This window comes from Vidua macroura, chromosome Z (genome assembly GCF_024509145.1).
Source record: "Vidua macroura isolate BioBank_ID:100142 chromosome Z, ASM2450914v1, whole genome shotgun sequence".
NCBI lineage: Eukaryota > Metazoa > Chordata > Aves > Passeriformes > Viduidae > Vidua > Vidua macroura.
This window is the reverse complement of record NC_071611.1, coordinates 44541437-44685615: the sequence shown is the minus strand read 5'-3', so window position 1 is coordinate 44685615 and position 144179 is coordinate 44541437. Positions and strand designations below refer to the sequence as shown.

Sequence of the window (144179 nt, the reverse complement as noted above, 5' to 3'; positions counted from 1 at the left end):
TTTATTGACTTCTCGGAGGTCATGAAGGACCCGCCATTTGTCTTTGCCTGGTTTTTTAATGACAAAGATGGGGGAATTCCAAGGAGATGTTGTTTCCTGGATGTTCCCTTTAGCGAGCTGCTCCGCTACAAGCTCCTCAAGCGCCTTCAATTTTTGTTTGTTGAGTGGCCACCGCTCTACCCAAACTGGAGTATCAGTCTTCTAATTCAGTTTTTGGGTAGGGCACTCTTCAGTGACTGCTGCCCAAAAAACCTGGGGAATCTCAGGAATGTCAATTGTGACTCCCCATTGGGCCATTAGGTCTCTCCCCTACAAGGGTTCTGTGTAATCCAAAATGAATGGGCACACAGAGGGCAATTGCCCATTCGGCCCCTCAATTTTTATGACAGTTTTTGATTGCTTCACTAATTGTATTCCCCCTACACCTTGAATGTGACCAGCCATGCTTTGCAATTCCCAATGTGACGGCCGCTTCTGAGAGGGAATGATCGTTACATCCGCCCCTGTGTCTAAGAGTCCACTCATGAATTTATACTCCTCTCCCCGGTGTAACCCACATGAAGTCCTGGGCTTCTCCCTTCCCAGTACCTGAGCCCAACAAACTGTGGGGAGAACCTTCTCTTGGAGCTGATGTGATTGCTCGCTGTCCCACAGTGGCTCAGGCACTGGGAGTGCCTGGACGATGATCTGGCCCTTCAGTGGGTACACCAGAGGGTGAGCACAATGCAGCCATATGATGTCACTAGACCTCGGGCAATAGTGATGTCAAAAGGTGTGTGTTTTGTGTCCCCAAGGATGATATACTTACTACAGATCTCTCTCCAGGTCCCTGGTGCTTGGGTGTCAACTGTTACAAACCACCAATCACTGTCCCGAAGGTGTAAAGCCTCAGTCAGAGCCAGCCTAAAAGGTTCAAAAAAGGAATAGGTTGTTAAAATTGGTTTGGGATAGTCTGGGTGACACCCCAGCTGGGGTGTGAACCCAGCTGATCTTCTGGTGATTGGTTTCTCATCAGGTATGGTCAAGTCTGGTAATAAAGTGTCCTTATTCTCAGATAGGTCGACCAGTCTCTCCTTTCCCCCGTAGATGGAACTGGACCCACCCCATTTATGTCCTTGCGCAGGAAGGGACTGCGCTGCCCTTCTAGTTTTTTGAAGTCTTCCCTTTAGGAGAGTCCTTCAATTTCTGGTGCTTTTTGTGGAAATGGAAAAACTCGTCCCTCAATGGACAATTGGGCATCCAATGTCTTCTCTCTTTGCACAAGTGGCAAGGTTGGTCTTTAGAAGCTGGTCCTTTATTGGTCCCCTTGGATGGCCCTGGGAAGCGTCATGGCAGCACCGTGGATGGAGAAGTTGGAGGTCTGGCGGCTGTGGCTTCTGCAGCAGCAAGTCTTTGCAACAGCCTGAATCGCTCTTGCTGATCCTTTGAAGTGATGGTCACCATTCTTTCACATACTTCCAACATCATTTGAAGGGTTGGAGCAGGTCAAGGGGCAGGCTAAGGATCGTGGCTTTGCACTGTTCGTTAGCATTTTGGTGCGCTATTTCTGTCAGAATTCCTCACCTGACCTCTTTGTCCTGCGCTTGTAGTTCTATTGCTTGGCGCAGTCGCTCTACAAAAAGGACTCAGAAGAGGCTTGTTTAATAGAAAGGTAGTTATCAATTGGGCCATCTGGCTTTAACTTAAGAAATGCTCTTTCTGCCACCCTAATGCTTGCTTTTGCCCAGATGTCCAATTTCTTTCCCCACACATATGGTTGATGGACATAATTCAATCCTCATCATCCACAACCATATTCTGATCAGTCCATAGTTCTGGTAAAACAGCCCGAACCTCCTTCTCCCAGGCTGCCTCCCACAACAGAAATTCTGTTAGGGAAAGCAGGCAGGAGAAAATGGTTCTAAGGTCTGCAGGGGTTAACTCATTAGCTGATAAAGTTGCCTTAAGAAGGCCCCGAAAATACTCGCTTTCCTGTTTAAACTCTTTTTGGGCTTTACATAGTTCTTTGATGCAGTAATGGCCTACTTTCCAGCTGCGGGACATATGTCACTGGAGCAGCAGAAAAGGCAGGGATGGCATTTGGGTAGGATTCGTGATTTTGGTTCCCCCACTTCCCTCCCCGGAAGCCACGGCATGGGAACCGGAAGAAAGGTTGTGGGAACTGTGGGAATTGGGGGCGGAGCTGGATGGGGCGTGTCTGGGACCTCGAGGAGGGACATCAGATAGGAACCTTTCTGAAGGGGTGGAGCCAGGAGGTGGGGTTAAAAGTGTAACAGGAGGGACTGTGGGAGGAGAAAAGGAGCCAGAGGGGAAATCAGGGGACCAGAAGGGGTTGGTTGAAGGGAGAAGAGGATTTTGGGAAGGAGAGGGAAAAGGATCATGGAGTGGAGGAGTACAAGTGGCGGGAATTGCCATGTGGTGCCCGCCATCTTGGGCCCTCCGGGGGCCATTTTGAGGGGATTTGGGATTGGGGAGATTAAAATGAACAGTGGGTTTTTGGGACGGGACTGTACATTTAGGAGAAAATGGGGGACAGGGACAATCCCAAACAGTCTGGCCAGGACTGCTTGGGCGGGGGTCTCGGGAATTCTGTGGGGAGCCAGGGAGATGATGGCAGCCCTGCACCACATGACGGGTTGATCCCTTAAGACTCCCTGGTCTAGGATAAGAGGGGGAGGGAAGAGGACTAGGACAGGGAGAACTATTTTGCCCACTGGTTTGCAGTTTGCCCACAGATAGTTGTTCCTGCGTTTCCAAATAATTTTTTACAATATCTCTAATTTGCATAGCCAGGAATGTAAATTTGGAGAGGGACGGATCTCCTAATCTCAAAATCTCATTACCCACTCGGTCCCAAAAGGACACCTCTAAAAATTTTCGGGCCAAAACATCTGGGAACTGTAAAGACAACCACCAAACAAACCGCTTAATGTTTCTTTTTTAAACTATTTCTCACCCCCCGATAGGATCCCCACAACTTGGTTATAAAGCCTTCACTGTGAGACAGACAGCTTCGCACCCATTCTGTCACAGGTAGTAAAATAGTCTCACAGCAACATCCACCAACTGAGAAAAGTAACAAAGAAAACAAACCCCTGCCACTGGCAGCCTGTCAGAGAAAAATCTCCCTGCCAGAAAGAAACTTCCCCCCATCCCAACAGGAGAAGGGAAAGCGGGAAAAACCACAAAATGAGTAAGGCTTTTAAAAGCTTCCCCCACACCCCAGCTGGAGAAGGGAGAGGGAGAAAAGCAACTTACGAATCCCAGAGCCAGGACAGGAACAGAAGAGCTCGGTCAGTGGCTTTGGTGGGGGACTGACCTCTTGGGTGCTGAGGAGGCTGCCAGTCCCTTCCCCGGGAGCGCCACCCACTAGAACAGGGTCTGATCCCACCGGGCTAGCTTGCCGACCAGGGAGACAAAAACTCCGAAGCGATAGGAACAATATCCAAAGGACAAATATCCTGAGCTGTCCGGCTCTCTCCTCTGTGGGGTCCAGTGATGTTCTCGGACCCCAAGTTGGGCACCAAGCTGCTGTCGTGTCCACTCAGAGTCCACCTGAGTGACCCGGCTAGGCAGGCACGATGGCGGCAGAGGGCATTCCCATGTGTTCCCTCAGGTTTCTGGGAGAGCCTCCGAAGGACAGGTGGACAGCAATCACCGAAGGAAGGAGGCTGACTCTCCTCTGGGGTTTGTAATCTGAAAGTTTATTGGGAGCTCATAAGAGCACCAACTGCCTTCAGGGTAAACCAACAGATGAGAGCCCCGAGAAGGATTTGACAACATCTTATAAACAGGGGAGGGGAAAGGGGAGGGAATTGCCCAATGACCAATGAGGAAAACTTTGGGAGTGGCTCTCGGGAAAAGGGACAGGGATAACAATGTATCAGAGAGGGTTAGAGGAGGGACCCCTGGTTCTAGCCCAATCATTTGATGCCCTTGGTGGAAGCTTCCAGAGTGCTGGGATGGGACAGACAAGGGGTCAGGTGACGGATGGGACCGTCGGGTGATGGACAAGGCACCAGGGACGGGGACAAGGCACCAGGCACGGGGACAAGGGAATGATTCAGCACTTATGCTGAAAAAGGGGGCAGACCTAAGGAGGACTGACAAGAGCAGTACCGTCGGAGTGGAAAGGGGGTACAGGGGTAAACCATTAGTTGAACTTAGGAACACAGAGTTTGAAAATATGATAATCAAAACACAATACAACACAGGGCTATACCCAAATATCCTTGTTTTTAAAAGTGTGCTAGGAGGAAAATGCATTATTCTCCAGTTTAGTGCTTTTGAGATCATCCAGTCTTTCCTTGACTGATAAAATCTTTATGAATGCCATGTAAAAGATAGCAGGCCAGTACACCTCTTACCAACAAATTATTTGTCTTTAGCTGCACTTAACTATTATGCACTTAACGGGTATGATTTAATGCAGGCAGAATTTCCTTTGGTGTGCTCTGGCTAAGTCCTTTTTGGAGAGAAGGCAATTGAAATAGAACCTTTCAAGTATGCTGAGGATCCAGGAAAGGCTTTCATTCTGAAAAAATATGATTGGAAGAATATCTGCTTTTAAGTTTTAAGGTGCACAGAGTTTGTGTATGTAGGTTTTTTTAGTGTTTGTAACCAAAACAAGCCCCAGCACCCAGCCAGTGTAACAGAGAGCCTGTCCTCACACATAGAAACCAAGTAACCACACATAGAAACCAAGTAACCGGTCTAAACCAATGATTAAATGAATGCAAGAGTAGCATTTTCTTCTCCAAGAATGCCTGCAAGGCACAGGAGCGCAAAAGATATACCTGTTCATAGCTCATGTCATTGCTTGCCAGGCAGGTGGATCACTCCCCAGCTCCCATGCACAGACCACTTACCCAAGAGACTGGTCTGGAACAACTCAGTGGGAAAGAGGGATTTATCATGACATTTCTTGGACATGTCAGGGTAGTCCAATGCAGCTTTGGCAGTGCACTGCAGCTGTGAAAGGGATGAATCCAACCACTAGGTAACTAAAAAAGAGAGAAATGAGAGGGCACATATACTGCATTGCACAAAGGATAATAGGTATCCCGACAGAGTGCAAGTTGCAGGCAATTACAATGCTTGCATATAAATAGCATGTGTACAAGTATCTGCTGAGGATATTGGAGAGGACTACATGGAAACTTGCTTGGCAGATGATGCAAAGGTAGTAAATTGCTCCCTATGTCTAGGCTTTTTAGGGACTGCTGGAAAGGAGGTGATAGTGATTGTCAGTTGTGGTTGAAAAAGGGATGGGAAAGAAAGAAGATTCTTTATGTAAAGTTTATGACTTTAGACAGTATCATCTTTGGAAGTCCTTCCAGGAGCATATTCAAGGCCAGTCAGAGATGTGGAAAAGCAAAACCTTAATGAATGACGGAGTAGATGACATATGAAAGGTGTGAGGGGGAAATGTTCAGTTTCATCATAAACACTCAAAGGATTGATTTTGGAGTGGAATGTCTTCAGCTAATCCAGCATGGAAGTGGGCTGAGCGGTCAAACAGCAAATCAGAAAATTAAAAAGTAGAAAAAGCAATGAAGTACAACAAAGATACTCTTTGGAATGTTGTGTCTGTAAGGGTGAAGTGAGAGAAACAGGACCCTCAGAAAAAGGATAGAGTAGAAGCTCATAGAAAAGAAAAGGAAAGGAGAAGTCTTAAAAGATATCAATTCTCTAAGCAGATAATGGGCAATAGGAAATTAAATCATAGTATATAGGTACGTACATACATACACATATATAAATATATATACATCTTGTTAAATACAGGTCATCTTAGAAATGCACAGGAACTGAAAATATAGTTTTAAATGAAACTACTAATAAACAGACTGTAGCAGAAGCTTGGCAGAAGAGTGATAATTAATCGAGTGCTGAAATGTCACAGCAGGTGACTACTTGGCCACAAGCAATATGCAAGACTCAGTTTAAAAGAGAAAGGCTGGTAGGATTAAACAGCAGGGTAAAAGATGCTATCAGGAAGAGGAAATAAGTTCCAATTGGGACCAAATGAGGACAACAGGAATCCTTCTGGTTAGTCAGTTATGAGCAGGCAGGACAAAAACCTTAGAGAAGCAACATGCCAAGGGCATATCTTTTTACTCCACTCATCAGGAGAAGGATGCTCTTCACAGGCTATGTAAAACTTGCAGATGGTTGTGGAGGTCAAGGTGAGAAGGTAAGGCCACAGCAGAAAACTAAATACATTCATGTTTGTATTCATTCAGAATGAGCTCTCTGAGGTTCATTGTTCATTTACTCTTGAGATATGCTTGAGGATCTGTGTCTGAATAAACCTATAGAACAACCTCTTAAAATAATGAAATTATGCCATTCATCCAAAACTTCAAATGGAGCACAAGTATGAAATTCCCACATAGTGACTGTGGTGTGAGAGCTACCATTTACAACAGCCCCAGTGGAGGAATGGTGGGTGGCAAGTAAGGTATGTTTTAAAAGACCTGTGGAGACAGATGTTGTGGGCAGTGCAGGTTACAAATTCTGATGTCCATGCTGGGCAATACAAGACAGAATTTACTGATATAACAAATAAGAGGAGAGTGCTCGGTTTTTGTGGGAGGAAGTAATGTTTCACTGATCTGTGAGGGTTATTTTGGAGAGCCATGGAATTAGTTAGTGAGAAAGATCCATATTTTCTTAGGACCTAAGGACTCTTCTTGACTATATTTGCTGCATCCATAAATTCTGTGATTCCCTACAGGATTTTGAAGATCTTTAGCTCTGATAGGCTACAAGCAAAAATATATTGCCTAGCTAAAGAACAGAATAAAATAAAGGAAAAAGTAAGTGAATAAAAAGTCAGAATTTACAGCTTATTTACAGATGATAATTAGAAGGGGTAGTTTCCTAATGAGGCAATCAACTTTGGCAAGCACACAAATTTGGGGTAGTAAAACAAGTGGTGCTGAGAAGAACTGTCAAAAAATCTTAAGAAGCAAAATAACATAAGAAAAAGTTGTCGATTAAACTGTGGTATTTAATACAAAGCAGTTACCATGTGGCAACAGTGGTGTCAACACTGCATACAAAGTGGTGAATTATGAATTCTACATTTTCCCTAAAAAACAGATTATTATATTACTGTGGGTTGGTCTGCAGAAACATTAGTTCAGTAAACAGTAAAAATACAAAAAGGAACTAATCTAAAAGTTAGCCTATGGGAAGACAACAGAACAGGCTATATTACTATGTTAATCCATACGATCTAAGATATCCATATCTTGAATACCAACTCCAATTCATCATTCATCACAGAAGAATTTTGTGCAGCCAAAGGAGAACTGCGGGAACGACTGGGATGTGGAGAGGCTGCAGCATGTAGAATGATTAAATATAAGCAGGGTGCTTCTTCCTGAGAAGAGCTGGCTGAGGGTGAATATGCTAGAGCTCATGCTTGCCATGACGTGTGATGTGGAAACCCCAAGGAAGCAGAGCTTTTAGTGTTGCAGTACTGGGAATGGATCCCATGAGAGGGAAATGTGTTTGGGATTTCTGACCTGCCAGAACTCGCATTGAATCTGAACTTTGTTGTTGCAGAAATTTGAGTTATTTGGGTCTATATGGAGAACAGAGATGAGGGCAATGAAAGATGAGTGAAAGAAGTTTCTAAGGAATCTGTCTCCAGCTGCTGAGGACAAACTGTTGCCTGAAAGCCAACAAGCACTGTTGTAGGGACACACTCATTTCTCAGGAAACACACTTCTGAGACTGACATATTCTTCAACAGAGTTTTCTTAAAAATTTTTCCTCGCTTCTCAACAAGCACCAGGACTGATATATAAAGACCTTGAACAAATTGTGCTGAACTGCCAGATCTCACACTCATTATCATCTGAGTGCAGCATTTGGAAATGGCTTCTTACTGTGCCAGATGCTGCAAAGACATAGAAAAGAAGAGCAGTCTTGCATTGCTGTACAGCAGTTTCTCCTTGTTGTAGGTATTAAGGAGACCAAGATGCTAAGCGTCAGTGACATTAAGGATGGGTACTGTGGACAGTGAAGGAAACCATTTACAATAATAAAATCACAGGCCCTCATTTTTTTAAAATTTAGGAAATGTTTGATAATAAAAGATGCTTATGCAGCCCACAAATACTTCTTTGTATATCCCTTTCTCCATATGTCCCCCCTGGTTTCTTCCATCCTCCTAACCCCCCAGTTATCTTCTTTTTGAATGGTCCAGTACAACTGAATGATCTTTTCTCTTTGCAGCAGAGTGGTCCTCATCCACACCACCCTAACTCCTCCACACAACCTATCTTCCACATCATCTATCTCAGTTTTGACTATTGCAATGTAGTCCCTTGTATTGCCAGGTATCCTAACTGAGAGACACTTTATTCAGGAGTGCCTGAAATTCATGGCTTCATCTTATTACTTCTGGACCTTCTGCTTTAGCACTCTCCAGTTTCACGTTTCTTTAACCAGATTTCTTTACCTCTGCACTCTTTTCCCATCATTAAAGCACCACACCTATTATATGAATAAATTCAGCTTTTGAAAGCAGAAGCAGCATTTCGATCTGTGTGTGTGAAAAATCCATAATGTGAAATAGAAAGGCCCTTCTTTCTGATGGTGTGGTAATAAGAAAAATTGCAAAGTTCAGAACAGAAAGACATTGGAGAAGAGTAAGGAATTCTTAAAAAAATTGAAATTCTAGGGTAAACCCCCATAATATGACACCCACCAATGTGTTCAAAGCAGTTTTGTGGCGACACAAGTTGAATCTAGTGATGTTTGTGGGGCTGGTGTCACTGCTGGACATGGTAAAGACTGTTGGGAGGGTGTTCCAGATCCTCATATAAACTCACAAGATTGTCAGTGTTAGGCTGGAGCTGGCCTGAATTTATAATTGATGGTAGTTTTCATCCGGTGGACCATGGAATTATTGTTTCAGTGTACTATCATTTGTACACATACACACACATTTACATATATTCAGTATAATATAATTTTAGAATTACAGCACCACTACTGTCCTTAATAAACAAAGCGGTCCTGGACACACTTCAAGAAGGAAATGTTGAAGGCATAGAAACAGGCTATCCCTATGTGGCAGAAGATGAGCCATCGGGGAGGAAGACTGGCTTGGTTGAACAGGGAGCTTTTGCAGGAACTCATGGAAAAAGAGAGTTTATGACCTTTGTAAGAAGGGGCAGCAACACAGAGTAAAAAGATGTTGTTAGGTCACATTAAGAGAAAATTAGAAAGGCAAAAGCTCAACTAGAATTCAACTAGAAATCTGCCCGCTGCTGTGAAAGATAATAAGAAGTGTTCTATGACTGTGATACTTAATGCCTTCTTTGCTTTAGTCTTTAACAGCAAGACAAGACAAGACATCCCTAGGGCAACAAGTCCCCTCAGCTGTGGAGTAGTAGCTGAGAGTAGAGAGGGATAGGGAGCAGGACAGACCCTCTGGAATCCAGGAGGAAGTTGTTAGTGACCTGCTGGTAAGGCTGGACATCAGGAGGAATTTCTTCATGGAAAGGGTTATTAAGCATTGGAATGGACTAGCCAGGGAGGTGGTGGCGTCACCATCCCTGGAGTGTTCAGGAAGTGACTGCATGTGGCAGACAAGGTCATGATTAGTTAAAGGTTGGACTCAATGATTTTGGTGGTCTTTTCCAACCTAAATGACTGTCCAGGCTTGTAAGATAAGCATATATTCTATTTGCCATCTGTTGGAGGTGGGGCAGGTATCTTCTGTTGGGCAGTTTTCTTATCTCTTCCAAGAACAATGTCTCCCCCCGGGGAGATATCTTCTGTTAATGGGACATTGAATGGCTCACTGCATGACTGAGAGAGTTACATCATCCCATTGTGAGATGCTCTACCCAGAGGGAGGAGCCAAGCATCCCTACCTGCATAAAATCAGCATTTCTTGGGACATCAACTCAACCTCTTCACAGGATTCCCAGAGGAAGACCAGGCCTATCTACTCCATCACCAGACCTTCAGAGAAAACTACACCCTTCTATGGGATCATCGCTTCAGCAGCATTTCATCTGCCACTCCAGGGGGAGCAGCCACCATTTAACTGGACTATCGCCAACACCCTGACTCCTCAGGGTGTCAGGTTTCTGACTCTATCAGTAGTTTTGTTTGTACTAATTAATTTTTTTTTTAAATTTAGTTTTTTTCCTAGTAAAGAACTGTTACTCCCATTCCCATATCTTTGCCTGAGAGCCTTTTTATTTTGAAATTGTGGTAATTTGGAGGGAGGGGGTTTACTTTTTCCATTTCATGGGAGGCCCTTGCCTTTCTTCACAGACTCCTGTCTTTTCAAACCAAGACAATGACTCTGTGATTATAGCATCTTGAGGTTGGAAAAGGTTTTTAATATCATCAAGTGCAACCATTGACTCAACACCACCAAGTCTACCACCAATCCATGTCCCTATGCGCCGCATCTCCATATCTTTTAATGGCCTCCAGGGATGGAGACACGTCCACAGCCTGTTCCAATGCTTGAGAATCTTTTTGCTGAAGAAATTTCTCCTACTATCCAATCTAAACCTTCACTAGTACAGCTTGAGGCAATTTCCTCTTGTCCTATTGCTTTTGAATTAGAAGAAGGGATTGACCCCAATGTTGCTGTAACCTCCCTTCTGGTTCCTGTAGAGAGTGATAAGGTTTCCCCCTGAACCTCCTTTTCTCCAGGCTAAACAACCCCAGTTCTTTCAGATGTCCCTCAGTCTCATGACTTGTGCTCTAGACCCTTCACCTTTCTTTGCTCTTCTCTGGACATGTCTTCATGTCTTCAGTAGCACCTTGTTCTGCGTTTAAATAGCCATGTCTTATATTTCATTCAGTCTGCAAAATGGAAAATTAAACTGCAGCAGGGGAAGTTTAACAATCAAAACTGGAGAAGCTGTTCACTGAATACTAAGAAGCCATACTTGAGTTGCACAGAGGGGATGGGCAAGTCCTGCCTCAAAGCCAGGTCTCGAGAAGGGATCTATACCTAAATGCAGGTTGTGTTGAAATGACTGATACTCTAAAAGACATTAATTCAGTTTAAAAAGGAGTGCCCAGGATGGGAGGCCTTAAAAAGCTTCTTAGATTGGCACCTGACAGGCTACACAGGGCTACAGCTGTTCTTGCTCTGAGGTATGTGGTGACCCAGCTGTGTTGACCTGCTGCATGACCAGTCTCTGAGGGGCCAAACTTACTGATAGCACAAATTCTTATAGCATGATCATAACTGCTAAGACACAGGATGAAAATGGCCGGAAAAATCCTCATTTGGAGTCTTGGCCTTGTGTTTTCTGAGTATTTACATAAAGAATGTGGAAAAGAGACTAAGGACTAAGTTGGAATCAATAGTATTTCCCCTATGCCTTCTCTCTATCCATAAACATACTGAAGAAAAGAAGGTATCAGAGGAAACCTGTAGAGATAAGAGCTATTTTCCCTTTACTCTACTTGTTTTCACCAGACGATGTAAAACTAGTCATGCAGCATGTGTGTTTTTCTTTTAGTTTTTGTGCTCTTCTGGGCTGTGACCTGTGCAAATGCAGGACATCACCTTCCCTCCCTTGGAAGCCAGAATTGCAGCTCTTCTTTTGGGACTACAATTCCCAACATCTTCAGTCTTCCTGCAGACCTATTTTTATGGACAGCACTCCATCAAGTCTGTGACCTCCCTTGCCATAGTGTGGGGAAAAGTCCAGCAGACAAAGGTCTTCAAAGAAGAAGAAGAGGTAAAGCAGAAGTGTGTTAAATTTTGAAGAGGAGAAAAAAAGGGAAGGCATGGGAAGCAGTTTTCTTGCTGTGCCTTTCTCAGTCAGTAGACGTGTGGGATAGGCCAAATCCCTTGTAAACAAGACACACAAAGTCAGAGTTCAATCTGCTGTGAAACCTCTGCTCTCATAAATTACTTTCAGGTATTTTGTTTAGTAGGTAAATAAAATTCAGGAAGTCTGACTGTCTGTCTTCCCAAAAAGACTCATGACATGGGAAAGTTGAAGGAAAGAGCTACTAAATTACTGAGAAAAACATAGCAAAACAAATCCATGCAGCAAGAAAAGGAAGTCTGACACAAATAACAGTTTGGGTGTATCACCAGAATGAAGAGGTTTAATTCCTTGTCAGTTACAATTCCTCCACAAGGAAGTAAAAGTATAGCATAAAATGCCATGGGTTGAAAAGGCTGTCATTTCTTTATGGAAAACTCTTCATTTAGGGTATGACCACACACAGTAAATTGTGTGTGAATGAGAGACAGTTCACACACCAGCCTCAGAATGGAGTCTGCAAAGGAAAAATAAGAATGAGAAACCCACTGTATTTGAATTAAGTGGAGTAAATGCACATATAAAAACAGACACACTAGATAAATATGAAAGTTATCACCTTCTTTGGTAGCCTGGATTTTCACATACATGTGTTGTTTCAGGAGGGATATGCATGGTAGACAATCATCTCATTAAAAATATAACAACAACAAAAAAACACCAGCTTGCTGGCCATTGTCTACCAGTTCTTCCTTGAGCATAACAAATGTAACTGAGAGGTCCAGGCAGGAAATGGAAGAAAATCCAATATCTAGTCATTACAGTGGTTGTTTTGGAGGGCATCCAATGTGCAAGCTGAAATTCTCCGTCGTAGCTGTAGGAGACAAATAGTGCTGCAGTAGCCCTTTCTTGAGTCTGATCTCAAGTGATCTATGTCACTGAACACCTAGGAAAGAAATAGGGCAGCCTTTGACTCTTCATGTCAGATAGAAGAGACTTTACCAAAATTTTCCCAGACGTTTCCTTCCAGTAGGTCCTTAAGATGTTGGCACAACCAGTCTTATAGCCAAGAACTAGCCCAGATATGTCTTGCTCACTTCTGGCCCATGAAACTCTGCCTGCAGTAATAGGATGGCCAGACTCCAGGCCAGGAGTGGGAATTGATGATCCTTGTGGGTCCCTTCCAACTCAGCATATGCTGTGATTCTGTGATACTTGCTGGTGTTATGTACAGGCCAAGGTCATGCAATTTTTTGCAGACCTGATAGAGGCTGTCTGATAAAACAAATGGCCAGCACTTTTGCATCAAATCTGGAAAGTGATTTAGCATTTCAGGACTTTACTGTCTTCAGCAAGCCCTTTGACATGCTTAGAAGAAAACCTGAAAACAAATTTGGGCTACCTGTCCAAATGGCACAGAGCCTACTGACAGTTTCAGGCTGATTCATGTCACTACACTGCTAAGTAAGCCATATCAAGCCAATGTGAATTCACATAAGGCCAAAACTGTGGGCCAGTGGAGGTTCTTCCAGCTCTGTGGCATGTTTGCTGAACTGACAAACCAATCTTTGAAGGCCCAGTTGTGCCAAGCTGTAAAGGCAATTCAGGCAGCAAACCTGAAAGCAGTATTTTGGAGAGTGTCTGTGCAAGGTCCTGCACAGCAGAGCAGCTCCCAGCCTATGAGCAGCAGGAGCTACTGAGGGAAGGGGTTTTCTGCAGCTTGGCTTCTGCTGCTTACAACCGATCTCCCCTGACTTCTAAGGGAACCAGGGTGATTACTTCTGTTGTAGCAGTAGCAAAGAACCAGGATCAAGGAATGTCATAAAAATCCTTAACTTCCTGTAGCTGACTCACTGTAATTCACCTGTCAGAGCCCTAAAAATATTTTAAAAGCTCCTCCAGAGAAAATGGCTTATCCTGGGTTAACTTCAATTGATTTGTTTAGAGGTGCAAACCACAGAATTTAGTAAAACCACTGAAAGAGTTTTTACAGACAAAATTGCACAAAGGGTCCATTTTAGATGAATTAGCACAATGGCTGCATATAGAAAAGGTCAAAGAACCAAACGAGAAAAATGTCAGAACTTATTCAGAACCTAAGTATTTATTTCATTCTGATAATTGCACTTGCCAGGTACTATGTTTGTGGAGTCAAGAAAGAATTTAATTTCATCCATGAAAGGACAGATGGATTTAATGAAAGCTGGAATCAACAGTTAAAACAGCCTCCTTATATTTTTAATTTGAGCTCCCAGTTTCAATGAAAGATCTTTTAAAATGAATCTGCAAACATTTTGCTGGAATTTGCACCACAGCATGATACATCTTTGCTTTCCTAACAACACACAGTTGTGCTAATGCAGATCACAGGCTGGCTTGAAGAAACTCCTGAAAGCAGGTTGAGCTTTAGATCACCACTGGCTCCATGAGAGTGTGATGAGCTGATAGTCAAGGCTGCAAATTGTCATTCACAACTGAATCAATGGGAATACAATTTCAGCTTTAACATAGAGCAAGGCTCAAATCTCACCTGATTTGATCCTTTTATAGAGATCTAGATTAATTAACTGCTCTTCCATCAAACTCTGTTAGCAGTCAGAGGAAAAAAACAGGTTGTGCGCCTGCAAGATTTGTTTTCTTAGCATGTTATCACTCAAGTTCTCACAGGATATCGAAGCACAGTTTGTGATATTGCAAGGACCGTATAATTCCTTTCTGGGCTGAAATACATATTTTTGTCTTTTGTCCTAAATGCCTAATTCAAGGTGACACCTCCACTGCCCACCAAGAGACTTCCAGATGTATCCTTCATTTTGGGACCACAGAGGCAATGGAAACTGCTGGATTTCTGCATTCTGTTTGTTCAGAGCAGTAATGAATTAGAGGAAACAGGCAATTTGTCTGCTTGCTTTTCTTATCCTGGAGGAGAATAAAGAGAATTTGGGTATTTAATTCCTCTCAGAAAGTCTATCAAGCTAGCAGAAGCACTAATGAAGGCAATTTTTTCACAACTCCAGTTCACTTTCCAAAGAAGATTCTACAGGATTTCACTCTACTAGATAGCTACTCTTCCCCATTTTGTCCCCATACACTGTTTTGTGCCTTCAACTGGCCCTTAACTGCCAGCTAGGCAGGTGATACAAGCTAGTAAGGCAGCCCAGGGGCCACCTGGAGAAGTTAAATCACAGTCCCTTTTACAATGGATTGCCTACCCAAGTTTTTGCCTCCACAAAACATGTGGAAATATAATTCTGAGATATTAGTGAATACCTTCAATGACTATTATAGGACAGAGTGACTGATGGCAAGCAAACTGCATATTTTTATATCCTGTTTCTTGATGAATATTAGATCAGTGTGTTTTTTGAGAAGGCAGTTCTTTCTTGAAAGATCCATTTTCTGATACTTAAGGATTTTTACAAGTGAAAATAATTAAGAAAAAGGAGGATATAAGCAAAAGAAAATTTCAGTGCTCTCAAAGGGCTCACGTCCACATTGCAACAAATGCTATAAGTATGGACAGTGAATGCAGAAATTTCTGACAAGGGGTTTCTATTTTTAATCTCAGCCATACCACTTTATGGTTGGAACAAATGACTTTTCCAACTCACTCTACAAATAACCTCTTCTGCTTGCTGTCATCTTCATTTGCCCTCCAAACTACAGAACTAGCTGGAAGTCTGCAGAGTTCCCAGCAGCAAAAATGCATTACTTCTTAGTACTTGATTATTGTGAAAGTGAGCTGAATAGAAAGAGCTCTGCTCTGGGTGACATTTGTCACCGTCAGCCTATTATGAATGTGAAGCTTTGGAGAGGACAGTCACCTAGCTCCTAATGGGAAAAGGCTCCTGGGTACTGTTAGATGCCAGTCATGATGTCATCCTTCATGGCTGATAACTCCCTTGCCACATCTTCCTTTGTACTTCAGGAAATCTGATACTGGATAGGCAGATTCGTATTCTAGAAACATGTGGAAAATTATCGAAAATGGAGTTCCTTTCCAGAGGAAATGTTTTTCTCCACCACCAGCTGTCTTCCTTAGATGACTTCATGGCTTTAACAACCAAGGAACCCCATAGCACACTGTGTTTTACTTTACAAATGTATCTACACCACATACCCTTGCAATACCCATCCTCTTAGAGTATGGGTAGGGAAGGGAAGTCTGCCTGCCTAAGGGACTGAGTTATTCTCTATTCTTTTCTCCCTGGGAAAGGCTGTGCCTACCCAGGTATACTGTTATTAAAAATGCCTCACCTAGTAACACCTGGTAAACCTACTCCTGAAAAGAACATGTTCTGTGCCATTTCTTATAGCAAATGTCAAATCACTCAGTGTTTCTTTGTAATACCCTCTAGGGCTGGACTGTTATTTTCTTTTTTACCAAAGATGGCAAATGCATCACACTCCGTAGTTTCAGGACTGTCATTGAGGGAGGCAAGCAAGACACAGGAACTGAGAAGAATGCTCCTTTTTCATACTCCCAGTGCACACATTTTTCTGTGCAGTGTGCTTCTCTGCCTGCAAAGGGAGCAGTGCCAGATTGTTTATGCTTTGCCTGGCACTGTGAAACAGCCCAGGTCTTTGCTTTGGCATAAAGAAATAAATCATCCCATAGTATAACAGTGGCAAACCTTCACAAATTCAGATAGGAGGGCCGTGAGAGGAAAGTGGGACATGAAGAAGGCAAAAGCAGGGATTGTATCCTTTAAGACAGGACAGTATAACTCTCTGAATACATGGTCTCCATTTGATGCTTTAGTTTTTCTGGAACCTTGACTGCCCAGGAAGTAACTAATAAAGGCAATTGCAAATCACACCAATTTTTAATGTGCCAGGGTTTTAAAACACATTACAACCCTTCTCAGTTCCCTTCCATACCCATTGCAGCCAGCCAAATCCACAAAGGAGGGGACAGTGGTCCCTGACATAGAACACATGATAGCAAAATTTACAGAGACAACTGCCTGTGTAAGAGATATTGTGCTCTGGAAAGGTGAAAGCCTTTTCCAGTTTTCCTTGAGTTTTTACCAGCATGTTCAATCTCCAGACTGGTGGAGCACGGTGGCATACCAGAGAAAGGTTCCCCATGACTGCCCTGGCAGACATCAGACACAGGAGGCCATCAGGATCAACATGTCTTGTGGGTGCTGGTTTTCTTCTTAAGACATCTGTAGTACGTGTAACACTCATTTCCACTGTTCTGGCCAGGGTCAGATATCTGTCACACTTGCCTGTCCAGAGGGCTCTTCGGGCACCAGCTATGAAGCATGGTTTCTTCTGACTGCTGAAATGGCAACACAATTCCTCTGCAGTTTCTAGTGCCCGTCTTCTAGAACATGTCTGGCAACAAGTGAGCTAATATGACTTGAAAATCAGGATGAAATACCTCATCAATTTGAAACCCATTCTTCTGGGGTGCTTGTCTGAAGGTAAAAAAACATCCCTCAGAACTCCCCCTTTGTTTTTTTTTAAATCATTGACCTCAGAAAAACCAGTGGATAAATTATATTTTTTCCTATGTCAACTGTTTGTTATCACAGGAAATGTCCTCAGAGTCAGGACTAGCTGTTTTTTGTGTTTTATCTGTGCAGCAAATTCCATTAAGTGAAATCTAATGCCAAAGTCCTAAGATCTGCATTCCTGGGTAATGACTGTTTGGGGGGCATTGTCTTTGAATCAGGAGCAAACACAAGCTGATAAAACACTTGTTGGATTATTTAGTCATGCCATCTTTTGCTGGATAGCTAACACACACATACAAATAATTAGAGGCAAAAATATTTCCTAAGTGGAACATTGATGATTCCTGAAAGATAAAGCAATGGTCTCAGGCAAGAAAGCAACCCTACTGGTGATTAAGCTGCTCCTGACATACATAACAGCCTGAACAAGATCTCCTTCTGCCCCCTCAGAGTGAAAAATTTTGTTTGTCCAAGGCAGTGTTGTGCAGCAACACACATGGTGAAAGAAAACATCACCCTATTACCTCTTCTCAAAAATGTTACTGTGGTTGATTCTTCATTGCTATGCACCATGTAATTTTGTAGCAGCTATTTTGTTTGCCAAGTTCGCAAGAGTCTTCTCCCAGTCTGTAGAAGGAGATGGCAGGGCAAGTTGGGGCAGTAATCTTCTTGCTCTTCTCGGGGGGCAAAGGTCTGACATGATTATCAAGCCTAAGAGACTTCTTGTTAGGAAGGTGCTGCACTGCTTGCCTCCCTCAGACACCACATCTTGCTATCCTTCTCAAACTGGAAACTCCTCTATGGCACATTAGTGACCATAGGTGAAGGGCATGTCTCTCTCTTCCCACTTCTCTCTCTTGTATCCTGTTATTTTGAGGATACAAGAGAATACATACACTTAAGTATCTAATCTACTACTAGCCTCATAGATCAACTCTGTAAAGACCTTCTTACTGAATTGCTATTTGTAACAGAAATAAAGCTTTTGTTGTTTTTAGCTTAAGGTTGATGAGCTTTCAAAAATCAGCATCTTACCTGCTAGGTTGCAAAATACGGCTTGTTCACATTACTTGATTGCCCAAGGAACAAGAGCTGTTGGATTTATTCAGACCTAAGTGCTTGGCCACTATTATTTTTTGCTCACAAATGGATGCAAGGACCAGAGCTGTCTAATAATTGTTGAAACTGCCATGATGATCCCAGACCTGATGGATGGTGTTCAGGTTACATGACTGATACCTACATGGTCTAGATCCAATTCTAAGGCCACAAGCAGGCTGTTAAGTTTTGCTAGCCACTAAAGAGTTAACTGAAGCTCACACACAGAAACAACAGAAAGACTTCTTTCAGAATGGGAAAATTTTATGCTTCTCAATCCAAGATTAGGCCAGGTGTAGCCTTCTTCATCAGTCTGCCTTACTGAGATACATGAGGTCACAGTCAAAACTAGAGAACTTCCCTGATTTCTTTTACAAACAAACTGTGTTTTCACAGACTATCTGCTCTGAGTTGCCAGTGCTAAAACTGTTTCATATAAGGAGAGACAGAAAACCATGGATTGCAGCAAAGTTTTAGTCTGTAATATTCGTTAATTGGCTACTCTTTCCTGAAGGCCCCAATTTTCTCTTGAACAATGGCTCAAGTGTCCTCATTTGGCTGAGGACATCTCTGCTCTGGTGGAGTAGTTGAGGACACTCCACATGGTGGAGTGATTTCTCGGGTCTGCAGAAAGAGCTAAGTAATACACCTCTGACTCTTCTCTACTTTCAGATCAGATGCAGAGACTTTAGCACCAGAAGAAAGAGGACAAGCTTACAGCTGTTTAAGCCTGGCACAAGCAAGCTGCAGAGGACTAGAGCAGAGCCGGAAAAAGTAACCTCTCTCCGGATCCCCAGCATAAACACTTGTCCAGCTCTCCAGATCTGAAACAGAGTGCTCCTGTCTTTGTACAAGAGAGCACAGTCCTGTTCTGAGCAGACATAGACACATGGCAGCAATAAGGCATGAGAGAGAAAGCAGCTCAGATCCTTGCATTGATGGGTCTATACCAGGTATGGGGCAGAAACTTTGGACTTCCTTTGTCTAAGTGAAAAATAGCACTTCATGCACTACCTTACTGATTACTCCAATGCAAAGCTTCTGCAAATTTCCCTGCTGAAGCTGCTGATTGCAGGGTACTGTATGTATCTTAGCTCTTTTAAGGTCAAAGGCTTTTGCAGATAGACTTGTTGCAAGTTGAAACTTGGAACTGTGCAGCCTGCTTTCTAATTGCAACTCAGTACTCTTTCCCCCAAGGTGCTGTGGTTTTGCAGATCATCTGCTGGAGTGTTCTCTTTTTGTTGTTTTGCTGCTGTTCTCATGGTCTTGCAGCCTTGACTCTCTGCTGTGCAGAGCTCCCGCAGAAAGTGACTGCCACAAATCTGAGAGTTCTGCCTGCTTTCCCCATTTTCTTGTATTTTTCCCTGACTGTGGTTGCTTTGGTTTATACTTGGGAACCTGTTTTATGTAAGCACAAAGATCAAAAACCAGGTGCTGTGCAACAGTTGCACCTAAGCAAGGGGTGCTTTAGTATGCACAGCATCCCATAAGCAGAGAGTACCAGGAGGGAGTCTGTGTGACTAATGAAAAACTCTGTGATTGTTGTGGTGAAGGAGGATCATCTGCTGCCATGGAGATAAAAAAAGGAAGAGGACACTTGACTCTCCATTGCCTCTCTCCCAGTTGGCTGCCTGAGAGGTTTTTCTTGCTTTTCCTTTCTTTTTGTCTCATTCAAATATTATTTTCCCCCAAAAGTAATATCTGCCATAACAGTCAATGTCTGTCAACAGCTACAGATCCTGCTAATAGGGACTGTGTCTCTGTCTCAACATGCTTTGTGCAGCATGTTCTATGCTGTATGAATTTCAAAGCCAGGGAAATGCCAGCCCTTGGGTAAGGCCTTATCCAGGAGACACTGCACTCATCGTTAAACATGGACATGAATTCAGCTTCTGCTATTGGACTCCTCTGTACTGCCTGCAGAATAGCAGGTGTAGTCTGTGAGACAGTAGGGAATCCCTGAGGGCCCCTGGGGCTCCCACTATATGAACAGCTGTGCTGGAAACCTCAGTGCATAGATCAGTGAGGCTGAGACGCCTGAATGTCGTTAGGAAATTGTATGTGCCTGGCCGAAGGAGTACCAGGCAAGAAGTCTGATGGCCAGAAGTTCTAAGCAACATTCTCATGCCCATGATAGAGTGGTAGCTGATGTGGGTTGCTATAGTAGATGCAGTAACACAAACCAGTTGTGATTGATTTTTTTAACCATGGCCCAGTAAACCTGCTAGAAAATCATTGATCAGCAAGACAAAATCATTAACTATGAGGGGTCCAAAAACCACTGCTACTACCTCTGCTGTGTAGGGGCGTCATTTGCTCTCCTATAAGGAAGGCTTGTGTTTGGGAGTATGAGTGTCCAGCTGGAAAGAGTGAGAGCTGCTGGGCAACAGCTACTTTGTCTGACTGAATGAATACCACTGTTCTGATGAGCTCGGTTCCCAGTGTTACTGTGATTATGGTTTAATTGTTCATATTTTGTCATAGGCATTTTTCACAGATTAGGCATTTGATTTCCACACTGTCATTAAACCCATGCTCTGGATCCAGTGCTCTGTCCTTCTGCTGACCTGTTGGCTTGCTGAGCCTATGGGGTTAAGGTGTTAGAAGAGACATGATTTTGGAAAAAATAGGCAGCTTGCTCCACAGTGGGTAGGAACCATCCAAGGCTTCATAAGTGTCAGACAAACACAGCAAACAGATGACATCAGCTCCAGATAATGAGACAAAAAGGACTCACATCTGTTAAGAAATGCTCAGGGCCAGCTTCTGACACCCTGTGAGTCTCCTGACTGCCTTACTTATGCATGTGTGGATTTGGAAAAGATACTGGCAGTATTTTCATCAGGAGGTACTCCTGTGAGGGGGGAGTGGAGTGGTCTGGGCTCAAGTGCTACTGAAGTGCTAATGCTCCAGAAGTGCCAGGAGCCAGCATTGTTTAAAGGATTAGTACAGTAATTAACAGGCTCTCTAAACACCTCTGAGCTTCCAGAAGTTCGGCTTTAATGATCTCACTCCAGAGGTCAAGGTTTCCTGGCTAGACTACAGCCAGTAGAGGTAATTTGAACTTTATGCAGTTCAGCTAGGTAGTACAATGATTTCAAAAACAGAGGTTTCCCTCACCACAGCATTACAGCACAGGATATGCCTATATGTTCTAATGTGTATCTGCACTTTGTTACTGAGGCCAGCCTAGATTTCCAAGGATCCAGAAAAGCATTGGGCTAGCTTTGGGAGTTGTTATGCTGGCACTGCCACTGGAACATGAAGATGGACTTCAGGAAGTCTCAGGATTCAATGCAACATTCAACTGGAGCTCTTGTTGACTGCACAGATCTTGCCTGTTTCTTCCACACCACACCTCTCCCTGGCATCGTGGCATGTCTGTGACCCATTCTGGGGGTGCCTTTTATTCCTCTCCTAGCAAATTGCTCAAGCAGCAGCATGGTAGTGAGGCCACCTCATGGTTACTGCTGTCTGACCACAGCCCTCTTTGATCAGGTGGTGGGTGCCACCTGAAGCATGGCTCACAACCAGGGCATCCTGAAATCCTGAAATTGCCACTGAGCACCCACTGCCAGCTCCCCAGAGCAGGCAGGGAGTTGTTGCCCTGTGCTCCCCCTCTCAGAGCCTCTTTGAGCAGACCTCCTCTCAGAAATGAACCATGTAATCATAGGTCTGGTTTTGGATCTTAAGAAAAGTTGTCCCTGTTCTGACCAAGAGAGACAGCATTGCTAATGCTCCTGGCAGGGCTCAGGACAGGCCTCTGCTTATTGCCTGAGCAAATTCTCCAGCTGTCCCCAGGAATGGTTCCCTTCCCCCTCCTACTCTCTTAAACTTTGATTGGTGGCTCTTTGTCCCATACTATAATGGCCAGCAGTGTCCTTCTCCATTTCATTCTCCCTGTCATTTTCCTGTCTCCTTCCCAACCTCTTGGATTGCAGCAAGAAACAAGCACAGTGGAACTTAGAGTTGGGGGGCAGCAGGCACAGCCAATCCTAGCCTTCTGGCTGTTAACAGAGAGTGCACAGGCAGAAGGGCTGTCCCGTGCTCCCATGTTGTCCTGTCCTGTCCTGTTCAGGTGCTATATCTGCCATCTATCCATCCACAGGCAATGGTGACCAGGAAAAGTGTGACCAGTCTAGGGTTAAAGCAGTCTTTCATTCCTTCTTAACCGAACTCCATAGTCTTTTCCTCTCTGCCTTTCCCTCTCTCTCTCTTCTCCTCTCCCTAGGCTCATCTCTTTGGGATGTCCTTCCTACATGGCTGTGGGGTAGACTGGAGGAGCCCAGGGGGAGAGGAAATGAGCCTGCCAGCTCCTCCAGGTGCTGTCCTTCTGTCAAGCTGTTGGGGTCTGCCAGCAGGACAGCTGGTACCCTCAGCTGTACTAAGCAGCCTGAGATACTTAGCACAGAGTCTGTCATCTTGTGCCTGAGGGTGAATGAAAGAAGAGTGAAGGGGAGGGAATACCTCTCCCCACTGTGCACCTCTTAGAAAGAAAAACAGTTTGTTATGATGCCAGAGCACCAACCGTGTTATTGCTTAATTTGCCTTTCAGGCTTTTTGCAAGGCTTACATCATAGCCTTTCAGTTGAGACCCATATGTTATCAGCTGCTAAAAGGACTAATCTGAAAAAAATCTCTCACCATAACTCTCTGAGCTGTTGAAACAGTTTAAACAGATACATCATACTTCTGTTAACACACATAGACATCCATAAAAATGCTAGCCACACAAGCAGATAGATATTTTTCTGCCCCTGAAACCAAAGATTATGCCCAGTTTTGGGAGAGATGTCATCCTGAAACAAGGAAATAAATACAGTTTTTTTAAAAAAACAGGAATAGACAAAAATTACCTTTGAAAATCAATTTTGACTCCCTTACCTACCTGACCATGTACTCTGTCTGATATTTTGGGTTGTAGAAAATGGACAATGTTTGATTCATGTCTTGCATGAATCAAGTGCAAGTCCAGCCCTTCAAGTTATTCACAGATAATCCCAAAGGCTGGGTAAAATTGTCTGGAGTTTGTGGCCCTGTCAGACTCCACTCCCACTGAGCATGATATCATGGTGGATGAGATGTCTGCAATTTTGCTGTTTCTTTGCCCTTCTGTTTTGTCATGAGCACAGGAGACTTCTGGATCTTTATATGTGGGCTTGTGTCTTCTCTCTGGTCAGTACACTTGCTTTTTAACTCCTTTACTGTACCCTTTCCATCTCAAAGCCCCATCTGGGAGGTGCCACCAAGCTTCTCTGCTGTATTTATCTAACAGGCATCAGCTCAGTATATTAGGGTGATTAATCCAAAGGTGAGCTTGAATTCAGACCTCTGAGGTGAAAAGGAACCCCTCTGCTGGGATTCCTGCATAAAATACGTCAGTCTGGGAGCCAGATGACATAGCATTTTCACCTATAAACTGGTGGCCCAGTCCTGGAATGGAAGAGCTGTGTAGCTGGCTATAGATACTCTGCTTTGAATAGACTGAGTCTGTTCAGGGCTGGAAGGGAATATTCCCATCCACTTGAAGTGCCTTATCCTGAAGTCCCTCAGCGAGAGACCAGGAATGGGCAGATGCAAGGCAGCACAGTGCATGCTGGACAAAGCAGATCCATTCCTCTCAGGCACTGGAGAAAGAAATTGCGAATTTGAAGAAGATAACTGAATTCAATCCTTCCAGAAGGCTCCTAGAGGAGATGCCTTGGCTGAAGCTGAGTCAGTGTCCTTGAAACAATGTTTTATTGCCTGCCATTAAACAGCATGAGAAAGCTGACATGACTAAACAGACTAACACCTGCTTTTCCATTCTCTCTGCCTCCTTTTAGTATGTCCTTTCTATATAAGACTTTGCATCCAACAGACCTTTGTCTGCTGGCCTCAGCATTATTGGGTTCAGTATGGAATCATTTGCACAATCCATATGTGTGCTGTCTGCATTTCTGCAGTCAGGACAGTGCCACTTGAGCAATACACCCAAGAAAACATTCACTATAGTTGGTAAATAGGTTAAATACTGGAGATGTAACAGATTTCTTTCTAAAGATCTCATTAATTTCAAAATTAATCATCTGACACTGTTCAAAGACTGGGTACCTCCCTGCATAAGACAGAATAAAGAGGCTACAGGGACTTAGTTGCAATGGAGACGATACCTTGGTTTTCCTTTTATTTTGTCCGTAACTTCTGGAAACCCTTTCCTACTGCATTCATTTAGCCTTGACTTTGCCTGCCCTCGCAGAGTTTTTAAATGTATGAATAGCACTGAATAGGATAGATCAGCATTAAAGCAAGACCAGCCATCTTATCAAATTTCTGGCTTACTCTTGCTGTTTACAGCAACACTGTCTACACATCCAGAAAATGACTTTCTAAGGGGCTGCACTTCAATGCACAGTTAAAAAAAAATAATTAACCTTCTTGACTTTCACCTTGCTTAGGCTATTTCCCACTTCCAGAAATGTCTTTTACTTCTCTTCCAATTGCATGGAAAACGAGAATATAACTTAGCTCCCTCAACTGAAAAAGAAACCAGACAATACATATCAACATGATTAAGGCCTTTATGTTTCAATTGGTTTATGTTTCACTTCAGTTTGCAGTGAAAAATTCTTAGAATTGCAGATATATCTTCAAGAGATATTTTTAATGAAGTAGGTGAAACAGGTAGGGAATGAGGGACTTTCTGCTCAGTTTTGTTCAAATTAAGGTAGGGAAGCAATAGAGTGTCAATGGTTTAGAACAGCCTTCTCCAGTCTGTGACCTTGTGAGGGTCAAATTGTTAACAGAGAGAGAGTTTTTAGTAATTACAACTACAGCAACTAGCATCAGATATAAATGCTGCTGGGCTCCTCATTGTGAGAAGGGATACTGGTTCAGTAACTGTGGGGGCAGAGATTGTTCATGGTGAAAACTTCAGGTATGGCCAAGGGGCAAGATGTGCAACTGAAGAACTGTCTGCCTTGGTCAAGCTTCACCTTTCACAGTGAAGCTTGATTCAGCTTTCAAAGTGCCTGTCCCTGAAGGTCCTGTTCCTTTCCTTGTGGCTAACATAGGAAGACTTCTCTGGCCATATATGTCAATTTGTTTTCCCCTATGAAAAACTGCAGAGAGATGATGGTCTGTGGGAGCTGAGCTGAGCCTCTGGGCTGAGGCATGGCCCATCCTATAGGCCATGTCACAGAAGTGACAAAACTGGCAGTGACAAAGTGCAACCTGATAATTACTGTCTATCCTTGCAAGATGACCACAGCACACCTCGAAAAACCCAGTTTACCAACTCCCAGAGTCCTATGGGGCAGCAAGAAAATGTTACCTGGTCTGCTGCTAATCTCTCTGCAGGGACAAAATTGCAGTCCTCTTCAGGTGAAAAGCTGCTTTGGCTGGGATTAAGAGTGGCAAGACAGGAACAACACTTTTCTCAGAAGGTGCTTTGGCTGCAGCCACCCTGGAGTTAAGCTGAGATCTCAGAGAAAAATTAGATGGGCAAAAGATCAAAAGACAAAACTTTGTCCCCATCTGAGTGTTGTTTTCTAGTGTGCTTTTGTTGTCTGAAGTCAGGGTGGAGAACCAAAGTAGGACAAACATCAGTCTGAGGATTAGGCTCAGCACTTACATGGTGTTTTGGAAGATGAGTGTGTTTCTACTCAGAAGGGGCAAGGATGCAGGAATGCTCTAGTGAGCACTATTCAGATGTGGCACAAGCATGCTGACTGGCCCAATGCCTGGGAGTCATTAGTAGACAACCATATAAACATGCCCCAGCCAATAAGTTAAGTCATTCTTTCTCCATTCGTAGAGTAAATGAGGAAAGGCTTCAGTTTCTGGAAGCCTACTGCTATTAATTGCTGAAATCCATTGTAATTTTTTTTCTGCTGTGGAGGGTCTCAGTGCCAGGAGGCGAGCAGACCTCTCCCTGCAGTGTGGCAGACTGCCTTACTGGCTGTTTTATTTCACATTTATTTTACTCCAGTCCTGATCACACAGGGCTAACTACTGTCATGCTGTTTCTGGCCACTGTGCATAATTGTTTGCAATGGACAAGAAAACTGCTGCTTCTTCAACAGCAACCTTCTATCTAATAAAGCTGGATAATACAATAGTCCCACATGTTTTGTTCCTTCTTGTAGTACTAACTCTTGATGTGCAGCAAATGTGTTCTTGTTGACATAGGAGACAGGAGAGATGACTACTGTGCACTGCCTCTCTAGAATTAGCTTTCTATTAAATAATCAAAGTGCTTGTCCTGTCCTGGGCCACTGCAGTCTGACTGCAGCATGTAGGAGTTAAGGAAACAAGGTCCATATATGTGCAAGTCCCAGCTATTCAGCCCAAAGGCCTGTGGTGCTCTCCCTAACAGGGGTGTGGCATTCCTAAGTGTTAGAACTATGCTGATTTTTTTCTCTCTCTCATAATCAAGAAATTTATGTCACTTCTATTCAGTTATGCCTTCTGAACTGTTAATGCCTTTCTTCTCCAAAGGTCCTAAATACTCACTCTGGTCAGATTCTTGCCCTTCTCCACACAGAGATATCCAAGCAGAATTACTGGGCAGTCAATAGGAAATGGGAGCAGCAGAGAGATGATCTTTACTTCCCTGTCTTTGAAGCTGGTCATGGCCTATTTCAAATGTACTCTAGAAAGTAATTTTCAGACATCATGGAACATGACCAGACTATTACTGAGCACTCCAAGCAGCTTTGTTGACTTTCAGCCACCAGCAGAAATATTTTTCTCTCCCTTTTTAGTAGTGGCACTAGGGTCAGATAGATTTCTTTTCTGGGGTAATTTCAAGTACTGAGACATTGCATGGTATAGGTATTTCATACTTCAAACAGGCCATTGCAGCTGAAACTTCCTGCAAATTACCTGAGAGAGAACCCAAAAGTATGGTAACAAACTTCATCTATAACAAGGTTATGTGCTACATAGCACAGTGACATTATAGCTGTCACTTATTAATAGAATTAGAAATCATATTTTTAATCCCAGGCATTGAATTAGTGATTACTATTAGCAAAATAGTAACAAGCTGCCAGACCTTTGCAGCTTTGTCAATTAAGCCAGCGAATATACATTATCTTTTGAGAGGCTTCGGAGTGCTCATCTGCACAACAAAGCTGTGGTGATATTGAGGCTAATCAGCACATGCAAATCAGGGCTACAATCCTTGTAGAAGGTTTTCTGCTCCAGGACAAATGATTGCTCTTCAAAGACCAAGAAAAGAAGCAATGTTTCTCCTGGGAAGGGCAGGGGTGAAGACTCTATGCATTTAACCCAGTTCTTTTCATTTCTATGTTAAAAGCAAACAACTCTTTTTTTTTTTTTTTTTTTTTTTTTTCTTTCTTTCTTTCTTTTTTTTTTTTTTTCTTTAGGGATGTACAAAAGCATTAATGGCGCATAGGTAGATCTTGGTGAGAGAGATGATGTGTCATTTACTAGCCTGAGTACAAGAGCGAGAGTTAGGACTATTACATTTAACCATAGAGGTATTTCACCAATTCCTAGAAATGCCATCTGTTGAGCACAAGTCTAGCTAAGTAGCCTTGTGGCCAGTGCTTGGCTCTCTGCTGTCACTGTTACTTTGCTATCAGCAGCAAAGAGGATATCCTGTCCCCTTAGAGGGATACTAGCTTGCAAAATCTAGGGGACTCTCACAAAGAGATCAGATCTTTGGAGTTACTAAGGAGTCCTCTGTGAGAGTCAACAGTTGGATTAGTGCAATTACGTGCTTTCGGCAAAATAAACATCTTGCATGGGCAGTGGATAATGTTCTGCAAGTTGCTACAAGTTCTGCAAGAACATCTTGCTACATAGATACAATGCTTATCTATAGGTGAATGGGACAGCTGGATACAAAACTGCAGTCACTGGACACTCATGTCGGTGCTCAGATGTACAAGGGTGAGGCTCCATGTTGGTAGTGGGTGAGACCATCTGCTGTTGAGTGCTTTTTGTGCCCCCAGGCTTTGAAGGATGCTAACCCAGCCTACAGGCTGCAGGTTTCCTTTGCATTTCATCATCTCAGGTCCCACCCACCACCCCTCCAAGAAATCAGGGAAAACATTTGCTCTTTGGTGCAAGAGATTGTTCAGCTTCTAAGTCACCGGATGCCTCTGTTCTGAAGTAATTCTTACTACCATAGCTGTCATAGCAGAGTATTGAAACAGTGTCTGGTTTCAGGCCAATACATAGAAAGTCAAGCTGTGTATTTGTTTCCTCCCCTGGGCTGGCAGGAGCACTGCTGACATTCTGAGTGTCTCAGCTTACTTCAGGATGAAAGCTCTGGCTAGGTGTCTTCAAGCCGAGGGGCTTCCCTGCCACAGTGGGAGCACTTATCACCCCTGAAAGCAAGCTGCAGCCAAGAATGGCTGACCTTTGGAACCTCCACATATGCCAAGGGCTTGACGCACTACAATGCACTCAGCCGCCTGTTTAGAGCAGTACTCTGAAATACTTTTAGAGCTCCCAGGGCATCCAGGTCTCTGGGTGACAGACTGCAAGGGGGCTCAAGCCTCTGCTCTGAAATTCAGCATCATCAGTTTCCACAGGCAGTATGGTCCATTTCCCATCACCTCAGTTTGAGATGAAGGGTATCTTGTTCAGTGCATGTGACAAAGCTAAATATGGACTCTTTGGCAAAGCTGTTTATCTTTTACTTCCAAGACATAATGTCATAGCATCAGCTTTGTTCTCCCCCCACCCCCAATCTCTTTTAATTTTTAAAAATCTAAATGATGTGGTGCCTGCATATGGAAATTAGGTGGGAAACGGACAAAACCAGCTCTTTTAGATCCTGAACCAAAAATCTTTTCTAAGAGCAGCCTGGAAGTACATGCTGACATTGATTATGTGATCCTGGTGAAATAACAAAGAAGGAGCAGAAAGCATGCTGTTCCTCTGCAGCTGAAGGCCTACTGCAATCACCTTGGGACCAAGCTGAGAGCTGTTCTGCTGCTGAGCCAGTACAGCTCTTGTCAGTCAAATGAATTTGCAAGACAGAAAGTGAAGTTTACTAAAAACACCATGGTTTCCACATCTTAAGCCCTAAACCAACAATTTTAACTAATTATGAGAGGCACAGGAGTAATTAGATAAGCTCTGGACTGTACTGGACAGGAAAATAAAGACCTGCTTGTGACAATAATCCCGTTACCTGTACTTTATGTTACCTGAACTTCAAATCTGTTACCTCAGTAATCAGAGCTTGTAACAGGCCATGCAAGTTATATTTGAAGGAAGCTGGCACTTGGAAACAAAACAAATAGGGTTACTACGTAAGAGTTCCTTTCTGCTATTCCATTGATGTGACCCAGAATGTGTGATTTAGTACCATGACAACTGAGAGGTTGATTATAAAACAGACACAAGATAGCTGTAGTCTGCCAGTTCTAATTTGGAGTTTTATTACTTTCAGCTTTATTTCATAATAATTAGCCATCAGATAAATACTGCATGTTTTAGTTGTATATGATAAGATGGTATGTGCAGATAGTTAATTAAGTTGACTGAATTACAGGCCATTTTTAATTATTAAGATGGTTCATGTATCATGAGGATGCCATTAATTGGTTTTTTGGAGCTTTGATTAGGGGATGATTTTAAAATAGGATGCTGATTTTCAGATTCCTGGATTTATACTGTGACATTCTTCTAAATGGCCTTTATTTCCTAATTGGCCTTTATTTTTAGATTACTGCTTTCACAGCACTAGTAGTTCCCTTTGGTTTTCCTAGGAATGCTGCTCTAGGCACAGGTCTTCTCATATACATTGAGCAGATTATTGTCCATTTCTGTGTAGGATCTGACTCACCTCACCGTTGGCTTTGGGGCCCTTAGGGTGAGGAAGGGGAGCACAAGGTGGGAACATCCTGAGAATCAGAATATGGGACAATAATTGCTCTTTGGAAATTGTCTCTCTTTGCCACATATAGAAGGCCCAAGACCCACCATTTGGGACTCTTTAGTGATTTTTTTTTTTTTTTTTTTTTTTTTTGGGATTGAATCCATTGTTCTAGGGTTATTTCAATGAAATGAGAGGCACATGGCCACCCTTTACCCTAGCTGGAGTCCCCTTAATGTTCCACTTTGCCAGTCCCTTCTCAGCTGTGGCCCTGTGAAAGCTCCTCTGCAGCCTGTGCAACTGGGGAAGAAAAAGGCATTCCCTTTCCGTATTTTCACAGCTGTACAGGACACATACCACCCTCAATTTTTTCCTCTCTGAGGTGAAAAAGTGTTTTCTCTTGGATGCAGGCAGTTTTGCAGCTGCTGAATGGCCTTGTTGGGACATTTTTTCCTTTCCTGTCACCAAGCATGCACTGAACATCAGGAAATCATTACAGAAAATTGAGAGACTGTATGTGTGTGTGTACACATAGAGAATGCATAACCCAACTGATGCAGCAATGTGCAGGGTAAGTTAAAATACCTCCCACACAATATCTGGCTTCTGAAGCATGGCTCCAAATTGGCCATTACCAGGGTAATGACTTAATCAGTTGTTAACAATCACTGTACTCCCTACCAACTGATGTGCATATAACCTTGCAAAGACTCCCTTGACACTTCCTCTGCTGCTGTCATCAAATGAGCTGGCCTTATTTCAGGTGTTTGCTATGCACTGCTGCCAGGTTTCCTCTCTAGTTCCTAAGGCATTACATCAATGCAGGGAACTCCTGCTATCCCCAAGGAAACTTAGCAGCTGCCATTTACGTTAGAAGTCCAGTTTCCAACTAAAGTTGGTGCTTGGCCACCTTCTGGAGTTAAAACCTTAGAGAGCAAGGTCTAGCTTTCAAGGAAATTATTCCATTCATGCTGAAGGCTTTGTATCAGCGTTTGACAGTCCCTGCCATGCTTAGAAAGTGCAGCACTCTAAATACCTTCTGGAGTCACCATATTGTGCCCAACCCAAGTGACATGGCAACCTTTCCATATTGCATTGGCCTGATTTTGTTCCATCTCTTCCTTGCTGGAAGATGTTGAACTGTCCTTCAGTCCTTGTCTTCATGTGTGGAAATGGGGACATGAGGAGGATATCAGTGATTTATGACATTTCTCCTGCCAGCTTTAGTCTAGAGACATGTGAAATACTTTTTACAATCAGTAGAACTTTTCTAATGAGAGCTACTCTGAAATAACTCCAGCAAAAGGTCATAGCATCAGGTAGAAAAGGCACTCTGGGATCAGAAATCCCTAAGGCTCCAATCTTTTTTTTTTTTTTTTTTTTTTTTTTTTTTTTTTTCTGAAAGGTAAAATGAGATTTAGCCCTGAATGTGCCATTGTCAAGGATCTGTTGTCACTAAAGAAGAGTTATCAGACTCATAATAACCATTTTGCTTTGCTTCTGCTGCACAGGTTAATCATCACTAACTAACTGCAACCTCTCAAGGCATTTGATATAGTTTTCTTTCCATCAGTTGTAACTGAGACAGCGAGAATTAATTTGGGGAATGCATTCTCCAAATCATGTGCTCGTAACTGGGTGGAGTTGGCATGCTAGGAGCATACCCAGCTGTGGGCTGCAGAAATGAGAAGGGTTTGCTTGGTTTTCCTGTAGTGTTCCCTGATGTCTTCTGCTTCCAGACCTTGTGGGGAAGTGCAGAGGCAGAAGCTTGGCAGAGAAAGCCAATAAGATAAAGACAGCATGGACTGACAAACAACTTTTGCAAGGACATTCATTTGGGACACACAAGGATGTGTTCCCTAAAGCCTTCTTGTCTGTATCAAATGTGTCATGAGGTCCTTAGTCCTGTTGACTCTGAGTGGTTCTTATGGTACTTAATTGCTTTGGAAGTCATCTACCTCCACTTTCATGCATGAAAGAACAGTGGGGATGTCTGAGGAGGGGTCTGTCTTATCAAAGCAGTCCATTTCAAGAGCCTGCAATGGAAGAACCATCCTTTTCTCCATTGTAGCATTGTGCCATAATGTGCTAGCTTGGGCTGGCTGTGAAGTGACAAGGCCCTATACAGCTAAGACATTCAGGTGAGGCAAATAGCCTAAGCATCCAGCCTCACAGCCACAGGTTCCCTCCACATGAAATAGAAAGACAGGGAAGCTATCTGAGGGAAACTGAAATCAGACTGGACCACCAGGTCTTTATTCTCTGCGTAGAGAACCAGGGAAGAGGGAAAGTGACAGAAAACCCTTGCCAGTCATTTCCTCCCTCTGTCCCTCCCTCCCTCCCTCCCTCCCTCCCTCCCTCCATCTCTCCCTTCCTCCCTCCTTCCCTCCCTGTCTCTGTTCCTCTGTCCCTCCGTCCCTCCTTCCCTCTGTCCCTCCATTCCTCCATCCCTCCATCCCTCCATACCTCCATCCTCCCATTTCTCCCTCCATTCTCAGTTTGGCATCTCATTCTGCACCCACAGGTAGGCCTGGGAGCACTAGCCCTGGAAACAAATGGATGTGAAACACATCCAAAACGTTTTTACTGCATTCCTCTCTCCTCTGCTCATGCCTAGATTTCCTTCTCTTGTTTAATGCTTGTTAACAGCAAATGGCTTTACATACTTATATCATGTAAGCACAGCTAGATTGGATATTTGCCCTCGTTGTTTCCAAGTGTGGCAGAGAGCTGGAGAAGGATAAGAGCAGCAGTATACACAGTATTTCCAATTTATACAATCTCCACATGTTTTCAGTTCAGTTATTTCCCGCATCTAATGTGTTTTTCATGGATTTAGTAATCCTTGTTGGATTAATGCCTAAAATCTGGCCCCCACCATGAACCCATGGAAACTTTTACAATCCACAATCCCTTCCAGCAAGTAATTCTTCAAGCTCCCTATCTCTTACATGAAGAGCTACATCTTTCTGGGAATACGGTGCCCAGTAATTTTGATTGATAACTCCATTTCTTTTATTGGAAGAGGTATTAAACATCCAGTCCTTTCTTACCTTCTACAAGATAAGTATGTTTCAACAGATCTTTAATATCTTCTCTCTGATGTCCTTTCTTTCTGAATAATGATATTCAGCCTACCCAGTGCTCCCCAGACCTCACCAGCTCCAGATATTTATTTATCTGGGTTGCCCTTCAAACCCTTCCCTGTTATACTATTTCTATCCTGAGACAAGAAGACCAGGACCACTCATTGGATTTACAACTGGCACAAATAATGAATGTATATAGAGGCATGGTGGTGTCATCTAAGAGTTCCTACTATCTGCTTTACTTTATTGACTGTTGCTGAACAGTGAGGTGACATTTTTGTAGAGCAGCCTCCCACAGTCCCAAGACTGTGTCATTTCTGCTTCCCCCCCAACTCCTCCCTCTCCCCAAACTCCATCCACCTTAACTAGTAATGGTCAGGGTAGAGCTTGTAATTCTAATTTAAGAAACTAAAAATGTTTGTAGGAGCAAGAGTGTCTGCCAGAGGCCCCCCATAGGGTTGAGTCAAAAATCTCAAGGAACAGTGGTCCACAACAATAGAACAAGACCTTTACAACAATGTTTGGATACAGAAAGATGGTAGCTAGTGACCTGGCACAGTCTGCTGAGCAACTGGGCCAGGACCACACATAAACAATTTAATCCAGCACCTCTTTTACTGAAAATGAATAACAAAACCTTAATAAATCAACAATTACTTATTGCTGTATTTGGGGTAATAAATTCTTTAGTTTATCAGTAGCTTGTGGCTTCCACAGCATGTTCTTTGAACAGTTTGCCTTTCAGTTACATCCCCTTTCTCTCCAGAACAATAAATTAGCATTCTTTTTTTTTTTTTTTAAGGAAAAGAGGGGAAAAAGAGGATATATTACAATTTTTTTTTCAAAGCAAAAGGAAAAATGCAACATCTTTTTGACATATATCTTAAAATAATATGAGGATAACTTTCTCTGAGTGTTAGATGCCTATGCATAAATAATAAAGGATGTTATGTTATTTACAGTGTTACACAATAAACTAAGAGCATCTCATTTAACACAATATCCATAAAGACAGTAAATAATGAAAAAACATCCACATAAGTACAAGACATATTTACAATAGAATAGAGAATTACAAATGATGATAATTGGCCATGTTCTTTGTCTGCCCTTCTCTGCAGCATTTCTTAGGTGCTTTTTTGTTTCTCACTAGAAGTAAGACCCAGGTACCAGGTAATGGTAAGTAGCCATACTGCAGGGCCAAGAAGTGCTCAGCAGGTTGAGAGGTGTGTCCTTTGAGGAGACACCAGTTTGCTATCCTGGATGCCTAGGAAACTGCTTGCAATGTGTGTGAGAGAAGCAGGGAGATGCAGCATTGTTGTTTTGAAGTACTGGAAAGAAGGAGCTTTCCTGTTTCCCTGATAAAGGCAGTGATTGATCTCTTAAACCTGGGTGTGTTGGGGTGGCTCACGTGAGGAAGGGAATGACTGGGCCAAAAGGAGGAAGTAGGCTTTTCTCTGTTGCATGAGAACCTGTATGGAGCTGTAATGATCTACACCCCTTAAATAGGCAGGCTGTACCAGGTTGCACAACATAATCTAGCTATACACTCATGAAAGAAGCCTTTCATCTTGGAACAATTCCTGCATATAAACACATACACAGGAAAAATTCATGTCTCAAACTAAATGACATGGAAATAAACCAGGACAAGCTTAATAACTCTGCCACCACTGGACTATTTCCCCCCCACCCCCCGCCTTCAAAGTTCTTGCCATGACTTTCAGCCAAAGAACGGGCAAGCATCACACAGTGATGGCTCAAGGGTTGGGACTGCCTGGCTCAAAGGTCTGGGAAATGAAGCAAATATCCCCATCAGGGAAGCTGGCCTTTTCCACAGGCACTTGCTGGCTCTGCTCTGTGCTGCTGCAGCCTCCAGCCTCTTGGCCAGCAGGAACTGGCTGCAGCCCGCCAGCAGCACCTGTGGCCAGATAGACTCACTAACTTCTGGGTGTGGGCCTGACTGATGTGAAACACCCTCACAGAGTGATAAACGCAAGTTGAGAGGTGAGGGTCTGTGTCCTCCTCCCACATCTGTGCGTGCCAAGCCAAGGGCAATTTCTGAATTCACTGCTGCATGAATTGTGCTGTAAGGCTGAGTTCTTCACAAAGATCTAAGGGCTTAGGCAGCCATATCCCCAATCATATTTTCTTGTTCTTAGGTCCATGTGAAGTCTCCAGCCTAATTTCATGCTTGCTCTATAACATACTGTGTATGTTCCAAGGGGAAGGAATAGCAGGAACTGCACAGCAATTTGACTTTGAGGCACAACAACAGAAGAGGTGTGACATTTTTCCCTAGACCTATACCAAATAAATCTCACATGTACAGCTCTCAAAAATGGAATTGCTCCTTCATTTTATACTGTCCCTCCAAAATAAAAGTGTTAGTAGTCAAATGATCTACTCAATGTCAAGGCATGTTCCCTTTCCATCCTCATTAATCTGTCTGGGCTATTATAGATACTATGAGAGCTGGCCTTGTGGTTGATATATACTGGAGAGTTTACAAATCATCTGTGTTATAATCTCTATTCTGCCACTAAGATGGGTGATTTTGGGGCAAATCTCTTGTTTCTCTGCCATCCTTTTTCTGTCTCATGTGTCCTGCAAGGTCTTTGCAGTGTCAGAGGCCTTCCTGAAGGGACAGATATTCAAGTTCCCGAGGAAACTCAACAGTGCAAATCTTTTGGAAACTTGTGGCCTTCATTATGAAAGCCCACCTGGCCCTCTGTATTACTGAGTTGCAGAGTTACTGGAGAGGTGGATATTCTGCTGCATGGGATTGCAGATAAATAGGTATGACTAAAGGGATGAAAATGAGAATACGGTGTATAGAATTTGTAGAGAACTTTTGTTTCAGTCTGCAAAGGCAAAGTATGTTCAAGTACATGCCAGCTAGGGAAAAATTGCAAAGGGGACTTTAGTCCAGACAGTATGTATTTGCCATCTCCCATAGATTTCTCAAATAAGCAGTGCCATTTCAGCCACTACATAGCCCAAAGCTGTGCTAGTTTCCTAGCCTTTTGGTTCTATCACTAACATTCTAATGGACAACTTTGTTTCCTATACTAAGGTTTTTTATTTTCCTTTTTCTGCTGAATCTGGTGTTCAGGTAGACTAACCTGTGTTCTTACTAATGTGATATGGTTATTTATACTGCGAGGAACTCACAGATTTTTGTCATCCTGGCAAAGATCTTCTTTTGCTATACTTTTCTTTCAGTCTCAAATCAATAGGACACCTTGTTCAGCAAAACTCTTAGGCACATGCTTAACTTTTTGCATGTGCTGGATGTGTCAATGAGAGTCTAGCACATGCTGAAGGTAACTTTTGCTGGGATTAGCATAAGCGTATGCTTGAACAATTTACTGAGTTGGGACTTTTGTTTCTCAGGTTTGCATCTCACAAATTTTCCTCAATGTATTTCTCTGCATTTAACTAGGACCAGAATGTGGCCCAAAGGATGAATGTAGTTTGGCTGAAATTATTTTTGTCTTGACAGGGCTCTTATTTAGAGCTCAGTAATACCTGTAAAACATATGTTCTCATTTTCAGAATCTCCAGAGTCTAGGAAAAACATTTGTTTTTCACATCAATCCTGAATCAATGCTGTGCCAAATGAACACACAACAAAAAATCAAAAGTATAGAAGAGGCAGAGTGACCCTGACTAAACTGATAGGAATTCAGTGCAAAAGAGGCCATTTGCTTCTGTCTGGATAGATGCATCTGCTCCAGAACTGACAGCATCTTTGTTTATTACTAGTCAATGACTTCTAAACTGTCGCTGGCTATATAAACGCTGATATTAAATAGTCACACATGGGTTACTAGGGCTGTAACTCACATGGTGTGCTTGCCTTCATAACTGGGCTCTGCATCAGCCTTGCCTCTCATAACCCAGGTAATGGAGTCAGTAAAGGTGAGTGGAAATAAACTCCATACATCTGCTTTGTCCCTCCTATGTGCCTATACTTTTTAACCATTCAGCAAATCATCTTCCCTGAAAGGCCTTTTTTTGTCCAAGAGTAAGCCTTACTCCAACAGCAACTCTAATAAGGTATTGCTAGAAGCTCGTCAGGGTTCTTTCTGAGGAAGGGAAAAAGGGGAAGAAAATTGATGGGAAACAAAAGAACAAATCATGTATTAGAAATCAACATTAAGAAATAGAGGTGAAAACTGATTGCACTTTTATTGGTGGCATTTGTTTTCCAGCTAGATCTCTTCCTTGTTTGATTACAGATATCTATTATATTTGCCCCATTAACATAAACTAATATAATTTTTTTGTTGTTTTCTTCTTTTTTTTTTTTTTTTTTTTTTTTTTTTTTGTTTTTTTTTTGGTTTTTTTTTGGTTTTTTTTTTGTTTAAATAGAGTATTGGGTTCAAAGCCACAGCTAACTTAAACCCATATCCTAAGGGATAACTAGAACAATTAATATCTGGAAAATAATGAAATGGCAGCTCCTAGTGATTACAAGCTGACCTCTGATTAATAATATATTTGATTTAAAATCACAGTATTACTTTCTTTCTATAAGTAACATTATTTAATGCAGGTTGGCTTTTTTTTTTTTTTGTTTGTATGTTTTTTGTTATCCTGCTGTAATTAATAGTAGCATGCTGTTTGATCTACTATTATCCCAGTGCTCAAAGAAGCAAACCTTTTGGCTGGCAGAGAGCAGACAAAACTCATCTCATATACGGAAAGCAAATAAAAGTTCTCATATAAGAAACTTTTTTTTTTTTACCTTTTTATCTTTTTTTTTTTATCTTTTTTTTTTTCCTTTCTGACTCTGTGTGTGTGTATGTGTGTGTTTTTCTCACGGAGTAGGGTGGGAGTGCCATTACAGGGCTTTCTGATTTGGAGACTCTACAGCAAGCAACCAGAGGGACTTCTGCAATTCTTGCAAATCATACATCCAGTCATTATAATGCAGTGCACAAAAAAGCTAGGACAACTGAGGGCTAAAAGGTTTTGCAAAATACTATGGGACAGCCATCATTGTAACTGTACAAAACTTGCTCTCAACTTAACATAACATAAAGGCACCATTGATATCTTTCCCCATTTTTGAAATACTGTAAAAAAATGCTACATATGGCACATAACACATTTGTACATACGTATATTTAATTTATAAAAGTTTTTTTCCCCTCCTGTTTTCTATCAGCGGAATTGCTAAAATAAAATAAATTGTTTAATTTAAAGGTGGAATACTTCATTATATAAAATAAAGTTTTACATGTGAATCTATGTGTTTTATGTTTTATACAGCAATAGGGTCTTGGTTAGCTATCACACTGGACAGCCTTGCTTGTAACTCTTCTGGTGTGGAGAGGCGATTTGCCGGGTTAGTCCTGGTTTCAGCCAGCCGGAAGGCAATGGCTGGCTCCAGACCAGTTGCCCCGGGGTTCGGTATGCTCAGGAATGGTGTATCCTCACCTATTCTTTCATCTTCGGTTTCGGTTTCAGAGCTGCTGCTCTCAGAGCTTGTGTCAGAGTCCACTTCCACCCTGCTGGAAATGTGGCCGTTGGGCTTTGTTCTTTTGACCCTCCGGCTGTTGGTGAGTTTCTTTGGAGGCTCCTCTGCTGGTTCATACTCCTGCGTAGTCTCGTACTCCTCATCCTCCACGATCCGCAGAGGACTTGGTGGCAGGCTGTTGCTCTCGTGGGTGGCATTGTGGTGAAAGGAGTTGAATTGCTGAAGGTGGTGGTCATACTTCTCATGCAGCTGCAGTGGAGTCACCAGGAGCAGTGGTCGCTCCTCGTCTATGAAGGGACTCACCGCCACTGAAGGGATGGAGACGGTCAAGCTGGAAGCCGGTGGTGACATTGTGGAGGGGCGGGACTTGGGAGAATTTGGAGTGTGAAAATCAACAGGTGACATGCGAGCTGGTGTGGTCATAGCTGAGACATACCTGAAGAAAAGAGATGGGGATAGGTTGCGAGCACAGGAACATTGATGACCTGTAAACACAGCAGCTCATGTGGACTGGGAGAGAAATGGCAGGGATTCCCTTAAGATCCCCAGCATCCTCACACAGGGCTACTAAGGAACCTTTCCTGTTCCTATTAATCCTATAAACTGCTGACTTCTGGGACTTTGGGCAAAAACATATGAAAGCAGGAGGAGCACAGCAAAACTCCCAGATCCCAGCCATAGAGATGTTGTAAATTTTTTACCAGAATAACTTTCTGGAATGAATTCGGGAATGGGATCCAGAGACAGACAGGATGCCAGAAACAAAATGCATTTGCAAGTATTTTCTCAAAAGGAAAACAGCTGCTGCACTTCTGGAAGGATTTGACCAGAATCTGGGATACATGCAAACAGACAGGGGGAAAGAAACGAAGGAAACTGAAGGACAGTCCTCTTGGGGCTTCACCCTCTTCTGGCAACCAAACTGTCTCAGGCTAGGGAGGAAAGGAATGTTTGGATAAAATACAGAGCCAGATTCTGCTAATTTTGATCACCAAGTGTAGTCAAAGAAGCATATGTAGCACCATCCCAGGAGCTTTGTGCTGCTCCACTCCCGGGTGCTAGTTACCCTGGCTGGTAGATCTATCTGCAAAGAAGCACAGAGTATCATTTGTCCTCATATGGGAACAAATGCTGAAATACAGGATTGTCTGGCCTTGTGCCCATGATTTCTCTGCAAAATTTGTCCCTGTTTCTGTGGGAAGGTTAGTGGTCAGAAGTTATTTCTGAAAATGAAGCTCAGGTGCCATTACAGGGTTTGTCCCAAAGAAACGGAACAGAAAATGTGGAGCTCTCAACTAGTTTTAATCAATAGACATGCTATGAGGTCATGTGGATTCATGCCAGGTGAGGATCTGCCTAAAAACATTTGATTGAAAGCATAGTGCCCAGCATGACACTTTGCATGGTCTGGCTTTGCTTTTATTCTTATCCTAAATTCACCCGCCCGAATTTCGTCTGTGTCTAAAGTTAAAATCATTCTAAGCTCTATCACAGGCCCATTGAGAAAAGCTATATGTCTATGATTGATGTAATTATTTAGTTTTCCATTAGTGGTTTATTTATCTGAGCCTGAAATTACCAAAATAAATCTGAATCCATCTTTCCTATCCAATCTATGACTTAGTTGCACATATTACATTTGATAAAAATGGAGTTACAGGAAAAAGGAGAAAATGGGACAGATTCTGGACAGATGTGCAGTAGCGTAACTTGATTTCACTAGAGGCACATTGATTGCACATTGATTTACATGAACTGAAGAGCAAGAGAAAGGAAAAAAAACAAACCTGGATTTATGCATGGGAATTAATCAAGTTGGTTAAGCAAAGAGCAATGAATAGGTCTGTGCATTGGATGAGTTAAGTAGTTCTTTCTGCTTCCATGAGTTAGCTTTTCATCCCTTTCACATTTTAATAGGCATTTTCTGAAAAACTGAAGCCTTTCTACTTTCCCAGTTGGTACACTGCTGGATATACAGCTTTGTGACACACTGGATTTTAGCTACACTGGTTCTGTTAACCCATTGAGTTGGTTAAATGTGTTCAATGTATTGTGCAGGCGTCCAGCAGTGTCAAGTTACTCATACTGGAGTGTTGTGCATTCACACATTTCTGGTCTATTCCCCCACACCCTAACAGGGCAGTGCTAACTAGCTGTTATCTGCAATCTGAGGCTCAGGAGCTGAACTCTGGTAGCTCTAGCCCATCCTGAAAGGAAGGTTAAAAGGTGATTGATTTATCCAGCTTCATGGCTAACTATGCTGCCTCACTGAAAGGGGATCAGAGTGCACCCATGGCTGACCAGCACACATTAACTTGTTATATGCTGCCAGCTTCATCATATAGTCCAGCCTTTTGTGCAGAGACAGTGTTTTTTGATCTCTCCCGTAAGGCAGCTAAGGGCATCCAAGATAAAACTGCTTGTGCCCTCTGCTTGTGTACACAGGTGGCAGGGCATGGGATCCAGGAAATGTATGAGGTGAGGCAAAACAACCCCTTGTAATGCCTATTCAATTTAATTTGAAAATTGAGGGAGTAAAACCTTGGTTTACCAATTCACAGTACAGCAACATTTGATGGCTTCAGGAAGTAATTTGTCAGCTCCTACATTCCTTTATGTTTCTGAGTAATTTTTAGTTCCAAATAACTCTCACTTTCTCCCTTATATACACAAGCAATCTCAGCAACAATTGGCAGTGTATTTCCTGCTTGCTAAAAAAAGATGAGGCCTGCAATTAATGCCCAGGGAACTATCATCTCCCATGTAGCAAATTTGTGATTGCTTCAGGCACAGGCTAGGCTGTCAATGCCTGATGAATTATCACAGAAATGTTGCTGCTATTGACCTATAGTACAACCTTCAAGAGATAAAATAATTGATGAAATGCCTTCTTTCTTCTCAAGAGAAAAAAAAAAGGAATATGGTCTCCCCTCTCCCCCAGCACTGCCCCCCCCCCCCCCCCAATGTAAATCTAAACAGTTCGTGTTAGAATGATGCTTTGGGTGTCCCATGCAATGCAGGCAGATAGCAAGAATGGTCTTCACTTCTCACATGCAGATGCCCAAATATACTAAGCTGTACTACTCACCATTGTCAGGCGCATTGCCGTGCATCCTGCTCAGTTCCCAGGCAGGAGACAACATGGTATTTACTGTTACAGGTCCTGATCCAGCAAAGCACTTAAGCACATGCTGAGCTCTACCCATGTGAGTAATCTTGCTGATTTCAGTGGGCCTACTTGCACAATTAAAAGATAATCTTGTCAAAGTGCTCTGCTGGATTGGAGCCATAGCTGTTTATGTCATGTGAGCCACGTATGTTCAAATTAAATTCCATGGTAAATAACACATAATTTTTAATGAGAGGGTAGTTTATTATGCTTGGTGGTACAACACTCAGGGTCCTTCTTCAATGGGCCCTCTTCTTGCTGCTTAGCAGTTGTTTGTGTGGTAGAGGGAGTACCACAGAAATGGCATTTGCCGTACTTGCGCATTCTTTTTCTGAAAACCACAATTTGTCTCCTACACAACTCAGTCTCCTTGGGGATTGCCTGGCTGTATTTTTGACATCATGGACACTCCACAAGGCCAAATCCCTTGTGATTTCAAAATCCTCAGAGAACTGTCCATAACCTTTTGTTTTCTTTTTCTTCTGCCTATGATTCCAGGGAGAAAAGCTCTTTTCAAATGTCTTGTTTCTTCTCAGTCTTTCTATTGCTATTCTGGGGCCATCTTGAACTAAAATGCTAGCCTAAACCTGAGCAGGATTTTTTCAATTAAAGTTTTTTTGTGACTGATGTACTTCTAGGCAGACCTTAGGAGCTGATGAACCAACCTTTTCAGGGAAGAAAAATTACTTGGTTGGAAAAAAACTACTTGGCCAGGTGTATTTATAACTATTCATGATTTAATAATGACCTGAGTCCTTCTGGCTTGCACTTTGTGTTCCTTGCTTTTATTTAATAAAGGGTTAAGGGGAGTTTTGGAGCTGGAACACTCCAGAAAGTAGGTGGTGGCATAATTTCTATACTGCCTAGGAGTTCTTAGTGCCCTCCTCTTCCTCCTGTGCATCAAAACATTACTTTCTCACTGCAAAATCTCTCAGTCTTCTCACTTGCATCTCTAAGAAATTGGTAATTAGGCAAAATTCTGTTTATATTTTTCAATTGAACTTTCTGACTAATTACTCCAATTGAGCTTTCCCAAGTGTGAACTGCTGGCTAATAGGACTAAATCCAGCAGAGGCAAGAAGGGAAGAAATGCTTTTGGTGGACTTTAAACTACTACTCAGCTCTCCACCTTTATGAATAAGGAGATCTATGCCCTCCAAGAACAGCTGCACTTTTGCATTTTCTCCTGTGTTGCCAAGCTTTGAAACCATCTGGGAAAACACCAGGTCTTGCCAGCTGAAAGCAATGAGGCAGTGTGTCCTACCTTTCACTGTGAGGAGAGTCTCGGTAGGAACCAGGGGTCTCTCTCGCATGCCGGAGGAAGCTGTTGCCTTCCCGTGGCCCGCCGATGCCGTTGAGACGGCCCCGGGGCCCTGCTGGGCTGGCGTGCCTGCTATTCTCCATGGAGGAGCTGACAAGCACCGAGTGGCTTTCAGAGAGGATGCTTTCAGTGTGGCCATTACTCCAGCTGGAGAGCAGCAACCAGGAAAAGAGAAAGGGGGAATGTGAGAGTGGGCTTTGGTGGTAACTGCATATGAGCAGAAATTTACCCAAGGAAAGGAGGGGCTCTGTTGTCACACAGGATCTGCAGCACAGACTTTGGGTTGGTAACTGGAGCTGCAGAGTTTAGTGAACCCTATGAATCCACATACACATCAAAATCACATCAAGGTGATTTTGCATGTATAAATAAAAGGAGAGGGAAGGAGGGCTTTCCAGTCATCAGAACTGTCACTGATTTAGCAATTTGCATATACTAAAATTCAGTGTGACAGTGTTGGAATGCCAGTCAGATAATAAATTCCTGGGAAGATAATTACTTAGGTGATAGGACATCAAACATTTTAGTCTTAAAATGAAAACACTATGAAGGGGGCATAGATCTTCACTGGTTTGTTGTTTTACACATCTCTTTGATTTTGTAACAGCAACAGATAGATATTACAGCTGTTATTTGCCTTCCCCCTCCAGTACCTGTGGCTAGGTGTCTGAGTCACTGTCACGGAGTGATGTGTTGTTGAGGTGTAGTGGCTTGTAGAAAACGAGGTCTCTGTTTCTCTCTCGATGACATGCTCACTGGAGATTACATTTTTCGAAACATACTGCTGAAAAAGCCCAGACAAACCTCAGGTTTACAAACTGCAATTCACAGCATATTTGTAGACATAATTCCCAATCTCTCCTTCCCAGATTTCAGCCTTTTTCATGTTCCAAAGCACAAATTTTGTCACTTAAATACATGCAGAAACCATACTGACACACTTGAGCACATTCATGTACACCCCTCCATACTGACACACTTGAGCACATTCATGTACACCCCTGCGTACATAGCCCATCTAGACTCAAAATAGGAGGAGATAAATGGGGAAAGTAGCAAAGGCCTGCATCTCAATCAAGCTATAAAAATGTAGTTAACAAGGGAATGAGAAATCCCAACAGAAAGACATGTGGAAAAGCAACCTCCCATTGCCATCAGATACACCAAAAATACTATTCTCTGATGGATAAGACAGCAGCAGTTTGAGATAGCAATTTTTTATGTGTGGAGAAAGCGAAGAGAAATCATTCACCAGCCTGCAGCAGGTAGATGTTTAAAAGCTGTGGGGTGAGCTTTCCTGTGGCACTGTCAGCCTAGGCTGAAACGTGTACAGTGAAACCTACATTCACAAGCTGGACGTTATCTGGCGGTGGATTGGGGTGGTGCGGCCCATTGGCCATGTTCATCACGTTATTCCTTTCTGAGTGCAGGCTCTGCCGAAGGCGGTCATGCAACTTTTTCCTCTGTTTCCTGTGCATGAAACACAGAAACAATTTTAACAGACAAAAGGAAAGCAGCTGTACCTTTCAGCATATTGATGATAATAATGTAACATCACTTTTTTCACCAGAATTTTCTCCACTGCTGCTAGAGCTCAGAGTAACTCTGAAAACCACAGGTCTAATTGCAGCTGGAACTGTGGGGACCTGCACAAAGGGAAGGATATTTGGGATCCTTTCCAGGAGTCAGCAGGACAAAGGGGGACAGGAATAAGTGAGAGCAAAAGGGAAGCCATTTCTAAGCAGTGCTCTATCTTAGGAGGAGAATTTTCTGCTGTCAGAAGGAAGTGGGGAGAGATTTTGATCCAGACACCTTGACACCCTCACAAGGCGAAGCTTCTGACAGCCCATCAAGTTACATCTCTCTGTTCACCACAGGGAGCCAAGGTGTCTGTGCCTCAAGGCTTGTTTGCAGACACTGGAACATGGTCTTTATGATGTGGCAGTTACATATTTTTTGGTGCGATTCATCCCCTACCTCAACAGTGCACCTCAAATACATGTGTTGTAGAAGAATGAAGATGAAGCCTCAGAAATCCAAAGTAAGTGTATATGGCATAGGCCTGAGCCTGCAGATTTCCTGGCAGCTCTGGAAGGTTTTGTTTCAGCAACATCAGATTTGCTCTGAAGCCTAATGATTATCAGGTGGATGCCATGGGTGCTAATGCACTTAGTAGAACTAATGACATGGTCTCTGACTGACTTTGGTGCTTTTACTGTCTCCTGTCCTTAGCTGCTGTTTCCCCACTTGCTAACAACATGTAAGTCCTATGAGGAGTGGCTGTGGGAGCTGAGGTTGATCAGCCTGGAGAAAAGGAGGCTCAGGGTTACCTTATCACTCTCTACAACTGCCTGAAAGAAGGCTGTAGCCAGGTGAGGGTTAACCTCTTCTCTCAGGCAAGTAGCAACAGGACAAGAAGAAATGATCTCATGCTGTGCCAGGAGAGGTTCAGGTTGGACATCAGGAGGAATTTCTTCATGTAAAGGGTTATTAAGCATTGGAACGGACTGCTCAGAGGGGTGGTGGATTCACCCTCCCTGGAGTTGTTCAAGAAATGACTGGCCACGTCACTTAGTGCCATGGTCTAGCTGATAAGGTGGTGGTCATTCAAAGGTTGGACACAATCTCACAGGTTTTTTCCAACCTAGATGATTCCGTGATTCTGTAATCCTTCCAGCTCTCCTCAGAAGAACTTTTCAGAAGATCATTACAAGCTGTCAGCAGCAAAACTTATGGCATAGTAAAACCTGGCTATGCAGAACACACTAATTAAAACACCAAAATAAATAACCAGAGAAAGGGCTATTAAATTTCAGACTTAATTTATAAGTATTACCCAGTTTTGTCTCATTACATTGGAGAACTTCCACCACACTGTCACAGAATCCAGGGCAGTGAAGGGAGTATGCAGGCTTCAACGCACTCTGGAATGCATATGACTTTGGCTCTGGCAAAAGCTAAAATACTAAGCTGATGCAGAAGTGCAGATAGTGATGGCAGGGTAGGACAGTGTAAGAGATAACTATTTTCAATCCTGTTTTGAACTCAAGGGGACTATTCCAAGCTTTATAAAAAAGGAGGAGTGAGGGAGGGCAATAAATATGTTGAAGCTTGATAGTCATGAAAGGCTAAAGACAATGAAAACGTGATTTGACATACAGCATATTTTCCTCTGTGTGTATGTGTCTGGATAGTGGAAAATGCTTAATTTATATCACATCACACGAATGGCATGCGCAGATACATCAGTCTTGGAAATGTTCCTGGTCTCAGAAGGATACACCCTGTGGTTCATGTGGATTTCATGCTTTGAGGATAACCATCTTAGGACATGTAAGCAGTTAAGGTGTATAGACAGAGCAGTGCCAGGAGATATTTGAGCTACCCAAAAACCTGCTGAGTTGAGAAGCAACACTCAAGCAAGGTTTTAACTTGATTTCACAGCTCCCTTTCATAACGGTCTGGAGACCTGGTGAGATTAGAACAATCTGAATTCCTTAACATGGTAGAGAAAGTGAGTTCTAGAAGAAGTCTGAGTTTGTCATCTACAGGACTGAAATCCTGGCACATGTAACCTGGGAATCTGTCCCTAGAAATCTGCATTATTCCCACCTTCAGTGACCAGTGTATTTGAATTTGCATGCTTTTATCTGTGCTGTTTGTCCTGTAGTAAAAGGACACTCTACAAAATGGAGATGGACACTCTAGACACTCTAGATGGACACTGAGAAGGACACTCTACAAAACTTGATTACCGTACAAAATGGAGATGAGAGAATAACGGGTAAGCTAGTGTACTTAAGAAGCTTTTATCTTCATGTAAATTATTTGCAAATAAAGTACCTCTGAATTAAGACTCAGTGTCTGAAGCTAATGCCTTGGCGATTTAGTAGCAGTATTTCTTGCAAGGAGACCAACAAAATCTAAGCTATTAGATTATTCCATTGGTTTTTCTCCTAACACCATTCCAAGATTTCTCCTGGTTTCTGAGTTTTACCCTCTTTATGGAAAAGAGCACATGCAAATCACCTCACAGATACCAGTCTGGCATCACTACTGCATTTGGAGGGCCATGTCCTGGCAAGGCACTCTCATCATCATGTTTTTGAAAACAGTTAACTTTTGGTTCACAGTGATTGCTGATGTCTGGGGCCAAAAAAGGCATCCAGACCCCTGATGGATTCTGTGAGCTCTTTATACATAAAATCATACTTCAGAATCCTAATGTTTGTTGAAATACACGGGGATGTGATTTCTAAAAGCAGTAATTGATCTGATTTTTTATTACTGCTTCAGCTGTTCCCCACTGACCACTGGCACAAGGTTATGGGTGGGAGCAGTTGTGTGTATGTGAATGGACTCTCACTGAGAGGGATAAATGATCTCCTTCCTCCCCCACTTTTAACACATCCATTATTGGTGGGACTTACAACAAAAACCAACTGCCAATCAGGCCTTGAAACAGTAAATCAGGTTTATACAAATGTGGAATATTTATGATAAGGGCTTTCTGTGTTTTAGTGGGGAGATTTATAAGGGTAGACAGAAGTTTTGGCAGCAGAAATTCTGCTGATGTTCTGTGTAATTTATAGTCCAGAGTGCCTCATGAATGTTTGAGAGTCACCCCGAGTACTTTAGAGACTCACAGGACGCATTTAAATGCCTACTTTTGCATTGAGAGCAATTTTTTGGCCTTTGGTATATAGTAACTTTTAGCATCATTAATTGTATCCTAAGTACAAACAAATTAGGCTTATAAAATTCACTGCTAAAAAGCAACATGATTCCAGGGTTGGAGTTCATTTCTTTTCAACTGGGGAAACCAGATGAAATGGGTGACAGAAAAGAAAACAAACAAAAAAAGATAAAAAATTGCAAATTACATTTGAAGACTGAGAAATCTTTCAGATAGCTCTCTTAATTTTACACTGCTGATGGACATGGAGACTCCCATTCATCTGGCTTGGACCACAGCACCGTGGTCAGAAGTTTGTCTCTTGAGCTCACCTCTACGGAAGCACAGATACAACCTTATGCCCAGAGAAGCTACAGTCAACTGGGAAGACCCTGACTAACAATACAGATACAAAATAGAAAAGTTTACTTGGTTTTGCAGTAGGCCACCACACACATGATGCCAACCACTAGAAGAGCAATGCAAATGCCAGTTATGGTCAGCACCCGTTTCTGGTACAGTTCCTCAGCTTCTAGAAAGGGACAAAAACAGAGAAAGTCACAACATGGAGGATGGCTAGGCAAGGAGCACACAGTCAACAGCTCTCATGCTACAAACCAGTGCACAGATTCACACAGCCACACCGAGACACAGCCACCACATTTCAGGCAGACTCATTATTGACTGCAAGGAGAACAGGACTATACCACAAACTATTAACACAATACTGGGGATGAGAACAATTACAGAATTACAGTCAAAAGTCACTTTTTTTTTTTTAAGCCAACAAGAATAATATTTAAGAAACAACTTCTTAGTTGACAAACACAGCATTTGCTGGAAATAAAAATGCAGTGTGGTAAGGTAATAACAAAAATTTGCAAATGCTTTGGAAGTTTTGCAAAGACAGCTGGAATGAAAGCCATTTTTACAGGTCTTATGAGAAATTTATTTTCTTATTATATTTTTTGGTTTGTTTTCACATCCAATATCCCTCTGGTCCCATGTCAATTTATATCTCAGTTGTCTTTACAGGAGAAATTTTAAAATACTCTTGTACATTTGAGACATGAGTTTGGCTTGTAATTATATCACCAATGGAAATGAAGACATGTTTTGAGCTCTGGTTGTAAAATTCAGACTCTTTCTCCAGTGCTCCTCCTAAAACACAGCAATATCAATAACCAGCAGTGCCTTGTGTGAGAGAAATGCAGAGTTTCAACTTGTATCCCTTTGTGACCAACACAGGAACTCTCTATCTACGGTGGCAGTTTGCTCAGTGACGACAACTTGTTACTGATCTCATTCACATTTCACTTTTATAAAGGTGTTAGTAGCACTGCTAATGTTTGGGCTGGAGCTACTGATGCTTTCCAGCCTTTCTCATGCTTGGCAGAGAGCATTGCTGAGTCCTCTGCCGGGGAAATGTTACATAAGGAGCTCTGAAACAGAGGCACACTCTGTGTTGCCGCTTTACAGATGTAGATTTGTGTTCCCACTGTTAAGACAAAAATGGATGTCTAGCTTTACTCAAGTCTTATTTTTGATTAAGCAGACAGACCAATAGTGATCTGCTATATTGACCACAGTCAGAATACCAGCAGGTGATTAAAAATAAATGAATGAATTAGAGCTGCACAGCTTTGCACTACCTTTGGGATAAATGTCAGCATTATTCCTGCTGGAAAGCACTTACATCTGGCTGGTACAGAGATGCATAATCACTGTCCAAATGATGTGCTGTCATAAATGACACACCAGTTCAGGGGAAAATACTCCTTACTGAACAGGGAGCAGACTTCCCTCTATCGTGTTTCCTGAGCTTGTCTAATTTTGTTTTAAAGTTGCTGTGGACAAGTGGCAAATACTCCATGCAACAAACCAAAAAGCCAAAATAAATCTTAATTTCTCTGATACAATGCACCACACCATGGAACAAGTTTGTCTTACAAGCCAAACCCACTGTAAATCAAACACCAGCAAACAGGTCATGAGCACTGTCAGACAAAATTAATAGCACTAATTATTAACAAAGATGGGGGAAGAGGAGAGAAGAAATGAGTGTGGTAAAACTAGGATGCTGCAAAAACTTATTAAAGAAAAGTAAATATAACTTCAAGAACAGAAAGTCAGAAAAGGGAAGGAAGAAATGGCTGAAACTCCAACCAAACCAAACTATGACAAAGAAAAAGAGGGAGGTGAAATATAAGGAAAGACAGGAAAAAATGGTACTGGAAAAAAAACAGAGAGAAGAAATGCTTGGTGACCAAAAAGAAAGGTTGAAGCAGAGTGAGAAGGGATTTCTCATACAGCATAACTCCTCACCTAGGCTAGTTAGTGGCACTGGATCCCCTTCCCCTTTCCCTTCTGAAAGCGCTTATTAGTTAGCCATGGAAATGGTGTATTACAAGGATGTCACAGGAAACAGGAGAATTGTGCTAAGCAGTTTAGGGGCTAATTTGAAATGCTTTGAATTATTATTATTTTTTTTTACTGTCATGCTGTCAGCTGTTAGCTTATGAAAGCAAAATGAATAATGACATATCAACCTGGGTTTATTTTTTTGGAGCACAAGGAAGAGGAAGTAGAACATTAACAGTGGACACTCTGCTCAGTTTTTGTACTGAAGGAGAAATTGCACTGACTCCGGGAGGTTTGCTGGAGGCTGAGGCTGTTGCAAATGAGGTGGGCAGCTGGCTGGTGATGGTCTGACTGAGTTTGTCAGTGGGCTGAGGCTCATTGCTTATGTGTGGGACTTTCTGAGTGCTTACTCACTGCAGGGGAGGGGGGATGCAGAGAAGGAGCAGGGCTGTGGGTGCAGCCCTGAGCAATGCTCCTAGCACCAGCAAGTCTGCTGGGACTATAGGTCTTGACAGGTGTGGGAAATTAAATCCCTAGATCTGTTTTCATAACCTTAGTTCCCTCCTGTGCCCTTTGAAACAAGGCCCTAAGGACAATGCAGCTTGACATGGTGTGCATGAATGGTGGTGCTACCATGCCCTCCCTCAAACTCCAGGGGCAAGTTCTGCGTAGGAAAGCACACGCACGTGGGCATGTCATGCCCAGCAAACCAGCAAGCTCTCATGTAAACCTGGCTGTGCTCCTGGCTGACAGGGGACAGCCAGGGCCAAATGGGGGATGCCCAGGTGTTCTGCAGGGGCCAGTGTGGGTGACAGGGGATGGTGGCAGCTGGGACAGGACTGGGATCCTGGTTAAGACTTTGCAGATGGCATGGTACCTCAAAGACAAGCCTTGGAATCTGTTTAAGGCCAAGAAGAGTTTTGCGAAGAACTCCTGTGGAGCACTTGCGGTTATACTACATCTTGCCACAAAACTGCCTTCTGTTCTGTCTCTGACCATTGCTAATGTTTATGGAGTCAGTTAATGACTCCCAGCTAAATAACATATGATGACATTAAACTATCTTGAAAAAAAATTATAGCAGCCTTGCAAGAAAGTCTGTAAAGGATTTTATATGCAGTGAGAATTTAGGAAAGATTTTAGCCTGTTAAGTATTAAAAATAATTGCAATACTTTTTTTTACCCTACAGAATGCTAGGAAAATCAAATCAATGTAAGACTTAAGTCAAGGTATTACATAAGCAGCCTTTCAAATATGCATATTATGCAATTAATTTCATATCACTCTAATTTATACGTAACTGATTATATATGAAGTATTAAATTTGCTCTGTTTTAAAGTTTTTCTTCTTACATATTGCTGGCGATTTTTAATAGAATTTAATTCCAAGAGGTTGTTTTGTTAATGTAATTTCATATATAAAGCAAAATTTGCACGCCAGTTTTTTAAAGGATTTTAATTTAACTCCTCATATGTTAATGTAGCCATACATCTTCCACTCCAATCTAATGCGTATGAGTGGGAATTAATGCTAACTTAGGATAATAATAAAAACAAAAATAAGCTGGGTTGTAGTAATTTTTTAAATTTGGGCTTGTAATGGGTTTTCCACATTAGCTTAAGCTAATGACATTTTGTGGGGGCATTTTTAATAAGAACATGAACAAAAACTGCCTCAGCATCTGTTTTTTTTTTTTCCTTTTTTTTCTTTTAATTTATCAATAATTATATGAGATTCCAGTCTAAAACTGACCTGAATTTCAAGTTAGCCTATTCAAGAATTTTTTTTATTTTTACCTCTGAATACAAATAGCTATTCAGATAAGTACAGTCTATTAATGAATAACACTTTAAAAATCTATTTCTATTATATTTAAAGCTGAAGTGTGAATATAGTACCCACTGCCAATGTTCTTGTTGAGTTTAGTTATAGAAATATTGAATATATTTGCTGACTTGAGGATCTGGAGTCTAGCTGTAAACTTTTACTTAAATTCCTAAATAACTTTCAGTCCACTTTGAATTTACAGACATGGAAAGGAATATATGCATATCATTTACAGATATGTGTAGGGAACTGATTTACACATGATGTGTAACCACCAAGACGTGGGTTTAGACATAAAATGTTACTTGGAAATCAGAGCTCAACACTGCCAATTTGCATACTTTTAAGTGGCCATAACAGTTTCTCCCTTTTAATACACTAGTTAGACATTTTGCTTAACACTTACAGTGTTTAGAAAACCTAGCAACCCAAGAAAAACTCACCAAAAGCAGATGTCAAAACTAGTCAAAACTATACAGCAGAAAAAGGAATATATACTATGTTATGATCACTCCAGTAATTCCTAGAACTCCTTAAGTCTGGAATATCCTATTGATATTTTGATGACCATTTTAGTGAACTGATCTCTGCTAACACTTTGACAAGGGTTGTTATAGCTGTATGATCCCTTTTAAAGCATAAAGAAATTGGTTAGGAATTGAAAAGGGGAAGTGGAAAAAAAATAAAAAGGAATTTATCTCTCAGGGTCTAGAATCTGCAGGCTAAAAGGAATGATTGGTCCATACCCATAAATTCAATCCCAAGATGCTCTGCCAATGCAGAAAGTTGTCAAAAAAAGAAAAAAAAAAAGGAAAATGTTTCAGAAAAGAGCAATACACTGTACTTAAAAATAAATTACATATGAGAATTACAGCTATTCTTTGTCTGCACATGAAACAGGACAAAGGGCACATGGTTATCTGGGCAGCGTTCAAGTGCACCTTTTTTAGATCTGTGACCAGACCTTCTGCAAAGCTTATACACAAAAATATGTATACATGGAGCATCTGAACAGCCACAGCCCAGGGAATGTAACAGGAACCATTAACCCTTAAAGATCTTACTGAGATGAACAGGGCTGTGGCCTGAGGATGCCATGTACAATGGCTGATTGTTTTCACACAGGAACATGACAGCAAAGGGATACTCTACAAAGGGCAGCATACCATTGTAAATGGGTTGTGCATTGCTCTCCCTTCTGACCCTGCTTCTGTGCCCGGAATGCATACCCTTGCTCTTGAAGGTTGTGACCTGGAGGTGGCTGGCACTGATTACTCAGTAGTGGGAGTCCTCTGCTTTGCAAGTTGACTGCAGCAGGCCTCTATCTTCTGGAAAATGAGGAGCCAACACCTTTTCCCTGTCTTTGCACAGTGCTGCCTTGGCAGAACAACTTGTTGACCAGATGGATGGACCCTGGGGTGCAGGGCCTGATCCCTTTAGACAAGCCACATGCCTAAATCAGCACTCCCAGGCCCCAGCACCTGTGGGTCAAGAGGAACACAGGTTTTCCCCCAGCTGGTACCCTAGGAGACCCTTCCCATGGGGCCAACACCACAGCCATGGTAGGTCTTGCCTTTTTTTGTTCTTGTGTGCTGTGAAGTTTATATCCAATGGTAATTTTCACAGCAAATGGATTTTTTTAATGTAGTTTGCACACATGGGGAATGTCAATTCTTTGTTGCCAATCAGTAACATTTTAAGGGTTAAGTAAGTTGGAATCCATCCAGGTGTCTTCCTAAAGAGCCAGTATTACATGCCTACCTGACCTCTGCTAATGATATGCATTAGTTGCATAGAAAGCTTGATTAAATCTTCAGTAAAATGAATGACATGCCCATGCACATATATTGCTGTAATTATGCTTGCTTATAGATAAGACACCTAGTTTGAAGGTAATTTAATTTTAGGGAAGTCATTCATATCATGCAGTTTCTATTTCATATAATTCAATAGGGAGTTGGTATTTAAAATCGGAATATGTTCTGTCTGGAAGGCCGAACAAGAAAACATGCTGAAGAAACATGCATTGCTTATTCAAACCTATATGTTATGTAGCTCAGACTTATCTACTTATCTATTCCCACTTATATGCCCTAAATCTGAAAAGCAGAACATCCCAACACTTCTCATTTTATAAACAGGTGGTAATTTTTGATATTTTCCTACTTAGCCTGATATTTTTGCACACTTTTTACATGCAGTGTGGCTTCTATCGAGTATTTGTCTCTAGGTGCTCTAAGAATAAATACAATTAATTATTTTTCACAACTCAGTTTTCATTCTGGTCATGACTGGGGGGACATGACAGTCTTGTGGGAAAAAATGCTTAGTAAGCAATTTTTTTTTCACCAAAGTTATTTAAAACTACAACTTGTTGGATATATTGTAGCCTGTACAGAACCAGAGGATGGTGCTGGGAAATGCAGAACAGAATCCTCCAGAACTGCATACTCTGTTTATGAGTGGTGTGCCACAGCTGCTGGGCACTCAAGACTTTGGGGTGGCTGCTGTATGGATTCAGGTGGGTGGGTAGCCTGGAGACATGGTGCTGCCCAGTGAGGGGTGAGCACTACCTCAGGTTTTTGTAGAGAACTTGCACCTGGCAAAGAAAGGACCCAGTAGGATCAAGTGAAACAGTAGAGAGGTTCAGGAAGACCAATTTCAACTCTGAAGCACCAAAGTGTCGTGTTTCTTTCTGTGGGTAAAAAAAATGCTAAAAAATTATAAATTCTTCTTCACGCAATTTCAATTAAAAACAAACTCAAATCTCCTAAACTATCACAGAGCAGACCCCCTGTATGTTAGCTGTTTCTATTTGAGGGACTGGGATACAGTCTCTTTGTGACATTTAGATTCCACTTTGGATCCAAAATCTGGTTCATTTCAATAGTGCTCAGGTTGCAAAATTGGTTTTGAACTTGATGTGTTAAGTCTCATGGCTCCTGTAAAAGTGGCAATTGGTTCAAATCTAAGAGCGTGTCCTTTCATAATTGAAGTATCCTATCATACCAATTTTAGCACTTAGTGAAAATTAACTGAGCAATTTATAGTGAAAACCTGTCTTTTTAAATTCTGAGCAAAAGATGGACAATGGCATTTTTCAAATCTGCTTGTTCATTTAGGAGTCTTGATCTCAGCACATAGAGTGTACAATTTAGGGTGCTGAACGGCTTTAGAAAATTAAAATTTCAGGTGAGATTGATTGTCTGCTACTCTTATGCAGATGTGCCTATTGAGAAATATGCAGAAAATGAGAAATAGTGAAGTAGTAGAATAACTAAAGGCATACTTTTGAAGACCTGTAATTTATATGAAAAGGCTGAAAAATTAGGCCATCACACAGTAACTGCAGTTTTGGTCATATTTCTAGAACATCAGAGCTTTTCTCTTGCCCCCTTTAATGCTTCAGCCAGATTCACTGTGACAATATGAGGCAAGGGCCATTATCATCTAAAAAGAAAATTCCTTCTGCCCCTCTTGGTACTGTCCCTCTTGCTCATCAGGGATGTGAGAGCTGAAATGGACACTGTTTAAACTGATGCATCATGCTGAAGGATGGCATGGACCATGTTCAGGTGATCCCTAAGAAGGGCCACACCCTGCCCCTGGCCAGTTCTAAATTCACAATTCATATATAATTGCAAACTAGTGAAGTAAGCAAGTCCCTTTGAGTGGGGTCCTTGGTCCATCTGGGGCATTTGAGAGGACAAAGGGGTTTACCTGTGATTAAACTCTAGAGAGGTTCCCTCAACCTTCTATTTATTCATGGCTTTATCACTATTTCTTATCCTAGGCATCATTCTGCACAGTGTTGCTATAAGACTTCTCTTGCCTAACTACATGCAAATTACCCTAAACTTTTAATGTTAACTCATTACTTTTGCTCTCCTCCATTTGCCTTTTGCTCTCCTCCATTTGCCTTGGTCTCCCTTGACTTCAAGGGAGAAAATGTGCAAACATTCAGACAGAAAATGCATGGAACTGATGTATTTTTGCAACAATTTGTGGACTGCCTTCTGCTGTCTTATGGACCAGTGGTGGATCATGAGTCTCAAAGTCAAAGCAGTCACAGAAAAAATCCAGGGTAGCACACCTGGTAGCAGTTGTGACTGCTGTGCTCAAGGAAAGGACACTACAGGGTCTGCTAGCCAGGCTTCTGAGATGAGTCAAGTTAGCCTTGCACTCTGGTGGGACAGGGCATTTCCAGAATGCTCACTGGTGCCTTGTTCTGACCTGGCAAAAGGTCCTCAGCCCAGTAACTTCAGGACTCTCAAATACCAACTCCAGGGGAGATTTCTGAAAAAAAAAATTTCTTTAACAACCAAATTAAGACACTAACAGCTCATTGGTAGGCAAACTTGGCTTGGAACCCCACTGACTCTTTCTTTCTTTCCAAAGAAAGACCCTCCTGAAAGCAAGTGAAATTAGATAGCTGTATGGTTCACACATACATTTCTGTTTCCTACTACACTTATGCTGTTTAGCATCTCACTTTGCTCTGTACTATGCAAAAGCTGCATCCACAGAACTAAGTTAATCATCCACAACCCTTGGTGCAAAATATGAGCTTGGCTTTAAGTCCCAGATGCAACATTTGCCTTTAGAAAACTTTCTTAAGTCCTCTGTTAAATAATATGCTCTGGTCTGCTTTGGGTATGATAACAAAAAGTCATATAAATGCTTCTTCATTTTTTTTTTTTTTTTTTTTTTTTAGTTAAATATAAATGTGCCCTCAGTGGACCCTTTCCAAAAGTGTCATTTCAAGATCTTAAGCAGTATAAGAAATCAGATGTTGCGGTGCAGATGCAGGGCAGGCAGAAGTGCCAGAGTCTCATAGCCATTGACTGGGGCTCTCTGAGTGGCCTAAGGTAGGAAGAGGTGTGCTGTCCTGCCTCTGCATTTCAAGGAGAGGAAGTGCTTGACCAACTTAAGTACTAATAACTAAGTGTAACTCTTGCAGCAAGGCAAGGGCATCTATGCCTTTTCCATGGAGGCAACTTCAAACAATCTCAGCCTGGTGTCTTTAAAAATCCTAACCAGGGTTAGGAAACTGAAAAACAAAGGAGGGAAAATACACCTCAACTTTTTTTCACTTAGGCTGGAAAATGAATTTATAATCAACATACCATTCTTCTACAGTTTTCAGATAAAATTCAGCAGCAAACAATGGATCTCATATTTTTTACACCACCTCCTTTTAAATTATTATTCTAAGATCAGAAAAGCTGAGCTGCACTTTTCACCACAATCCACAGAAAAGGCCACTTAAATCTAACATTTGGTAAACAAATACCATAACAGCATAAAAAATTTTAAAGCCATCATTACCAGAGGCATTTAAATATAACTCACACTAATGAGGTTTCTAAGGCAGGGCAAAAAAATGCATACTTGAGTGTTGGAAGGTCCAGTCACCAGTCAGCACTCTTGCGATTTATGTGGGTAGCTTCTATGATGGAAAGTATGAATTATGTATGGATGTTTTTCATCCATCAGTATAAGAGAAAACCTATGCATCTCTTCAGGCTTCAAAATGTCCAGCACATACTTACAGCTTTTTGTCCTAATACCAATGGAAATTAAATTAATCTGGCCTATAGTCTTTCTGTGCTGGCAAGTAATCCATTAAAAAACCAGTTTCTATAACACTGCTTTTAGATGACAGTATATTCTGATGCCAGGAACAATTGAATGTAAGTAGTACATATGCATTTAAATGTAAGACCTAAGCAATTTTCTTGTATGTTACCTTTAATTTTGCTATAGCCAATGAGAGAAAATAAATATATAGTGTACCTTCTGCTACATCCTTGTCAACTGATAATAATTAGCCCATTTCTCCATACGAAACCTTATGGGAGGTGACCACAGTGTTGATTCTAGCAGTCTGTGTATGTGCGTGTCTGATACTTTCATTTGGCCAAATAATCTTTGATCTCTTGCACCTGTTACTCACAATATACCCAAAACATATTAGAACTCATTGTTTAAGTAATCTCTTTTCTTTTCTTTCTGTGCTGTCTCCACTGAAGCTTGGACAAGGAAGAAAATTTTGATCTGTTTGGCAGGTGCTCTGCAGAAACAATGTAAGCACTTCAATTACCTTTAACCTCTAGTTCTAAATGTCATATATAAGTACAGGACTAGATACCCATCCTTTGGTTGAGGGAGTGCTGGCCTGTATCATGACTCATAAGCCTTTTGTGGCAAATAAAATGGCAAACTTTCAAAATTTCATTTTTGTTCTTTTTCTGCTTGATGTCACCAGGGACTCCATATCACACATTCAGAGTTAATTTCACAGCATTCCTAAATCTTGCATTTCCCCCTACCCTCAATGCCAAACAATCTCAGGATTGCTTTCTATTATAATTTGCAATTGCTTTTTGTTATAATTTTCATGCAACAGGCAGAGACAATCAGTATTAGGCCTTAGGCAACAAATCTAGTTACAGATAAAAAAAAAATTGGAGGAAAGATGCAGCGACAAGAAAGCAGCACCAGCTGAGCATGCTTCTACTGCGGCACAGACAGAAGAGTAGTGGACGTACTGTAGAAGCTGGCCATTACGTAGTTTTGACAGCGATCACCAGTAAATTCATTTGGGCACCTGAGAGGAAAAACAAACAAAAAAAATGGTAGAGAAAAAAACAGAGAAAAGAGAAGAGGTGAATATATGCTAAGAAAGAAGCTCCTTCAGTGTGAACTGATATGACTTGGTGAGTTCACTTTCAGAAACTGAATCTCGGTTTAGCATGTCAAAATACCTCAGGATGTTGAGAGCAAGTCATTTGCTCTGTGGAAATGTAAAGAAATACCCCCTGCAAAACCAGCCAAAACCAAACCAATCCATGTGTTTCAAGATCTGAGACAGAAATTCACCATTCCAGAGACCCAGATTGGTTTTAGGATGCTCTTTCCACAAGGCAGCAAGGACACAAGATCTGTACATACTCATCTCCATGAGTTTGGTCTTTTAGGGTTGCACTTGGCAGCAGTCTCCAAAACAGGAAAACTACCAGCATGTGCAAAACAAATTCATCTGTGAATGAATGGAAAGATCAAAAATTGCACAAACGAGAAATATTTTGGAGGTCAATAATGCCATGGTGTACAGACTGTACTTCAGAAAATCAGGTTATAAACTAGTGAGTAAAGAGGCCGGTTCCAGCTGAACTGTGAAAACACCAAGTACTATTGATTTTGTTGCTGTAGTTGGGGAAGAAAGCAAAATTCAGATTATTTTAACATACTTTCTTGGTTTTGGATTTTCATGGGCAGAGTTTCAGTACATCTTGCTCCAGTGAATCCAGGTTGGCACCTAAAGGGCAAAAACGTGATAAGCAATAGTACACCAAAACCACTGCACTAACAGACTTACATCTGCTGGTCTATGGAGTACGAGTGCATTAAGTGACCTCCTGGTTGGATGTTAGTGACAAATGATCAGAAGAGAGGCAAGAAAGTGTAACCTTTCCAGAAGATAAAACTTTGCAAAATTTACAGCAAAAATCCATCTGAGAAAAAAAAAGTATTTTTGACTATTTTGAAAAAGATAGAAGAATCATGAATAGCAAAAATGTGTACCAGCTCACTGCTTATTCCACCTCATGAAAGGCCCAGATTGAGTTATTTTTTAAAACTTGCAATGCAGTGCATAACAACAATTTACACTGTTGCTTTCATTAGTCAAATAAAATCTATGAAAATACCATTATTTCTTATTTCTGTGATGGCATGTTGTGTCTTCTGGTAATTTGCTTTGAGGAGGAATAGCAAGTACGACGATCTCCGAAAAGCTGCAAAAATCCAAAAGGTCAGAAGACAAAGTCAAACCGAAAGAGTTTGAGCCATATTCAACATGGCTCACAAGAAGGTAAAATAAGTCAGTCCAGACAATAAGTAAAATGAGAGGGCAGAAGTGCTCTCAATATTTGCAGCCTCGAGTTGTCTGTCCTTCCAGTTCTTAAGCTCTTCTACAGAAAACTTCAGTGCAGCTTTCTCCTTGATCATAGAGAATGAATTTATCTTCTATGATTTGCTCATCTTTTCTGCTGCTGCCTTCATGAATTCTTTCTTCACCTTCATTCTCCATGCTGAGCAGGGCTCAGACTCCCAATATGTCACCATAGGCAGGCTTCCTGTGCTTCAGACTTAAGTGTGAATGACTGTCCACCATACTAAGGATCTATAGATTTCAATCTTCGCTCTATTTCTTTCTTCTCTCCACTCTTACTCAGCATTAATCTGAAATGACCTGATATATGCTCCTGTGAAAACATTTCAGTTGTGTTGCCTTTGTGATGCTTTCCACGAGTTTGCCATTGTGCAAGAATCTCCCACTCTTTTTCTCCTGCAGATGACATGGTGCTAGCCTCTTTTTCAAATTTCTTCATAATTTACTTGCCATGTGCTAAAAAGGAAAGCTGAGATGAGCCTGTCCACTTATGATGATGTGTGAATGCTAAAGCCATTTTATTGCTCAGATGTGCAGTGCAGCACTGTTTCCAGTTTGAAAGGTTGCTTCCTGTAGACCGTACTTTTACAATCAGCTTGCAATAGTGTCCTTTCCCAAACACCTTCTCCTACTCAAAGTTTTCAGACATTATTTCTTGTTGTGGCTTTTTTTCCTAGATCATTATCCATGTACCATTTTCCTTTAGGACAGTAGCAAAAGTTGAGGTCAAACAACATAGAGCAAAATGTATATGTTTGTGCTGTGAGAGACTTGTAATTTCCTTTCTGCCTTAAAAAAAGGCTACTTGAACCATTTATTTTTTGTTTTAACTGGGTAAAACCAAAATAATGAACCACATGTAATAGAACAATTGCTTTTTTCCTTCTACATGCACTAGTTGCAAAGAGCAGCATTTGCATGTGTTTGGTGGACACTTCTCAGAACACTGAACACGTATCATCAGACTGTTTTTCATCAGGAGAGAAATGGCTGAATGGTTCGTATTTCCATTTCATTCACTGACTACAAATAAATGCATTCTGGGAGAGAATTTTATTTTCCCATGGGAAGAACATTACTTAGTAATCCATTTCATGGCCTAAGTAAGAACTAGTATTTCTATCCTGTCTCTTGAATGAATACTTCTGGAACTTCTGCTTGCAAACTTGCTGATCTGAAGAAAATCCTGCCCATTTCTATTCTACAAAGGCCTTTACATGGAGACAGATGTAGAAAATGGCTATATCATTAAAAAGTACATAATCCACTCTTTTGCTGTTAAAAAAAAAGCTGTAAAAGCAGCAGCACACTTCTTTTAAGACAGTAGCATTATTTTCACCCAGTGAAATCCTGTTGTAAATTTAATTTCTTCAGTAATAACAAAATCATTATAAAAGATGATGTCTGCAAGTCGTAAATCAATTAGTTAGGCTATCAAGACCTTCATGCTATGATACTTCAAAAGAACACTCCAAAACTTTAACAGATCTTATATTCACATAGATTTTTTTCAAGTAAGAAGGAAATGCTAGGAGTTTTGGTCTTAATTTTGCATTTATTGAAATCTTTTTCCTTTGGTAAACCTGGGGATGCATTTCCTACAGAACATAAATGACTTAGGGATCTCAGTCTCATAGGAAGCCAGTAACATCCAGGCTTCTTAAGTCTATGATGTTTTCAAAATGTGACTCATGTTTTTATGAAGCTTCTGAAAATTTTATACACTAGTTTATTTAAGTAGTCAAAACTTTCTATTTCATCTGTCCTATTTTGAGTGTGTTTTACTCAGTCTTGGACCTTAATTAAAATATGTGTGGGGAAAATACATGCTACCACAGATGTAGCTGTACAGTGCTTTACTATGTCTTCACACATTTCTTGAACATTTCACATGGTTACCTCATGAAAGCAGGGAATTTTCTTGAAGTTCACACCAGTATCCAGAAGAGCAAGATCTGATCCTGTCTGGATCATCACTACACATTTAATACTTTTTTTTAATATACAGCCAGATTTTAACTAAGGATGAATTTAGGATTTTTTTTTTTTTTTAAGTAGAATAGGGGATTTAAAAAACCAGAGATTACTTGGAAAATTCCATGGTTGTTTTGAATCTGAGTCATGTTTTTTTGGTTAGGGATAAAACCAATTTAGAATGATATGGCTTATGCTTTAGAAATTTTGTTTTTGCTCTCAACAGATGGACCATATGGAAAAATGTGAACTTGCTACTGAGGCAGAAATATGAAAAGCAAGTATCATATTTCAAGCATTCTGTTTCCACAAGCATGTTCTAGGAGTAGACTTGTTTTCTTAGAACAATGAAGACAATGTGTAGTGGTTAGATACCTATTTTAGATAACTGGAATGTTAGAATAAAAAGTGGACATCTTTATTTTTAAAAAAGTGAGAAGAAAACTGTATTTTGTGCCTTCAGTTTATCACTAAACCCACTTTCAAGTACTCACTTTTATTTCTTATGTAGCTGTAATGCATTGTTTTACTACACAACATAAAATTTTTGTTCTGGCAAGTATTAGAGGGCATAGCAAATGGCCCTGCAAGATAGTGGTGGCTGTTCTCAGATAGCCTGACTGTTCTCAAGGTAAGAATCCTTCTCCACTGCCTTATTGTAAATGAGATTCACCCTGTCTAAGTTTATGGCCCTGATGCTTTTTCCAAATAGGCCTTGGACCACCCAGGCAGAGGCACATCTGCCAAATCTGGGAATTGCCTTTTCCTTGAAATACAGCCCCAGAATTAAAGGTTATTTCTTGTCCACAATAGGGAAAACCAGCCCCCATTTTATTCAAATGTTCCCAAGACATTTTGTTAAAAAATTAGCCAGTCTATAACATCACTACAGAACATACACAGATGTCTGAATTAATAAAGTAGTCTTCATACCAGCGAAGATGGGATACCTCTGAAACTACCAAGACAATATTGATGATTAGCAAGCTTGCTCAATGCTCAGCTCTACCATTCACTGGAGTTTTCTGAACAGTGTTTGGATAGGAAGTTGAAACACACAGGCTCTTGTATATGCTCTGGAGAGTCATAGCAAACTGCTCGTCTTGAATGCTGGCTTACAACAACCATGTAAATTTAACACAAATCTTTCTTTCTTTTTCTCAAAAAAGAATCCAACCCACAGCAGATATAACTTTTCCATATTTGCTTTAGCTAAAAATGATCCCAAAATTCAATGGAGCACTCATTGCTTTCAGCAGTACAGCAATCCATGAAAATCCAAAGCAAAACAAAGCTCATGATGTGCAGGTAACATCTTTCTACAAAAAAAAAAAAGAGGAAACTTAGAGGTAATCCAGAACATTGTGGGGTTTGGTGGGGATTTGTTAGCTTTTGTTTGTTTGTTTTTCTTAAAAAAAACCTGAAAACCAAAAACCCAAAAAACCAACAAAGACAAGCAGAAAATTTCTTCCTGGCCTCAGGAAAGCATCGCAGACCTTCACCTAACTCACCTACCAAAGCTATCTTACTAATTAGTCTTTTTTAATTTTTAGTCCAAAGAGACTGGAAAATTATGTGGTTACAGCAGATGACAGTCTTCACCAACCACTATCTCTTTGTCTGAAAACAGTAACATCCTCACAAAAGTGCACCATTTTCATTCAGCCTTCTTGACTACCAAGGGTGCTTCCCGAGGTTTAAAGGTTGAGTTTCCTCTTAAGCTAGTATGAAGTCCCTATGACTAGTTCATCTTCAGGAGTAAAAGCTACATGACATGCTCCCAGACAGGAGGTAAATTCCAGTGCTGCAGCTCTTGATGGATGTTCTCTGATGCAAGGGACTATTGCAGCACACCAATACAGCACAACGAGGACCTGAGAAAGGTGCAGAAGCACCCCACTAAACAAAGCTCATATGATTTCATGAATCAAGATCAGCACACAAAATAGTAACCTCCACCATGACCATGACATTAGTTGTTTTTTATGCGATTAAACACAACAACAGTTGTGAATCTGGTCTCACCAGAAACCGTTTAGTTACTACATCAGACAATTAAAATAACAGTTTCTTCTATATGAAGTGCAATATTCAATGCAGTTTTCCATACCCATGTTTTATCCTAAATGTAGAATATTTAGTTTACAGTGTCTGTTTCATTTTTTTCTAACATAAGGCTCCAGTTGTGTTACTTTGTGCCATATAAACACAAATAGAAGATGCTGTGCCAACATCATGTAGAAATATTTCCCAGTTAGCCTCTGCTTTGTTTCACATGCCTCTGTAGAACACAGAGCTTATTCTTGGCATTGTTTCCAAATCCACATGGTTAAAAAAATGAAGAAATGTAAGTTCAGAAGAAGTTATTTTTCAGGTGCTCCTCTAAAGAAAAAAACATTTGTGAGACCTGATGGCTCCAACAAAAGAACCACATAGGATTTCTTACCTGCACAGGTATCTTGGGGGGTTTGGGAGGTCTTTAACCATGTAACACTCTCCCCCATTTACACAGAAGGCTTTCTGCTTTATGTCACATTTTGTGAGATGACTTGTCCCAGTTGTAGATGTGGAAGTGGCTGCAAAAGATAAGTATGAAAACACAGATCAGAGGCGGTTTTTCTTTCTGACTGGTAAGTGTACTTGTATGTGAGGGAAGAAGTAAGGCTAGGGAGGATCTGGCAAGTCCTTTGAGCTCTCTATCTGCTGCTACCACAAGCACTAATCACTTGACCCTGTATTTTGTTGATTGCCAGAGAGAGTGGAGTTTAAATACATACCTCAGAGACACACAACCCCACACTCAGCCTGGGAGGAAGTGAGGGTTTTCCTACCCCTGTCCATGAAATGGCCTAAAACTTTTGCAACACTCATATGTGTTTCCTTGAAAATGTATAATTTATGTGAAGTAACTTTTATTCCATTAATTGCATTCAAGTGATTTTGGGGTGTGAGAGTCATTACAGATTGCTGATATAGTGTCCAATAAAATGAGGTCCAGGATGATATTTCCTCCTTGTATTGCCTTGAAGCAGGTATTTTTCAGTGAAGCTTAACATGAGACCCTGTGCTTATTCAAGACCTCAGTCCAGCCACTTCCTTCTCCCCAAGGAAAGGGTGAATGGCTGAATTCTGAGTGTCTCTTTCCTTGCTCATAAATGAGAGCTGTAGCTACCCTGGGTTGACTCTGTAGGAGGAAGAGAACAGGGAGGTTGGAGGTTTTGTTCCTTCCTGTGCATATACAACTGCCACCATTGAGTTCACAGGAATCCTTGGTCCAGAGGCCAGCCTAGCATCTCCTGCAGTTGGGCTCATCTGCTTCAGATGAGCATGAGACTTTGAGACACCAATGCTGCTAAATACCATTAGGTGTCTAAATTGCTATTAAATGAAAGTATCACCCTGACCATAGTGTTTTGCAGCTTACTCCCTACTGCATTTAGGGAATACCTAGAGAAGGCAGGAACATTGTTTATTTAGCAACCTTTAGGGAGGCTGCCAGGGAAGGATAAGTAATCACAGCCTTAGTATTTGCCAATGCAATTTCTGTCAAGGATATGCTTTTCATAAGCTCATAGAAAGCAACTCAACTTATCCCCCCAAGGAGAGGGATAAGCCCCTTTGGTGGTGACAGTCTGTCCACAAGTGTGTCTGTCCACAGAGTGCAGGTGAAGCTTAGAATTGACAATATGCCCATAAATTTTAAATGGCTGAAACTAACTGAAGAGACAACCTGCAAACCGTAAAAAGTGGCGGAGATTCTTGCATGGTATTTGTTTATTTCCAGACATATAGAAGTTAGGAATTTTGTCGCTGTGATAAAAAAAATCCTAGTATTTTTGTTTCTGAGAGACAGTTTATATCCTGAGGTGAAACAATGCTACTACCTATTGACTGATTTCACTGGAGTTGACTAGAAAGCTGCAAGCACCTACAGAAAAGTTGTCTGATATTTGAAACCTTTTCTAACACAGAGGCACCCAAGGGGCATGCTTATAATAGGTGATGTGTGACATTCTACCATTTCCTGCACTCACTGAATCTGAAGAAAATATTGTTTTAGCAGATCAACTATGAACAAATACCACTTATGCATTTTCAACTACAGTATGATACAGTCCCTGTCACACTTCATTTCTAGGCATTTCACATTACCTTCCAGGTAAATGCATTTTTAGCACTCAGTACTTGGGATAGTGCACCACCTTGCCTTCTTTCTCTTTCTTCCATGCTGCCTTGCTTGTATGGGGTGCTCTCCTCTAACAGGCCAGGAAAAAGCCTCCGGTGACCTCTTCCAAAACTGAAGCTCCCTCCTGCTTTTCACTTGCATCCACATATTGTGTCATGTCTCCACAGACCCTGATCTTGACTGGGGCCTTTTAGCGTTAATGAAATGCAAACATGGGGTACAGATTCCTCTTAATAACACATTCCTTTTTCCTGGCCCTTCAAAGCATGATTTATATCCTCTCAGACCAGGATAAATTTATGTCTGGTCTAGGGGTGGGAAAAGGGGTCATGTTTTAATAGTAGTCTGACACTCTTTCAACTAGCACCAGTTCAAACAGGACTTTGCACCCAATGTTGACAAAAGGCTGGCCTACAGACTGCCATCCGCTCAGCAGTGAAGGGTCCTCTATATTTGATGTCAGAGGCTTGACCACCATCCTTGAGGATCTCCCCTCCCTTAGGATGGGGGAGATTTGCCTTTTGGAAGAGCCTTTCCTTCTCTGCTGGTTTGAAAGGAGCCCAGATTATTATCGTAAAGGAGATGCCTGACATGACAGGCTGTGTCATACCATATCTTAGGATGTAACAATATGGGTGAACAAATTCCATCTGTACAGCTAATGCATACTTTGAAGCCTTTGTGAGTCTCAACATGCAAACAATATTAAGCTTATCACTGATGATAACCTATCCACCCTTTAATAAAGGACACACTTCAGGTTGTGAGCCAAATACCCTGAGGATGTCCCTGAGCTCAGAAAGCTGGTGCATTGATTTGGAAGGGGAAAATATTATCTGCAACATTTTTGAAAAAAAAAAAAGAAACCCCACCATTTGCTACCCTGCTGGCTACTGTAATGTTTTAAATTGAACATTGAAGGTAGATACACTAACAACTGGGCTTGTAGGCTGTCCATATTGTTCAGTAATCTCACTTGCTTTTTCTTTAGGCAGAAGTTCAATCAAAACCAGCACACCATGGAGTTTCAAAGTTAATCATGATTTCCCAACTGATGTAAGTGAGATTTGGACAGCAGCAATAGCTCTGAACTGATCACTAGAAATGGGAATAATCTGCAGCTCTCAGAGAAATCTCAAGAGACAAGGGCATCACACATATTTGTGAGGAGTATCTTCACCCATGTTTTGGGCATCACATGTTCAAAACTGTTGTATAAATCTTGCACAAGAATTTTCTCTGCATTTCTGATCTGCTAGCACCATAGTCCCTGTCTGCCTGAGCTTTGTAATGAGTTGAGAGGAGGAAAAAGGTCTACTGGGAGTTAGTTCTGATATTAATTTTTCTTTGCAAAGTATGCATAGTTTTTATGGCATATGGCCAGTATTCAATGTATGCACTGTAAGCCTATTTTGCCAATTAAATACAAGAAACACTATGCGTTTGGGTTTCACTTAAAGTCACATAAGGGAAGAAATGTTTTGTTTGGGAGCAGGTGTTCATCAGAGCCCATTTCACACAGTCTATAACTATCCCCAAAATATGGCCTTTCTGTACATCTCTAGCAGACATGGTCTTGGAAGATGTTTAGTGGGAATGACCAGCAGTGATGAGGTAAAGCACACAGCTGTAGAATATATACCTGTGCACTGTTACTTCTCCACTTGTACTTCTTGACTTGTACTAGTCAAAATTTGTACCTACTTTCTTTTTTGTAATGTTTTTTTCAGCTATACAAGCACAAGAGAGAAAAGCTGTTTTTTATCTAAAGTCCTATACCAAACACTTAGCTTACTGCAAGGACTAAGTTACACACATTACAGGTAAATCACAATTTGAAATTAGCATGCATGAGAGAATATCTGAAAACACTGCATAGTTTACCTTCCCCTTTCCCTTCCCTGAAGGCAGAAACACCATATTTAAAAAGGCCACTGCACACAGTGTTAACAAGGGCACTACTTGTAAAGCAAATATTCACACAGCACTGAAAAACAATGAGATCTGCTCCCATCCACGGGAATTGCCTAAAGGCATTAACAAGAAGAAAAATAGAAGCTATTCCTTTTACAAAAGCGGCTCTTTAAAAGGTGAATTACTGTTGTAAAATTACCTTATGTTCATTTCATGTCAATCAGACAAAACTTTATGTAATTCTGTTCTGTTCTTACCTGGGGATTCTCTGAACCTTTTTTTCTGGTCTGAAATAGAAAAATGCATTCTCCTTCTCTCTCTTGCTTTCCAAAAAACCCTCTGATGTTTAGTGGCTACAGCACCAAGACTCCCAGACCCTGTGCAGACTAGACAGTCCACTGAAAGGAGCCCTAAGGGATCCCTTACTCAATTCAGATTGAGAGGGAAGAGTTTTGCAACCTAAACAGAATAGTATCCATGCCTGTTTGAATTGAGTTTCTGCAAAGGTGGTGTAAAATCAGAGGACACACTCAAAGTCACCTAAGGTAGCTAGTGAGATGTTTATGACTCAATGGAGACAAAGTAGCATCTGCATCACAAAGGAAAGTTTGCCATTCTCACTGAAAGGCCACTTACTCAAGGTAAATATGCCACCTTATTGGACTGCAGATGGACACCTTTCCAGTCTCCTTTTGTGAACCTGTGGCTCATGCTGGTGGAGAGAAAGGGACCTGCGTGGAGTGAAGGATGGACCGAGGGAGAGAAGGAGGTGCACACAAACATGCTTTGGGGTGACAGAGTGTCTGCTCCCAGTTGAAAGCCAGTTTTACTGACTCGTATTCCTACATTTGAAGTTCATTCATTTCTGTGAAAGCACAGTCCAGCTCCCTACTGACTCGCTGATGTGCCATTTAGAGATGCACATCCTTGATCTGTAGGGTACATTGATTCCCTGTGTAACCTTTGCTGTAGCACTTAACTCCTCTGTATTTCCATGAAACCACCTACATTTTCTTCCTGCTGAGTACTGAGCCTCTTCAACTCACTCTGACTTCCCTGATGAATCCAACTTACAAGGTACTTATAGTACAGAAAACCTTGTACTATATTGTATATAGTATTTCTGTACTGCACTGAATGAGGAAAGCTGCTGGTTCCAGTGTAACTGTGGGCAGCAGAAGCTATATGGGTACTTTCAAGGAGAAGAGAAGCCAAAACTGGAGAGCAATCAAAAATTAGCCCCTTTCTGAAGAGACAAGACTTTCCATTTTACCAGGTGTATAAAAATATGTATTTCATGCAGTCCTTCATACTTAATTGTTTAAGACCTGGAACTGCATTCATGTAGCTGTGAACATACAAATAGTTTTAAAAACACTACCAACACTAACAGATAAATTCCAGAGGAAAAAACCCTCCAAAACAACCAAGTCTCTATATGAGACATTTACAGTCTATTTCACTGGGCTGCTCAGAATTTTTCACATTGTTTTTGTGATTTAATACCCTAAACTGGCAGTTCAATCCAGTTAAACATTTTTTTCAGCTTCTCTCTTCACAAATAACATGCAGTGTAACAGATTCCTGGGACCTCCACAGGAGAAGAGGATCTGTTCAGCCAGCAGCTGGAATTGAGTGCTTAAAAGTTAGTGGAATTGTTCTCTGGCCCTAAGACAGTACTTTCTCACTTTGGCACTATCTCTATGAAGATCGGTGTCACCAGATGACACAAGCAAAAACGATGCACCACAGCCTTGGTCACGATGAAGAGACTAATTTATTTTTTCTGACTCCAATCTTTTATAGTTCTCAAAAGATGCCAGTGGATTGGAGGGTGAACGTGCCACCTCTCCAACGACACTGGACAAACTACCTGTACATCAAATTTCTCCGCCTCTATGAAAGAATGCAAAACAATAGGTTATTTACAGAAAGTTGTGTGAGAAAGTTCTCTACAAGAATGTAAACTCAGAAGGCTTTAGAAAACTCTTGATAACCAGGGCGACAGATCGGGGCCAGCAAGAAGGAAATATGAAATCGCCGGGTCTGCAAGATAGAAACTACAGGAAAGATTGAGAGCACATAAACTCTTCATGAACCAAGGCAGCATGTCTCTCTTCCCCCCATGACATGTGGTGGTTTCTTTTCACAAATCCAACCTTAGCAAAGCAAAGTAAAAAAATAATTAAAAAAAAAAAAAAAAGAAGAAAAACAAAGCACAGACGCTTCAGCTTGCTGCACCACCCGATTGCTTCCTCCCTGATAGGCCAACAGACTGACCCAGTTGGCCGGCGCACGACTGTGAGACCTGCACAGCATCTGGCTCACCACAGAGGGTCAAGAGGTGACATATGCTAAACACTGCTGATCAAGAAGCATTTTTGTTTGCTTCGTTTAACTTTGAGATGGTAGAAAGCATGGGTACAGACACATGAAGTTCACAAATTGTTAGTAAGGAAATGCAATTACTGCTTGCAAAAGAAAGTTTTCAGAAGAAGGGTGGAAAACACAGGCTGTGGAAGAATACTAGTGAATGGAACGACCTGGTTGAAACTGAACTTTGAGACAAGGCATACTTTTTCACTGCCATGAAAGATGTCAGCTTACACTTGAGGGTAGTATGATAAGCGAAAGGTTTGTAAGAGCCTTTAGAAAACATTCCCCACCTGGTGAAGGGAGACATGAATGGCAAAACACAAGGCAGTGACAGACCAGAGCATCCCAAGAGGAAAAACGTGTGTGTGGTAGGAAGGGACAGAAGGTAAAGAAAAGAAAGGAGGCACAGAGGAAATATACATAGATTGGACCAATGCAGGAAAAACAGGTCTAAGCTCAGGAATGCTAAATTGACAGCCAGGCAAGGAAGTGCTTTTACTATTGGGAGACAACCTTTCAAGTGCCAGGAATGGGTGGAAGGGTCTGAAAATTTACAGACCTTAGATTAAAGCAGACAGCAGACAAGGAGCTGAATGCAAATGTCATGATACAATGAATGTTATCCAGTGTGGAGTGCTTTGCTACACTGAAGAACATCCATTGTGCAGAAAAACCTGAGTGGCCAAATAAACTTTAGGAAAGGATTCCTGGCTCAGCTTGTTTTGGAGGTCACAAGGCATCTTTTCCATGTTCACTGTGCAGTAAGGTAAGGTACATAACTTATTGGTCTTGAAGTAATGGGCTGAATAATGGGCTGAGTCCATTAATATATTTATTAATATATTTATTAGGAGGTGCTTTATCATGTGTGTCTTACTCCTGTGTATCTCACAGCTCTTCCACAGAGCTCTGAAAGGTCTCTTCAGGCTGCTGATCACCAGGGGAGATGCAGAGGACACTGTCAAAACTGAAAAGAAGACCTAGAGTGGAGGTGGAGCTTCACAAAGCAAGAGCTGCCTTGGTTGTCCACTTCCTCCCCTGTTTGTCCTGCTCCCAAGGGAGCCATTACACTCAGAAGAGAAAACAGCTGTTGGACAGGTGAGAAGCCATCTTCTGCCAAGGCATAGATGCCAACCTCAGGAGAACTGATTGCACCAAATCACTGGGCAGGTCAAGTTTTCCTGTTGTTGTCATGGCCCTGTCTAATCAATATGAAAGGTGCTATTGCAACCATCTGTAACTGCATTGCAACCTGGAGGTGACTGATCGGATCTATATGGAAATCAAACTGGTGGCAGGAGGACTGGACTCAAGGCAGTAAAGCAGAGAAGGGCTTTAGGCTCTTTTCTCAAGTCCCAGATGTCCTGGTTCTAAAAGGCAGTGTTGGGGGCACCCTAATCCAAAGAGCGTAATTTCTGTATAGAGCAAACAACCATACCTGACGATTTTAACTCAAGAAGACTTTTTACTTAAAAAGCGGGGAAGAAGAACCTTGACAGAACTGAAAGGACATGCACACAAAGACTATGAAGATTATTAAGATAGACTGCTGTCCTTCAACAAAATGTCCAGAGGGAATCTGAACATTATCTTAAGGCCCTGCCAGCTACCCAAATCCAACTGCAGATTTGGCATGGCAGCAAGCTTCCTGAGAAATGTGACAGCAAGTACAGCTGTACTACCACTGCTTTCCCTGCCTTGGGATGCAAACTCTGGATTCTTTTTTCTCTGTTCCAGTCCACATATGATGCTTTCTGTGAAGGTTGATCTTTTTGTTCACTTGTTCTGTAACCAACATTCAATTACTCAAATAAATAATGGTAGAAAATCTACATCTGATTAGCTGCTAATTAGATTCAGCTCAGGTAGCCATTCTGTCTTACTCCTCCTGCAAGTTAGTGTGGCAGAGGATTGTATTACAGATTCCATCTAGTACCACCAAGTTTGCCCTAATGGGTATGTAGTGACACTGACATAACTACTTCCTTATCACATTGAGTACTGAAATAATTTCATTCCATTATAACATAGTCAGTCAAAATCTATTCTTGTTCCTCTTTCCTCTGAAGGATTTTTCTTATTAATTCCAAGTAACCAATTATACTTGTGCAGATGGGTGCAAAATGTCTTTACCTCTTTAGTTCTATCTACTCACAGAGAAGCAGGGATAATAAAGAATATTTAGCAGTTTATGAAAGAAAACCTGAAAGCTTTTTATTACAAATTACGTTTCATATAAATTCAACATGATAATCCCTGCCATGAATCCTCTTTCAGGAAAGCACTGCAGCAGGAATATAACTAAAAGTGAGCCAATAAGCCCACACAAATTTGAGACTGCACTCAATCACCTGCTTAATTTATTGTCACATTCACTTCCATGTTTCCCCCTGTGTCTTTGTAAAGTTTTTCTGAAGGAGAATGGATTTCAGCATGGTACCTTAAGTGTTTAGCCTTGTTGAAAGTAAGATTTACCCACTGAAATACCTCATGTTAAATAAATTTGCAAGAGGAGTCTGTGTCTGCAACCTTTCCTTGAATAATTTTAAATGTCCAGTCCAGGATTCTTAGGCACCCATTAATCTGTCTCCTACTGCATACTCTGCAGTGAAAAACAAATAGGTTACTAATTCCACAATGAAACAAGCTTTCATGGACTTTGCAGCGCATCTTCAAAGTCATTAAGGACGTGTTCCCTCCCCATGCCTCCATCCCCAAAGCACAGAAGACTATCTGTTGCTTTCCTTGTGGCCATATGCTTCAGGGAGGTAGTCATGAGAGGAAGCCTCTGGAAATGTGAGGCATGAAAGGGATGTACTAAACCTGAAGGCAATTGAAGCTCAATCTCTTCAGCCAGTCTGAGATCCCTGGGCGGTGGGGAAGAGCAGAGTGGAAGAGATTAGCTTTTAAGATATAATTGCCACCCTTGTTACAAGCTCTGACACAGACTAGTGCAGAAATATGCCTTCAGTTCTGAGTTAAAGATACAGCAAAGGCAACTTCTCTAGAAAACACGAAGAGTTGCTCACAGGTTGCCAAATATCACCTTGATATCTTTGATAAGAAAGCATTACAAGAAAGGATTCCCAATAGACAGGCAGATATGAAGATAAGCAAAGAACAAGAATGCTTATCAAAGACAGCTTCCTTTCTAGTGCACTCAATTTATTTGTCAGTTTATCTGGATATTTGTATTACACCAGAAATTTCCATAGCCTTTGATTTTTTACTTTTTTTTTTAATTTTAAATTTCCTGTACAATTCAAAACAAAATTTTGAAGTATAACCTGTAGACAAGAAGACAGGCTTTATTCTCTTGCTGATAAAAATAATACCTCAACTTGAAATGTGTCAATTCCCTTGGAAAAAGGTATGATAAAATCTCAGACAGAGCTGTTAGCTCTCTTATGCAGGTTCTGCTAGAGGATCCAGTCTCCTGTCCTCCTTGGGAATTTCTCATTGAGACCAGAGAAAAATCCTCTTTGGGTGGCTGAGAGGGAAATTTTGACTGTGTTATCCACCAGCACAGCCATGGGGCCCATTGTTTCAGAAGAATACAGAGTTACCCTGCCCTGTTTGGAATTTCTCTCTCCAGAGAAGAATGGTGGAGAGAGACATTATTAGGTTATGCCTTGCTTATAACAAGATTCTTTGGACTCTTTAAGCAGGGTCCTTTCATTGCAAACTGTCAAAGCACTTAGAATTCCTATCAAAGAAAGAGCTTTCTGTAGCAAGGGAACCTTTTCTCAATTCCCTCCCTAATTTCCTATCTGGAGGTATGAAATTGTCACTGTTTATAGTGCTGCTTAAGAATGAGTGTGTGTGAAGTGGCACTCAGGGAAATCATACTCGTGACAGTAAAAAGACAAATAAGAATGGCCTGGAAAACATGACTAGTAGGGCAAAGCAGAAAGATTTCAGGTTGCCTAGCCTGAAAGAATTTTTCTCATAACTATGTAGTGTAGTCCTGGTGGGACTGACTCCAACAGGCTTCAAAGGATTGTGTGATGTGTCAGGAGCAGTCACATTAGCAGGCAGCAGCTCAGTGTCCTCAGTGAACCCTGCTCAGGACCTCTGTGAACTGCTGCAGATGGCAGCCGTGACTGTAGAGGAGCAAGTTCTTACACCCAGACCAGTCCTGACAGTCTGCTCTTTCCCCTGCCCTCATTCCTGCCACTTCTTCCACTGCCTGCATTAAAAGGTGTGCAGTAGGTCACCTTGGGCTCACTGACAAAGTTTTGCAGCAAAACTTCAGAAGTTACTGCAAGAGCAGTAGAATGCTGCCTGTTACATCTGCTGTCAATTCAGGCTTTTAAAAAAAATAATATAGTAGTATATTTGTTGCAATAGAAAGGACTACTTTCTTTCTATCAACAATGCTGTTTGTTCTGACATTATTTTTTTCACCTGCTAACCTTATTTTATTCAGCTGTTGTTTCTTCGGTTAAGCTGTATTTTAATGTGCTGATACAGTAATGCCATTTAATCAGTTCTTGTTCTCAAGAAACTTCAGAGAGGACTATGCAATAAACATGTTACTGTACCAGACAGTTTTTAAATGTTTATGAAGAGGTTGAAGTTTTTTTTCACTTAAAAAGAAATACATGAAAACAAGTATAACATTATTTTTCTAGCCTCTAAAAAACAGTCTAGTAACAACCATTGCAGAAAAATAAAGTGTGTTCTTGTTGAGAAGAAATGGCACATTTCCTCCAGCAGTTCATTTCTACAATCTGGTTTTAAATCTGTTAAAAAATCAGATTTATAATGAAATGCTAACAGATTCCAGGCAATTGCTGTGCTAATGGAGCCACTTTCATACTCATGTATTCATGCAGATACAGACCTGCAGAAAGAATGGATTTACAGGAATGAGAAAATGGTTCAACAGCCTGATCAGAACAAGACAGGCTCTGAGTGAAGGAGAACATGCAGTCCAGATGAACATAATACTTTCTACAGAAAGCAAAGATTTTTGTCCAACTAAGGGAGGAAATGTGGCAACAATGCATGCAGCCACATAGCCAAAAAAACTGCCCTGTGTACACGTGGCAGTTGCCTTTCCAGTATAAAGTGAGTTGCTAAGGCAGTCCTATTGTTGGTCCTTGCTCTTCAGCTTTAAAAGGGATTCTTTGCTGGTATGGAGCATCTCATGTACAAGGAAAAGCTGAAATAACTGAGTTTGCTCAGCCTGGAGAAGTGAAGGCTTCAGGGTGACCTAACTGTGTCCTTCCAGTACCTGAAGGGAGCCTACAAGAAAGATGGAGGCTCACCTTTCTTCTGCAGACTGGGCCTAATCATTCAGGTTCCTTGCAGAAAACTGTTAGTTGATGGGGATCTCCCTCATCACATTGCTTGTCAAATAGCATTATTCCATGGGTTTCAGCCAGCAATTTAACAAATTTCCAAATTTAACAAAAGTCCAAAAGATAACTGAAATACTGGAAGAGAATAGAACACCTGAGCTCAGCAAAACTCGGTATTCTTTACACCAAAAAGCAGAACATATTTCACATATTACTGTTATTGGGCAGATGTACCAATCTAAGGAAAGAAAGAGAGAGAAGCTCCTGAAAGTCTTGAGGACAGGACAGAAATTTTGCACAAATCAGTGAAAAGGGAAGCTACCAAATGTTCAGGGCCAACATCATAGGTGAATACTTGACAGAGACAGCAATGGAGCTCTTTTGAGATACAGAGGATGCAGGCTTGTTTTAAAAACCAGCATCTTCTAATATGAAGTAAAACAAGAAGATCAAAAGTTGGAGCTGTTTAAAAATCCTGAGCTAGTCTTAAAAATCCCTGAGTTTAGAACAGCAGAATATATGTATAAAATAATTCACTAGGTATTTTTATTATTTTGTTGATAAGCCTTTGATCTTATCTTGTATTGCAATCCAAACAGTTAGACTTCCCTTTTTCCTTCCGAGTGAAAGCTAAAATGTACCTTGAAGAAGGAAACCAAATTTTGAAGGGATTCTGTCTATGTTGTGTGCTGGTTGCACTAATTCAGCATTTTACCATAGCCAGGTAAACATTGCAATCCATTGCAAACTGCCTGTAAATATTGCTTTCAAAGAATCCTTGGCTGTTGTACCCAATAATGTTGTAGATTGAACTGCAAGGAGCACATTACCAGCCTGTGAAAGGATAAAGGATTTAGTAATGGAAAAGTTTCGTTACTCTTACAAATTTTGAGAGAAGGTTGAGCCTTTTAACAGGGCAAAAGTAGTAACTGGTTGATTTCTCCAGGTCTGGAAAGAGTGTGGGGGAAAGGACTAGGATGCCAGCCTGGCATATGTGGCAGTCTTGTGGCTGTGCCCAGGCATCACATCCCTGTGCTTCCAGAGCTGCTGCTGTTGGCACAAGGCTTCACCTGAGACCTCTGGAGTTGCTTTTGGGGAGTGGTACCTCTTCCCTTTCTGCTGTCAGCCCTCTCCTGCAGCCTTTCTTACCAATCTGCAACCTGCAGAAACTCAGCAAGCTTCCCGGCAGAAAGATCTCAGTAAACATAAATTAAGAACATCACTTCTAGCCTAAACCTGTGTTTTACAGGATGCATTTCCTTGCTGGAAAATACTTCAAGGTCAGTGAAGACAAGTCAAAGTCTGAATATGTGAGGGCAAAACAGAATGATTTTTCTTTCTTCAGGGTGATTCTCTTACAGCCAAGCAAAGCTGACTTCATGTCTTTTCCAACTTTCCTCGTGTATCAGAGGCCTATGTCAGCTGTCTGTCTAATTTAACCTTGGTCAGCAGGACACAGATAGTGCTGTGGCAGACATTGTTGTCTTCCTCCACTTAGTCAACATTGCTTTGTTCCACCAAAGCCATACATTTTGTTACCGGCAGCAGCCACATCGTGGAGGTAATGAAAGCCCTGTGTTGGTAATATGCCAGTGGTGAGCTAAGTCACATGGCTTGTGCAATCTCTTATTCTCACAGTGCTGTAGATGTGACCTCTGGATGTCATTCATTTTTCATGGCCTTTACGAAACTCACTGAATGGGATGAAATTGCATTTTGCTGTGCAAGGAGTCTGCTTTGATACAAAAGGGCAAACAGTCCAGGAGAATTTATCTGCCAAAGTCACTTATGAAATAAGAACGAAATAAGAAACTGATGCCACTGAGGGAGGCAGAAGGGAAACAGAGAGATCTTCTCTCTGATGTTTTTGCATGATTTCTCTGCCTTTATTTACATGTACTAATGAAGAGTGGTCCTTGGAGAAGTTTTCTTTAATGCTTTTAATGCTAGAAGCAGCTCTTCAAAATAAATAGTTTGAGACAGTGCTGACATGAAAATGAATGAATTTGAGCATCTAGATAAAAATTTTCCTTTTTAGCTAGGGAAAAAAAACAAAGACTAGATTAGAACACTCACACGTGGGAAAGATAAGTCTAAATCAGTGGGTGATAGCTTTAATTAAAGAGTTGACTAATGGAAAAATGAATTCACAGAAAATAAACTAAGAATTATATGAAATACATTTGCTTAACTACTCTTTTTTCTCCTTACTTTGGTCTGTTAGTTCTGTGTGGTCTTGCAGAAATTTACTGGCATAGGATCTTCTCTTCATTACTCATGCTGGTCAGAAGAAATGTGGATATCAAAGAGATATCCGTTAAGAGATGATGCTAGAAAAAAATAAATTAAAAAAACCCCATTTTGTATATTTTGCAAAACTAGAAACAAGCTCAAGGAGTCTGATGAACATATTAACAATTTTGTGCTTCCAAAAGCATGAGAAACAATTTTTCAGTTCCTGAGTTTTTTTCCCTAACTTCCCTTATCAAAACAAAAGAAAAGCTTCAAGAAATCAATGGACAGCAGTTATGAAGAAGGAGATAGCAAGAACATTGTTTAATATTTTAGAAGGGATTTGAAAGTAAACAATTTGGAAAAGGAGCTGGATCAATATTTATTTCTCTACTTTCTTGAAAAGGAACGGGAAGACTGACAGTCATAGTTTTTGCTGCAAGGAAACAATTTTGTTTATGAATTTGCTTTAAATTATGATGAAATACACTATATGAAAAATTGACAGAAAAAGGAAGATATATAAAGGTTTGAACTGAACAATTATAAAAATCTTTTAGGTATATTGTCAAGCAGCTTTTGTCTGGTGCATATCTTGTGCACATCTATAAGAGAGGTGCATTATATGCTGGTTTTGTCATGGACACCATTACCTCTGTCTGAAAAGTAATACCAATTTTTCAAGAAATTCTACCAAAAGTGCTTCTCCTCCTCTTCCCCCTGACTCCCAACCTTGTTTTAGTGTTCAGTAGCTGAGACAGTCAGAAAGTGGCTCTCCTAAAATAAAAGATAGAAGCATTTTGCTATGGTATACTGCTGATTTTGGTTAGACCAACATGAGAAACTGAGCTCATCCTAACTTGAAGCTGTCCAGAATTAGGGCATCCAAAACTGGAGGTACCTAAAAAATCAGCAGTCTGTTCCTAAATTCTGAATTTAAATGGCAACAGTATGGACACCTAGGAGAACTGGGACTCTGTTGTCTTATAATTGAGTTCAGTGTTTGGCCCAAAGTCAATAGCAGACACATTTTCTAATGAGGGAGAACAGGATGTCGTTCATTAACTCCCATCTTTCACACATATTCAGTGTGATCTGATGGAGAGTGTCCCATTGAAAAATAAATGGAAGAAGCTATCACTTTGAGATAAAACAAGAAAAAGCAAATTTCAGGGTTACATCTTTAATTGTATTACTGCTTGAAATTTGCTAACTAGACTGTTTCCAGTCCCAAAAAGAATTATGGCTACCTAAAATTATACTTCTGACTCCACATGGAGCTGAAGTCCAAGTCTGGCTCTCACTGTTCTAACAGTGGACCTATAAAGCACATTTACCATTTCATTACCATTTAACACCTTTCCATTTTCAGATCCTTTTACCCTCAACCCAATAGTTTACTTTAGGCTATGTCAAACCAGCAGTCCATTCTGTCTGTCTCTGTTTCATGTCACAATTTTCTCTCTAGTCATTCTCTTCTCTGAGAAGCCACTGAGAGCCCTTCTCTTCACCTGTTGAAGCCACTTCCCTTTCTTGTCCCTGCCCCGCAGCATGCCCTTGCAGCACATGCCCTACAGGAGGCAAGGACAGGAAGGGTGTCTGTGGGCTCCAGCAGCACCACACCTTGAAAAATGCTGGCCTGCTCTCGCCCATGCCAGTCAGGTGTGCAGCAGCCAGAGATCTGCTGGGATGGCAAAGGGCAACTTCTCTGCAATTAACATGAACAGGGCTGTCCTCTTTCCCTACCTGCAGGTATGTCTCTCTCTGGAAGGAAGGAGAAGTGAGTAATCAGGTCTAGGAAGAGAGGCTGGGAGACGATTCATATGTGGGAGCAGGCTTGACACAGTAACCAGACCCATTAGTAAATGCATCTCCTGCATGTGCTGGTGTGCCTGGCTCGTCTCCTAGACTGACTGCTCTCTTGATACAGATCTGGTTATATCTTGATACAGAACATGCCCATATATTAAATAAAGGGTCACAAAGAAAAGCCTCACTTCAGCTACTTAGTCTGGAAAAAAGGCAATTTAGAGCTTATTGCTTTGGATTCAAACTTGGAGGTTCAGCTTTTCTGTTTTTTTTTTTTTTTTTTTTTTTTTTTTTTTTTTTTTTTTTTTCTTGTGTGTGTGTGTGTGTGTGTTTTTTTTTTTTGTTTTTTTTTTTTGTTTTTTTTCCCTAGCAATTAACTAGGCCTTTCTGGATTTTCAGTAGAGAGCAGAGAGTGAGAAGCACATTATGAGAGGAAATTACCAAGCAATAGACCTCAAAAGAAGTGGGGCAATTATCTTAGCTAATTCCAGCAATGAAGTAAGGAAGCTGAAAAAGAAACCCCCTTTCTTAGTCTGTTAAATAATAAACCTAATTAAATTTGCTTCAACTCTAAGCAAAACCTGGCACAGACAGCCTGCTTAAAGCACTACCTTGATGCAACATACCTTTCCAAAATGTGTACAAGGAATACCCACTGGTAGGCAAAGGGATTGATTCTCAGTCTCACAGGCTTTCAAATGCCTTGAAAAGCCTTGTCCAGAGTCAAACTTCAGTGAGCAGATCTGGAGAAGCTCAGGTCACCTGGTCCTACTATGTTCAGTGCCAAGCTACAGTCAGCAGAGCTGTGGGAGCATCCTCTGACTGTGTGGTAATGCCAGCCCTACTCATCAAGAACAGAAATTTCCCAGACATGCCAATCCTTCCTGTCCATCCTGCTAAAACACAACCAGCTTAGTGCCAGGTTTTGTGCTCTGCTCCAGCTCTGCACCAGCTATCTGTAGAGCTGATTTTACTGTCTGATCAAATCATGCGCTGGTTCAGCCTGCGCTTTCATACATTGCAGCCTACACAGTGCAGCCTAGTAATGCTCCTTCAGTCCCTCCCCAGTTATGATACAATGTCATTTTGTGAGATCATCTTCTCCAGAATTATTTTAAATTTACAATAAAAGTAACACTTACAGCAAACAAGCATGAATGCAGATCATGTCTGCCACCCACGATCATTTTATAATGACTTCACAAAAAGCGGGATTTCAAAGATTCAGATCAAGCAAATCAAGTGAAATTTTGCAGTTGTTGGCATGCATTCTGGCAATGGTCTGTTGAGTGAGAGAGTCCAAGGTAAATAAACAACTTCAAGCTCATAGAAATATAGGAAAGATACTTAAGGAAACATAAGGAAAAAATTAGCAAATGTATCTCTGACCGTTACAGTATGTCCACAATTATGGTTTTTTACTTTCTAAATAGCATGTTTGGCCTCTAAGCTTACAGCCAATTTGTAAAACAGACTTCAGTGTTCTAAATATTTGTTTTGAAGGATCAGCAAGCCCTGAAGAGGAAAAGACATATATGGGAAAGAGAAGAGTGCTTATGGGTCCCAAGACTTACAGATCTTCAGATCCTTTATGTATGACAGCTATTTTTATCCCTTGGAGTGTTTAAACTCATATGTTTGGTTTCCTGCCTACTAAATATAATGTCTGCAAAACTTTTCTTAAATGAAAGATTGCACTTCCAGGTGGACATTTAAGCATGTGGAATCACATATCACATGCAATTCCCAGTTCCCTGCTCATGAGTCTGGATCAATTCCCTCATTCCTTAGAATCAACACATTACCACATTTGAAAAAAAAAAATGCTTTGGCTATATTTTATTGAGCATATTCCAGTATTCCAGAATTCAGCTTTGCCCTTGACTCTGTCTCTATTTAAATATTTCTTCAATTAAATAATGATCTCATACAGTATATTTTTTCATAGGTGTTGAGTATGAACAGCTTTCACTGAAATCAAAGGCACTGGCAAGTGTTTATTACTTCTGTTTAATTTATCTTTGTTTTTTTTCACACATTCAACAGAAATCTCTTATGGCAGTAGTAGTTGCCAGCTCTCAGTGAAAGAACAATGATTTATGAGATGGATGACATATTGCCAAGGGCTTGCAGGCCCTGGACATCAAGCACTGCTTTTGGATATCTGAGCTGATCAATGAATTTGGGCACCTGAGCATGTGAGTACCCAGCTGGACTAACTGAGACTGCCCTCATCAGCCCTTTCTTAAAATGAGGCTGCATTAAAAATTGCAGTGAGAAGCATCTTAACAGCTCTTCTATTTTCTTTCTCTTTCTTCTGATTTCCATGTAGCTCACTGTGGTGATACTAAAAGTGCATGGAGGCAAAGAATCTAGGAACATTTTATAGTTACAGTACATCCAGACTCTCTAGAACCTTTTCTAAGGTTCCTGTGAGGATACAAAGGCTTATGCTGGGATTGCTATCAGAATTTCTTCTTCCAACACATAAACAAGCCCACAAAAAACCCTCCTTGTAACTTCATGCATCTATTTCAGATTAGATGAAATCTGGGCTTGATCTCCTCTACCGCACAAAACTCTTGGCTGTGTGCTCTCTGAAAGTACTGGAGTCTTAAGGGAAGGAGGAAATCTTTCTGCCATACACGACAGATGAGGTACTGCTAAAACCAGATGAAAAAGTGGCTGGGAAGAGACAACCTCATTTCTCTTGGGAAGCAGATGAAACTTTATCTTTCTGCCACCTGCCTTCTTATTTTCATAAGCCTCTGTGGAGAAACCCTCAAAGTGCTGAACAAATGTGGACAAGGATATGGTGGAAGGGAAATCCAATTAGACCAAAATCCTATTCCATCCATTGATGGTCCAAGGTCCTGTTGGGAGGGCACTGCACTTACAAAATAGGTCTGGAGCCTTCCTCCTCCTCCTTCTCTTCCTCTTGCTGACCTATTCTTCAAGCCTTGCTATATCTCTCAGTGTGACCAACAAGACCTCAGAGGGTACATGTGACAGGTACCCTCTCTGGCCATGGGCACCTTTGCATGATTTGCTAAGGCCCAGCATCAGGAGAAAGAGGAAAAGCACAGCCAACTTCTTTATGGACCATGGAAGATCTTTGTGCAAGGGTGCTGCCACCAAAACACCTCTGTGTCTGCACCTGATACTTGTTCCTCCAAGGTGGGTGAACAGGCAGAGCAGCAACAGAAGGCTCAGGCAGACAGGCCTCTACACCAGGAAGGACTAGTGACACTCTGGTGTGCTTCCCCTAAATCACATTCTGGGAATGTCTCCACCAGCTACAAGGAGTGCTGAAAACAACTGGCTTCTTCATTAGCATGCTGGGATTTAACGTTGAGTAAACACACGCTTTTCTGCCCTTTCACCTCTAAACCAGGAAAGTAACTTTTCAGTCTGCTTATAAAGGGCTATTAAGAGAAGAAATCATCTTATTTCAAGGCCTTCAGTCTGCCCCACAGGGGATATGCAAAACAGCTGAAAGAGAGCAAACTGGTTAACACCAGTTGGGAAAGAGCCTCGTGCCCAGAGATTCAGCCTTCTGTATGCACCACATCCCTACCATGCAGAAATATATGTAAAAACTGTCACATTCCAAAACTGTGGTGGAGGCTCAAGCATCTTTTGTTCCTGAAATCACAACAAACACAGTTCAGCTGCAGGTAAACATCAGCTCATGGACACCTGGACATCTGTCACATTGCCAAGCTGGAGGAAGACCTGAACATGGGCAGCATCGCACCAACTAACAGGGAGCCCAATCACTGCCAGAACATACATGGGGCATACATGGGTATCAGTCCCAAAACACTGAAGCAAAATAGCCGATGCAGGGTCTTATTTCCTGATTGTTTTGTTTCTTCAAGTCTCTGAACAGCAAAAATGCAGAAAAGTTAAAGACCTGGTGTGAAGGTCAGGGTACATGAAGAAAGAAAAGGCTTTGCTTGCCTTCACCTGTGAACTCCGCTGCTGACACAGTGTGCTGCTACAGTCATGCACTGGTGGTAGGGTGGTTTGAGTGTCCTAGTTCCTCTGGCTATTGGAAGCAGAAACTATCTCCTTTCAGCATATGTGTCTGTGCAATCACTGTTCTGTTTTGCTTCCCGCACCCCTCCCCAAGACTACACATGTAAATTACAAATGTAAATTGGGATTGCTCTTGGAGGGGTTTGTCTTATCCCAACCAGAACTAAAATGTTACTGATTTCTTGTGAGATTATTATTATTAATAATAATTATTATTTCTTATTACTATTACTATTAAGAAAAGTAAAAAAGTAATTGATTTTGCTTTGCAGCTATGGTTTGTAAGTGAAAACATGTGTCATCTCCTGTATCACACATTGGTTGTGTTTCTGTCTTACTGCTTTTCAGTGTCCTTAGCCTGTTTACTTCAGAAAATTTGGTCTGATTAGTTAGAAGAAATTCTTTATCATGTTTAATTTGTCCTTCATACTCTCTCTGCTTTACTTTTTGGGATCATATATTCTCTGAGTTAACAAAGCATACAGGAAGTTTTCTCTGCTCATCTGACAAATTATTTAAAAAACACAAGCATGATATTGAAAGAAATCTAATCTCTTGTTACAACATTCAAATTAGACTGTTTGATAAGGGCTACAGATGTTCTTGGTCTGGTAGTGCAGAGAAACAGTGAGCATTTTTAATCCAAATCCACCTGTTAAGAATCAGGTTTCAAATTTTAACATGCTGTGTGTTTCTCTTTCTTCTTTTTTTTTTTTTTTTTTTTTTCCCTCTCTCTTTCTGGAGAGCAAAAGTCTAGCTACATCTGTTCCTAGACCAGATCCACACAGAATCTGTTCACAGGAGCAAATACATTCATTTTTTTTATCAGCCTGGGGCCAGGACATAATCTTCTAAAGAGAATTGTGTTTCCTGCAAAGATCTACAAGGAGTGGAATAACTGAAAGCAAACTCTGGGACTGCTCTCTGGAAGTCATGAGATGTTCATCAGCTGTAACACAGATCCCACAGCCTGAAGTGGGTTATTAGCTCAGCCTGTGCACTAGCAACAGACCCACTGCTCACCCCTAGCTGTGCTGTCCCTGCCGTTTCACTTTTCATATGCAGTTGCAAGTTGGTTGAAAATGGAGGAAGACAAGTCTGTAAGGCTCAATCATCACTTGGCAGCAAAAGATAGACCCAGGAGAAAGGCTTGTAGGGAGCACTGGTGCTGCATTTGCTGTGGTTACTCATCTCTGCACCATCCCTCTCTTGTTCAGTGGGTTGTCCTACAAGTTTCAGAAGACCTTGTCCTCTATAGGGATATGACAAACACGGTACTAACTTGAGGCAGAAGATCCTTCTGCCTGTGTGCTTTGGGATTGAAGGTGAAAGAGCTCTGGAGTACTGTGGTGCATTCCTGTCTGCCTAGAAGCAGCTGGCTGGCTGCCATTGGAAAGCTGCCATTTTTGTCTTGTGATGTTGTCGACTGGCCTGAAGAACCCCAGCAAGCTTGGTTTCTGATAACCTAATAGATTAGCCAATGGCTCCATCCATTCCTTAGCTAAAACATTTCCTTCTGCTGACCAATCTCAACCGCATTGTTTTCTGGACTGAACCAGTGCAATCTTCCTCTTCACCTGCACATCACCTTGTCCTGTATTCCTGTTTTGCTGCATTTGCAGGACTTGAAATTGGCCAGATACTGCTACTTGTACCTTTACCACACAAATGTTTCCAAGAAGAAAATGGCAATTTCCACCAGGCAGTTCCAGTTCTTTTCAGACAATTCCGTGCTCAATAAATCATTGTTCTGGTTTCAGACTATGATTTTCTGTGGCAACAAGCTTCACATTTTAACTACAAGCAATATAGGATTGACTTTGCTCAGCTTTTTAGTCCATCAAGCAATGTGACTGAGAACATCCTTGCTTTTGTACTAATGGACAAAGAGAACAGAACCTCCTGTCAATCCTCTCTAGGCCAGTTTTAAAATCACCAGTCTCTCCATGTTGTCCCTCAAGTACTTTAGCATCAAACACCTCACACAGGAAAACCCTTGGGAGTTATTCCTCACTAATATTCCTCTAATTTCTTGCTGACTCCTTTCTACTCTGCTATCTTAAATATGAAATTAAGCAGGAGGCAGCACTCCAGACTACTGGAGTGCATCACCATTTTGTATTAAGGCATTATGACATTTTCCCTACAGCTTTCCTATTCTAATTTGTATGTTTCCTAACAACTGCTTGGGTCTCTTACCACAGCGATATGTGCAGAAGAGCTCTTTTTATGGCTTTAAAAACAACAACAACAACAATTACTGAACTACAGCTGTACTAAAACAGCAGAATAAACTTTACATTTCAGAAACATCTGTAACGCAAATGAAGACTCATCCCTACAGTCCTTTCAACACAAAGTCAACAGAGAGACAAAAGATAAGAGGTGATATGGTAGACAGAGGGTCAGTAGCAGAGACAAAGAAAACACTTGGTTATCCTGAGTAAAGACCAAGAGTGTGACTGAGTGCCTCAGTTCTGGTTTTCTCTTGGGAAATGGATAGCTGAGCTAATTATATCTATGTCCTTTATCACTTCAAGCAATCTAACCAAGTGAGAGAGGAAACATTACAAAGGACTGTTAGGAATACACCTGTTTCCCCAAGTCTGTTTTCTTGCATCCAGAGGCCTGCCTCTCTCACTGTCCCCCCAGAGGCTCTCTCCTTCCTCTTTGCTCCCCATATCATGTATTATTTGCGAGATTTGTTTAACATGAATCAGGAGAAATAATCATTTCACAAGCTCTGCTCTAACAGATCTGCACAGATACGGTCACCCAAGAGACAATGAAACATGAACTGACCTACTTGTAGCCAAAGTTTAACTTTCAGCAAGGAAATAAGCAATGACTTTGATCCAAAGTTTTCAAGGAAGAAAAAAGGAGAAAACCAAAGATAAAAGTCAGCCACTTATTCCTGGAAGACATAATACACTCCACAGTGTATTTTTCAGGGTAGAGGGGAGGAGGAAATGGGGAGCTCTTAACTCATGTTCCTCATTCCACAGGTCTCAGGGGTTCTTTGAGTCTTACAGCTAGTCTGATTTATAAATAAGTGTATCTCTCATATATTATTTCTTGCTTCTTTGTCATTTTCCTGCTGGCACATCTGGTCCAAGAATGGCCACTAGACAGGAAATTATTGCAGGCACTTTAATGAACTTTCTTATTGAAGTGACAGTTTTCCAGTTACCAGACTCATATTGTTGAGCCTGTGTGATGCTAAATGAAGAAGAAACCCTCTATTTCCTCCTTCACCCATTTCCAAAATTGATTTTAGAATAGAAAAATTTCCAGTATTGATATCATTCTCTCTCTAGATTTAACAAGAGATTGCTTTGAAGTTTGGAAGAAGAAAATTAGCTCAATTTTGGCATCAGAGTGTGCCAAATCTTGGAGCAATAAAGAATAACCTGATAAAATGAGGACAGACTTTTCCAAAGACTGAAAAGCTGCCTGCTTCTACTACTAGAGTCTGATTTTCTCCAACTGTGGCTTTCTATGGGGACTGTTTTCTATTAGAGGTGACACTGAATGCTGCCTAGGGAAGTTTCCAAAATTGATTACTGATGCTTTTGCTGGCTCCTTCGAGAAAACTTTCTGCCAACAAGTTTATCTGGATGAGTGGGAGCTGTTCTTTAAAACAGACATGCATTTTTTGTACATGCTTATTCAACACGAGAAGATGCATTTCAATGTTGGTTGAACTCCACCTTTTTTTTGGGCCAGTCTCCTCTTTGCCTACCTCAGTACCTACTCTAAAGTCCTCTTTTCTCCTCTCCCTGCCATCCCCATTGCATTGCTGCAGTCATACTCTCCCATCTGAAACAGAATCACAGAATCCTAATGTTGGAAATAAATCTCTAATGTCATGGAGTCCAATCTTTGACTTACCATCACCTTGTCAACTGGAGCAGAGCACTGAGTGCACAGTCATTTCTTGAACATCTCCAAGGCTGGAATCCATCATGTCCCTGGACAGTCCATTCCAATATTAAACAACCTTTTCCATTAAGAAATTCCTCCTGATGTCCAGCCTGAACTTTTCCCACTGCAGGTTGAGGCTATGTCTTCTCATCCTGTCTCTGGTTACCTGGGAGAAGAAGCTGACCCTGACCTGGCTATGGCCTCCTATCAGGGAGTTGTAGAGAGTTATAAGGTCACCCCTGAGCCTCTTTTTCTCCAGGCTAAACAACCCCAGCTTCCTCAGCCATTCCTCACAGAACTTTTGCTCCAGACTCTTCACCAGCTCCATTGCTCTTCTCTGGACACACTCCAGCACCTCAGTGTCTTTCTTGTAATGAGTGGCCCAGAACTGGACACAGAACTCGAGGTGTGGCCTCACCAGTGCCAAGTACAGAGGGGCAATCCCTGCCCTGGTGTTGCTGGCCACAAAATTGCTGCTACAGGCCAGGATGCCATTTGCCTTCTTGACCACATGGGCACAGCTGGCTCATGCTCATCTGCTGTTGGCCAGCACCCCCAGATCCTTTCCCACTGTGCATCTTTGCAGCCACTCTGTCCCAGTACTGCCTGGGGTTGTTGGGACATGAAGATGGGACCTGACACTTGGACTCATTGAATGTCTTAGCACTGGCCTTGGCCCATCAATCCAGCATGTCCAGATTCCTCTGCAGAGCCTTTATGGGAACCCTTCCCTAACTCTTCAATTCAATTCCCTCTTCTTCAATTGTTCCTAATTAGGAACAATAAATGTTAACTGTGTTGATGTGTTTTTCTTTCATAGGGGCTCCAGCTCAGTGAGACTTTTCTGGAAGGTCCTAGGAGAAACTTAGTCTTGGCAAATCTTTTGCTGTGTTAGCAGAACTGGCACACCTTCTCTTCTGCACAGAAGGTTCCACTGGGATTGCTTTAAAAATTAAAGAGCTGCATTAAAAATAAAAAAGGGTTTTGATTGGCTCCAGTGTTAGGTCTCACTGAACTCAATAGATTATGTCAGCATATGAGGCTAGGTATTAGGTTTCCTGCTACTGAGTATGGGGATAAGCTAATTTCTGTTCTTCTCTCCCAGATTGCGAAGGAAGAAAACTCATTCTGCTTTCCCAAAACTTTTGCTTCATTTCTATTTAATTCTGAATTTATTTAAATAAAGGAAATTGTTTTTGCCAGACTCTGTCTGGATGCGGGCCCAGTTCACCCAGTGTCCCCTCTCTGACAGTGGCCAGCATCAGTTGCTTCAGAGGAAGGTGCAAGATACTCTGTTAAGACTCAGTTACAGAAGATGCAGGCCCAAGGGAAAATTTCTTCCTAAATCCTGCTAGCTAGAACTTGGCTTCTATTCTGATGCCCAAGGATTTATATTCCTTCCAAAATGTCTGTTTATTTTTAAGTATTAACTGTTATGAATCTGGCTAATATTGTTTTACACGTTATGCCTAATCCTGTTTTGAACAGGTCTGCAATCTTTGGCTTCAGTTGTATCCTTTGGCAGTGAGTTCCATAAGCTAATTGTGTATTATGTGAGAAAGTACTTCCTTCTACTAGCTTTCAATTTTTTGTCTGAATAAAAATTATTTTACTACTTTAGCCCTCCTTCCTTTTTTCCTGTTTTCCTCACAAATATCCACCCCAGGGCTGGAGCAAAAGGGAGAGATGTGTACTACTGATCCAAGTTGTGCCTATGGTCCAAAACAGGTGATGGGTTTGAGGGAACACATCTCCCAGCCAACCCCACACCTAGCCAACCCCAAGCAGTCTGCACTATGATGTGCCAGCATCCCAAAAGCAGAGCTTCTGTAAACAGTTTTTAGAGTCACAGATGTCTCTAGATCAAAAATTTTTTAAACTTTGTAACAACTTATAATTTTTGATATTTTAGTTCAGACATTTATTTATTTATCTATATCATATATTCATTGCTTTATTACAGACCAATAGTCTTTAGGACCAGAATTGGCAAATGCAAGGGTAAAATTTGCTATTAGTCACCAGCCAGCATTCCTCCTCACTCACTAGATATACTTCCCCGGAAAAGAGACAGATGGACTGCCAGCAACATACTTCCTTGGAGATTTTCAATCAAGGAAATCTTCCTTAAATTAAAAGCTGAGTTTTCTGAGAAATCAAGTAGAAAAGTCTGCATAAGTAACTTAGGATTTACTCTTGCAATGTTCTTCACATCTCCTAGTATTATGACAAGTAAAAATTACTTTCCCACACTGCCTGTCACTGTGAAGGTTCTCTGCTGGAGGCGCAAAACTGCAGCTTTACCAGTGGCCACATGATCTCAGGCTAAATGGGCTCCACTGGCCTCCAAACTATAAAGATTTATGAGTCAGAGATGTAAGTTTGCCCTTACTCCAAGACTGCATGGATGGCTCTGCAGCAAGAACAGTGTGCTCCTCATGCAATACAGAGAAGTATGCAATACAAAGAGCATTGTAGCAATAACTCCATCTTGTGCCTTAAAAATCCCCAGAAGTGCAATCTGTTCTGGTCACCGTTCTGTCAATCAGATGTGTGTACCACAGCCTGTACTTATACAGATTCCCTTCTCTGTCTTCTAGAAAAAAACGTATTTCAGTCCTCCAGGCACATTAATCACTAGCCAACCAAGCCATTTAACTAATCAAAATCTGGGTCTTACAGCTGATGCAATGTAATGAATCAATTTCAGTGCCACTGTGGGCATACTAGGCCACTCCATCCTTGTCATCTACTGGACTGGAGGAAGTGAAACTGCTTCATTCAGTAACTATTTATTTAAAGGCAGAGTAGAAGTGGCATGGCAGTTTTATTCATGGATAGCCACTGGTCAGGGAATTTGAGGAAGCCAGCTGCACAGAAAGTGGAGGTGATTGCAAGGCTAGGCATTCTACCTCATGAATGTGTTCTTGGGAGCTCTGGAGAGATCGCCCAAGCCAAAATACAGGCAAGGTCCAGTGGTGACCTCAAGATTACCACAGTAACTCAAAGAACAAGATGCTCATCAAATGACAACATAAACAGCTCAGTGAAGGATGGCATAGAAACAGGAATCACACTGAACTTTTCCTCTGCAGCTGCTCTCCATACTTAGGCACTGCCTTGTGTTGAAGAACCAATGCTTCATGGCCCTTTTCCTAATAGGTGTCACAATGAAGTAATTGCTTGAAATGTCTGGAGTCATGAAAAGGTATAGGACCTCACTGCAAAACTGGGTGAAGTAGCAGCAGATATTTACCCAGTACTGGGTGTTAAAAGATAAAGCTAAACAAAGATAAACAACACAATCACAAGAAAAACAAAAGGTAGTGAAGAAGATGGGTCTTGCAAAAGCCCTTACTCAGGGTTAAGGACAGTTGTGAAGTGTAGAAAAGGAAGAACATATTTTGCACAACTTTCAAATAGTGTGTGTGAGAAACAGAGGTCTCCCTGTAAAGCCTGTAGAACTGTCTGCATTTGGGATCCTCTACAGCCATAATGTTTTCTTGCAACCTTATTTTTTTTCTTAAGAAAAGAAACTGCAGTGGCTCTCATGAGCCAGTCAAGGACTGCAAAGAACATCCTGAAGAACCCATACAGTCTAGACATTGCAATACCTGGGAGGAAGCTATGTATACCCCAAAGTACAGCACCTAGCCACAGCTAGGGATCTGCCTACCTGTGTGATGTTGTGTTACCAAAAAGTCAGCACTGAACTTTCTGAACACATTCTGCCTCTCCCACTTTTCTACTTACACAGGTGCCTCCTGAATGGGGTATAGGCATGGAGTGGATGGGAGGTGGCAATAAGAGAGGGCACTGTGCACCATTCAGTCTCCAAGTGACGACAACATGAATTATGGCAGCAAAATCTAGAGGACATTAAAGATTACATGATTTCAAGGAGATACAGATGAATGAACTGCTATCTGCTTGCTGCAGCACCCTGATGAGTCATGCTGAACCAGTGTGACAACTTAGCAGGAGAGGGGGAGCTTCTACCATTGCCTGTTCCTCTAGAATGCCTCTTCTGAACATCGTTTTAGACTTGTCTGAGTAACTCTCAGCTACTGTCTCCCAAAGGAGAATGAAGGACTGGAGCTGTGTTTGGCAAAGTACAGGACAAACAGTTCCTGAACTTCGCCCATTCACAGTCAGACTTCACTCATTTCAGCTCTGAACACTCAAAATTTTAGCTGTCACACAGTGTAACAGGACAGGTTTCCATCTATTGCTGCATTGAAACACATCCCAAATCTTACACAGGAAAAGTGTGCACCAAAGAAGACTGCTCTTCATATTAATTTTATTGTCATCAGAAAGACCTACATAGGGAAAATCATGGAAATACTTGTAATTTCCTGAGTGCATACAGAGTGTTGTGGGCACCCTGGTGACACAACTGGGTACAGAATAATCTTACCTGTATTGTACTTAGTATGTGATGAAGAACCACAGGGACCATCTGGAGAGAAAAGCAACTGCCAGTTGATTTGGGCAGGAAGTAACAAGATGTAGCAGTGCTGCAGGTGCAGCCAAGTCACTTGGACTAAGAAAGAACTGAGGCCTCACTATAAACAAGGAAGACTTAGCAATTGCCTTAGCAAACGTCCCTAGCGGGTCTGAAGGCAGCCCTTGCAAAGTGCCCTAGCTACCCTCTTATATTGTCATGCTGCCCAACATTTTTTATCCATATTGAGCAGAGAAAGAAAGAGGATGACTGGCATTTTGAATTAAAAAATTAAATCCTACCGTGTTCTTAGAAGAGGTGGTGCTTTGGTATGGTTTGATGCCTGGTTGTGCTTAAATGCTTTCAAAGGCAAAAAAAGGATGAATCACCCCAATTCCAATATAGCCTGGACTACTAACAAACTAAGAAGTCTGAAGATAGAAGCAGTCATACTTTGCTAGTGACACAACACAGGATTAAAAAAAAAAAAAATTCTAAGACAATTAAAAGACTGTAAATTGACCTCTATTAATATGAAGCAAGATTGTTAAAATTTCTCATTCTCTTGACTTAGGGAAAATCTGTTTTCATGTTACTACAAAACCCAAGCCAGAAATTTGGAAGAGTTTATTTGGTTTATTCATTCCTCTAGGGCTACTATGCTTCACTCTTTACACAGACCAGTGCATTGGCTTTCAATTAAAACAACAGAACAACATAAATCTCGGTCTCTTGCTGGAGTTATTTCTGTAAATCATCCTCCCTCTCTATCCCATCCAGTAGCCACCAGAGACATGCAAAAATTGTAATATTGAGTTTTTATGTATGACAACCTTCCTCCTCTCTCCCATTCAATTATCCTTGACTTTCTTAAGCTGTTAGTACCTAGCAAGAACTACAAGTACATCACAAATGGACCAATTTCATTGAAACGCAATAGGAGGGATTAATTCCAAGCTTAATAATCACAGCCTTAGCTACAGAGAGACCACCTTCTTTGTTCTGACATAGGAAAGCCTGCTTTTTACACTGACAGTGTCTATAGCTTACAGATTTTGAAACCATAGTGGTGTGGAAAAGAATCAGTTGCATGAGTGCATCAGTTAAAATGTGGTTTTGACAGAGCTGGCATTTCTGAGACTCTGCTTGTACACTTGATTTGTATCATGGTACGGTACATTGAATGCCTTTGCTGTCAGGATCTGTAACATTGAAATGGAAATGAGGAGAGGAAAATACAGAAAATTAGGCCTGTTGGGAGAAGAGCATTGCAGTTTTTTTATAAGAAGGTACAATGTAGAAGTATTACAATAAATTATTATGTTGTGACTTGATGAGGTTTCTCTGACAGAAGAGGATACAAAGAAATTCACTATCTCTGTATTATGGGTTCCAAACTGTACTTAAAGATAACCACTTTTCACTTCAGAAGAAAATGCAATTAACATAAAAAAGAAATGTGGGAATCTGAGACTGCCATCTACAATCTTCTTCCTGAAAGAAGGCTGCAGTATTACCAAAACCTAGCCTAACCACCACCTTAGACCATCTTTCTAAGCTCTCTCTTATATACAGGAAGCTGAAAAACCCCAGAACTATCAAGAACAACCACAAATTTAGCTATTCTGTACAGGATTTCCAAAGAGCAGTCCAGGGCCAAAGTCCAGGGTTATGAGAGACTCTGTTTCATATCAGGAGATATTGAGACATTTCAGCACCTTGGTGGACATGCTGCTTTCACTCATTGACTGCCAACATGACACTTCATTCCCCATTCCAATCTGTAGAAAATCCATTCTCAGCTTATGAACATTCATCACATGTGTGAGTCTACAAAAGATCTTTTGAAATCTGTGATTCCAAGATTTCAACAGCTCTGTCCTCCTTTGTAACTTCCCACATTGCAAAGCCCTGATACTCCCTTCTCCATTATTTTCAGGCTTATGCTGGCCCACAAGCACTGCAGCCAGTTCCTGACCACATGGGACTGCTGCTCCCTGACCAGTGCAGGGTTGGCAGACCTGCTCTGCCAAGGCACCTGTACATTTGCAGGTTTAGAGGCTCTGTTTGACCAACAGAGTTGAGTTTCCCAGGACAGCAGTGTAAGGGTTGCCATCTCACGTCTCACAACAGGGGTTGTGAGGAACAGTAAGACCCCTTTCCCACTGACAGCACTACACAGCTCCCAGATCTAATGCTGAGCCTCCAGACTGCTGGGGACATGAGAGGAAGATGCAGGGTACACAGTGACGGACACCACAAGATAGGCAAGCCCTGCCCAAAGCCCTAGGAGCTGCCTAAGAGCAGTTAGAGATACACTAACAAATGGTGCATTTTGCTTTTCATGCACTCTTGCATGTCACACTGTTTTTGTAATTTTGACTGCAACTTCATGCAGTGGCCAGAATGCAACTATATGAATCAAACGCAACCCAGATCAGATGGAATGCAAATCCAAGCTGTTATGCACAGCCCAAGAGGAGTCTACCTTGTATGGCAGGTAGACAGAGTAACAAAGAAAATTACCCAATGACTAATGACTAAAAGCCCCCATGCACATGCATGCACACACAAACACACACACACACACACAGGTGCATGCAGTCACACTCTCTCTTGGATGCAAAAGGCTAAACAACAGAATCATATCCAATGCCAGAAATATTGTGTGCTCGTCAAAATGCTAGCCAGACTGCTTTATGTTTACTATCCCAGGATTTTAAATGATGGCTGAGTTTGAGACAAGCCCTTCAGAACAAAAACTGACGATGAATAGAGGAGGGAAGTGGAGATGAAGAGAGTGAAAGGGAGTTAGACATATAGGACAGACTTTTCTCCTAGAGCAGCCAGAATTAGTTTGACAAGCAGCCACTGTTTCTAAGCCAATTTCTGTCTGTTGGGGCATTATTTCAGATGACCAAAATATTATGGAAATGAATGAGAGAAACATAGCAGCAAAAGCTATTTAACATTGCTCACAGCAACTCATAGCAAATCAAAGGGGAAAATAGAAATGTGGTCTGTGCTACATCCTCTCAATGCAATTGGAAGGATCACTGATCATGCCAGCTCTTATCCTTGACTCTTTGAGGTGTTTTTGCAGTTGTTAATTTTTAATTTGCTCTCCATTTGCAGTTTAAGACTGTACCAAGTGAATGAGCTAGGCTGTATCTTTCAGCAAAATGTAAAACAGGTCATTCATAAAATGAAAAAAAAAAAAATATAAGGAGATGAACAACAGTTAAAAAACCCCAAACCCCATGCCTCAGGGCAGTGTGGTCTTTAGTCGCAATTCCAGATAGTTATCCTTCCAGATGATGAGTAACACCACGCAAACTCCTCTCAACATTGCATACTATGCTGATTCACTCTGGGAGGCAGATCAACTTTATTTTCCCCTAATAGTGAATCTGTCAGCCGTGCCAAAAATGAAGAAAGAGATTCTACTCTTTTCTCAGGGATCCTACTACTAGCAGGTATATACTTTCCCTCTGAATTGTCCCCTTCTCCTCTCTCCACCCCTCTCTTTTGGGAAGAACAAGGTTACCATAGTGAGCATAATATCTATAATTTCCTATCAGGAACACACTAAATCAAATCAATCTGCTATTGACATCTCTGTCCTCCCACTAATTCCCTCTTGTCTCCCCTTTATAGTATTTGTGATCCACAGAGGCAGAGATATTTTAGACACATCTCGATCATAACAGCAACAAGTCAGCATCCTGCATGGTTGCAAACTGGGTGTCACTAATAAGAAATGACTGTGTGAAGCGGCTGAATGAAGCTGATGAACCACAAGGGAGCTGGCAGGCACCCAGAGAACTGGTAAATCTCTGCCTGGGGCAGACCTTCAGCCCCACCACCAGTGACCAAGCCTGTAACCCTCACTGGGCTGACAGTACCTTGTCTAGATCCCACATGATTCAAACAACTTGCAAAACAAACAGGCAGAAAAGAAGAAAATGGAGGCAGGCAGATATGAGTTAATTCTTATACAGAGGTCTGAAAAGGAGCGACTTGCGAGTTGCTGACTATGACCTGCTGCCAAAATACTCTCTCTCTCTTCCAATGTTATCTCTCTTTCTGAAAAGTGCACTGATAACGTAAATAAAACATAATTCTGCATATGGGTGCTTTGGAGTAGTGTTCCCGCTGCCACCACGTAACTCCACATCTAAAGAGCCGGCTTCATGTGTGACTGTGTGAGCTTATCCAAGCTATTCTTCTGCACCAAAAAACCTGTGCTGCAAAAAATTCCCTAATCTGTCTCTCAGAAAAACAGAACATTTCTTTTCAGTGAAATTTTTCAAACAATGCTCTACCTATACCATGAGGAAAAGAATATTTCCATTTCAACAGTGTGTAAAAGTTGCAAACAACTGACAACATGGACCTGTCATGGTAAATTCTATAGACACCTAGCTACAAGGTATTGGCTGCTGAAATTTCAATATTTAAAAGAAAGTAATTTATTTTTGTTATGTAAGATTTTAAGACAGCTGTTCACTGTTTCTGCTCAGCACTGGATGGGCTCCTTTATGCTTAACACAGTGTAAGAGTGGCAATGATGCCATTCATTGCTGCAGAGGAAGTAAAAAGGTCTGAGCTTAGACCTTGGCAGGAAAAAACAGTTTTGCACTTAATCTCTAAACAAGTGTTTGTTTAAATAAAGTTTGTTTTACTTGAATGCTAGTCAGGTCTGACAGGAGACTGGTAAGTTTTCCCTAGACATCCAGTCTCTGGATAGATGAAAAGTCAAGGCAGAGCAGAGGGACTGAAAGGAGCCAGATGCTCTCAGCCCCATAATCAGGTTACAACAAAACCTCTCTTGACACCCTTATATCCTCCCCAACACCTGGGCCTTTTCCAGAGCATTTTTAAAGAGGTGAACATTTCTGCAGCAGTGGCTTCTTGAGTTTTGCACCATGTCCACTTAGCAGTTTCTTGAAGGACCCCAAACTGCTGTGCACTTGAGTTGTCCTGGTCACCTCCCTCCTCTGACCCTCAGCTCCACTGGTGGTGGTCCAAAATATGCTTTTCTTTGGAAAATTTGGGCTGGAAACCCTTGTCTTGTAACAGGCAAATTCTGTGGTAGAGCTGAAGGTACAGCTGTGGTATAAGGCTTAGCAATGTAAGAGGACAAACCAGGCTAGCCTGTGTGACTATGATCTGTCTGAGATCTGAAACATCACCTCATGAGTATGTGGCTGTGGCTGTGTTTCTTCATACTCAAGACACTGATAGCACTAAGCTCACATTAAAAAATGCCTCTAAAGGCAATCTAGGAATCACAACATGCAGAAATAATTTGTGTGCCTGTAGCAGAGCTAAAGACAAATAAAATCAGCAGAAAACACTGACTTTTTGTTTAGAGTTGGGTTGTTTCCCTGGTAAGTAACATAGTTAATAAAGACCCATAATGAAAGTAATCTTAAATTTGGAGAATGACAGAAGTGAAAGAAGGACACAACTCACTTTGATCCCAATTCAGCTTTATTTTTTATTCTAATCAGGTTAAGTGATGAAAGCTCATCATTGAGGGAGTGCACAGAGACAAGGGGAGATAGGGGGTCCCCAAATCATGCCCTACCTGGCCCCTCCCAGGGCCATCACAGGAGCCTTAAGCCACACAAGGGATGAAACCTAGCACTGTGATCAACTCGTACGGCTTCCTGGTGCAGCTTTTAAACAGAGGGGTATTGTTGCCTTTGGGTGTCTGGGACCCCTCATGGGATGCAAGGTAAGGACATTTTGGCATGGTACAAGTCTCGAGATGTTTAGTGGAGGAAGCAAAGGCAGGGAAGGAGAAGGATCTGAGAGGCTTGACAGGGAATATGCATGGGGAAATAGGGAAATATGAGGACAATACATGTAAACAGGCACTGATCATTGTGGTTCTGTGCCTGTGCCTTGCACATGATGAGTGCAGTTTCTCCAACCTTCTCATGAAACTCCATTTCCAACTCTTTTAATGGAGGAGTGGGGTGCCTGTGTCTACAGGTCATGTGTATATGTACATGTGTCTGTGTGCACACCTGCTATGAATGGGTGCCCAGTTTCACTGCTGCCTGGACCTAGGGCATTGATCTGCTTCAGCCTCACTGTGGTGGGGCTATCAGATTTGTCCACTTCCTAGCAAATAATATATATTGTCTTTAGGAGTTTGGAAGATGGGCAGCATAGGGCAGAATAGTACTAAACAGTTACGAAAAGCATGGTGCTTTTTATCCCATACAACAACAAAACCAAGTTATTCTCTGTCAAGTTCCACAAGGCTCATACTTATCCTAACCATTTCTCACTTTAGATACAGATAGATACAATGTACATCTCCTTGGGATGAGGTGATTAAAGAAAAAAAAAAACAAACATGTTCATCCTTTTTTTGTCCTATAAAAAGTTTTCCATAAAAAAATGATACAGTACCTGTTTGAGAAAGGAAGTCTTTTAAACAATTTGGGGAATCAAAATAGTTTTGTCCTATAGAGAAACATTTTTAAAACTAGCTGGATTAGTGGAAAATGTATCCACCATCATTTTAGAAATAGAATGTTCAGTTTTCCTGTGAACTGAACATTGTAAGGCTGTAAGGCTGTATTGTAACGCTGACTGTGCAGATGTTTTTAGTAATAGCAGGTCTCTCAGTGAATACAAGACACTATCATTCTTTTTAAACTATTTATTGGCTGCAATTTTTTTTTTTTTTTTTAATACATCAGGGACACAAAGCACACATGTTTCAGACTGGGGTGTTATGACTTAGGGATGCTGACTGCAACTTGAAGGCAATAAACTTTAAGTGAAATAAAAAATAACAGAGGTTTCCTTTGGAGATGCTCAATGGATAGACAGTCTGCAAACATAATGAACACCTCAGATGAGGATGCAACACAGAGGGATAACAGTCATTTTTACGGCACCAAAATTCAAGGAAAATTGGATCAAACAGGTCACTCAGCATACCTCCTTGTTACAGAAAATCCAGGGTAATGCCTCAGGTGACTATCACTCAAGTCAGCTCTGGCAAACTCCTGATAGTCTGCCCTCTGACCTGTCTTCTATTCCAGTGTTCTTCAGGTTTGGAGGTTTGACATGTGACTGTGTTGGTAGAAAATAAGGGTGTCTTGATGACAGGTTTTCCAGCACTCAGCTGGCCCACAGCCTTCATGTCTAGAATGCACAGAGGCTATTCACTATGGCTATGGGATAGCCTCTGGAGAAGCAGGACAAGGAAGGACTGGTGGGAGTGGTAAATCCATAGAAAGGAAACTGCACTGCAGCACTGGCGTTGCATCCTTTGCCCTCCTGCTTGGCATTGTACTGCATGTCGGTTTGTTGGCAAAACCCCTACGGAGCTGCTGAGACTGTCCTTCATCCTCAGGTGGGAGACGACCTTGAGGATATTCCACACTGAAGACGGGGAGGTGCTGTCCATCTGCCTGCTCTTCACTGGCAGACAAACCCAGACATCTGGCAGATCTCCACTAGCCACCTTCCTGACTAGGGAAGGCTTACTTTTCTTCTCCTTTCCTCCCATTTTTAATGATTCTTTGTCATTTGGGCTTTGCTAAATTTGGGCCAGGTGTAGACAGGGTCACTCCTTCAATAAGCTTTGTGATATTTTTGATTCTTTTCCTTCTTGTTTCCCTATAAACAATCAGTGAGTACTGGGAAGGATCTCCTCCATCTCTGTTTTTGTGTCACAGGCGTTTTTGCTCTGACATTGTTGCTATGAACACAGACTACCATCACATTCAGCAGTGTGGATTATTGTCTCTGTGCCTTCTCATGGAGATAGATGCCTGTGTGGGTGTACAGCAAAGGATAAAATGTTGAATCTACTTTTCTCTGCATCAGCCTACTTTCAGTGTGCCTTTGCCAAAACATGAAGTAACCAGCTTCTTGCAAAGAGCATTAGTAACTAAAGTGTGTCTGGTTTCTCACTGTTACTGGTTTTGTACATTCCTTCTCTGTTCTTTCTGGTTTGCTTTGTTGTTGGGATTATCTGTCTCAAGAAAACAGAGTACTACACACATTGCTCCACAGGGACTTTCAGATTGGGCCACAAAACAGCAGACATACTCTCTGGTTTGGCTTTTTACATTGTATTGTGGCCATGGCTGAGATGGACAAGAAGATCTTGGGCACACTTTCATCCTCATCTGAAGATATGTACTTTTTAGGTTATTTGCTACTTTGGACATCTCTGGAATAGTACTCAGTTGACAGCAACCATGTATGCCATTGAGAGAAAAGCTTTGATTCTTTCATTAGCATCTTAAAGCAGAGGATGATTTTTCTTTGTAACCTATTGATGGTTGTGAAACCTTTGCTTTTTACATCTTCCATTTTAAGCATGCCCCACTAAATATAATGGTTGTTTGCAATGCTTTTGATGATGGCAGGAGATATCCATGTCAGATCACTGAAGATTTAATTGTATTTTTTGCAGTAACATAGGTAAATAAATGGCAGAACCCTCTTTGTAACTTTTGTACACCTTAACTTTTAAATTAGTTAAGGTCTCTATTGGGAAGCAGTGTCTTTTGGTAGACTGATGGATTGAGTTGGAAAAAGTTAGGTGAGATTTTGAGCCCACCAATGTACTTTGAAACCTCTACAGTTTCAACAAACTAATTTAATCCCAGTATTCTTATACTCCACAAACATCACTTCCTGCTGGTGCTGAGACTTAACTTCACAAAGGTCAGTGTGGCTCCCTACATCTGTGGTAGATATGGCTTGATGTATGTGCCTATGTGCTGTATATATATTAGTGACCATCTCTTAATGAAATTGACTGAGCTCAATGTTAGCTGTGGTCCCAATGTTGTGGATGCTGGGTTATCAGCTACAGGCATTGCCCTTGAGCACAGTAACATGTAAATGGCTAAGCTTGCTAAACTTGTCAGATCTCTTGCCTTCAAACACAGTCTGGACCACTTGCCATCTGTCCTGATTTCTTCATGCTGCAACCAAACCAGGAATATTTTTGAAAGCCTTACTGTTGTGACCCATCATTGCTCATAAGCCCAGCAATTCTGCTGCCAGTGCTCAAGAAACTGGGTACACTCAGTCTGAGGTTTGTGAATTGCCAGCCTGTCTCATACGCACCTTGTTTCCCGCCATCCTCAGGCAATGTGATCACACTATTTATTCAGGAGCATTTGTTCAGAGTCAGCATCAGTCTACTGCTGCAACATGGATGCTAACAAATAGCTTCTAAGATGCCTGTAGGTATGAAAGACCTCAGTTTGATAATGCTAACAGTTCAGATTCATTCTTTGAGCTCTTTGCACACAGTTTCTCTTCTTTCTCTCCACTACTGCCAAGGATCACAGCAGTAGATAGTAAGGTAGAAACAAGACAGCCTGGGAAACCATGTCCTATTTTCACTTTCTGGCCTGTTTCTGTGTACTGGAATGGAAGGAACTACAACCATGGTGACTTCAGACACTGCCCTGGATGACTTCTGTACACATCTCACAGCCTAGAAATCCACCCTGGGCCAGTCAGGGTAAGGAACCTCATGCATGCAAATGGCTTTCCCAGTGAGTGCAGCACAAGTTTTAATAAGTCTCCAGGGCTGGATCCTGTCCAGGCTCAGCAATGTGATTGTACATCACTGGCATTTCTTTTTGGCTGACTGGGTCAATGGGAATCTGCTGGGTCACCCCAGCTTTTCTGATACAGTCCCTCCATGTCCTACACTGCTTGTGTTAGGTTGCACATACAGACAGGTACAGTGCTTAGGAAAATACCTAAATGCCCTTAGCTGGCATGTTTCAGCTGTAAAGTAACCAAAGCCGTATTCTTGTATCCTCACCTCTCCTCATTTCCTGATGCTTTCCCTAAACACTTCCATGCAGAAACAGCTTTCAGACCCTCTGGGATTCCTGCAGAAGGCTTTGTATATTTGCCTGCTGGGACTTGAGGAGCAAGGCAGTGCTCATAAAGGAAGTGTCAGAGAAGTTCCTCGAATGACAAACAAAGTGAGAAAATAAGAACAAAAACAAACCCAGCACGTGGACCTTCCCTCCAGCCTGGGCTGCCTCTTACCCATCCTGCAGTGCCTGTACTCACCTATTAATGTGATGTTTCCTGGGAAGTTTTTCAGAAATCCTCAGATGAAAGGTCTGCCTAGGAGAGATTGCTTTGCCTGGCCACTTTGACAAAAGCAGCTGCCCATATCAAGCACACTCTCTTTGTAACGTTATCTTAGGAAGATGCTCACGACTTATATTTGCTCACAATAAAAGAAGGGTTTTCCTTTTCCTTAACTAGCACTTTGGTGGGGAGAGGAAAGCTTGCATATGCCTCAGAAGTGAACTGCTTGTCTGTGTGGATCTAAGACACAGGACTGGAGACAGAAGAGGGCAGATCTCTTAGGGGGGCATTGCTTCTGGGCATGGGGAAGAAGTACAGCCAGGAACACTACAGGGAATAGGCAGTGCTGGCTGTGCTGAGAGTCACATGAGGCCTGGGAACAGCCGGGCTCTTGGCTTCAGTTACAGAGTAGCAGAACTGCACTTCAGAGACCACTTATCACAGCAATAAATCTTGCTTCTCACTGAGCACATGCGGAAGCTGAGACATCTGACAGTGAGGAGGGCTCCTGTAGGCAGGGGTTTAGCAGCACAGGCAGGCAGTAGTTTGTATAGAGTTACAAACTATTGCCAGTAATGTGACAGAAACAATACTCTGTGACTAAAGCTGTTGTTTACAAGTATTTTCTTGTTCCTGGTGTGGGCAGTGAGAAGAAGGGGATTTAGATTAAGAAATCTCTTTTTAAGCAAAGAACTGAAAACAAAATTAAAAGAAAATCCACAGCCTCACAGCTTCTGTATAACACATCATATGTTGTTTCCCCCACCCAGTTACCCCCAGTCCCCCTCCCAGGCTCATCAGCAAGCTGCTGGCAGAGTGAGCCTTTCCTTCAGCGTGAAGAGCTGGTCCTGCCATGCTCCCATTTTTAACGCTGCATTTGCTGCAGAAAGCATGAGATGTCAGTGCCTTCTCACACCATACCCACACCCTGCTGCATGCAGCAGTGAGTCAGCACCAGATGCTTGCAGGCTTGGGAGTCTCAGTTTCATCAACTGTAAATCCCTGCAGCTCCACTGGCTACAAGAGCTCCTCAGAGCAACAGCAGCTGGAAACCTGCCCCTGTAAATCTCGGGGGATAAGCTGCCCAAGCAGCTTCTCCTTAAGCTGGCCCCTGCACAGGGGTTTCATTCTTCCTATTTCCCAAGTCAATTTCCGCTCATCCTGAATCATGAAAGGGCTAGGTGGAACTGGGAGCCAGGGCTCTTTGTTTAGACTAAGCATGCAGAGTTTGCTTCATCTGTAGTCTAAATAAAAATCTAAATGAGTACAAATGAAAGTCAGGAGCTTGTGTGCCTGTGTGCAGGGAAGCAGTAGGGGTGCAGCCTGCTTCTGTCTTCATGGGAGGAAAACTGACATTTGTAAAGCCTGCACACATCTAGTTTGGAGACAGACTGAATATCCATTATGTGCACACTAGCAGGAGCCTATTTTTAGCCACTGGGCAATGATAGGGTATCTGTCAGTGTAGTGTTCAAATCTTATCCTATGCCTTCCATTTTCTTTCCCCCTCTCTTCAAGTCTTCACCACTCCTCCCCCAAACTTTCCTCTTCTTACGGAAACTGGGAGACATTTGATGATATAGGTAATGAGATTCCATCTCCACACAGACAACATTAAAGAAGGTTCAATGATTCAAGAAGGTTTTACCTCCTTTCTCCACGACTTTTCACAACAAACAGATCAACAGACAGTTCCATGATCCCATAACAGGAACCTTCCCTTCCCTTCCCTTCCCTTCCCTTCCCTTCCCTTCCCTTCCCTTCCCTTCCCTTCCCTTCCCTTCCCTTCCCTTCCCTTCCCTTCCCTTCCCTTCCCTTCCCTTCCCTTCCCTTCCCTTCCCTTCCCTTCCCTTCCCTTCCCTTCCCTTCCCTTCCCTTCCCTTCCCTTCCCTTCCCTTCCCTTCCCTTCCCTTCCCTTCCCTTCCCTTCCCTTCCCTTCCCTTCCCTTCCCTTCCCTTCCCTTCCCTCATGACCTTCTTCCCTGCATTGCAATCAGAATCTGAAACACTGACACTATTTTGTTACCAGAATGACTTTGCAAGTGCGTGTACCTCCTGGTATCCCCAGTCAAAATGAGATCATGGAACCTGAGGGGTTAACAGGAGTGACACAGCCCTCACATGCATTGCTAGAGCCGGGGATGACAGAAGCAGCACACAATCTGCTAAGTGAAGGGCTCTGCTAAGGGTCTCATCAGCACACAGGGCCCAAAGTGTTAACATATAGGCACAATACATTTTTATTCTGCTGCGTTTTATGGCATGGCATAACCGAAAAACATACCTCAAATGTCTGAGACACCAGAAAGCAATTATAAGATTGGCAAAGCAATGAAAAAAAAAAAAAAAGGATAGTGTTGCACTTACAAACAAAATCAGGTAAACTCAAGCATTTCAAACAACTGCAGGAATAGGACTTTAACACGGCTACTGTCCAGAAATGCTCAGCTACACAAAACTGTTATTTTAACAGTCTTATGCATAGCCTCTAAATAAGAACTGACTGTTCTTATCAAATTGTTTTAAACTAGTATCTAAAAGAATTCCCCTCACTTAAGAATTCCCTTATTTCCTCTCATATTAGGATGGAGTCTGGACTACTTCCAATATAACTCCACTAAAACCAAGGCACCTTGTCCTCATCTGTATAGAGTTACCCCAAGTTAGTGCTGTACTTTCAAACTCAACCGTGACTCCAAAAGACTGCGGGTAAAGAACATCCCTGGGCAGTAATTTCCTCATCTACTCCAGTTCTGTCCCCAAAACACACAAGGCTTCACTGTCCCTGTGACTTAGAAATAGGCAGACCCCAGCAGGCAAAAGCTATTATACTGATGGAGAACTGAAAATATTCAACAGCTCTGAGTCTCCCCAGTCATTTATCTCTGAATTTCAATGAGTATCTCAACACTACATCACTCTCTTCCTAAGCTAATTTACAACCTCTTTTTGGCACTGTACTAGTACTCTGGAAATTTGTGGGCAGGCTAGTAGTTTTACAAGGCTGGATCACATGTTTTGTCATCTAAAATACTACAAATAATCATCCTTTTCTTGTCTTGCAAGAAACAGGGAAGAGCTCCACTGACAGAGCAGTGTTTCAGGGAAGACATGTTAGCAATCCCCTGAACTCAGTAGAGTGATCAGAGGTACCTAGTGGCTCAAGGGGAATGCAGAATGAGAGTGTTAAAATAGTCTCTGTAGCCCATGGGCAGAGAAAGGTTACCCCCACAATGGTCCCAGCATTCAAATGAGACTGTTGCACTCCACCACTTCCTGAGAACCCAGCCTTTCTCATTCTGCTGTATGGTGAGCTAGCAGAAACTGATGCGCTAACTGAGAAATGTCTTACAAATTACAGTCTGGAGATGCTACTGACTTAAAGCATGCTGGCTGTGGTGCTGGTGTACTGCCTGCCTAATTGCTTGCTGCTGTAGGCTGCGTGAGAGCAGAGATTTTCTCTCATCTTATTTTGCAGATCTCACAATAGGAATTGTGTGTACCCAGAGGGCACCACCTGCCACCTACCACCCACCCCCTCCTGCTTCACACAGCTGTCTTTGGCCATGTCCACATGGTATTCCTCACGTCTGGGGTAGGTATTTCTGCAATGGATCAGATTTCATCCCAAATCCCAGCACCCTAAAACCAAAGCTAACTTCAAAAGCAGAGCTGTAGAAGCAGCAGGTTTGTACTCCTGGAAGAGGACATGGAGACAGCTCATGGGGTGTTACAAAGGCTATTCACTCATGACTAAGCTGTTTTTGACTTGCTGAGTGTTTTAATATTCACACAACATTTATTCCTTTACAGCATGCTGGAATTACAACGTGAAAGGTCACTATTTTTCAAACCACAGTGCCACAGACTCTGTCCAAGGGAGTGAAGTACAAGAAAATCTGTGTTTGTCTGTAGCATTATGGCTTGTTGTTTGCTTATTTAATGGGAGTTTTATTGTTTGCATCTCCTTGATTTCTAGGGAAAAAAAACCTGTTCCAGTTGTGATGAAGAACACTAACACCTTCATAAAACAGGTGCTTTTCAGCAAAGCTTCTGAGGGTCTTCATGACAGACCTGGTGGGCAGCTGGGATGAGGGCCAGCCCCTGTCAGAGCAGCCTGTCATCTTGGAATGTAGAGTGAGGAACAAATCACTGTACAATGCTTTATAAGCTGCTACGCAGACCAGTTTCAAAGGCAGATGTGCCCATTGTAGACCTGGGTGATACTCTTTCTAACGGTGATAATCTTGATACCCTGGAGTAGCAGCTTGAAAACTCACTAGAGGAGGGAAATCCTTGCTCAGCACTGGGCCGAAGCAGTGAAACAGGACTCTATTTCTTCTGTATGACTATAGCTCAGTTAGTTCATTCGTACTGTTGTCCTATCCTTGTAATGGAAAGAAACACACTGCAGAACAGTCCAAGACTAGCTCCTGCCTGACTGCATCCTAGAAGCAGAGCATGCCACTTATTTCTAAAATTATCTCATTCTCTGCATGGTTTTGGCCCAGGGTATTGCCCATGCATTCATATCACCTCCTGAGACCACACACACACATTCTTTCTTGTGTGTCCTATTTCCATCTACTGCCAGGAAACATCACACATAATATATAGTGTGCATAAAACCACAAGCCTTGAGATAGGGCACAAAAGAAGGTGAAAAATATATATCTATATTGCTTTGCTTGAATGAAATGGTCACAAATGAAGTGTGAAAACTAAAGGAACAAGACTCAAACTATGGAGAACAAGAGAACAGGGAGCTTATCCCTTCCAGTGAGGGGGTCAGGCAGATGCACTGGGGAGGTTTGAGCAGGAGGAGAGGGTGTCAGATCTCTGATGCTGCCACAGCTACAAAGCAAGCTTTTCTCTCCTTTCTGCCACACTTCCCTTTTGCAGAGTAAGAGCTGCTAAGAATTACACTATTTGTTATGTCTTCCTCTCAAATCCTGTTCCTGCGTTGCATGCTGCTTTTTCTGTATCTGCAGCTATCCTTATTTTTCTCCCTGTAAATCCCTGGAGCATCTTTGCTTCTTGCATTCTCCTCAGGGTGCCTTCCATCCTGGCTTAGGAAGTTAGTCCCTGCATTTCCAGAAATGTGTTTGCTGCTCAGCTTTGTTAACCCCTTGCTCACTTCCTCTGACTGTGTACAACTTGCTTCACCTAACTTTCAGTTTTGGCCTAAAGGCCCTGTGTGTGGAAGGAGGATCAGTTCCAGCATCAGGGAAAGCAAGATACCAACAAGACACAGGCCTTAGGGAAAGTGAGAGGTGCATATCCAGCTGGCTGTCAATGTCATTTTTCTGCTCAGCTGAAAAATCCCAGAGGGTGTGGATTAGCATGCGTGAGAGTTGAGGTGGGGTACTCTGCAGTGAAATTTTTTTAGGAAGCACTGACTTGTTGCAAGCTGAAAGTCCAAATTCCTACAAAGTTTTCAGCTGGACTTGGGACAGTAGCCTTTGGAAAAAGGGATAACTGGTGTGCTTAGCCAGGGCATAAGAGACATGGTATCAAGGCCCTTGTACCCTGAAGTGGGAATGAATCTGCATTCCATGTACTGAACTGGATTATGTTCACTGTTGAGCTGCTAGTGCTCAGTGCACTGGAAAAGAATGGGTTTCATTATGGTGCCCAACTGAAACACCTCAGCCAGAGTCATAAGCAACCCAAGAGCAGATCAGCATTATATGGCTTATATTCACAGGTGCTACCTGTGCCTTTAGAGAGGGGAAGTGCAAAGACTGCTACCCTGAGAAGGTGAGTCTGTGAGACCTGCAGGAACACAGCAAGCATTTCTAACCCAAGTACAGAGGGACAATACTCTTGGGCAGATGGTGTAACTCTTTGGTATGGTCTTGTGCAGGGCCAGGAATTGGACTCAATGTTCCTTGTGGGTCCCTTCCAATTCAGCATATTCCATGATTTTGTGGTTTTGTGACCTAGCCATTAACAACCTCCTTTCTCAATCCTCCTTCAAGTTTCATTCCCCATCACTTGACTCTAAGAGCCACACTCTCCATCCCAGGACTGGCCAGCCTTATGAACAGTACTGAACTGAGGGCAAGAGCAATCCTGGTTTATTTTTCTCACATGCAGATCCAGTACAATTGCTCCCGCAAAACTGCAGAGGATTCTTTGCAGATGCAGATTTAGCTTCTCAGAGGACAAGCTAAAGGTAACTGTATGGAGCTGCTGTACAAAAGTACTTTAGCTGCTTTTGATGCTGCAGACTAACTCCATTAAGCCCTAGGCAGATGGGTCACAGTAGCAGGCTGTACTGGTGAATGAAACACAATGGGACATGGGGAGAAAGGCAGATTATTCCACAATATTTATTCCACAACATTTAGATTATTCCACAATAATTAAACAATTACTGTTGTAAGTGGAACTGCCTGATATCTTGCCTTCAGCTGGACTTTAAAAGTAGGTGATCAGAGATGTCCTCAAGGACCAAAAGATGCTAAACAGTGTCCAGCATATCTGGCTTCGGTTGAAATGAATGAAGTAATGGTTTTTCTCAAAGGGCCTAAGTGCCTCCAAAGTTCACACCTTCCTTACTTCTTTCCAGCAAAGAGAAAACTAGTACCACACAATCTACATCCACTGCCTTCACCCCGTTAGATCTTGTTCACCTGGCAGAGCCTCATCAGTATGTGTAGGGGAAGGGAATGTCCTTGCTGCAAGACTAAACATGGAAGGCAAAATCTACCACATTCACAACTCATCTGGCAGCAAAAAGGACAGAGCACACTTTCTGCCATGATTGTGCTATGCTGAGGTCCAAGCTCCCTTTGCTGTGGTTGCTGTTACACGCAGCAGGTGTGGGCCCTGTTCCTGAGATGCTGGTATGACCCCCCACTTGCATGTCCAGAAATGCACCTAAGACAGACTCTTAGTAGCTGTCACTATGAGCTCACGTCACAAGAGATCAGGCCTTACTAAAAGCATGATGGCAAGAGAATTTGGAAGACAGCAAACCTGTGTGAGGGCTTGCTTATGAATTTGGGAATTTCCAGCCTCTGGGTGTCTGAAATTATTACTGTTACCTGTAAAAAGACAAAGCTGTGATGAAGATCCTTCTGATAAGACCACACCAGGAGACCTGCTTCACCAATCATATGCACGTGGGCAATGTGAGCTGATGGAAAGTGTCCCTTCATCTTCTCCACCCACTGGGGTCAGTGTGGGTCCAGCACTGAATAGACTCTGACTGCAAGAGGTAGTCCCCTCAGTACACAAAGAAGGGAAAACATGCTGCCTCCCAAAAAGGGGCTGCTAATTACATGAACTGCAATGTTTTGTGCTTTTTTTCCCTTTTTCCTTTTTTTTTTTTTTTTTTTTTTTTTTTTTTTTTTTGTTTGTTTTTTTTGGTTTTTTTGTTTGTTGACATAATATCTCAGGTGAGAGTGAATTACTTCTAGGCGCACCTGTGCTAGAAAGCATTCAAACTCATAAGATAATCTTCTAGGACTCTGTTACTTACATTTTCATAAAGCAAACAAGTACTGTGAAGGCAGGAGCAAAAAAATTCAATAAGTGCAGATGAATTAGGAAGGATCTACTCCTGACATAATAAGTTGTCTTACTGATATTGCAACAATGAACACTAATGTGAATGTCTTCTTTTATTTCTTGTTCCCCCTCTGTGAAGTAAGTAGCTATATCCTGAAAATTATCAGGCTCTGAAAAGTTATCAAATATTTGCCTGAATGACACAATTTTCATGACAATATTGTCCAGAGAAGAGTTATTATGTAATATATTTGTAAAAAATGTTGTCAACAAACTGCAAAAGCTTTTTAATTTAATGCTTATCACGAAGTGCCAAAGTTTATTAAAAATTCTTGAGCAGCATGGTCATGGAACTTTATTCTTTCCTACATCTTCAAGCAATTCATTAAAATGACTGTAATAACTAATGAATGCTTAGCAGTCTATAGAGGCTGTTGCTGTGCAGATCTAGTGGTAACTGAAGAAGTGAGCAGCTTTTTCACAACCTGATTTTAATTAGTTTTTTACTTTTGCTGCAGAGATTATATAGGAGCAGCTGCAGCTCCTTTCTGCAAGTTTATTTGGTTTCTCAAACACTAAAATATACTTTTCCTCCTTTATTTTTAGTGTGGGGAAGTGGAGTAGGGATGGATTTTCACCTAGCTGTGTGTTTGTGCCCTGACTGTTCCTGGTGAAGCCTAGATTAAACCCCATTGTGGACAACCCCCGCATGTCTAACCATGAAAAATAACAACTCTCATCATACATTCGGGAGAGAAGGCAGTTGTCAAATTTTGCTGAATCAGTCTAAGTTATCCATTCTCCCCCATCCAGGGCTTACTGCCATTATAATATGTGATTTTTGATGTTTGTTTAAGTGAGGATTACAAGAGCCAGCATGGTTAGGGAGTTTTTCCAGGTAATCAAGCAGACATCTTTGAGCTTATTCAAAAACTTTATACAATTCCCTTTTCCCTTTTCCAATTCTCACTGTTAGTTTATTCTCATAATCAATACATTTATGGAATGAGGGCACTGTGGTAGCAGCTTTCTAAAAACTACAGAAAAAAAGCCATTGCTTTTTTGTGGCATCCCATGAAAAGCAATGTTCACCAAGCCTCCTTCATTTCAATTGCAAATCTGGAATGTGGCAGGTTTTTAGAATGGGTGTGAGATTGCACATTTAAATGTGATCTGGGTTAAAGCTGCTATAAGACTGGTTCTATTATCCTGCTGACACATTCACTGGATTTGTGCTGGCATGGAGGAGGAGGGTGAAAGACTCCTTTTTTGTGGGGCTCCCAGACTCCACTGTCACATTTATAATTGCACAACTCCCAGGCCAGCCGTATCAGTGGTCTCTTGTCCCTCTGCATGAGGGATGTCTTCCTGACTCTTTCCCTGCCACAGGATACATGCATTGTTTTCTGGCACTGTGCTGCTTTCTACCAATTCACTCTAAAACCACTACTGAAGAAGCCGCACAGATGGAGGAAGTGGTTATACTGAGTTAAGGCTTTGTGCTTTGCTGGAAGGGAACTAGAGCTTTATTCCAGGCTCTCCTATATGCTTCCACTGCAATGTTATCAAGTGAGGATGTTCTCAGACATGGCCACTAATCTCATTTCACTCATTTTTCACTAATTTCACAGCTGGGGCCTGATCTTTCCAAAACACTGTGCCTTCTGAGTGCTGCTGGCAGGGACTGAATGGGTAAGAGAAAAGTCTCAATGTTCAAGCTCTGAGGGCAGAAGGGAGAGGCTGTGGTATAAGGATGGTAGCACATTTGCAAGTGCTTACACCTGGTCCAGTTTCTGAGGGGAAGAGCATGAACACCCGCAAAGTTAGAGAAGAGATCACACATAGCTAATTTAGTGGGGTAGTTCTCATTTGGCCACTATCTCACCCTTGAAGGTAGCAACAAAGACTCTCAGCTGAGGATCTCCGACTCAGCCATCTGATAATTTGGCCACAGCCATCCGATAATTCGGCCAAAGAACGCATTTTGCAAATCACATGTAAAGTGAGTGACCCAAACTGCTTTTTGTGATTCATACTCTCTGAAAAGGCACACTGTAAACAGCTTTTATGACTAAAAAATTATTATTATCTGTCAATTACACCATGCCACGCAATGGGGCACAAGTGTTCCACATTTTTGTCATTTGTCACACATTGCTATGACTTGTGTCACACACTGGCAAAACTCTAAAGATTGAGAAGTTTGGTTATGGTCTTGATAGTATGAGTGCATAGCAGGCAGTCTCTTAATGAGAAAAGAATTTGAAAAACAGAAGAAGGATACTGGGAACAGAACGAACCAGCCACAAACACACAGATAGGGATGAATGATTCTACAAAAGGATATCTGAGTCATTATGGATCACAAATGGTGGGAAACAACAAAGCCACAAAAAAATCATGTCCCATGGCATGCTGCATCAGTAAGTCCCCCATGCAAGACTACAGTCTACTCTTTGAAGAAGGAAGATGTGGACAAACCAGGAAGAGTCCAGCAATAATCACTCCAAACATGAGCATGAACATATGAATACATGAATATAAATGAGTGAATGACTTCAAGATCAGAAATGCTGAAATGGGGCAAGAGATACTATACACTTTCAAGATGCAGACCTGGCCCTTAGCAGTGTAACAACTTAATGCTGCTGCTGCTGCAGATCACTGGAGACCAAAATCTGACTTTGCCAGGATATGGAGGTTCCGTACTGATATCAGATATATGTTGTTTGTATTTGTCCTTTCAGAGTTCAAACACTAATGCAGTTCAGTGCATAGGAAAGGCTAGCCCCACATCAGGCCTACTAATCCCTTGTAATTTTCAAGGAAGGTTTTTCAGATAACCTGCTCCATGCTTCTTGTGGTAGAAGGATATTAATTAAATGAACCCCGAGTGTATTTCTTTCCACAACCTTTAAACTTTTACATTAAGAGCACTAGCACTAGACAACAGACCTAAAGGACTTTAGTTTTTAGAATAGGTTTAAAATGAAAGTTTTTAGCAAAAATTACCAGCCTGCTTGGGGCAGCTGAGAAAACAATTTGTTTGGCTCAGATCTACTTTTCATACTCAGCAGAAGAAGAGTTGTTATATTCCATGGATATGACTTTCTGACCAACACAGGACATGTAAGTCTTGAGATGGTGAGGAGAAATTAATGGGGAGTGAAAAAAAATCCTGATGCTCTGGTTGCCAAACATTCTGTGTTTGAATCATGGTGTGTTTGTGTGCACGTACACATGCATATGAACACATGAAATTTTGTATAGGGTTTAGTGGAAAGTAATATTCAAAATTCATCAGCTTAGTGTCATTTGGAAGATGCTGGATGTTTATTATTGGGAATATAATAGTAATTTCCTGTGGGGAAAAAAACTATTAATATTAATTTTTATTCCAAAAATTTTAAAATATTATCCATTTTGTTTCTGAAATATTCTAGAGGAATTTAAACATTTGTAACATCATGCAGATTTTCCACCAATAACATATATGGGCCTGTTTATTTTTTATTCAGCCAAAGTGGATACTTTTTAGAACAAGAAAAAGTAAACCAGAAGTCTGGCCTGAAGAAAAAAAATTCTGTTGAAGTCTAGATCCCTGAAGTCACAAAGATTTGAAGCTGCTGTTCTCAATAAAAGGTTATATAGTTAATCTTGCCAATCCTAAGTGCTAAAAAGTCATGAAATTGGCATGAAAATTAAAATCTCACTAAAATGACACACTAGGTTTGGCCTCTGGATTTTTGATCTTTAGCTGTCCAGATTTTCAAACTTATTTTTGCATTCATAACAATTAGAAATTAAGAAAAACTAGCATTACAGAGGAATGAAGTATAGATGCTCATGTAGTATCAGAACCAAATAGGCTGATACTTTGTCAAGAAAGCTTTGAGTACCAAGAGCTTCATGTCTGTATCTGAATGATATTACGAGCCATGCTCCATTGCTTGTGTTTATTAATAAATATAATTAAATATAATAATAAATATAATTAAAAATAATTGCTACATTGGTGGAATATATCACTTGGTTACAAGCAACTTCTAAGTCAATTGTTCAGACAATCCATGTTTCTGAAGTGCTTTTTATTGCAAAAGAGGTATCGCTAAAGAACTGCTATCATAATTAACATTTGCAAATCTTTAGTCAATAGTCATTAGTAATTTTTAACAACTGACCAGCTTAAATACTGACCAAATCCGGGCCTCGATCCAAGTAACAGCTGACACCATCTACATTGGTTGAATTCACAAAAGCAGGAGCTTTTATTGACAATCTAGGTAAATAATGGCAGAACAGATGTTATGTGGAAAATGTGCTACTGCAGCAAGAGCCCCATATCACCTCCTTCTACAAGCAGAAAGCCAGTGGAAAGCAATGCTGTATTTCATTTATGACAACAGAGAAATTTTTATTGTGATGAAATAGAACAAGGCTAGAGATGCAGAAATTGTTTTTCCACTGGCAGTGCAAACTTTCTCTAATGCATGGTCAAATCCTCAGAGGGATTTATATACCTAGATAAGGTGTTTGATACCTAAGGAGATTTACTAAAAGTGTCAAACATTACTCTGGAGTAAAACACATCCATTCTTACTTGCCTGTCTCCATCTCATACAGTTTTTAGGAGGAAAAAGAGAGAGGAGAGCAAGGACATTTCATGCATTGTCCACAATTCCTTTTGCATAGGGTAATTTCTATAACTTCATCCACTACCAATGGGTCCCAAAATCTGCCACAGAAGACACATCCACCAGCAATAGCTGAGCATGTATCTTCCACACCTTTGAATGTCAGCCCCACTGCAATTCTCCCAGTGCCATTCACTCCTCCTTGGGAGGAAGGCGGTGGGGTTGGGGTGGGTATTGGATATGAATTTCTCCCATGGGTCAGGATTTCACACCTGAGTATAGAGGGGTTAATTTGATCTACTCCCATGCATGAGTTTCTGTGAGTCTCTAGTAGGAGCAATATGTGAACTTGCGTAATCAAAGAAGGAAATAGCAATAATCCTGACCATGCCCATGTGGCCTTTATAATACAAAACAAAGCCTGTGCTGTGAGGGATTTTGCTCCTGTCCACTCATGTAAAGTCTGCCCTGATGTGCTCCTCATCTGGGGCAGGAGGGACAGGTTTTGAGCTTGGAGATATGTCTGGTAGTGGGGAGAGAGGCCAGAGGAAGGAGGGACACAGTGGTCTTGGCAGAGAGCAGTTCTTATTTTCTTATATTCTTATATTACACAGCATTAACTAAGGGCTGCCACACAAAATGAGCCAGCAGCTGCAACTTTGTTTTTTGTAGGACTTTTGCATAGAGTTACAGCCCAAACCAGCAGGCACTACAGACTAAGCCCTGCTGTTTCAGCTATTGTGCTCTTCCTTCTCACATGCCTGTGAGGAGTAGTCACAAACTTTGCCCTTAGCTGGGCAGCACAAGGGACATCCAGCCTTCTTGGAAAGTGGTTTGGTTTTGTCCAGGCACTGGGCTGGTACACACTGCTTCTGCTGAGGCTCAAACCTATAGCTTTCTGCGCTGCTGCTCTGAATTCCTCTGACTGTTATCTAAAGCAAAGCCAGGCCCTGTCACATCCATGAAGACGATAGGGCGAACATGAAGAGAAGCAGCCCTGAGAAAACAGACCCTTGCTGCCCATATTACCCAGAACAGTGTGCCCCTCAAAACACCACTCTTGTGCTTGTGGAGAGAGCTGATTTGTTCTGCCCCCCATTCAGGTCATGTTCAGCCCCCATGGCAGCACATACATAATTTGTTGTACCTAAGTAGGTTGGTCGATACAGAGTCTGGATGACTCCTGCCCCAGGCAGCTACTGCACAATAAAATACCCTTTTGTGATAATCTAGGCCCTGACTGGATTTCAGAACCTTTCCCCATGGCTGCATGGTCCTGAGCTTGCAAAAGCTTTATTAGCACCAGGAAGACCCTGCACTGCAGGAATGACATGGCAGCAGTTAGGCAGACAAATACATTTTATGAGAAGCAATTATGGAATTAAGTGTATTTGTATGAGAGGAAGTGAGTAAAACATTACTAGAAAAGGTCTGGTACAATTGTTATCCCTAAGATTGGCAACGCCCTGGAAAGGGGAGTGGGAAGCTGTACGAGAATCCTCATTTACTAGAGAGCTCTCTGTCGGTTTCTGCAGATTTATGAACCTGGTAGCTTGCTCACTGTTAACACCTTATACTTCTGAGAAGCCCTTTTTGGGCAGAATAAATTATGGCCTCCCTACCACGGCAGGAGCAGATTGTTATATAGTTCTCCAAAAGGACCTAACTGCATCATGAAAGATGAAACAGCATGACACTTCTTTTGAAGCAAAAGTAAAACTAGTTATACTCTGGGTCTATGGTCTTTCTTTTAGAGAAAAAAAGAGAGATTAATAATAGATGGTCCCCTGTAAATACTGTTTCAGCAGCTCTTAGCTGGAATCAGGCAGTGCTAATATACTAGGGGCTTTCAGGATTATTCTATTTAATCTCTGTAACAATAGAGTAATTTTAGCCCAGCCAGAAGCCATTGCAAATCCCCCATTTCCCCTGTAAAGACGTTGAATTTCTAAGTGAAAGGAGTTTTAGCCATGCCCCAAGGCAATAGATAGATAGCTTCCCTGTCATTCTCTAAAAGTGTCAGATAACCTGGACATCGTACAAGGCATGTGAACAGGAAACAATATACTACTTCAGGATGAAGTGCTTCAGAATACAAAAGACCTTTAAAAAAAAAAGAAAAAAAAAACTGCCTTGGAAATAGAAAGTAGATGAGGGTGGTTGGTAGACAGTTAATCACAAATATCAGTTAACATAACAGGACAATTAACCTTGTTTACTACAGATGTTTTTTGTTTTAGGTTTTCAATTCTCTAAGAATGGGTGAGAACATAGGGCCATAACATATAAGGCCACCACCTACTGCATCCTGAATCTATGTTTCTCAATTACCTTCCAGATACTTAGATTTAACACCTTTAGAAGTCCACATGAGCCTCAGAGATCATCCCAACAAAGTAAATGAAAGCAGGTGCTTGATTGTTCCAGTGTGTTTGGTAAAAGCTTAGCAGTCAGGCCTAAAATTACAGCTTCATTAATCAGGCATTACCTCACACATGCACTTTATTGTAAGACTAGCTATGGGAAAATTAGGTATGTCTCCTCCTTAAAGAGCGTAACTCTTATGACAGTTCTGCCCCCTGCCACATCCACTAACTCACTGGAAAAATAAAAAATAGCCTGCAGTGTGTTTGCTTTCTGCCCCAGTCTGAATGTGAAATAGGTGTATCACATGGCAGAGCATCACTTTGGCTGCTGGTAGTTTATGAGCCAAATGTTCTTTACTGTTTGGTGTCTAAGAGGTGTGCAGCATTTTGCCTCGTGCCTTGTGGACTGCAGCACTACACAAACTATGTAACCTTGCTGAGCAACAGAAGACACTGAGAAGTCTCAGAGATGTTGTTTCCCCACCTTACAGTTGACTACTTCTCTCATATTTACCAAAAAGTACTTGGGATGCAGAATGGATAGAAGTTGTGACTTCTGAGTCTAAAATATCTAAGAGACTATCCAAAACAACCAGGAGATCCTGACTCTGAAAATTAACTATGTTGACATGATCATTCTCTGAAGAAGGATTAGGACCCCTTCACAGCCTGCAGTCCTGAAGAACAATCAACCAAGTATACAGCCCTGTACTGGTGGCTTAGCACCAGTCTTCACCTAAAGGGCAACAGGTCATTTACTGTTCAGGCGTGTCCAGGTTACTGTGTGAAACCACAAGCTTGCTGTAGAAATTTCTCCTCTGGAAGGTGAATTTACAGCAGAGGGCTGCCACAAATGAGATGCTATGTAGCACATGGGGACTGGGGATGTGGAAGTGTGATGTAAGGCTCTGTGCAGCACTCCTTGGTCATGGAACTGCATCACTCTCCCTCTCTTGGGGCACCCTTTCAAACCAAGAATTCACTCCAGCTCTGCAGAAATCTCCATTCTGACTGTGAGTAGACCTGTACCAGCCACAGCATTTCCAAGTGGGAGCCCACACTGTTCATGCAGCAACATTCATAAACTGAACTCCAAGGGCACTTTGAGATAAGAGAGATGGAAAAGGTTTGTTCATTCACTTGCACATCAATCCCCAGAAAGTCAAGGACCACAGCCTCATGTAGGTGGTACACAGGCTTCATATGGCTGGTAGCGTCAGTTTCTTCTTTGTGCAGTGGATCACTGGAGAAGAGCTTCACAAAGCAAAGACAAAGTAAAACTTGATCTCCTAACTCTAGAGCCATGAAAAATCCCTTAACCTCTCCACCATCGCTGATGTTGGAGCAGAGGCCTGCTACCTTTTAGTTACTGTGTGTGGTACCAGAAAGTTATGATCCATCCGTTGAAGTGCACAAGGACCCCATAGAGGCTTTTGTTCCTGCACATCATGTGCTCTGATTCCAGTAATTTCCCTGCAGTTCTAAGCTTGATGCTTTCCAGAAGATATGTTTCATTGTCAAGTGGGATTTGAAGTGTTGTCATGGTGTCCTGTCCTAATTGTAAAGCAGCAGAATAATTTGGATCACGGCTGAAAACGTGTTTCAGTCTTCTGTAAACAACATCATAGCAGAGCTGAACTCAGATCTAAGGAGGACACAGCTCCCTGGGTTATCCCAGCAAATGGTCACATGCTAACTTTGGTATAGGGGATATCATCCCATGCAAACCTTCATTTGACCTCTCTTATACAAGTCTGGCAGTGACCCAATCCCATGCATTTGTGCTCCGTACCAAGCTGTCTATCTGTAACAAATCCTATATTAACATTGGCATTTTCCACTCTGAAGCAACAGTATTAACCTATTTTGGAGCTGATTTCATGCAGGACATGGGGAATAAAGCACATCTAATGTAATCAATCTTGCATTTCTAGCTGAGGCAATGCTTAGGTTGCTTTTTGCTAACAGCAGCATCTATACAGAACCGATATATATCCCTGCTGCAGAGAAAAGCAAACTGGCAGGAGAAGAAAGCATTGTTCCTGGCATCATTTACCCACCTACAAAGCAGAAGACAGAGCTGTTTCAAACCAAGAAATTATCCTCAATTTATTACATTAATGACAATAGTGAAAGGCAAGCTAAAAAATCTTTCTGGACGGGGCTGATAAGCAAGGAGGCGGTTTCTGCCAAAGAAATTGCACTTAGGCCTATAAAGTGTCCCATGGGTATTCAGAGAGTGCTTATGTCCCTTCTTCTCCTGCTCAAAGGATCTGCCTTTTTGCTTGTTGAGCTGGAACTGTCCTTGTGCTGTGTATCCATCAGACACCTGCAACCTCCCCAGTCAGTGCTGTAGGACTGCCCACCCTTCTAGCCACAGGGCTGGCAACCTGTCACCACTGCAGTGGTATGGTGATGCACAGCAGGCCCTTCACAGCTCCTCTTGTTCCAATAGCTGTGCTCTCTATGTGGCAGAGTGTGGGCTCCTTCCTCCTCCAACCCAAGCAGGAGAAGAAGGGACATAAACACTCTCATGGTATCTGTCTCCCAGGGAGAGATCCCTTGGCCAATGACAGGAGATGATGGTGCGAAGGTCATGCCTGCAACCTTGCTTTGTGCACATCAGGCTGCGAAGTTTAATGGAGCTTCATGAGTGGCTGAGAAACTAAGGGCTGAGCCCATGCTATACAATGGACAGGCTGAAGAAACAGCCGTTGGACCAGACAGTGCTCAATCAAATGATGATTTGATTTTGCGTATTTATGTACAAAAATTGAAACTAGCCAAGATTGGAAAGAAGCAATCAATCTCTATTAAAAACAAACAAATAAACAAAACAAAACCAGAAACCAGAAACCAGATACAAACACAAACAGGTCTTGCAGCTAGTTGAGGTTCAGCTAAAGTGTGAACAACTATTTTACAACACTCAAAGCTCTCAACTTAGATCACCATACCTTGGTTAACTAGTACTTTGTCGGTTGTCGAAGAAGAGCAACATTGCTTCTTTTTTTTCCCCTGAAGGGAGCCATTAGCCAACAGTCTATTATGTTCAGTGACAATGACAGAAAAACAGTCTGACTTGAAATGTCAGGATCTTATTTTGTTTGCATTTAGTTCATTCATTTTTAGCAACAAATGCTAGAAAGGCATTTTAACCATGAAGACACATTGCCTTCCTATGTATTTTAGACAATATTTCTTTTCAGAAATTAAAAAGAAAAAAAAAAAAAAAAGAAAAGAATCTCATTAAGAGAAGGATTCTGGAATGGTTTTTAATTTGCTATGTCTTTATGCCCATGACTGTAAGTATAAGTCTATACTTACTACCCTTTATTTATGAATTTTCTACTTCTTCCTGGATTTCCTTAGTAGATGCTACCACTTAAAGGGAGCACAGCTGCCTCTCAGCCTGGGGGACTTAATTCTTGGTACTGCCAGAGGTTTCCTCTGTTATACAGGGTAAATCACAGAGGCATCTGTAAGAGGGGCTGTTGGCACTCAGAGACTATGAATTCATCCAAGCAAGGCAAAACATTTGTAAACTGTCACCTACAATGTTATTATTGACTCATGCTGTGTAAAATGAGACTGGTGAGTATATTTCCTTAGCTCTCTCCCAGTCCTGTAATGGATATGAAAGTCGGCTGCTGTCAGAACACGTGCTGAGTGAGGTTAAATGGAAGATCAATATATTCTGGTTCTCTCCATTTCATGGAAACTGGGGTCCCATCTCATCCTGGAGCACCCTTTGCCACCCCATGCCAGCACTGATATTGCAAAGCTTATGGCACCAGTCCTATAAGGACTAACAGGGCAAAAAAAGTAATCATTACCCCTGCAGCAACATCCTTCTCCACTTGCATGTCTGGATATTCCCACATGTGCTGCCCTGACACTTTCAAAGGAGGAGGTGATGTGCCTCCACAGCACAGCTTTGTGTAGTCCAGATTAGGAGTATCTTCCTTTACCTTTAACCCAAGCAGCCTCCAATCATTTCAGTTCAGCATGCAGCTTAGCTGAAAAGGCTGGTGTGAACTGCAGTGACATTTCCATCACAGCCGCCATTTTCACATCAGACTGAAGCCCATTAGCTGCTAAGCTGGCTACTTCCTGGAGCTCAGCTGAAGGATGCACTTTGTTGGGAATATAATCAATTTTACCACAAAACTGGCTGGTGCTCTCTCAGGTGATTAAACAGTCACATGAGAGAAAAATGACACAATTCAAGGCTTGCTCTTAACCGAGCCAGGACATGAAAAATGAAAAGTGTCACTATAGTACTTAAAACTCCCTTACATCACCACCCCCAGAAAGGAGCCATGAAATGCAGCCCCTCTGAAATGGATGTATGCATAATTCAAAATATGAGCTGCCTTAAGGAGCAGAACTCTGGGCCCAAGTCTACTGAGAATTACAAGTAGCACAAGCTTGAAGGCTTCTCAAGCAATGAGAAGGGCAGATCATTAACAGTGCAAGAAAATGAAGAACAGGAACTGTTCTGACATTGAGATCACACATGGGAAGTCGTAATTGACAATTCTAAAAGCTCTCTTAACAAGTGAACATCCCCAGAAACTCTCATACTTTAACAAATATCACTAGATTTGTAGCCCTTCTGCTACGTAGTCTTATACTTCAGGAATATTCACCCTATGGGACCTCCATGAGGATACAATATAATGCTTTTTAAATTAGCAGAATTCAGAGCAGATTAAGTGTTAGATTTCAAAGCATCATTCCAAGGTTTCAAATTATCATCCCAACATTTCTTCTATTTTTACATTTAAGCCAGGAGAGGTCAAGCTACAACTGGACAGGTATACAGCATTTCCAATCCTGAATTCAGCACAAGGTAAAACAAAGGTCAGTGTAGCTGAACTGCCCACTAGTTTTCAGTGAAAACTAGAGTCAGTGTATAGGTAAAAAGTTATTTCAAGTAATTGTTGTAATCATGAAGAAATCTCCATCGACCCAAAGTCACCAGAGGGAGAGATTTGAATTTGCCAAAGCTTTTCTCTTGATATGATTGGGATATGAAGCAGTCACTTTAGGGTAGCAAGTTACTATGGTACAAATGGTGACATTGCTGGGATTGATGAAGGTTAGTTAACCCCCAAAGGAAAAATTCCTGCAGTTTAACATGTTTATCCTTAAAAGAACTGTGTTAATTTCCAGCTTGGAAAATCTATTTTCAGCTCAGTCTTGCTTGATGCAGATTTTCCTGCCAGCTCTGAACACTCCAAATTTTCTCTTATGTGACCTGCAATTACACAGAAGTCTTGATCAAGTTGTCTGATTTTTCCCTATTGAGTGACATTTTTAAGATTTCCTTTGAAGGGGCAGTATTTACATGACTTGACCAACATTTGCCAATAGTGCTTTTTGAACACTGTGTCTGAGTTTCTGCTAAGTCATCATTTTTGATCAATTATCAGAAAAAATGCCATTATGTCATCATCATTTGTAAAACAGAATAATGTATGAAAACCAAGATATGAATTAAATGTAAGTTAACATCAGACAGTAATGCTGGTGTACCCATTTGTTAAAAATTAATGTGTATTAGCATCCTGAAAGTATTAGTAACACCCCTGAGAAGACATTATAGAAAATCTGCAAAAGCAAAAGCAAAGCATAACCACATATTATCCTGCAACTTGGGGAAGCTGCCAGGTATGTTATGGACAAGTAAATTTATATTCTTCTTTGAATCCTGGCACATTGACATACAATACACTCTGGATCTCAGTCCTGTTCAGGAAACATCAGAATATTATTCTGTTTTCTTTGTCTTTAGCCCCCTCCCCTGCAAGCTTCTGCAACAGCTTTTGTGAACTGGTACTTCCTCTGATTCACAGCTAGCAAATCTGCTTCTGTTACTGCTTGTAACAGTTATCTGAATACACTTACAGAACATGTCATTTTAATCCTTCCTCCAAATTTGGAGAAGGAAAAACTGCACACATTAAGTAATACATTACCAACAATTAGGAAAATTACAGGGTTGCTTGAGAAGCTACTTACATGAGAGGCATCTATTAATCTCTACAGCACAGCAAATTCAAATGCTTGGAGATAGCAAACAATAGAAAGGTTGTTAGCCATGTTCTTAAACATTCACACGTTCATTTTGATGGCTTTACTGGCCAGATGCTATTTTATAAACCAAAAGGAGAATTCTAAGGTGCCTTTCTGTTAACTGATTTTGAAGCAAAAGTCTGTCTCCTAATGTATTCATTGGCCTTTTCATCCAGAAACACAGCCTTTCTTTGTTCACAAAGAGAATGCATTCACAGTTGTATGTCCCAAAAATTATGCAGTTGGAGGAATTTGCAAATATTGCCAATAATGACATTCAAAATCTATTAATACTATACTAAATCAATACCCCCAAAAATAAGGGTAAGCTGACTAACCTCCATGAGGCAAAGGCTGGGGCGCAATGAGGGGTTTTGAACAAAGTGATGGGAGGGTATTCGGTGACAGAGAGACACTTTGCAGTGTCTGCAGCACAAGCAGAGCAACTCCAGCTGTTGGGGTGGCTAGAGAAAGTAGGGTGTGAAGGGCAATTCCTTGGATCTCTCCACCAACAAAAAGTGCACGCTCAGCATGGCCAGATGGCAAGATGATCTGTCCTACAGAGGATACCTTAGAAATGCATGATGGACAGAGGGAATGATTCCATTCCTGGTTCAGATCCTCAGCAGGGGGAAAATCTGCTTTGGGATCTGCAGCAAGTGCCATGCAGGCTGTAAATACCTGTGGCATTGCAGAACAGATTCTTCCTGCTTTTATCTAGTCAAGAAAATATCAGACCTTCCCTGCTCTCCTCTGCTTGACAGCTACAATCAATTCTTTGCAGTTTCCTGGCCCTTTCCTGGCTACTTAATGATGTTCTGCTCATGCAAGTAAGAGCTCAAGCCTCTCCAAGATCCTGCTGTGTACCAACACAGCAGGAAGCCTTTTGTCTTGCTTTTGATCCTGTACTCCTTAATTCCTAAAACCATAACAACAAATTCAGTGGTTGGTTCCCTGATCAACTCAGACCAGATACATAAATGATCATTCTTCCATTCCCTTATACTTCTCCCTGCCTGACTGCGGATATTCTCAGCTCAGTCAGAGAGAAAGAGAAAAGGGTTTTCTAACCAGGCAAGAGCCTGGGAAGCAGTTGGGAAAGAATGTAAACAATTCTCTAAATCTATCTTGTTGTTCACATTGTTTATAGATATGTTCTGCTGCTGTGCGTCATTCACTGCACACCAATGGCGTGAGATCTTTTTACTCTAAGACCAATTAAATTAATCTGCACAATGTTCTCTATATATAGAATGGTGCATTTGAAATAAGAGTTCATTTTCTTTGCCTTCTAATGTGGAGTTCTCTGTTCCCGTCCTGCTCAACGGCGTCACCTGACACACTTGATTTCCCTTGCTAAGGCATTATTACTACCACACTGCTAACTGTCTTGCTGAGCACACCCACAGCCCAAGAAAGCCTATTTTGAAAATATAAAAATGTCTTAAAAATCCCAGATATCTTGACATTATTAGCCATTGCAACTTTCTTGGTCTATGATCATGCCCCATTATTCTCATGTCCTGTTACTGTAAAAGATGCTCAGGCATAATGAAACCCTATCAGGATAAGTCCATTCAGCATATCCACTGTAGGACAGAAATGAAAAAGAATCCATATCTTTAAGCTGGGAAGAGAGGAGCAAGCACCAAAATCCTCCATCCCACTAATTAATGCACTAGGACAGTTTCCACTTTTGGAAGGAAGAACCGAATGTTGGAGAAGTTGAGTTAATAAACTGAATGAAGGGCAAAGTAATGAATAATAAACTGAATGAAGGGCAAAGTGATGAAATGGTCCTTGGGCCAACAGTGGGAGAAATGTCAGTGGGGATTGGAGGGAGAAGTCTTTGAGAGCATAAGCAGAAGTCAAGTGTAGTCAACAAGAAGTCAAGGAGAACTCTGCACAGTTCAAATCATTGAGCTGGCCTCCTGTTCACAAGAAGACTTGCTGAAGGTATTGTTTGGAGTAGGACAGAACCAGATGGGGAATAAGGGAGCTGAAACACCTAAAATGCACACAGCATTGCCATGGCTGGGCAATATTTGTCTTTTCTTCCCTTGACTGGCCCTTAGAATTATTATTCCAGTGAGAAGCAGTATGCAACCCTGGGATTTAAAGAAGCAGGTTGATGAGGGTCCTTGCATGTGTGAGTCATTGGTCTTCTGCTCTGACTAGACTACTGATTTACTGCTTAAAATTTTAAAAAGCCACTGATGCTACTTTATGCATCTTGAGTACTTCTGAACAATGATCAAAGCAATGAGCAGGTCTCGTTGTCTTTTGCTGGAATTTTGGACTACTCCGTGTCTAAGTACCATCAAAATTATGTCTCTATTTATCTGAAAAATAAGAAAGCGTGAAGAGTGATGAAATAATTAATGGACTCAAAACAAATTCCTTCATGGGGAGAGTCATAGAGTTCAGCCTACCTACCCTGTCAAAAAGGGTTATCTGATGTTGAGCTTATCTATTGTTGAGCTGATTACAGTGTATATGGACCTTCATGAGTGGGAAACACATGGCATGGAAGAACTTTCTTATCTAGGAGAGAAAGGTGTAAATGAACGAGTGCCCAGAATACAAATATGTATTTTCAAAGTCAAAGTAGGTGGCTTAATTTAAAAAAGATGCTAGAAAATGGGAAAAGGCAGACAATGTTTTGCTCTCAGGTTTCACACCACAACTGGAAGACCCCTTAGTAGGGATGACACTGTGTCATGTGCATTCCAGTGCTCTTATAGGTTTTACAGGGCTACAGACCTGAGAACCTTTATATCAGTGAAAATTCAGGCCATTTAATTCAAGCTGAAATACTAAATGAATTATTCAGATTAATTTAATATAGTGAAAAGTCCAAGTTTCTCTTCTCAAGATGCTGTTCCAGTAGCCTTACACTAGCTTCCACTTACCTCCTTAGAAGATTTAAGTAATCTTTTATGAGCTCAGAGATATTTCTTTTTTTGTTTTTCATACGAGAAAAGCTTTCGAATGAGCTTGATACTCTTCTTCTCTACTTTGATCTGTCTAATCACATGAATTAATTGACTGTTAAAAATTGTAAAATTCAAACATCTTTCAGGAATTCCATACAAATACTGAACTATGTCACATATCATGATTAAGATCACAGCTTCATATACTCCCCCCGGTGCCATGTGACTACCAACCCACTATTGATTTCCTTTCATCTCAAAAACTGAGACGATATTCATTGTCAAAATAAAAAGCTGTGTGAGATATACAAATGCGCTGCCAACAAGTTCCAGGATGAAGCGGAGATATAAAAAAATGGGGGAGGGGCTAGGGAAAGCATATGTGAAAAAGCTGAATATACTCTTGAGAGAAGATATACATTGAAATAAGGCATTTGTAGCTAAATAATACAGGACCAAACATAACAGATGGATGTCGCAATACTACTGGTCTTGTCCAGAGCTGAATGGACCTTGCCCCTGGTTTAGCTTAGGGAAGCCTTGAGTGATGGCCAGCCATGTCCCACTGGATTTGTTCCTGCACATTCTTCCTCAGCTAAAACCTTTTATTTTGTCTCAGTGACTAAAAAGGACTGTACTGTGAATGGGGGAGAAGGATGAGACAGGTCAGGGTGTAAATGAGCATATTTTTCGTATTATCTCAAAATAATGCATTTTTCCCTTGTTGCTCCCTAACTGCCAAACAATGGTCATGCTCCAGCTCTTGGGTTTCATGTGTACCTCCTACTATGTCTGGTACTTCACAAAATGTTTTAAAGTGAAAGATCGAGATGTGATTCACAGTGCTCACTCTCCAGGAAAGTGGTCTTCTGTAAAGATAAGTGTAAAGATAGCCAGTGTGCCTAATATAAAACCATCCACAAACAACAGGGCCTGCTCCTCTTTGTGGTCTGTCTGGGGAACAAGAGGGCAGAAGCCTTTGGTAGAAGATACTCTAAACCCATCTATCCATCTCCAAAGTACACACTATGATTCAGTCTTTGATTTCAGGTGGCTTGAACATGACTGGAAGCACGAAGACTTCTGTTGTTGCTTAACTTAGTACTGTGTAACAATAACCCAGCTTTGAGGCCAAACCCTGCTTTGAGATCTGAATGTCTCAAAGAGAACAATTATCTTCCCTTAGTCAGAGAAAGCCCCTTCTCCTAATTCCAGCCCATCCAAGGTGAAATAGGCATTTTCCTTTCAAAATTATTTTATCACCTGTCATGGCATTTTTAAGGCCTGTCTCCCCTTTCCTGAAAGAGAGACAGCACAATCTCTGCCCAGGTACTGTCTGCAGCAGATTGGCATCACATGTGCTCTCCCTGAACCAGCTGCCTCATTGCATTGCTATTGATTCTGAGTTGTATTTCTGCAGCAAATCTATTGCACTTCCATTAGCAAGACTGCAAATGACTGTTCATTTATATCATCCCAGGTCTGCACCACAATTAACCTGCTACTTAGCCTGCAGCAAGCCAAATTGTGCTTTCTCATCTGATGCAGAGAAAGTTCCCCAAGGTTTCTCTGTAACCAGAAGTTAGGCACAGCAAATCTGAGGTAGGCTGCTGTGTGCTTTATTTGCAGTGCATTAACAGGAAATCAAACAGTGTAAAAAATATAACAGATATGGAAAGAGGATAATTTTAGTCCCCTGAATTTTGTAATTATATCTATTATTAATCAGTTTTGCTTAGAAACTTTTGATGCAGAACAGTCGCAAATGTCATTTTTAATAAAGAAATAATGGCCATATACTTTGCATATCTATTGTATTCTCTATACTCACATATGCATCTGTATATAAATGAGGAGGGAGAATGTGCAAAAGGCTCCTTGTAGCACAAATACATGACTTACTCTCAGGAAAGTTTACAAAGCAAAATGAAGCTTTAAAAAATAAATACAAGTACAGATTACTATTTTTTATTGAGAAATTCAGACTGTTATTAAGAAAAAACACTCCAGGAAATACTGCTTTTTCTCCACCATGTTCTGTACACAATGAATGGTTCATGAAAGGAAAACCACACCCGTGAGGAAAATTTGAAAGCCATGAATTTGGGGTGCTTGTCCAGGAGAAAGAAACACAAGACCAATCCGTACAGTTTGCTGTATGTTAAACAGAACTGTTTAGCAATGAAAGCTAAAAAGAGGGGTGGTAGAGATACTGAAAGAAACAAAACAATACATTTGTCTGAGCAAACTGTGCTTGCTAAGGACATTTTAAAGACTGTGAGCTAACTGGACTGGGAAGGGGAAGTCTCAGTTATTGCTTTGGAAGGCTTAATGGACCTGAACTCCCTAAAAATTGCTGCATCTTATGCATTTCACCCCATCAGTCCCCATGAATGCTCCTGTCATAAGTATATACCTCTAGGAGCCGTCATGACCTTTGGAACAGCAGAGCAATACAGACTGGCTGACTCAGTACAGTGGCACTTGCTTTATTGCTGCTTGTTAATGGAGGCCTAGTTGTGTCTCCTGGGCCTACTGAGATTAGCATCCCTTTATTACACTCCTGAGTTAGGCTCAAAACTTGTCTGGTATCTTAACCATGATTAATTTTAACTTCCCTGTGACAAGATGTTACTAATTCACAGGATACATAAAAGAAAAGTCAAGGCTTTCAAAATTATTCCTCATATTGTGTATTTAACTTAGAAACTGAATTGCAAGGGTAGTCTCCATGTAGACCCATGGGGAAAGAGAGTAACTCCTGTAAGAGTCAGTCTGGGAATTGTCTGGGGAAAGTCTCTCCCTTTATGCTGGATATGCAGCTGAAGGCTAACTAGCTTCCTAATGCAGGCACTTAAGTTAGGTAACTGAAGCTAATCAAATCCAGTACTGTGTCAGAAATGGACCAGCATGTACTTTATGTTCCTGCATCTTCAAGTTTTAGGGAAAAAAAAAAATCTCTCCTGTGGCACTGCACTGCAGAGCAACAGTGAGCACAGAAAAGGCTGAAGTACAGTCTTGCTATATCATCTCCTCTCCCCTCCCCTGCAGCTCTCTGAGACATCCCAGACCTTGACAAGTTCAGAGGTTGCCAGGCATGGACTCTGTCCTATGGTGTTGTGATGGAGATTTGAAATACAGAGCATGAGTGGTTAGAATTAGACTCAAGAATAAGAACAAACATTGCATGAAGATTCTATGAACAAACCTTCTGTCCTTTAATTGAAATTAGAGGGCTGCAGCACTTCTAAGTGGAGGGAGAGACTCCCTCTGGCCTGCCATCAAACTAAAATACAGACCTTCTCAAATCACTGTGAGTAGGAGAAAGGACATAAATGCAGAGCTGAGAAAGGATGAGTGGAAGTGGAAGAGGTGGGGAAAAAATGTAAGGAATATTTATGGTATGCTACAAGGTACAGTACAATTTTTATACAATTTTCCCCTTCTCTAGCTCTAAACAGACACAAGAAATTTAGTCATTGTGCCTCAGATTAAGACTGATCTCGCTTCTTTTATTACACTATGCCTTTATCAATACACAAATATTCCTTTCCTTTTGACTTACTTTTTGTATTTTAATATTATTTTTCCCTTGCTGAAAGATAAAGGAAAGGTAAATGTTTTAAAGCATTACCATAATTAGGGAGCTTGTTAATCTCGGAGTGCAACTTGTCAAATTAGAAGGGGAGCTGAGACTACTTCCCAGGTAAACAGCCACTACCAGGCTTCGGAAGCAATCTTTTAACCTTTTTACACTGAGGATGAGAAAGCAGCATCCTTTGCTAGTAATGACCCAGCACACCTGAAGTGGAAGCAGAAATCAGAAACTCTGGAAGGGAGCTGTCCCTCCAGTAGTCAGAGGTAGCTGACAGTAATGAAGAGCTCTTTTTCCATTTTGTCACATTCTCTAGGTGAGAACCAGCACAAGTGAGATAGGAAGGAGTCCTGCCTGCCTCCCAAGGGACATGCACAGGTCCAGCGCTGTGGGGAGATGAAGACATGCCTGTTGATCATCCACGGGCCACCAGCACAGCATGTGTGTAGCTGACACATCAGCGCTGACACATACTGCATACACGTACAGCATATAAGCTGGTCAGGGAAGCCAAAAGTGAAATGGATGCAGGGGGTGTGTGAATGTGTCACTGGGCATGTGCATCCTCTAGACCCAGATCTCTGGTGGTCCTCAAGCTCTGCTCTCAGGGAAACCCACTCCAGAAAAATCATGCTGTGGTCTGTCTCTTGTGTGCCCTGTGGCACTTTACCAAGTTATAAGAGTTGTGGTTCCCAAGCCAAGGCCTGCTTGGGACAGAACCAAAGCACAAGAGTGCTGCACTGTTTTGGCAGAGCTGTCACTCCAGAAAGGCAAGCTCCACATGGGCCTTTCTGGGAGTTTTGTGGGGAAATCTTAAATGGAAAGAGGAGGCCTTTAAAGAGGGGAATGGTTGGTTTGCAGATACATAAAATCTATTGTTACAGAAACACATTTTTTGCAGTACTATAGAACTGAATCTCTAACCAGCCTGGATAAAGGGCGGAATTGTATTTGAAGGTGATAGTGTTAGAAGAAGTGAAATTTAGCTCCTGAACTGAATTAGCATTATTACAATCTGCACGTCTTCTCAGAGGGAGGGTATGTTAGGGCGTATTATTATATCCTGCTTGCTATAATATCTCTCTGTTATAATTATGCTAAGATTGACAAGCTCCCTAAATATGGGAATGCTTTAAAACATTCATCTTTCCTTTCTCTTTCAGCAAAGGAAAAATTATATTAAAATATGAAAGGTAAGCTAAACAGAAATAAATATTTGTGTATTGATAAAGGGCAAAGAATAACCAAAGGACCAAGACCAGTCTTGTATCTAATACACCAGACACAATTATCAGGATTGTCTCTCTTCTGCTTTCTCTTCCAGGCTCCAGGAGAAAAAAGAATCAATTAGCCCTCTGCAGACTATGACCTTGAAGGATACAGCTTTAAGGGAATATGCTGAGTAAGACAGAAAAGAGAGAAGAGAAAAAGATTTGGAAACTCTTGGAGGGGATAGGTTTAGAAACAGTACATCAAGCACAGAAGATGAAACGTGCATTTTTAAAATTTTATTTCTGCACTGGAAAAAAAAATTTCAGCACATAAAGGACTTTCTGGGAACATATTACCTTACTCTGCCTGAAAAGAAAAAAAGGACACTGAAAGGCAAAAGAAGGGACAATCCAATTTGCAGATGCTACTTTTCAAGTCATGTCACTGAGAATTTTATAGCTGTCAAAGGCATTAGAAAAAAAAAAAGTTAGCACTGATGCAATCTGTCGACCTCTTCAACAAATCTTGCTCTACATAAAACACAATGATGTGTTTGAAATGCAGCTGTTTCAAAAACCCCAAGACAGTGCTTTAAGAGCTGTCCAAAAAAGTTCTTTTCATGCCTCTTGGAATTCTTAGGCAGACCTTCTGCAGGGTATTTTTCCAGCTAGACTTTCTGGTTTTTCTTTGCAGATAATAAGTGATGCTTGCCATTGTCAGAATTATGTACCACAGTTAGAATAAACTCTGTCTACGCAACATTCTCCCCTAGAGCAAACCAAACTTCATCTGCTACCAGTTCTCCTTCTCCTTTCAGTCTGTAACTATGGAACTCTACAATGCCTTAAAACACATTTATCTTTAAAAAATAAGGCCAAATTAAACAAAAAACCCAAACCCCAAAAACTCCTACACACACAAAACCTGCAAATCAAAATCAAAAAACCCCTCTCAACCCAATCACCTAACTTCTGGACCATCATTATTTCCCAGATGTGAGCAGATCTAAATGTGGATAATGGCTTTTAGTCAGCAACAGCTCCAAAGAATCTTTTCTGTGCTACTCCGCCCCCTCCTTTACTTCAGAGTTGAAGTTAGCATGTTTTTGAAAAACGTTTGCCACATATGTGGAAATTCAAGAGGGATTCTTGAGGCAATTATTACTGAATAGTGGTCTCTGGTCACTTTATGAAGCAAAATGTGTTAAAAAGTCATATATTTAACGTCAGACTGTTTGCACTACAAAAAAAGATTTTATGCATCAGCAATATTTAAAAGAAAGCTCACTTAGCATAGTTCTATTTAATTGCAAAGGTGGTTAATTCAAGTAATACCACAGACAAAGCTCCCTATCATTTAATGGCACAGCAGTATTTCTCTATTAGACACTTTCCATCTGACAAATTACTTTTGATCTGAAGGATGGTTGCCACCCATTATCTAAGCAAAAGGCAGCAGAGTTTCTACAGGAATACTCAGAACTTTCTTTCACTGATTCTGGAACTGCTGTTCAAGACTGACTCTCAGATGAAAGGACCTCCTCTGAAATCACTGTAGTTATGCTCATTTTCACTGGCAATGGGGTTGGCCTAAAATATTAGAGTTAATCCAAATGCCACATATCTATACTAAGTTCAGTCTCAGTGGGGCTAAACTTAGAAGTGAACTTACGGTGACTTCAGAGCTCCACGGTGAGGTCCTGTATGTGCCATCTTCAATTTGCCAACCTGTGGCATTATAGGGAAGGCATGAGGGAGAATAAATGACATGGGGTCCTGCACGGAAATTTGTGAGGAGTGCAATTTTTCACTCTGATCACTGCAGCTTTTGACAGGAAACCTCAGCCCTGTGCTCTCAGCAGAAGAGTGTGCTGTCTTCCCTTTTACTAGAGTTACACAGCTTTACACAGCTCAGGAATTGCTGGCTTAGTTTGCTTTGAATTTGGTGGGTTAAAATCATGAATGTCAAAGAAATGGCACTTCAGCAATGCAGTATTTTGATGCTTTATGATTACTACTAAGAAAATAATATAGATACTTTTTTTTTTGATCGTTTTTATGATGAGTAAAGACTAATTTGGAAATTGACCCTTTCTACATCAGCAAGAATGCTTTCCTGAAATGCGCCACAAAAGGCAGTAAGGCAATATCTGAGAAACAAGTTCAACAAGAAGCAGCTCCTAGAGATAGAGAAAGACACAGAGAAATATATGCTTTGCTCTTAAGAGAAAGGGAAAGATGACAAGTTAGATGCTAAATTAATAGTTCCCAGTTTCTAACTGCTTCAAATCTGCTGTTGCTTTTTCTCACTATTTTGAGAGTTTCATGAGGATGATAGGGATATTTGGCAGCCACAGACTTCAGGAAGGATGTACCAGAAATGCTCTGCAGGCAAGGCAAAGACCACACATGGAAGATCCAGCACAGGAGACAAAGCCAATTTATAAGGACAATACACTATGTGGAATAGCTATCAGATAAACCCTTGAAGCAAATCACATACTTCCCTACAAGTGGATGCAGAGAAAAAGGCAGTACTAGCCCTTTACAGACATCCCAGATGAAGTCTTGCATACGGCAGAATTAAGTTCTGAGGACTCTAGATGCTGTTCTCAGAAGGCAACCCATGCTATACCTGTCTTAGCATGCTTAAGCTTTGCAAGTCAATCACATGCCCTCCTTGTAGACAGTCAGAGAACAGTTAAGTGCCTTTTTTTTTTTTTTTCCTGCAAAAGGGAAAAAAAAACCCAAAGAAACACATAGCTTTTACTTACAAAGTTTTGGAGCAGTTTGGAGATTGGTTTCTGTTGCTTGTGCCTGAGATGCTGTGGTAGGCTCCGGGGCGGGTGGTGACAGCGAAGGTGCGGCAGAGGACAACAACCCAACATCTAGGATGCGGTTATATAGAGAAGGCTGGAGGAACGGTTTGGAGGGTACTAGTGAGCTGTCACTGTGCATTGTCACTTCAGCCTTGCTCTTGGGGCTAGGTACGAGGAAAGGTGAGGCATACACCTCCGAAGGCACCCAGGCAGACAGAGCTGTAGGATCCACAGCACTCTTTGGGTCTTGTCCTATCCTCCCAGGGTCAAGGTGGGTAGGAGAGTCATACTCAAAAATCTTGTCCACAAAGACCCACTTGAGGCCAGCAATGCAGAGGCAAAGGCTAAGCAGGCAAGCCAAGATAGGGGCGATGCAGATCTTTTCAGAGTTGAGGCAGCCCTTCAGTCGCTCTGCCTCCAGGCACGCACAGCAGGCTGTGGCAAGGCCTGCTATCCCTTGGACCCTCCTGTCCTCTCTTTGGGTCCCTGGCATGTTCTCCTCATCTGGGAGCCCGTTGAGGGATGCATCAGGGCTCAGCTGAGCTGAGGGGCTGCGGAAAGTGTCGGCAGCTACTTCAGACATGTTTAAGCATCAGCTCTCAAACAGCTCACCTCCAAAAGGCCTTAACTCTATCACAGTCCATTACTGTGAGACACAGACAAAAAGAGACGGTAGTAATAGTCACAGTGCTCTGCAAAAATCACAGAGTGGGAGTCAATAAAAGGTTGAAGCTCAGCAATATCATCCAAACTGAGAGAGGAGTAATGCACAGGAAAAATTAGATCCCCCCAGTCCCTGTGTCCCCAGGCCCTCTGTTATTGTCTCTGCTTCTCTGAAGTGAGAGTAGCTTTGTAATTACTGAGCTCCTGTTTGCTAGCCACTTTTATAATTCCTTAAATGCCTCTCAAGCAATTCCAGCTCTTCTCCAGAGGGAGGAAACATTCCCCCAAAAGCAAGCACAACAAAACAAAATAGGGGTAAGGAGGGTCATGAGATAAAGAAAACCACAAACACTGAACAAACTGACCAGATTAAGTAAACCGGTAGCCCAGAGTGAAAGGCAAGACTCTCACCTTGAGCATCTGAGGCTGGTATCTGCTTAGTCGAGGAAAACAATTGTCATGCAGTAGAAGGAGCAAGAGCAAAATCTCTAACAGCGGCAACGGCAGAAGTGACAGTAGCAGCAGCATCCTGTCGTGTTACAGCGGCGGCTGAAAGAGGCTGAATCATTACAGAGCAGCAGGTGCTCGCTGTCTGAGCATCACTGCAAACAATATCATTATAGAGAGGTTTGAAAGCAAGAGCGATGCCAAGACTGTGGTAACTCCCTTTATCTCCCCTCCCTCTTTGTCCTTCTTGAGCGCTCATTCACTTTCCTCCGTCCCCCCCCCCCCCCCGCCCCGCTCCCCCAGCCCCCTCGCAGCCTGTTTCCCTGATGTACAGACTCGATCCTTCCTCCCCTACCCCACCCCCCGCGTTCTGCAGGGCTGCTCTGAGTGAAATCAGTACACCCAGCAACGCAGGACTGTCAGTGACTTCCTATTTTATCCAATTAGGAGGAATAAAGGCCATCAAATCAAAGGGAGGGAGCGGACAGGAGTTGCTCACCCACCTACTCCCTCTCTCCAGGCAAAGCGTGGCCAGAGGCAGCGGCGGCCATCGATGGCAAAGTCCTCCAGCAAGGACTGGGTGTCGGTGGGAGCTCTTTGGGTTGGACTGGGCTCGCTTAGTCTGATATTCAATCTCTCCCAGGGGGAAAACCTCTTTCCAGAAGTAGTTTCTCCCTGCCTGACACCTAGAGACAGCTTTTCTTTCCAAGCTCCTAAGTAAGTTTTATTTCCTAGGAATAGGGCTGGAATGCATCTTAGATCAAGCAGAGGAAATAAAAAACCCCAAGCCATTCCCATCTCTGATAAATTTTCATTCGAGTTGTTGCATAGAGGTTTGCTTTTTTTAAAATTCCATTTTCCAACCTCCTTTCCAGACCCTTTTCTAAACCCAAAAAACTCCAGACTTCACACTAAAGTCAGTTCCTGAATGCACTTTTCAAGAGCTTACATGTTGCTAGACTAGATCCTCACTCACCTTGGACAAAAAAAAAAAGAAAAAAAATTAAACTATTTTATTATTAATTATTATTATTATTAATTAAAGGCTTACACTTTGTTAAATTTGGCTGTCATTTCTCACCTTTACTAATGCATAGCACTACCGTTTCTACCAGTGCAGTATAATACAGGGGTAAATCAACAGTCCAGTTAGCAAAATGAAAGTAAGACTAGAATCAGATCTATCCCCAGTCTCTTTTGTCTCTCACAAAAGGCGCTTATAACACACCTTTCAGGTCCTTGAACTTAATGAAACCATTTGCATTGAAATTTTGCTGGTGAGAATCCCCCATTCTCCTTAGAATAAATGGCTGCAGGATACATAAGGAAACAAAGAATCAAGTGCTAAAAATCGCTCTAAACAAATTTTTGTTGGTGTCTTGTTTAGGCACACGAAAGGTAAATTCCTTTGTAGTTACCTGTTTTTGGTAGTGTCAAAAGAGGCATCTGGCTCTACCCATGTTCTCTTTCTGCCTCCAACTCCACTCCCATCTCAGCCCCTTCCATGGGAACATTAGTAACAGTCGTATGAAAAAGATTTATCAAAATCTCAATGAATCCCACAGTGTTTTTACAGACTGTCATGTCAAGGACTAACTGATGGATTGTCTGATCACAAAGCTTCCTGTGAGGCGGTCTTAGCCAACTGAAGTAATCACAATGCTACTACAATCAAGTGCTTGGAGCATTTACCTTAAAGCACAGCCAGTGATAACACTCTCTGAAGGAATGTAAAAAGATAAATCATCTTACAATGTAGCCTACATTACCACTGAAGTGTCTGGTCCTTAGGTTAATGATGTAATCAGCAACCTCAGACAGAACGAACAGCTTGCACTGCATATTTACATATATGGGTTCTCTTATTACAAAGCACATGTTCTCTTTTGCTGGTAATATCCTGCATCAGTGCAGCCTCTCTTGAGTATCTCAAAACCTGTTTCAAACAGCACTAACAATACAACCGCTGTAGAAAGTGTAACAAAACAGTAGCATTGCCGTGACAGGTGTGGTGGTCTGTGGCTACAGGTAAGCACGGTTTTCAGAGAAAGGATGTACCTTTCATTTGATTAACTGATAAATCTGAGAAAACCAAACACACTCTCGCACACCCAAGTTGTTCCTCAAATGTGAAGCTACAGCATCACTCTTCAAAGTGGAGTGCAAGTTGAAAACCAGCTGGGAAATATTCTGTTCATTGAACAGATGAGATACTACAGCATCTGAGTGCTTGGCAGAATTTTTTTAAAAATTATTTTCCTTGTTTATCCATGTCTAATTTTCAACCTTCCTATTTCCAGTAAGAGAATTTTCTCTGGTGACACTTCTCTCAGCCTGTTTAATCCCCAGTCCTGTCCACATCTTTCCTGTGCTGGTCTTCCTGGCAAACTGCCTGTGTTCAATCTCCAGTAATCTTCGTGACCCTTCATCCTATCTACATTTACCTGCTCTCCTTTAAACTATGTTCCTGCTTTGCTCATATTTTCCTGGTGCTGTGCACTTTCCTTACAAGGTTGCACCTTACAAGACCTTGCACCTTCCTTACAAGGGTTGCCACGAAGTTAAACCAAACATGCAAAACACTGCACAACTGGACAGAGGGATGGTGTGCTACCTCCACGGGGGACGCATTCAGGAGCTCCTCTGCGTGTGGGGGCATCGCCCTCTTTCTCACCCTGCCGCCGCCCGGGAATGGGCTCTTCTCACCCTGGTTGCCCCAGCCCGGCTGGCTAAACTGAGGCTGGTGAGCATCTCTCCCCACCTTTTTTTCCTCCACCGGCAGGCCCAGCCCGTTCGCAACAGCTCCTCCCGGCAGGCAAGTAGGCAGGCAGGCAGGCAAGCACACCCGCACAACCCCCGCCGGCTCCGCGGCCGCAGCGTGCCCGTGGTCCCTGGCTCCCGGCCAGGCTGCAGTGCCCTCCTCCGCTGCGGGTCCCTTCCCCCGCCGCACCTCCAGCCCTGGCGCGCAGCCTGCCTGCCTCAGCATCACGCAGCCGGCTGTGCCCAGACCTCCTCCCCCTCCTCCCCCTCCGCAGGGAAGTCTGCAGAGCTGCTTCAGCCCCCCAGCTCCGCAGGGGCTACAGGGCTTGCGGCGAGGAGAGCGGGGCGGCACCCGGCACGCTGTCCCCGCCTGCGGGGTCCCTGGCGGCTCCCGCTATTCCCCGACGAAAAGGACGAAAGGAGGTGCTGAATCATCGCCCAGAGAGCTTCCCTGGCCCCACTCTACAGGTAGCCAAAGCCAGGGCCAGAACACAGGCTGCCTGCCATGCTGCAATCCTATACCTTACAGGCTGGTTCCTCGTGGGACCTTTTGGACCAAAATGAAATCCCGTGTGCTCTGCCACGTCGGGGTGGGTACGGGAGCACATTACTTGCTGAGTCAGCTCTTGAGGCTGCACTAAAAGCTGATTGATGATGGTCTCTCACTTTGGGTCTGAAGATAAAAGTATAAACTGAATATAATAATTCCCCTTACCCCAAAGCAATGCAGAAATGCTTTATCCTGCAGCTGCAGGCTTGAGCTTTTTGTATTTCTGTAGTGACACACTAGCAGTGGCATGCTGTGCTTAAACACGGATTCTGCCCTGGCTGAATGAGATGAGTGGCTGGGAAGAGTCAGCAACTGGCTCATTGGAAGGGAGGCCTGGAAGAAATCAAGTGGGAGCATGACCTTGAAAGTAATGAAGTTTTACTGGGGTAGCCCATTGGTGGTATATACAGCAGGATAAGTAAGGAAATTACTTGCTTGTTTGCAGTAAGGTTAGCTTCATGTGCAAAGCTTTATTCATTACTCCCACGTAGCTTGGGTCTCTTTGGTTTAGAGGAAAATGCAGGTTGAGTCTACACTAACGAAGCTGATCTATGACTGAGATTTGGACTCCTGCCAAATAACAGGTTGAAAGCCTTAGAAAACTGTAGTTTAATTTCATGGAGTGTTTTTGCAAAGAAGCAAGTGGTGGGTTTTTTTTGAGAAGTTTCACTTCCAAAAGGCTCAAGGAAATAACACAAAAAACCAGTTTTATGGGTGCTAAAAGGAAGTGGACTTCATATTACCAAACTGCAGAGGACTATTTTCTCTGGCCAGCCACAAAGTTGTGAATAGATATGTGATTATGACCAACATCATCCTGCAAACTAGAGCCCAAGTAGCATTTAACTCAGCTGACCCTTCAGTCATACCATAGTAAGACCCAAACCTGTTGAAAGTTCTGGAAAGCACGCTTGGTGAGTAATTCTCATGGAAGCCATTGGATTTCAAATATCTATCTACTTTAAATAAAGTCTCAATAGTCCACAAAAAGATTCCCTAAGAATTATCTACTGTCTTGCAATTGCTGGGACATTAGGAAATTAAAATACCTCTTCACACGTGGTTATTCATGTCTCTGCTGTATGACAGCTTAAGAAAGAATACTCAGAGGACCATACATCAATGTAGGACAAGTGATATGCACCCCCTCCCCCAGATGACCCCTTTCCTTTAAGGACATGCTCGTTCTTCAGTAAGAAGCAACCAGCAACATGCAGCACCAACTGCTCCATCATGTGTTTCATTGCACCCCTTTTTCTACCATACACTGAGAAATTAAAAGCATTGTAACAAAGAATCTAAAAAGAAAAAAAAAGTGCATGTTCATTAAGAAGAGATTGATGAAGAAGATAAAAGGATTGCTTTTTATTGATTGCACTTTCTTCAAATTAAATAAGTGCTCTATATAAAGATGGAGGAGTGACCCAAAGCAAGTGATCAGGCCCAATGAGTGACATCACTGCCAGCAGTCATGGTGTGGGAAGAGTGGGCCACCACATGTGGTAGAAAATGATTCATTTATTCATCCTTTCAGTGTTTCACGAATCTCCCTTCCATAATCCATTTCCCTTGGACTGATGCCATCATTCTTTGAGTCCTTCCAAAAGCCCTTACTAGGAACCTCATCTCTCAGCTCAAATGGCACAAGGAGAAAACTTCATTTTGCTTCTGTACTGGTCTTGTCACTGAACTCCAAATGTTAAAAGGGGACAGACTGTCACTTGCACACAGATATCCTATTTTTTAGCTGATGTAAAGCAAATGTAACATAGATGATAGTGCTGTGTTTATGTTTCTGCCCATTTCCATCACCTTCTTCCCTTTGTTTTAAACCCTCTGCCCATTTGCAGCCATATGTGAGTGAGAAGATGAAACATCAAGCCTCTAAAAGGCAAGAAAAGATGAACAACAAAAATAAGCACATATTCAGGCACAGACATGAGGCTAAATATGTCAATGTCAGCAGACTCATTAGTGTGTTTAATTTGGTTGGTATAAAGGATTGCTGTGGAAAGACCCCCTACCCTCAGACAACACTGAAGATGGGGACAAGAAGAAGCTATTCTAACCCTCTTTGTACCCTCAAACCAAACCAAGTATATTGGATGCTGGTGTGTCAGAAGCAGGTCCTCACACTAGTATGTTACTTGGAATTGTGTGAAGAACAATATACAAACAGCAGTGATTCTGAAAATGTTTGGGAGAGCTCGTGTTGCCTCTGTAGCAAGTATTTTCTATATTGGCATCACATGTACACATTTACACCAAGCATTTACATGCTGTAAGTCCAATAGCTGCGTCTTCCAGAAACAGTGATTTGAAAAAAAAATAACATAGCTACAATGGCCGTCCTAAGAAAAGTATATACATAAAATAGCTACAGCCAGTAGTTGAAACGGAAAACTGCCATAAAACAGGCTGTTATTTCAGGGGTACCAAAAAGGTGTTCTGAGTCTTTTCATCTTCAAGTGAAATGTAAGACACTGAGTTTCTTTCATCCTGTTCTAAAGCAGAGTTAGTGGCATTATACCAGACACAGAAATAGGACATGAAACCATGAATGTCAAGGTTTTTAATCAATGGCACTGACTCATTTCACCAGCCTCTGCAAAGTCACAAAACTAGGATGGGCCCCACCACTGTTCAGGCTAATGGTAATTATGTCTACCATGTGGTAAAGGAACATTTAAGGGGTGCAAAGACAAGTAATGCACTCCACTAGGCTCTTTTGCCTGAGAGCAGAAGAAACATGTGCAATTCAGATGTTTTTTATTATTTGTTTGCTTGGAGGTTTTTTTTTTTTCCAGGTCTGACACCCCCTTCACTCTGTCACTGGAATTTCCAGCATACCTGCTGGGGCCATTGCGATTATTTATTTTCACACTGTGGCAGTGAGCTGGAGCAGTAGTGAAGTCACGGGGTTCAGGCTTGGTCATTTACTCTCACCTACCTTAGTACTGCACTCCTGCTTTTGAACCACTTTATTCAGACAGAAAAAATTCCTCATGGGTATTCATAGGACAGTGGCAATACTGCTATTTTGTACAGGCTCAGCTATGCAGGATTTTGTGCTATCAGCCTTTGTATTCACAGTGCTCCAACTACTGTCAGAGTCACTGGACAATGATAATTTGAGTCAAGGTTCTGAAAACCTTGAATCAAGGGATTACCCCTTCCTCATTGACACCCAGTTAATAAAATACTTAAATGTGCATGGAGTTAAACAAATGGTGAAATGCCTCCCTGAGTAGAGATGGGCCACATCATATATCTAAGTGCATTTTGAATCGGAGTTCAGGAACTGAGAAGGCATTTTTGGAGCATAGTGCAGTAGTTTCATGATAAACAGTTTTAGTGGCAATATCATCATTTTCATAGTCTCTCCTTTCTTTTTGCTTCTTCTGTTCAGTCACTTGCATTGTTCACCCCTAATTCTCATACTAGTCCTGTAAATACCTATATATCTATATATCTTCTAGGCTGGAAGGAAGAGAATAGGACTGTTGTAGATGTCAGCGAACCCGATGGGAAGAATAATGATGTCTAACTCCATTTCAGAAGGCTGAATGATTTCTTTATTATCATTATGTTATAATACATTAATATGCTATATAAAAGAGGATACTAAATACTACATGCTACTTTCTCTAACTATCATATCTCACTCACTCACAACTCGTGACCCTGTTCTCTAGAGCCCAGACACAGGTGGATCCGACTGGCTGTCAGGCCTAAACAATCCTCCATGATCCAACCAAGCGCTCACTCTGGGTAAACAATTCTCCAAACACATTCCACAAGAGAAAAACAAGGAGCAGAAATAGAAATTGTTTTCTCTTTCATTTCTCTCTGTGCACCTCAATAAAAAATCCTGAGAGAGAGAGAAATGTGCTTGCCACATAGGACCATGATCCAGAGGCCTGAATCTTGTCTTCTCACAAAAGGCTTTGCATAGTCAAACCATGACCCAAAGCGCTTCCTGAATCTGGGCTTAATTTAGGCAGAGGCTTGTAGAAGATCCCAAGAGGATACACATCACTCTGAAATATCTTGACTGTACTTACTGCACCTTTTTTAAAATATTTTTTTTAATAAATAGATTTTTTTTTGTACCTGCACGTATTCTCAACAGCTGCTCTTTAAATCTTAAGGCACCATACTTTATTTCACTTTTTAATATTCTAACCACTCATGGAATTTTTCATAGAGTAACTCTTTACTATATGTGTATTCAATAGTTTTGCTATTAGAAAAGCAAAAAGAAGTCAAAGGCATGGAGCCAGCCTACTGTATGGAAGAATTTCTGTATCATTAAATAAACATGTATTAATGAGAGGACATAAACATATTTGTGGCTTGGACTTTTAAAGTACATCTTACAGTAAAGTTATACTTCAAGAGTCTCCAAATTTCAGAATTCTGCTTGCGGAAAACATTATGATTTCACCTCAAGAGCTGGTTTGTTTAGCAACTTTCTACAAATACGTCTAAATAATGAAATTAATTCACCTTACCCTAAATTGAGATATTAATTCAATTACACTTGTTAGGTTCAGTTCTGGTCATGTTTATATGTTGTTTGATTATGCACAAGTTAGCAGAATTGATATGTCCACTGTTTGAAACAGATAATCAACAAGATATTTTTAACTGCAAAAATTCAGCAATTACAAAAGCAACAGCTCTCATTATGCCTCAGAATCTTAGTACCTAGTACCATTTAATATTTAATGTTTAATATTCTTAGTGCATTCAGAAGGCCACAGAAGGCATGAATCACTCCTTTAGAATTAGTTGGAAAACTATCAGCTTCCAACAAATTAAGGACATTTAGGACAAAGGATATTTTTTGTTCAGTAATGAGTTTTGAGTAGTCTAATCAAATATGCTTTTATTACATAGCTAAGTTTTAAATGCAAAGCCTAACGTGTCGCATCTTTATCACTTCTGCACCCAGGCTCTTTTTTGTGCTCTGTATGGTCTAGCAGGAAAGCAAAACCCTCATCTTCCAGAAATCAATTGATTTAAGGTAGTTGACTTTTCTCACACATAGGACTTCAAGGTTTGTGCATCAGGCTGAGTGAGTCTTGTCAAGAGCAAGAGAGGAAATTGGCAAAGAGGAAACTCCGAAACCTTAAAGAAATGTTCATTTGCCTGATGCAGTTCAAAGCTACAGAGCAGAATGTGCTGCTCCAGACACTGAGCAGACCCCTGCGCCAGGGTAAAGCAGATTTATTACAACTTGTTTGTATTTAACACATGGATATACAACAGCAATATGGGCTACTGGGTGATACAAGTCCTGTAATACAGCTTTGTAAACATCCCCTTCTTCAAGACATTGAACAAATTAGAAATGAAGCTTCAGAGGCAGTGATAGAGCTGATACACGTATACATATGTATTAGAATGATTTTATAACTACAATTTAATTTGAAGGATTCATTATTCCTGCAGCATTTCCTGCATTCACACTGCAGGTCATGTCCACAGGGGTGCATTATGTATGTGTGCCTGTGTTTCACTGCGGAGGCTGCAGAGTTGCAGTGAGATTACAGAAACAGAATGTGTCTTTTTCCTTCTTCTTGAGGGTGTCTGAGGAATAAATGCATTTACTCTGAAAGATTACTTGAAAAGGTGGTCCAGAGAGGCAGGGCTAAGGTCATCCTCTATTCCGTGTTCCCAGCCAAGCTCATACAAATTAGCATCCAGAGGGAAAGTCAAATAAAATAGAGCTGTTCTCATGTACACCATCATAGGTATGCTATGTCTGTGGTGGAGTAGTGGCTGTGAAGTGGAGAAGGGAAGCCTACAGAGCTCCAAGAAAAAGAAAATGGCACTTTGTGTCTTTGGCCTGTATGCATATAAATTAGATTAAATAAGAGTCCCTAAATCCCTTTCTGATCAGGGCCACAGTTTGAAGCCATACCATATAAAACTCTCCAATTCCTTCAGAAATTTGCTTCTGCAAAGATGGGGTCAAATATGACGCCATCATCTTGTGTGCAAGATTTCATCCTACTCAGCTATGGAAATAGTGAGGATCTAATACATGTTTTCGCTTGAGAGATGCTTTGCTCTTGCTTAAACTCTGTATACTACTTAACTGTTGCTTAACTCCAATTAAATTAAAAGCTGTCAAAGGGCAGAAAAACTTCTCAATGTTCCTAATTTCACACTAAATCCTTTGTCCTTCCTCAGGGTTTCCAACAAAGG

The 144179-nt window shown here is 41.7% G+C and overlaps 1 protein-coding gene across 3 annotated transcripts; it reads right to left on the bottom strand.

Annotated features, from left to right (window-relative positions):
• Window positions 1–34046: 34046 nt before the first annotated feature.
• NRG1 (neuregulin 1) lies at window positions 34047–134126 on the bottom strand. Of its 3 annotated transcripts, none has more exons than XM_054003382.1 (9): window positions 133499–134126; window positions 64486–64615; window positions 59362–59429; window positions 52855–52878; window positions 48348–48450; window positions 44587–44713; window positions 43897–44027; window positions 43187–43390; window positions 34047–39189 (listed from the first exon to the last, which is right to left on the bottom strand). In XM_054003382.1, the coding sequence occupies exons 1-9, from the start codon at window positions 134124–134126 to the stop codon at window positions 38538–38540; spliced, it is 2067 nt and encodes a 688-aa protein (XP_053859357.1). In that variant the 3' UTR covers window positions 34047–38537. The 3 variants fall into 3 exon arrangements, with proteins under 3 accessions (XP_053859357.1, XP_053859356.1, XP_053859358.1); XM_054003381.1 differs by lacking the exon at window positions 59362–59429 and adding an exon at window positions 58660–58718; XM_054003383.1 differs by lacking the exons at window positions 52855–52878; window positions 59362–59429 and adding an exon at window positions 58660–58718.
• Window positions 134127–144179: the final 10053 nt, after the last annotated feature.

What these genes read in the sequence shown, in the direction of transcription:
- NRG1 (XM_054003382.1), bottom strand. Translation starts at nt 134,126, where the DNA reads ATGTCTGAAGTAGCTGCCGACACTTTCCGCAGCCCCTCAGCTCAGCTG. An exon ending in TCTTGGGATTGAATTTATGG is followed by an intron (nt 48,451 to 52,854) that starts GTATGGACCAAT and finishes GTCCCTTTCTAG; the next exon opens with AAGCTGAGGAACTGTACCAG. An exon ending in ATAACGTCCAGCTTGTGAAT is followed by an intron (nt 44,028 to 44,586) that starts GTAGGTTTCACT and finishes GGGCTTTTTCAG; the next exon opens with CAGTATGTTTCGAAAAATGT.